Source organism: Asparagus officinalis, chromosome 6 (genome assembly GCF_001876935.1).
Source record: "Asparagus officinalis chromosome 6, Aspof.V1, whole genome shotgun sequence".
Classification (NCBI taxonomy): Eukaryota; Viridiplantae; Streptophyta; class Magnoliopsida; order Asparagales; family Asparagaceae; genus Asparagus; species Asparagus officinalis.
In genome coordinates, this window is record NC_033799.1 from 19180671 (window position 1) to 19324849 (window position 144179).

A 144179-nucleotide genomic window follows, 5' to 3' on the forward strand; every position below is an offset into this window, starting at 1 on the left:
GTTCGAGATCGCTGGCGAAGTGTGTGGTGAGGTCAAGCTTGGGAAGCGAGCGGATCTCGCCTGCTGCGTGGATCGAACTCGCCTGTAGCGGATATCACCTATTGATGTCGCCCTCGTCTATGATCTCGCTTATAGCAGAGTAAACCTCGCCTGTGCATGGTTAAAGCTAGCTGGAGTGCATAGACCGACCGCCCTAGGGTTTCCCTATAAATAGAAACCCTATTCGTGCGTGAATTAGTGAGTACAAGATCAGAGAGAGAAGAAGAGATTGGCGGCGGCAATTTCTTAAGCTTCCATTCTCTCTATAGTTTGGGAAATTTTTGATTTTTTTCCCTTTTGTCCCTATTCTCAATTACTGTTGAGAAGGGGTTGGTGAATATTAATTTGGGAAGTTATTATAATAGAGAGAGAGTGTTTGAGCATTGATTTTGGATTAAAATCAATTGCTATTTGTTTGAGAGATCTAAAGTTTGAGATCCTCTCTCTTATTTGTAATTTCTTATTATTAATAAGAAATTATTGTGTCGCTCCCGTGGACATATGCAGATTTGCCGAACAACGTAAAATCTGTTGTCTTGCATTTGTGTTACTTGTTTGGTTATTGATAAGTATTCCAATCTCATTTGTATTTGTGTGCTTTCAGTTCCGGGTGTTTGTGACACTCCTATTTAGTCCAACATCAGGAAATGAGTGAGAATTTAAGTGGCTTAAATTATTTAAGTGTAACATCGGTTAGTCGATTTTGGCAGTAGATTGAGCCAAACAACACATTACACTTTTTGGGTCCCACGGCTTGTACCGCACCAATGGGCCCGTCAGGCTTGGCCGGGGTGTGACATGGCCAATATTAGAAGCGGACATATACTAAGTTGACTGCTCAAAGCAGCTAGAATATCATATTGATAATTTTCATCGTTATGCTACAGGAATAAATGATTTGCTTTTGTAATAGGTTTATGTGGTTTAGTTCTGATATCTTCTAACTCCCTTTGTAGCCTGCTTCACCCACTACATTGGGAAAGGAGATGGTAAATTTTGCTTTCAGACTAAGTGAAGTAGGGAAGACCTTTATAGAAGTGCAAATATTGGGCAAGTGTGCTGGAGCTGTTGGAAACTACAATGCACATAAAGTTGCATATCATGATATTGAATGGCCAACTATTGCAGCTGAGTTCATGACCTCTTTGGGGTTAGGTGCCAACCCTTACGTGACACAGGCATGTTTATTTACTTCTACTACTTTTCTCTTTGCAAGGTTTTACCTATCTGATTCATTACCGCTTGATGGATCTTTTTTTGCATAATTAAGTAGTGCATAGACGATTTTGATATGGTTTTTTCTTTGTGGATGACTTGGAAATCTTTCATTAATAGGAGGAGTACTTTATTTACCTGTACTTTTTGGACACTGCTGCTTGTATTCATTGTTCTCTGCTTGAACTAGTTTACTAGTAAATAGTCTTCGTGAAGATTTAGGCAACTATACAAACTGCAAAAGTGTATAACTAATAGAGCCTCAGGATTTTCTTTAATATGAGTTTTGCAATCGACTCAGGTGGCTGAAATGTTGGTTTTGTTTTTGCCATTTCATGTTTCAAGAGTTTACAAAAGGTGATTCATATAGTAAGTAGATACTATCATGTGCATGCTTGATAATAAGTAGATACACTTGCAGGTTATCCATCTATCTTGGGATTACAGTACGTTTATCAATTAGCCTATTCTACACCAACCAGTTAGTGCATAAATAATAATGGAATTGCAGCGCCAGCTAATAATTTTGTTAAATTTGTGTTGTCTGAAAGGTTATGTCAATGTAGCCTATGAATGGAATGCCACTTGGCTTGCATGCATACTCTCTATCTGAGCCTGTTGCTTGCTTCGTATACAGATTGAGCGGCATGACTATATCGCAAAGCTTTTCAATGCAGTTGTTCAGTTTAATAACATCCTGACTGATTTTGATCAGGACTTATGGAGCTATATTTCGTTAGGTTATTTTAAGCAGGTAACTTTCTTATGCTTGACCACTATACCCCTAAAATATTAGGACTTATTTTAGCTCCCAAACTTCAAATTTCGAACTAAACAATTTCAAGATAATTTTGATTTCCAGATGACCAAGGCCAGGGAGATTAGATCTTCAACTATGCCTCATAAAGTTAATCCCATTGATTTTGAGAATAGTGATGGCAACTTGTGTTTGGCTAATGCTATTTTATCTACTAGTGATGGCAACTTGTGTTTGGCTAATGCTATTTTATCTACTTGCTCTCAGCTCGAAATTTCCCATCTCTCGTACGCAGGTGTGTATCATTTACTTTTCCATCTTTACTCATAGTTCTTGAGGAGTACCTAATGTGAAGTTCAGTGCTATATCACAATTCAAAAAATACGTCTTAGTGTTTCATTTTGGTAAAGTGATACTATACTTATTGCATGTGTAATCATTGACAGAGGGCTTTGACCGATTCTACTATTTTGAGGAATTTGGGTATTGGATCTGGGTATTCTCTCTTAGCATACAAAAGTGCACTATAAGGAATCCAGAAGCTTCAGGTTAGTAGTAAAATCTGCATGAGATGGTTATCACTATAGAATTAGATATAAATCTAGAGGTGTTATTAGTAGGAAATGTGTTGCTGTCGTCGTTCTTTGCTTCAAGTGTGTTGTTTGTTCTATTTTTGCTTTAACTATTTGGGTTGGGCATATGTTGAATTTGCTCAAAAATATTGTATGAACTATGTCTTTGCTATCCTTTTCAATTTCCTTTAGATATATTATTTAGGATCCATAACTATGATATCTGGCATGATTCTTTTGAAAAAATTCTGTCTGTATGTCCGAGTAGTTGATGCGAAGAAAGATACATCTAAAAGTGGCAAAAGCACCTTTTTTGCTCAGTATGCTGTCGACGTATAAAGACAATCCTAATGTTAACATTTAATATGGGGTGACAAATGGGTCGGGTTGGGTTGGGTAGGGTCATAGTTGGACCAACCCGTATAAGTGTGATCCGAGGGGTGACAAATGGGTCGGGTTGGGTTGGGTAGGGTCATAGTTGGACCAACCCGTATAAGTGTGATCCGACCCGACCCGTTTAACAAATGAGTCGTTGGGTAGGGTCATAGTTGGACCAACCCGTATAAGTGTGATCCGACCCGACCCGTTTAACAAATGAGTCCATGCGATCCGACCCATTTATTAAACGGGTTACCCGACCCAACCCATATTACCTGAATGACCTGTTTATCAAATCTCAGTTCAATATCGTGGATACTATATAGATCAAGATGAAATTCTTTTGACTCTTTCGACAATCAAAAGTCTAAACATGCAATACTGCTACATAGATTGTACAAGAGATTGATCCTTTTAATAAACAATCCTAATTAAGGATTAGGTTCCCGCTTATTTACAGCATTATAAACCACGGTCCCTGGCTTTTTGGCTGTCGCCTCACTCTGACGAACCCACAAATCCCTCTAATCCTCGCACGACATAAAAGTCAAAACCGGACAGAACCTGGGCTTTAGAAAAAACCAGCGCACTCCTAGACTAACCTCTGACCCTTCAACCCCGCAACATAGTTCCTCCTTAGATCCAGAGGTCCGCTCTCGACCAGATCCCAGCAGCTCTCCCCCATCGAGGTGAAGTAGTTCCCCAACAACGACAGGTTCTCCAGCTTCCCACAGCTCGCCAGGTCGTAGAGCACGTCGGGCACCCATTTCCTCCCCTTCTCCGACCTCCACTTATCCTCCTCCGATCTTGTTCGTACGAGCGGAACCGCGATCGATCTCGACCGTTGAAACATTGGCCGCTATCGATGAGGGCTGAGACGCGGCCGACCGTGCCGGAGACGCTGGACCTGGTGAGAAACTAGGGGTCGAAGGAAGAGGAGAGAAAGGAGAAGGAGGAGGATGAAGACGACGAAGATGATCTTCATATTTGGAGTTTGCAACCCATTTAGAATTAAACAGGTCGGTATTGGGTTACACGTGCCAGTTCGGGTCAACCCTAATTTACCCATCTAATAAACGGGTCAGTTCGGGTTGACTCATTTATAACTTGACCCATATAACTCGACCCATACCAAATATAAACGTGTTGGGTCGGATCAGGTTGATGGGTCGGGTTATAATTTGCCACCCCTACATTTAATCAAGTTTATTCTGAAACTTGCCCAAATTAGTTTGAAGTTTAAAGCTGATTATTTTAAAGTAATAATACTTTGATTGTACATTTTTGATACAGTGCCATCAATATGTCTCATTCAAAATTACATATTTAATAATGACATGACTCATGAAATTACACTGCTTTGTAACTCTCTTCGTTTCTTAATTCTTTATTTCTTCTCCATCATGTGTAGGTAAATGAGTCTAGTCTCAATGAAGACTTGGACCAGGTGTGGGAGATGCTTGCAGAACTAATACAAACAGTAAGTCCTGAAAGTGCACTGCACTTCCCTTTAGACTGTTAGTGTCTTTGGATAAATCTGGAATAATACAGATATATAACAGCAAAAACTGAATAGAAAACTAATGTGCAGTAATTTAAATTTTTCCAACTCATCTGCTGTGTGTTTGTAAAACGCTGTGCTTAAAGCATTATTTGGCCTACTTCGGTGCAATGATCCCAAGGCCAAATTGCTTCCAGGAACAGCAGTCTAGTACTTTGGTGTGCACTGACCCAGTACTATCAAGATCTCCTCGATCTATCAGACAAAGATATCCTCGATCTATAAGACAATGATCTTCTCGATCAATCAGGCAAAGATCTCCTTGATCTATAAGACCTTCTCGGTCTTGGCATTGTTCCTACGACATATATATCTGTATATATTGATTGTTATTTTTGGAATGAATTTTCCTTAAGGATTTGGGGTCTATTTGTAGCGTTTGGGAAAATACTATGCACTAATAAAATAATATTATTTTACTATGCTTGTGGGACCCACGTCTTATATTGTCTTCAGCTGGGTCCACCACTTTTGATAAAAAATTAAAAACATGGGTTGCTGCAGCAGCCCGTGTGATTGTTGAAAAAAATATTCAACATAGACTTTATTATGACTGCTTTCGTATAATTTTTCTTTTTTCTGCTTTTGTTGGTTATATGATATAATATCAAAGGTCTGCTTATATGTTGTATTGTTTTTGAAGGTTTTATATAGGACATCTAATTTCACCTCCCCCAGCATTTTGACTATATGTTGGGAAAGATGACAGTCCAAGAGAGGGGTATTTTCACTCGAAAACAAATATAATATAATTACATTAAGTCTCAATGATGGTCTAGTTACTAACTATTATTCTAGCATTCCTTCTTAAGATGGAAGAGCATATAGACCTGTCATTTTTAGCTAGTTAAATCTAAGCAAAAAATTCCCTTCCCCTTCCTCCCGCCCAACCCCCCCCCAAAAAAAGGTAATGTTTTAACGAAACCATTTCCTATCTGTCTGAATTGACATGTGAAGTGACATTTTGCTCAATATCATTTCATAATAAAGTGACAATCAACCTTTATATGCTTCTCGTTCTCATGAGACTTAGTCTGTACCATTGGCAATATACGCCAGAACCAGATTATTTCGATGTATTTCCATACCCTGAGGTAGAAACACACCTATCTCCTGATGAAGGTATTTAATCAACATAATCCCTCAAGCAACGAGAGCCATAACTTGATAATCAACCTTAGCAATAAATCATGGCACGATAGTCTTCTTCATCATGACATCACCATATTCCTCCAATAAAAGTACAATATCTGCCAACGAGACACTATCAAGACTATCATTTGCTTAATTAACATCAAAATAAGCAATAATATTAAAGAATAAACGAGACCCTTGTTGCTGATGGACTCTCTCTTATTTTCATGCATTAGGTTATGCGCAGATACAACGTCCCAGAGGCATATGAGAAGCTGAAGGATCTCACCAGAGGAAGAGTTGTCAGCGAGGAGAGCATTTAAAACTTCACTAATGGCTTGCAATTGCCAGAAGAAGCAAAGAGTGCTCTCTTGAATTTGACTCCCTAGTTATACATTTGAGAAGCAGAGAAGTTGTTTAAGTCTATCGACGATCATATGGATTTGATGAATGGGTTCAGGCTTTTATAGCCGTTAAAAAAAACGTTGAATGAACGAGATGAAAATTTTACCAATTGAACTATTCGTGGTTCATGTTACTTCCCCTTTGCATTTTCATTATGAGCAAAGGCAGTTGATACTACAAACCGTTTGTGTTTGTATTATTATATAAGCTTGCAAGGGTAAATTAACAAAAGGAAAACAAAATTGAATAAGCTTGTAGCATTGTTGGGTGATCTTTAGACCAGTGCAATCAGTTTCATTTGGTTCTTTTACTAATGTTCTGGAGGAAGAAAATTGCAAGCAGGAGCCTTCAAATACTAGAAATGGATTCTGGAGAAGCAACACGGGTATGCTTCCATGTATTGCTAAGTTCATTGTATTCTCCTTGTGTCAATTGTATTTTGTATTCTCCCGGTACAAGTATTTATGATCAACATACAGGAATCAGAATGCTTCGGCTGTTATATTGTAAGTTGGGGGATTTGATTATTGGATTTATGCCCCCATGATGGTTTTCCCCCTTGTATCAATTGTCTCCTTGATAGTTTGTTTTCATTTGAAATTCTTGAAGTTTGTTTACCTCGACACTTATATTTATATTGATTTTTGGTTGCTACCCCTTCTGTAGGATGCAATAATAATTCTTGTTTATGAGATTTGAACAGTATTCTTGTGTTCTTTTCTTTTGAAATAAAGTATCTGGGTACTTGAATCTATAAATATCAACAAACCTGTGTGTGGAATACTGGTATTGGTAGGGCGATTCTGTCTTAGTATTCTCTTTTTGTTCACAACATAGATTTCTTTTTTTTACATATTTAGATGCAGTTAGTTGTTGTCCTGTTCTACTTTCTCAATCTTTAACATCTGTATGGTCTTGAAACTACTAGTACACTTGAAAACAACTATCAAAATATCCCGTGGAAAATTTAAGTGGCGTGATCTCATCTATTAGAATTGAGATACATGGTAAGGATTAAGAGAATTAGAACGTGTTTAATTATCACATAAGTAAAAAGAATACATATCCAAAAAATACAGTTGCTTCTTTAATTACATCAAAATATGCAAAATTAACATCTAAATTTGCCAAAACAAAAATCACTTACAAAAATCACTCTAGTTCTTTTTCTAATGTGCCTCAAATGAGTATAGTTTGCTTCGAACTCGAAGAGTAAATATTTGGCAAAACCTGTTGACAGTAACAAGTTTATTGCTGTTGAATTTCGTGATAGTCGTTATATCACGTTTTGCTCATTACTACTTGAATTAACTAAAGTTTATTGCTGTTGAATTTCGTGATAGTCGTTATATCACGTTTTGCTCATTACTACTTGAATTAACTTAAGTTTCATCAGCTTAATATTCTGGATAGTCGTTATATCACGTTTTGCTCATTACTACTTGAATTAACTTAAGTTTCATCAGCTTAATATTCTGTTCTTTTCTCAGAAATAATGCTTATAGCTTGGGATCTCATGCAACTATTATTATGATAAGTATGAAGAGTTTTGAGAAATGAAAAAAAGAGAAAAAAAGAAAAGAAAAATGTGCTATTTTTATTGCAGTAAGCAAGCGGACATACAAAAAACAGCCTGATTATTTCTACAAGTAAAATTTCTTTCACTTATAACGAAATGTACCACTACCTCCCAAATACTGTTAGTGTCTTTAATATTTGATGAAAGTTAACTGTGGTGATTCTTAACATTACATTCGTCATCAGATTTTGCTGATGTGACAATGATCTGACCATGCCATTTTCAGCAAAAAAATTAGTGAAATCACAAGTTCAACATACACGTTTGCATGAAACTTGCAACTAATTTTTTCTAACGTGGCAGCCATGTGATCTCCTCAACAATATTTTACAAAAATTTACAAAAAGAACATAGATTGATGACATTGATAATATTAATGACTGTGGTTGACGACTTCTAAATATTAATGATCCGAAAAGACTAAAAAGATACTTGCCTAGCACATGAGGGACCTACAACAAAGTTTTGCCAAAAATCTATATGCATTATTAGATTATCCATCATTTACCTTCCTTTTAAAGAAAATATCTGATGAAGTAAACCTAACGTCCATTGGAAACGCGTATAAAATGAATCAAGGTGCTCGCTCCTCGCTCTGTCTGATTCCTTAAAAAAAAGTTGGCTCCTTTTTCCCGCTCCACTAAACTCTGAACAAATTCCCCCCTTAAAAATATAGGGTTAGGGTTTTGATCTCGTTTGCAACTCCAAGGAAAAGCTCTTATCACCCCCTCGAGCCCCGTTCGGGTTTTGATCTCGTTTGCAACTCCAAGGAAAAGCTCTTATCACCCCCTCGAGCCCCGTTCGCTTTCTTACCACCCTTTTCCTCCTCTTCCTCTTCAACTTCGATCAGCAGACGATCGGGCCAGCTAAGGTTTCGGATTTAGCCTACCCTTCCTCGGCGATTCGAACCACTTAGGGTTTCGGTGAGCAGTTCAGAAGGAGTTACGACTACGAAGGTAAAGATCTCCATTCTCGGTTTCCTAGATAGGGAATTTTCACGAACACAAGCCCTGCCTTTTATTGACTACATGCTTGTTTTTTGCTTTTTTGTGATTATTTCGTTGCTAAGTTTTCTTAAATCTCATATACTATAATCTTGAAATGTTTCTCAAAAGTAGCATCTTTTGGATTTTTGAATAAAGATAGGATTTTTTATAAGTTTACGGGAGGGAATATTTTGGGATAGAGCATAAAACTTTTAGTAAATAATAAATATCATATGCTATAGTACAAGAGATTGACACTTTTAATAAACAATCCTAATTAAGGATTAGGTTACCGCTTATTCACAGCATTATAAACCATGGTCCCCACCTTTTTGGTCGTCACCTCACTCCGACGAACCCCCCAATCCCTCTGATCCTCGCATGACATAAAAGTCAAAATCGGACAGAACCTGGGCTTTAGAAAAAACTAGCGCACTCCCAAGCTGACCTCTGACCCTTCAACCCCGCAATGTAGTTCCTCCTCAGATCCAGAGCTCCGCTCTCGACCAGATCCCAGCAGCTCTCCCCCCATCGAGGTGAAGTAGTTCCCCAACAGCGACAAGTTCTCCATCTTCCCGCATCTCGCCAGGTCGCAGAGCACGTCATGCACCCATTTCCTCCCCTTCTCCGACCTCCCCTTATCCTCGACCGTTGAAACGCTAGCTCACTATCGATGAGGGCTAAGATGCGGCCGACCGCGCCGGAGACGTTGGACCTGGCGGGAAACTGGGGGTCAAAGGAAGAGGAGAGAGAGGAGAAGGAGGAGGATCAAGACAATGAAGATGATCTTCATATTTGGAGTTTGCAACCCATTTAGAATTAAACGGGTCAGTATTGGGTTACACGGGTCAGTTCGGGTCAATCCTAATTTACCCATCTAATAAATGGGTCAGTTCGGGTTGACCCGTTTATGACCCGACCCATATAACTCGACCCGTACCCAATATAAACGTGTTGGGTCAGGTCAGGTTGATGGGTCGGGTCATAATTTGCCACCCCTACATTTAATCAAGTTTATTCTGAAACTTTCCCAAATTAGTTTGAAGTTTAATGCTCATTATTTTAAAGTAATAATACTTTGATTTTACATTTTTCACATAGTGCCATCAATATGGCTAATTCCAAATTACATATTTAATAATGACATGACACATGAAATTACACTGCTTTGTAACTCTCTTTGTTTCTTAATTCTTTATTTCTTCTCCATCATGTGTAGGTAAATGAGTCTCATCTCAATGAAGACCTGGACTAGGTGTGGGAGGTGCTTGCAGAACCAATACAAACAATAATTCCTGACAGTGCACTGCACTTCCCTTTAGACTGTTAGCGTCTATGGTTAAATCTGGAATAATACAGATATATAACAGCAAAAACTGAATAGAAAACAAAAGTGCAGTAATTTAAAATTTTCCAACTCATCTACTGTGCGTTTGTAAAATGATGTGCTTAAAGCATTATTTTGCCTACTCCGGTACAAAGATCTTAAGGCCAAATTGCTTCTAGGAACAACAGTCCAGTACTTTAGTGTGCATCGATCCAGTGCCGTCAAGATCTTCTCAATTTATAAGGCAAAGATCTCCTAGATCTATCAGGCAAAGATCTCCTCGATCTATAAGACAAAGATCTCCTCGAACAATGAAATATATCCTATATGATAAAAATATATGCAAGGATATATAAACTACACAAGGGTAAAATAAACAATCTACAAAAGTGATAGGGCAATATGAAGAGCAATACACAAAGGCGATATAAGATATGAAACAAGAATAAGAACGCCAATGCAATCACAAACAAAACGATATGATTACGGAGTTCAGTCTATCCACTTGACCTACGTCTCTGCTCCTCACCTCGAGTAGATCTCCACTATCACAACCGGCTTTTCTACGTTCACCTGAATAACATTTACACCTCACACTCGGTTTTCTAGTTAACACTCTTGCAATCACACTCTACACCCTCTCAAGTGTTGGACCTAGACGTGTCTCCCTCAAGTGCTCGGATACCACCTCTCCCTAGGTTGGTCAACCGACGCCACTCCTCTTGGGATGATCCCCAACTCTCACCACACACTTCTCTCGGTGTACAAGTGTATTACAAAGTGATCCTCACAATAAGCACAATATAACAAATGATTGTTATCTAATATGGATTAGAACACAATGAAAGCTCACACTCAATTGTTACAACTCTCACCAACCCAAATATATTATTTATGAAAATACAATAAGCTCAAGTGGGTGTGTGTAAATAATGAGTGAAATAAAATCTAACTCAAATAGCAAACTAGCAATAATAAGAATATGAAAATCAATAATAAATTTGCTAGAGAAAAGAGTTAGAAAACTTCTCTATAAACACAAAGAGAGGATGATGAAATATTAAAGATGAACTCCTCAACAAATGATGTAAGCTTCTCTTTGTAAAAACCCCAAACTTAAAACAAACTAAACAAGCTTAAACCCTTATTAAACTTTTATTTAAAATCTTCTTGGATTGATTATGAGAACTGAGATCAATGGGGTATTTATAGCCTCCCAAAACCTCAGCCAAAAACCACAAACAAAAGACCAAAAAGCTCACAAAATTAAAAATCAGATTCTGTACAAAATAGCCGTTGGAGTATACGGCGGTCGACCGTGGAAAACTCGCGGTCGACTCGCGACAACCAACAAGCAAACTAGGCACTGGAATAAACGGTCGACTACGCGGTCGACGCGGAAAACTCATCTGGACTGTATACGGTCGACCGCCACGGTCGACCGTGAGCCAACAAAAGCCAGACTGAGTTTCTGAACTAAGGGGCGGTCGACTGTGGCTGTCGACCGCAATCTGACATATGCAAAAACAGGTTTTAAAAGCAATTTTTTGAGACTTTGAAAATATGTTAAAAATAACAAATAAAGTACAAAAATAAAGAAAATTTGGGGAAAGTGTATAAACATGTAAATGAACATGTTACAAAAAGAATTTTCCAAATTATATTTCCCATTTGTGAAAAATCATCATTTTGCAAAATATTTTAAAACATGAAAATGTAAACATATGAATTTTGACATTTTGGCTAAACCATGTTTTGAAGCAATACAAAATGATTTTATAGACTTAAAGAAAGATATAAACTATTGTTATAAAGTTTGTAAATAATGAATACAATATTTTCATAAATACAATAGAAAATGAAACATATGAGTATGTATATGAAAATATATTTTGAAACATATGAGTATGTATATGAAAATATATTTGTTTCATATCTATGAAATCAAACCAAAATATATATATGTATATATATAACTATATATATACAAAACCAAAACGTGTGTGTGATTAATATACGAGCTTAAAGTATCTACACACAAGTATAAACGTAAAACTTAATATACCCAAGCAATCTTGATCTTCATTAAGCTCGACTTGGTAAACTTTGCGGATGAAGCTTGAAATTAGATCTTTAACTTGAATGTATGTTGCTTCACTCCACTATTCTGCCAACCTCCATTGGATATGATCGTGAATGCGCAATTCCATCCATCCTCTAACTCGTTATTTGTCTATAATAAATAAACAACACAAACACTAGACAAACAACATTAGAAGTAAATTGTTTGTTAAACATCATCAAAACAAAGAGGCCAACATTCGCCTGTGCCGGGGATGTTAATATCCGTGGACGACTGTGGATCAGATCCTGTTGCTGAAAAATTGATAGAGCTCCTACTTCACCAAGGAAGTATTCGTTCAAAGCACTAAAATCAACCAAGCAAAATCAGTAGCTCTTCTCGAGATTAAGAATAAGACTAATCTCAAGAAATGGACGGGGGGATACGGGTTCAGATCCTCCAAAAGCCTTCCTCTTTATGCAGAAGTTCGCCAGGATCAGATTAACCTTCACTGAAATTTCATGCTCCTTGACTCCTCAATCCAGCAACACCTCGCCCTCTTGATAAAATTCCAGATCCGTAAAATAGAGGCCTTAAGCTCATATTTATAGGGCTTCATATGTGGGTATTCGGATGAGAATGAGCGATTTGGCCTTATCTTCAGTTAATAATGGCCTAACCTTGTTTGGGGATGATATCAAGTCAGTTGGGAACCCCTTGAACAGATAAATCCTGAGAAAACCTATCGAAAACCATCGAAATGCATTTTCGGGTCAAACCTGCGCGAAACAGCTCGTGCTGACCCGCGCGGTCACGGTTCACCCATGGGTGAACCGCGCGGCCGTGGCCACGGTTTACCTCTTGGTGAACCACGTGGCCGCGGTTCACCTCTTGGTGAACCGTGCGACCTGCACCCCTACGCGAGTTGAGACACTTTCTCTCTCTTTTCGTATTTCGGTGTTCCGTTGACTTGTACGGTTCGCTGAGGCTGATTGACAAACACGAGCTGACTGACGTGCGCGTGTTGACCGATGTGCGCATGTTGATTGACATGAGCGTGTTGACCGACACGTGCGAGTTGATTAACGTGCACGTGTTGACCGACACACGAGCTAACTGACATGTGCATGTTGACCAACGCACGCGACGTGACTGATGTGCGCGTGTTGACTGACGCATGTGAGCTAATTGACGTGAGCATGTTGACCGATGCGCGCGAGGTGACTGACGTGTGCGTGTTGAAAGACGCACGCTAGCTGATTGACATGTACGTGTTGACCGACAACCATTATGCAAGAGCAAGTAAAACGAGATTATTTGGCTTATAGATAGTTGCCTCCCCTTATCTATAATGCTCCCCCTTACTATGTGCACAAATGAGGAGATTTCTCTCCCCCTTTGGCAACATAAAAAATGGAGTAAAAGAAACACAATATGCATGCTAAAAACCCATACAATACACCTCAAGTGTTGGCTTACCCGTGTCTCCCTCAAGTGTTAGGAATTACTGCCTACCTCTAGGCATTATCACCTACCCCACTCCTCTTAGGATGACCCTAGTCTCTCACCTCTACACTACTCTTGGTAATCATGTGAGCTTAAGCATGGTTTTACATTTTAGGATCAAAAACAAAGAATTATAGATATGACAATGGTAGTGCAAAACAACAAAAGCAAACAAAATAGGCAAAAAGAATGAGTTTTAAAGAATGCACATGCCTAATTCATTTCTAATACGACAAAAATCAACTTCACAAAGGGGTTTGGTAAAGATATCCGCTAATTGAGACTTGGTGTCAATATAAACAAGGGAAATATCTATCCGTTCAATATGGTCACGCAAGAAGTGAGGCTATACATCTATATGTTTGGTTCTAGAATGTAAAACAGAATTTTTGAAAATATTGATAGCACTAGTGTTGTCATAAAAAATTTTTGTATCATGAAAGTGTAAATCAAAATCAACCAAATTTTGTTTTATCCATAAAAGTTGTGCACAACATAAGACGATGGCAATGTATTCCGCTTCCGTAGTAGACAAAGCAACATAACTTTATTTCTTGGATGCCCAAGATACAAGTGAGTTACCCAAAAATTAACAAGCACCACTCGTACTTTTGCGGTCCACCCTACAACCGGCAAAGTCGGCATCACAATAACCACAAAGATCAAAAGATGTATTTTTAGGATAAAACAAACCAAGTTCTAAAGAGCCATTGATGTATTTGATAATCCTTTTAACCGCAATTAAATAAGACTTTTTAGGAGAAGCTTGAAAACGTGCACATGCAGAAACACTAAACATGATATCCGGCCTACTAGCGGTGAGATAAATAAGACTACCTATCATACCTCGATATAGCTTTTGATCTACCTTTTCACCGCTTTCATCCACATCTAACTTGATGGTGGTGCTCATTGGGGTTGGGGCATGTTTTGAACTTTCCATCCCGAATTTCTTCACCAACTCCCTAGCATATTTGCTTTGTGATACGAAGATACCATCATTGGATTGTTTGACTTGGAGGCCAAGAAAAAAGGTGAGCTCTCCTATCATACTCATCTCAAATTAATCTTGCATTACTTTAGAGAAATCCTTGCATAAAGATTTATTAGTGGCACTAAAAATAATATCATCCACATATATTTGAACTAAAATAAAATTATTTTTCTGTTATCCAACAAAAAGTGTATTATCAAGTGTTCCTTTTGAAAAACCATTTTTAATGAGAAAAATTGAGAGGCGAGCATACCAAGCTCTAGGAGCATGTTTTAACCCATATAAAGCTTTTTGAACCCGGTATACATGATTTGGAAAAGATGAATCAATAAAATCGGGGGGTTGCTTGACATAAACCTTTTCTTTAATAAAACCATTTAGGAAGGCACTTTTGACATCTATTTGAAATAATTTACAAATTTTAAGACTTGCAAAGGCCAAAAACATCCTAATAGATTCTAACATTGCAACCGGTGCAAAAGTTTCATCATAGTCTATGCACTCCTCTTGATTGTATCCTTGGGCAACAAAACGAGCTTTATTTCTGGTTACTATGCCAAAATCATTTAGTTCCAATAATAGAGATATTACTTGGTTTAGGAACTAATTTTCAAACATTGTTTCTTTGAAAATTATTCAATTCTTCGTGCATAGCTAAAACCCAAAACTCATCATTTAAAGCATCATCAATAAGTTTAGGTTCTATTTAGGATAAAAAGGCTACATTGTTGGCCTTCTTGTTTTTATGATGTTTAACAATCAATTTACTTCTAATGTTATTTGTCTAGTGTTTGTGTTTTCATATTTAGTCTAGGCAAACAACGAGTTAGAGGATGGATGGAATAGAGCTTCAATTATCATATCCAAAGGAGGTTGGCGGAATGTCGGGTTGAAGCCTATGCAATTCAAATTGAAGATCCAAGTTCTAGCTTCATCCGCAAGTTTACCAAGATAGAGCTTCGTTGAAGATCACAAGCTTGGGTAACTAGTTTAGGTTTTATATTATGTGTGTTAGATACTCTAAGCTCAATATCATATACACACACATTTTATTAGTTTTCTTTGTATATATATGTAGTCATATATATATACAACACAAGTTTTGGTTTTTATGATTATAAATATGAAATTATATATTTCATATTTATTATTGTGATTTGGTTTAACTACTTAGATATGAAACAAATATATTTTTATATACATACTCATATGTTTCATTTTCTATTGTATTTGTAAAAATATTATATTCTTAGTTTTTAGACTTAACAATAATCGTATAGATATTTTATTAAGTCTACATAATCATTGTGCAAAGTTTTCAAAACATGGTTTAGCCTAAATGTTAAAATTCATATGTTTACATTTTCGTGTTTTGGACTATTTTGTAAAATAATAATATTTTTTATTTGGGAAGTCTTTTTTGGAAACCAGTTATTGTAGCATGTTTATTATCATGTCTATAATTATTTTCCAAAGTTTTACATTTTTTTGAATTTATTTCATATTTTTAAACAGTGTTTTAAAATCAGAAAAACATTTTTCAGAACTTCAATTTCATATATCAGTTCACAGTCGACCGCCACGGTCGACCGCGCCTGAGTCCTTTGCATAATGGACAGCAAAAACTTTCGTGGTCGATCGCCACGGTCGACCGTCAGCTGAAAATTTCTCACGGTCGACCGCCGTGGTCGACCGTCGAACTCTCTGGAAGTTTTTCTGTGCTTTGATGACCTTTGCGGTCGACCGTCGCGGTCGATAGGCTTACTGTCTTTTCAAACCCAATGGCTATTTTCTGCAGCTGTCGTTTGGGGCTTTTTGGCTTTCGTTTAGGGTTTTTGGCTGAGGTTTTGGGAGGCTATAAATACCCCCTTTGATCTCAGTTCTATATAACCTAAGAGAATATTTTAGAAAGAGTTTAACAAGGGTTTAAACTTGTTTAAGTGTTGTTTAAGTTTGTTTAAGAAGCTTTTAAGCATTTGAGAGTTTGGGTTTGTGAAATCAACATCACAAGAGCTTGAGGAGTTCTTCTATTGGTGCTTGAGCATCCAACCTTTCCTCCTTCAATCTCTTGATCTATTTGAGAATTTTTCTAAACATTATCTATAGCTCTTTTATATATATTTGATTGTCATTGTTATTAAGCTAGAATTATATTGAGTTTAGTTTTGATTTATTGAATCTCATTGTTGCACACACCAACTTGAGCTTATTGTATTTGCATTCATAATATATTTTGGGTTGGTGATAGATTGTAACATTGAGTTCTTCTTAATTGAGTTATCAACTTGTATTAGAGAACAAATCATTTGATATTATTTGAGAGTGTTGTAAAGTTTTCAGTTAACTAGAAAGCCGTATTGTGAGGGCGGAGTCTAGCCACATTGTGAGAGTGTTAGTGGAAATCTCCTCGAGGTGAGGAGCGGAGACGTAGGTCGTGGGGACCGAACTCCGTGAGTGAAATTGTGAGGTGTATACGTTATTCGGGTGAGCGTAAAAACTCCGGTTGTGATAGTGGATTCTCCCCGGGAGTGGGGAGCGGAGACGTAGGACGGAAGGTCCGAACTCCGTGATCATCTTTGTGTGTTTGTGATTGTCTTGGCGTCTCACTTGTGTTTAATGTTCATATCATTCTTATCACCATTAAATATTGTTCATATTGTCCACTATCTAGTTCATATTGTTTCCCCTTGTGTTAGTTTACATATCCTTGCATATATTATATTGCATATCTCTTTGGTAGGATATATCATCTTGTGCTAGTTTATATATCCTTGCATATATTTTTTATCATATGGGATATATCTTTTTATTTATATTGCTTATCCTAGCTTACATATCTTGTTGTATTTCATTCTTGCTCGGATAACTTATTAATTAGTTTTAATTAGTATTTAAATCGGATTAGATTAGCATTAGATCCTAATCATCCCCCCTCTCGGGTCTAACAATTGGTATCAGAGCTTGGTGCTCTTTGATTTAAGGTCTAATCGCCTTGTGTTAAAGATCAAAGTTATCTTTTTTTGCTAATCTTATTTTGATTGTATTTGTATCTTGCTTGTATATTTTTAAAATTTATGGATATGAATGATGCATCTTGTTTAGGCTATAATTCTAGTATTGCTCCTAAATTCAATGTTTTCCCTTATACTCAATGGTGTTTTAGATTCAAAATATTTGTTCAATCTAAAAATATCGATTTATGGGAAGTCATTGATTGTGCTTATATTGTACCCACGTTGGAGAAATCCAAGTGGATCAAATATGATAAAAAGATGTTTATTATGAACAAGCTTATGTTAGAATTTTTATTAAATGCATTCGATTCATTTATGCCTAACAAGCTTGATTCTTTTGATAGTGCTTACACCTTATGAAAATTTATTGAAGCACATCAAGGAGACTTGGAGGTGATCCGACAAGCTTTGGAGGATCCCACTTCAAGTTCTAAAGGAGCTTCATGCACACGAGCACTAGGCGATAGCCCTAGTGAGGTTTGTGAGTTCGAATCTATTAATGATTTACCTAATGATGAACTTGCTTGTGCTAGTAAAAATTTATTACATGCCTTTAACAAATTGCAAAATGATTTCATTGATTTACAAAGCAAGCATGAGGATTTGAAATCCGATCATGAGTTGTTAGCATCTAAGTTTGAAACTATTTCTAATGAAAATATAATCCTTAAAGAAAACAATGAAAAATTAAAATTGGATCATGATTCTTTAATTTCAAACTTTGGTAAGTTAACTCATGAGAAATTATTTATGTTCTACTTCTAAAAATGCATATGTGCCTAAAAATGAAGATTTGAATCTTATGAAAAATAGTATTTCATCTTTAGATTCAACTTTAAAAACATGGATTAATAATCATAAGAAGCTTATGGATATGTGTGCCAAGTCTAAGAAATCATCCACTCATCATGCACACATATATAGCAAAGTTTATAAGTGTTCAATTTGCAACCATAAAGGCCATCTAGCTAAATTTTACTATGATGCACACAAACATAAAAATGTCAACGCTCCTTATGCATCTCATGTAGCTTCTTCATCACATGTACACACACATGCACCCATTGTTCATCATAAGCAAGCTCATGTGTATAGATGTGATCATTATGGTCGTTTTGGTCATTTGGCCAAATATTATTTTGATTTGAAAAAGAAATCTCATTTACCAAATGCTTCTAGTAAACCACACACTTTTAAATGTGATGTTTGTGGTAGGTTTGGACATTTTACTAAATTTTGTTTTGATATACATAATGCTTCTAAGTTGCAATATGTTCTAAATAGACCATTGTTTAAGAATGTTTCTCATTTGCAAAATAATTTTAAAAGAAAATCTTTATTTGCAAATGATTCCCGTGCAAGAACTAATGGTCCACAAAAACAAATGGATCTCTTTCATTGCACAAATTACAATCGGAAGGGTCATTTGCAAGTTTGATGAGAGGTTTGTATTTATATAACCCTCCGGATTTATTGGGTGTTTATGCCCAAATCTTGTTTACCGGATGCTTAAATGTTTATATGGGTTATTACTAGCTCAAGAGCTAGATATAGTTGCCTCTCTTGATTTTTGAAAATCAATAATGATTTGGTTTTATATTTTTATGGATCTCATTTGATTTATGATTTCGCTTGAGTGATTTGTTTTCATTTGAAAACTTTTTGCATGATTCTCTTGTTTCTCTTCTTTTGATTTCGTAAATCTACCTCTACAAATGGCTTTTATATTCTTTGATATGAGACACTATTTTTCACTTTGATATATTTATATATGTTCTCATTTGTCTTTATTTATGTGAGTTGTGTTTAGCATATTTTCCATCTATGCTTGCTCACATATAATTGCCATGATCTTCATTTCATACATTCATGAGGCATTTTGATAGGGGGAGCAATCCCTATATCTTTCTATGTGTTATACTCACCCATACTTATTGATAGGGGGAGCTTTTGCTCTCTTCATCCTTTTGTCCCCTTTTTGATGTTGTCAAAGGGGGAGAAATATTGTGAGTATATTCTTTCTTGTTTATATGCATGTGAATTATAATTTATATATTCATTTTCTTTCATGCATATATCCTTTTTGTAAATTGTTTGTCATCATCAAAAATGGGGAGATTGTTGGCCTTCTTGTTTTGATGATGTTTAACAAACAATTTACTTCTAATGTTATTTATCTAGTGTTTATGTTTTCATATTTATTCTAGGCAAACAACGAGTTGGAGGATGGATGGAATAGAGCTTCAACGATCATATCCAAAGGAGGTTGGCGGAATGTCGGGTTGAAGCCTATGCTATTCAAATTGAAGATCCAAGATAGAGCTTCGTTGAAGATCACAAGCTTGGGTAACTAGTTTAGGTTTTAGATTATTTGTGTTAGATACTCTAAGCTCAATATCATATACACACACATTTTATTGGTTTTCTTTATATATATATGTAGTCATATATATATACAACACAAGTTTTGGTATTTATGTTTATAAATATGAAATTACATATTTCAAATTTATTATTGTGATTTGGTTTAACTACTTAGATATGAAACAAATATATTTTCATATTGTATTCTTATTATTTGTAAAAATATTGTATTCTTAGGTTTTGGACTTAACAATAATCATATACATATTTTATTAAGTCTACATAATCATTATGTAAAGTTTTCAAAACATGGTTTAGCCTAAATGTCAAAATTCATATGTTTACATTTTCGTGTTTTGAACAATCATTCCCCAAAGTTTTACATTTTTCTGAATTTATTTGATATTTTTAAATAGTGTTTTGAAATCAGAAAAATAATTTTCAGAACTTCAATTTCATATATCAGTTCACGGTCGACCGCCACGGTCGACCGCAAAAACTTTCACGGTCGCCCGCCACGGTCGACCGTCAGCTGAAAATTTCTCACGGTTGACCGTCGCGATCGACCGTCGAACTCTCTAGAAGTTTTTCTGCGCTTTGATGACCTTCGCGATCGACCACCACGGTCGACCGTCGCGGTCGACCGCCGCACTGTCTTTTCAAACCCAACGGCTATTTTCTACAGCTGTCATTTGGGGCTTTTTGGTCTTTTGTTTAGGGTTTTTGGCTGAGGTTTTGGGAGGCTATAAATACCCCCTTTGATCTCAGTTCTATATAACCTAAGAGAATGTTTTAGAAAGAGTTTAACAAGGGTTTAAACTTGTTTAAGTGTTGTTTAAGTTTGTTTAAGAAACTTTTAAGCATTTGAGAGTTTGGGTTTGTGAAATCAACTTCACAAGAGCTTGAGGAGTTTTTCTATTGGTGCTTGAGCATCCAACCTTTCCTCCTTCAATCTCTTGATCTATTTGAGAAGTTTTCTATACTCTATCTCTGGCTCTTTTATATATATTTGATTGTCATTGTTATTAAGCTAGAATTATATTGAGTTTAGTTTTGATTTATTGAATCTCATTGTTACACACACCCACTTGAGCTTATTGTATTTGCATTCATAATATATTTTGGGTTGGTGAGAGATTGTAACATTGAGTTGTGCTTAACTGAGTTCTCAACTTGTATTAGAGAACAAATCATTTGATATTATTTGAGAGTGTTCTAAAGTTTTCGGTTAACTAGAAAACCGTATTGTGAGGGTGGAGTGTAGCCACATTGTGAGAGTGTTAGTGGAGATCTCCTCGAGGTGAGGTGCGGAGACGTAGGTCGTGGGGACTAAACTCCGTGAGTGAAATTGTGAGGTGTATACGTTATTCGGGTGAGCGTAGAAAACCCAGTTGTGATAGTGGATTCTCCCCGGGAGTGGGGAACGGAGACGTAGGACGGAAGGTCCGAACTCCGTGATCATCTTTGTGTGTTTGTGATTGTCTTAGCGTCTCACTTGTGTTTATTGTTCATATCATTCTTGTCGCCATTAAATATTGTTCATATTGTCCACTATCGAGTTCATATTGTTTCCCCTTGTGTTAGTTTACATATGCTTGCATATATCATATTGCATATCTCTTTGGTAGGATATATCATCTTGTGCTAGTTTATATATCCTTGCATATATTTTTTATCATATAGGATATATCTCTTTATTCATATTGCTTATCCTACCTTACATATCTTGTTGTATTTTATTCTTGCTAGGATAACTTGTTAATTAGTTTTAATTAGCATTTAAATCAGATTAGATTAGCATTTGACCCTAATCAACCCCCTCTAGGGTCAAACATACATTACCACATTCGCTTATAGCTTTTGAGTGAGTCAAAATGCCTTTGGATGGACTCACTATGATTTGGTCTTTGGGGTGATCCGGTACAAATTTCCAAGCCTTGGGGAGTTCTTCTTGATTTTGTTCATCTTTGATTTCCCCATCATTTGTTGTTTCCGTTGAGGGTTTATCATTTAGTTGCAAGAGCTCCATTTCTCCCTCAATCTCATCATCATTCCTAGGCAAACCATCATGCAAACCAACATTAGATTCATCAAAAGTAACATTTATAGACTCTTCAACAACGAGTGTTCGCTTGTTAAAAACTCTATAAGCCTTACTTCTAGGAGCATCCCAAAAATATACTAATATCAATTTTTTAATCAAACTTATCATGGTGGTCTTTAGTATTTAAGATAAAGCATTTACAACCAAAGATACAAAAATATCCAATATGTAGAGTTTTGCAAAAAAAGAGTTCATTTGTTTTAAAATTCTCCACCATGATCACTTCTAATTTTAATGACTTTCAAATCTTTTTCATTTTCAATTATTTTCACAAAATAGGAAAACTCTTCAAAGCAATCATCTTTATTAACAAGAAAAATTACCCATGTAAAATGAGAGAAATCATCAGCAATAACAAAGACATAGTGTTTACCTCCTTGAGAGGCAACACACATGAGTCCAAAAAGATCGAGATGCAATAATTGTAAGGGTTTAGAAGTGGATACCTCATTAATGGATTTGAAGGAAGTCTTAGTTTGTTTACCTTTAGCACATTCCTCACAAGTAGAATCCTTAATATATGTTAGATTTGGTAGCCCTCTTACTAAGTTCTTCTTGGATAGCTTAGATATTAGCTTCATGTTAGCATGTCCAAGTCTCTTGTGCCAAATCCAAGGATCCCCATCTACCGCGGCAAGACACTTTATATCTTGATCTATTAGCTCATTCATCTCAAAAATATAAACATTAGATCTTCTAAAAGCAACAAAAACAATTTTATCATTCATATTAACAATACGTTTATCCAGTTTAAAAATGATGTCAAAGGCTTTGTCACTTAATTGACTGGTGCTAAGAAGATTATGGTTTAAACCTTTAACAAAGTAAACATATTCAATTACGGGAGAAGGTATCTTACCAATAGAACCAATACTACAATTTTACCTTTCTCACCACCACCAAATGAGACGTTGCCTCCTTCAATCCTTGATAGGGATGCAAATAGATCTTTGTTGTCCGTCATATGATGAGAGCAACCACTATCAATGTACCACAACTCTTTACGTTTTGTGCGAGACGTTCCCTACATGCAAACAAGTTGTAGAACCTCTAGGTACCTAAACTTTGGGTCCTTGAGTGTTGGTATGTTTGGTACCCTTAGGTACTCACATTAACTCATAATGAGCAATGTTATTCTTAATCCTACAATGAGTAGAAATATGACCATACTTCATGCAATATGTGTATAAAAACCTTTTCTTGTATGTATGAGCATAAGATTGATAGCATTTTTCATTAACATGATGATGACTAGAGTAAGCATGATTAGATTTAATTCTATTGTTTTTAATCTCTAATCTCTCAACTTTGGATCTTAGTTGTTTGTTTTCAAATTCTAGATCTTCTATCATTTCATCTTTTAAAGCAAGAGAAGATTGTAGTTGCTCATACTTAGAATCAGAAGAAACATGCAAATTTTTTAATGAGGAATATTCTTTTGCTAATTTCTTAAAGTCAAAGTTTAATTCTTCTAAAGCCATTCCTAGTTCATATTGCATATAAAGAGATTCACTTTCAGTTTCGGATTGTACCTCATCTTCATTGGCCATGAAGCAAATGTTCCGGTCATGAAGAGCAATCTTGGCACCCTCATCATCACTATCCGAATCGCTTGGTTCGGATTCATCCCATCCGGCACACATAGCCTTTTTCTTCTTGTATTTCAAATACTTCTCCTTATGCTTAGGACAATCATTGGCTAAGTGTCCCGGTTTGTTGCATTAAAAGCATTTACCTATACGAGAAGAAAATTTGTTATTGTATCAATTTTTAAAATTTTTGTTCATTTTAATTAGTCTTGATATCCTTCTAGAGAGGTGTGCCACTTCTTTAGAGATATCATCTTCACTATCCGAGGAGGATGAATCATCAATTGCTCCCTTGAGAGCTATGGCCTTTGACTTTTGGGGTGGCTCCTCGTTTGCCTTCGGGGTTGCTTCTTCCTTCTCCTTAACTTTCTTCTCATGGACTTTGAGCTTGCCAATGAGTCCATCAAGAGTGAGAGTAGATAGATCATGTGCTTCTTCGATGGCCGTAGCTTTAGGTTCCCAAGCCGGTGTCAAAGAGCGAAGAATTTTGTAGAACATCTCTTGATTTTCCAAGACCTTGTCAAGACCATGCAATTCATTTATAATATTAGTGAACCGAGAAAACATAGAGTCAATAGATTCACTTGGAAGCATTTTGAATAGTTCATAATCATGCATGAGACCACTAATCTTAGACTCCTTCACTAGGGCGGTTCCCTCATGGTTAATGCATAACTTCTCCCAAATTTCCTGTGCGGTTGCACATGTAGAAACTCTCTTGTACTCATTGGGGGTAAGACCACAAATTAATGCATTCATGGCCTTAATGTTAAGGTTTGCTAGGTTTCTTTCATCTTTGCTCATTTTACCACTACTCTTTTTGACATATTTCTTTTCTATAATTTCTAAAATGTCAACGTCAATGCATTGCAACTAGATTCTCATATACCTCGGCGGTATCCGTACTTAGGTTAGCTGCCAGGAGATCACAAATAGCTTGTCCTTTGACCGACTTTTGTTGTTTAAAGTGTAGGTCGTATTAGGACAAGAGCAGTGCCCATTTTGCTAACTGTTAATTCATGAAAGCCGGCTGCGTCATGAACACCCAGACTGGGTTAACATTAGAAATGACGTAAATAGTCTGTCCAACCAAGTAGTGCTGCATCTTTTGAATCGTGAACACCAAGGCAAGACACTCCCTTTTAATCATTGGATACCTGGATTCAGCGCCCACGAGGGTCTGTCTTAAGTAATATACGGCCTGTTCGTGACCGTTATCATCGTTTTGTGCCAGTAATGCACTTAACGAGTGTCTCGTCGCCTTGACATAAATCAAGAACGGTTTGCCCGACTTCGGTGCAATGAGCTCAGGGGGTTTTGAGAGATATTCTTTAATATTCTCGAACGCTTTTTTACAAGCGTCGTCCCATATGAACGATATGCCTTCTTTGTGAACCTGGAGAATGGTCGACATTTCCCCAAAAGTGTTCAAGATGAACCGGCGGATATAAGCCAACCGTCCTTATAACCCTCTGAGCTCCTTAAGGTTTCTTGGGGGTTTCAACTCATTAATTGCCTTCACTTTATCAGGGTTGATGTGAATACCCTTGGTGGTGACGACGAATCCAATGAATTTACCGCTGGACATTCCAAGAAAAGATTTGGTAGGATTCATCTTTAGTTGATGAGTCCGCGTTAGGTAAAACATCGTCTTCAAGTCTTTCATGTGATCATTTTTGTCACGGCTTTTCATGACTAGGTCATCCACGTAGCATTCGACAGTATTCCAAAGATGCTCCTGGAAAATCTTTGACATGGATCTCTGATATGTGGCACCTGCATTTTTTAAGCCGAAGGACATAACCGTGTAGTAGAAAACGTCGAGGGGTGTTCTGAATGCAGTATGCTTTTCATCATCTGGATGCATCTTTATCTGATTATAACCAGAAAATCCATCCATGAAGGACATTCTCTCGAATCCACACGTATTGTCGATGATAACATCTGTGATGAGAAGAGGAAAATCGTCTTTCGGGGAGGCGGTGTTAAGGTCTCTAAAATTGATACAAATCCTGATTTTCTAGTTCTTCTTAAGGATCGGGATGATGTTGGTGAGCCATTCAGGATGTTTTCCTCCCTGATGAAACCCTAGTCGATAAGCTTTTTAACTTCGGACTCGATTGCCTCCATAATTTGCGGACGAACCCAATGCCAGAGAGGAAGAATTTTATATTCTATCTCCAGGTCTTCTTTTGGGGTAAAGGTAAACCCAATGCGGGAGAGGAAGAATTTTATATTCTATCTTCCAAAGCTGAAGAGGAAGAATTTTATATTCTATCTCCAGTTGCAAAGTAAACTCAAAGTGGGATCTCCACTTCAAGAATCCGGGAAGGTGAAAGTAAGAGTGGGATCTCCACTCCGAGAATCAAAAAGATTCAGATAATCCTAACTGTCGCGGGAAGGTGAAAGTAAGAGTGGGATCTCCACTCCGAGAATCAAAAAGATTCAGATAATCCTAACTGTCGAAAAATTTGATTATCGAACTAAAGATGGGTTTCTCATTTATCGAGAGTGAATTACGGTTTTTGCCCTAACTATAGGAAGGTTTGACCAAGTGGGAGTTCGAAGCGACCCTAACAGTAGGAAGGTTTGATTGCTCGGTACGAAAGTGGACCTCTCGTTCACGTAAGGAATTGAGATGGGATATTGGCTTCGGCCCTAACTGTAGCAAGGTTTGACCGTGTGGGAGGTTTGAGATGATCCTAACTGTAGGAAGGTTTGATCTCTCGATTCGTGGACCTCTCATTCATTGGATGAATCGAGAGGGGATTTTGGTTGTGGCCCTAACTGTAGGAACGTTTAACCACTCGATTCATGGACCTCTCGTTCATTGGAGGAATCGAGAGGGGATTTTGGTTGTGGTCCTAACTATAGGAAGGTTTTACCAAATGAACAGTGAGAGTAGGAGTACAAATTACAGTGGGAGTATTGATTCGTACAGATCACTTAAAGAGGGTTACTGATGTTAAGTGACAAATACTTAACACGAAAGAGTTTGACAATCGTCAACGATCTGGATATTAAAATTCTGAGTATTATGTCCGGACTCTAACAATGGGAGTGTTGAGTGCAGAGACGTAGGGGAAGTTTGAGTGGGAGTTTCTTATTCATCACCTTCTCATAGTAACCGGGTTATTCCTAAGAATACACTATATAGATTTCTTTTGGGAACTTTCTGTTACATGAATCATCCACCCCCAGCTTCCTTCCCGAAACTGGGTCTAACATTGTACTCAGTTGCATGACTGGGTTATCCTTAAGAATATTATGTATAAAAATTCTACAGGAACTTTCCATGACAATTAGGAAATAGTTTAGACTCATATACATGTTGGAGTATGCAGGGAGCAGTTTATCTTCATGCACCTGTTAGAGGATTGAGAAGCAGTTTATACTCGTATACTTTTTAGAATGTGGGAAGGAGCAGTTTATACTCTTATACTTGTCGGAGTCTTCATTCAGCTTAATTCAGCGTTATGACGCCGACTTCAACCAAGGTTTGGATGCTATTCTTACGAGCGAAGCAAGCCTTGGTGGGATGAAGGATCCTCCTGTGGTACGCCAAGGTTTGGATGCTATTCTTACGAGCGAAGCAAGCCTTGGTGGGATGAAGGATCCTCCTGTGGTACGTACAGTACTTTGGATTTGAATTATTGTCAGCTTCCTCCTGATTTGTGACAGGTGGTAGCTTGATCTTGTTATTTTCAAGGAGGAACTCGAAAATGGCCGGAACTTCTTCGTCCTTGAAGGAGTACTCTTTTTGGAGTTTCAGAACCGAAGTATTTCGCTATCTCCAGGGTTGTTGTTGCAACGTCTGATTAACATCAACAATTGTTGTAGTGCCTTCCCCTTACCACGGGAGACAAAGCTTGAGTTCAGAGGATTAGCCATCGGTTGGCTTCTCTCGGCTTGCTTCCTTCTGAGGAAGCATTTGGACCGCTCTCCATGCATCTTCAACTCTTTCCAGGTATTGGAGGGTGCTACTCCCATAACTTCTAACACGTCCAAAGAGAGGTTGTTATGACATGTTTGGAGGATGAAGTCCTCAGTGATAGGATCTCGGTAATTCATCGCCTTATTCTGAAAGCGCTTAACGAAATCGTCGACCATCTCATCGTCTTCTTGCTTCTCATCGAAGAGTGTCCTGATTTACACCTTGGCATCATCATCAAACAAGTGGGCAATGAACAGGTTCTCCAGGTCATCCCAGCTGTTGATGCTTGCTGGCTTAAGAAGGCGGTACCAATCGAAGGCGGGCTAGTGAAAGGTGCCAACGAATGACCGGACCATCAATGGCTCATTGCCAGAGATCATTTCCAAGTGAGACTTGAAGTAGATCAGATGCTGAGTGGGCTAACCCTTCCCGTCGAATGGCGTGAAGTTGATCGGGTTGAACTTCGCAGGGTATGCTATTGATTCCAACTCTCTTGGGTAAGGACACAAAATACCGGTTTTCTTCACCTCTCAAGCAGACATCAGAGCGTTGATTTTGTTCTCGAGATCTTTCATCTTCTCATCCTCGTCTGTATCATGCTTTGGACGATTTCTGAGAGGAACAACGCGGCCACCCCCGGTATTATCATCTTCGGTGGGACCACCCCCAGCATCGTTATCTTTAGTGGGGCCACCCCCAGCGTTCTTATTTTTAGTGTGGCCACCCACAACATTCTGATCAACAGGAGGGTTATCAGCATTAAGGTGTTTATCCTCATCTGAATCGCTAGCTGCTTGGCTATCATTGTTGCGATGACTAGATTCACCTATCTGATTCGATAACGTTCGGATCTGTTGGTCATGCATTTGCCTCATCTCCTATACAACCATTTCCATTTCAATTTTGAATGCTTCTTTTTATTTAGCTAGAGCATCCTCAACCATTTTGGTTACTTCCTCGGTGTTAATCATAAGCACTTTATGGGATTGTCCTAGGCTGGATACTGTATTGTCAGAAACGACTATCAAGTTGGCATCTGATACCTCATCATCCGAGGATAGGCCTCTATTCATCCTCTGATAATCCCTACGTCTAGTAATCCCTGCGCGTAGCCGAGTTAGACTATAATACGAGGGGGTCAGAACTAGAAGGTTGAATCGACTTTCCCTTATCAGCCATGTTAATTGTGAATTCTGGAAGTTCGTCACCTTGAACGGCCGATCATTTCTTACGGAGACGCTTTGGTTTGGACTTAGTCGTTCTGTTAGAGATCCTATAAAATACCGAGACCCTCTGCGGAGCGGTCTTGGGGTAGCTACATGTTGATAACACTGTCCTGATTATCTTGGTACACAGCCAATGAAAGTCCATATCCCGAGAATCTCTCTTTCGAGGTCTGTTCGTACCCCCAGCCTGATAGTACAACTCATGGGCATGATGATCAGAGCAATCTATCGCGTGTTGGCATGACTTCTCATGTATAACGTCGTTGTCTGACGAACACATTTCTTTCTGAGGACTTATTACCTTGATGGCCTTCTCAAGAGTCACACGTTTGGAGCCACGCTTTCGTGAGCGCGGGACCTTAATGGGCTCTTGGATACTGACTTGCAGTCTGAGGCGGTTAGTTACAGGAGTTTTCCCATTATAGAAAAGCTCTAACCAGCTCTAGTAGTTGCTCGGGGTTCAGTCACCGGACCCAAGCGCTCTCTGATCAAAACTTTACCTCGATCCTTGTGCAAAGGACCCAGGCGATCCGCTATTGCTTTCTTGCCTCTGGATGAGTTCACACTACCGTGTGGTTTCACTAGAACTATGGGATTAATCAGAACAGGGGCGGAACTTGACGGAATTAGAAAAATGGGTGCGGAGTGTCTCCTGTCTCGGCCCTGGCGTGGGTCAGGACTTGGTGACCCGCTGCTGGGAGGGTCAGACTTGAGTGACCCATGGCTTCGAGGGTCAGACTTTAGTGACTCACGGTATGAAGGGTTAGACTTGAGTGACCCGCAGCTTTAAGGGTCAGACTTGAGTGACCCGCGGCTTGAAGGGTCGGACTTGAGGTTTGGATGGTCAGACTTGAGTGACCCACGGTATGGAGGGTCAGACCTGAGTGACCAGCGGCTTGGAGGGTCAGACTTGAGTGACCCGTGGCTTGGAGGATCAGATTAAAGTGACCCGTAATTTTTGATCTTTTCGGCCGCTGTTTCTAACTTTGGCCTCCAAGTTTTATGCAGCTTTGGTTGTTTTTTAGCTATGTCCTTCTTCTACATCTTTTATGCCTTTTGCACAAGAATTCGTGCGTGTGCAAGCAATATGCGGTGTTTCTAAATCTGCTCCTCAAGAGTTAAACGGGTCCTTTTTACTTGGATCCTTTCACCTGTTGATGATTTAGAGGAGGAGGGGTTGTTCGCTCGCTGTTGTGGCGGTTGGCGCCTTCTGGACATTAGATCCTCTTCGTAGCGAATCCCGTCAACTGGCTCTAAAGCTTTTGCAAGTTGGCACTCGAGTCGTTGGCGTTGCCTTTGGCGTGCCCTTTTCGATAAGATTGGCGCGCCTTCAGTACTCAACTCCCTAATTGAGGAGGAGTTCATATTTGCAGATCCGGCCTTGTTTGAGGCCGGAGGGGCGTTGTAAGGTGCAGCTACCGTAGCAACGGGGGCATTGATCTTCCTACGCTTGCGAGTGGAGGAGGATCTGGAGGAGGAGGATGATAGATACTCCTCGAACTTTTGTTGGTCAAACTCGTACTCGACCTCTTCCTTAACCGGGATACAGATCTGAGGTTGCAACACATCAGCCTTCGCACGCAGAAAGGCTGTCGGCTCCCACTGTGGTCACCAACGTGTTTGGGTCAAAAGTTGATTTCTTCATTGTGATGAATCTATTACAACTTCAGGCATTATAATAAACTCAAATGAATAAAAAGTCAATCTTTTTATAAGATCTCCTTACACAATAAAAATATAAATTACAACTTTATCAAACAACATACAACAGATGTTTATCGCCTGTTGTTTGCGTGGGATCTTTGACTGTGCCGGGGACATTGATATCTGTAGACTACCTATGGATCAGATCTGGTTGACAGAATAATTGATCAGAGCTCCTACTTCACCAAGGAAGTATTCGTTAAAGTACAAATATCGACTAAGCGAAATCAGTACTCTTCTCGAGATTAAGACCAAGCCTAATCTTAACAGTACTCTTCTCGAGATTAAGACCAAGCCTAATCTTAAGGAAAGGGGAAACAGGCTTAAGATCCTTCGAAAAAGACTCCTTCTTTATGCCGAAGTTTGAGGCTTAAGATCCTTCGAAAAAGACTCCTTCTTTATGCCGAAGTTTGTCGGGATCTCGCTAGCCCTTGCTAAAATTCATGCTCATTGACTCTTCAATCCGGCAGCACCTCCTTATCTTGATAATAAATCGCCCCATGAAATGAGCCCCTAGGCCTGTATTTATAGGCTTCAGTTGGGGGGTATTTGGATAAGAATGAGCAATTTGGCCTTATCTTCAGTCAATAACGGCCTAACCATATTTGTGGATGATATCAAGTCAGTTGGGAATTCCTGGAATAGATAAATTCTAAGAAAACTGCTTAAAACCATTGAAAACGCGTTTGGAGATCAAAACAGCATGACGGGCCCTGCTGACCCACGGGGGGCGTGGGTCGGCACGGTCGGACTTGTGTGGGTGGTCCGACCTGTGCAGGCGCGGGTTGACTCAAACTGACCCGCGCTGGCGCGGAGGTTTGGCCTTTTGCTGAACTCTTTGGTGTTTTTTTGCTTTTCCAGGACTTGTATTTTCTATCATTTTGCGTATTTGATCGTCTTGAACTCTTTGGTGTTTTTTTGCTTTTCCAGGACTTGTATTTTCTATCATTTTGCGTATTTGATCGTCTTGTTGACTTGTACGATTTGCTAACTTGCTTCATGCGCTCAATAGCTTCTTTACAGCACTTGGAACTGACTGACAAGCATGACGGACACTTTGGATCTGACTGACGAGCGCGAGCTGACTGACGTACGCGCGTTGACTGACGTGCGCGAGCTGACTGACGTGCACGTGTTGACTGATGTGTGCGAGTTGACTGACGTGTGCGAGTTGACCGACGTGTGTGACGGCCAATTAGAGGTGGCCGGTAAGTGCACGAGACACAGTTGGTTCGCCATTCTGGTTCATGCACTTGTCAGTGTCAGATAATCCTCTTAGACTCGGATAACGACGTTCGTCATCTTCTCTCCGTCTCGAGCTGTGTGCGGATACCTATAGGCATTTTTAGATGCCTACAATACTAAATTCTCTTATAAATTCATCTGTATTTCTTGCATAAACTATTCCAAAAATATTCAAATTAAAATGAGTTGTAGAGACTTCCCCCTTGATTTGATCATATAAAACTCTGTAGAAATGTTGAGATCTCGACGCTAATGCACGCATCTCCGCAGACAATTCAACACTCTCCCATGTTCCATTTGGTTAGAAACAATTAGCAAAAATATTATTTACACGCATTGTAATGCTTTAAACGGTAATTAAAAAAATTGTCTATAATAGACTGAATTAGGTGAATAGTTAACTTCATTAAGTTACCTACAGTCGACTGAAAAATAGCTAGTTGCTTGAAATTTTGTGTTGGATAATATGGTGTATATAAGCACCGTATATGTTAGTATTGATTTTGGAGGAAAACAAATTTGATCTACCAAAAGATAATCAACGAACTAATTGGCTTCTAGACGATCGAATAGTATTATTAATTGTTCTTTTAAAATAAACACTTGGCCGATTAAGCTCATTACTGTTAAATATAATGATAGATTATATCATCTGTCCTATAATTGGTTCTATGAATTTAGGGTCCCATAATTTTATTTTTTTGGTAGTAAGTAATTTCTCTCATAAAATTAAATTCTGAAATACAGTTAATAGTCCCCACATGTATCCCATGGCAATAACAAACAGAATCCGTCAGCAGTAGGTAGTCTACGAACAATATGTCTCCTAATTATATAATATTATTGACCAGTTATATAATGCTAAATCTCAAGGCAAATTACATTATTCAATTCTTCACAAAATTTAATTAATTCCAATTTGCCCGCAGTTTAAATAATTTTACTCATTCTGCTCTGCTTCTGTTTGTGCATGCAGAGTAGAATTGAAAATGGAAGATTACCGTGTGGGTTAGGTTGTAGTTTACGCATTAAATTGAAACAAAAGTTATGTGCTTCAGGGATTTGATCATCTAGATATGTTAATATACAACTATATATAGAACAGTCATTAAAAGAAGAGTTAATTACTTAATTACTCAATAAATAATCGTTTGTCATATTTATTTAAAAGAAAACATAGAAGGATATTGGTGATCAAATGAATAATGAGCTCCATAATAATTCTCAACACACTCAAACTATTGAATATAAAATTAAATAATTACAAAATTGCAGATTTACAATGTGGAAGTGAAAGGAAACAGAACAATCCAAGGTATCTCCTCTTTCAACTGGGCTTTCGTCCGGTTCTAGTCAAACCAATGATGGAGGCGCAAAGCCCATTATCTAATCCATATGGGACCGTGGGGACAACGCCATTGGCATGTTGTGCGCAGCGAAAATTTCGGTAGAGGTTCTGATGCACAGTAAGAGAGAAAGATCCCAATAAGAATTCTCGTCTCACCAAGCAAACAAGAATCTGAAGCGAATATCTCAACAAAGTGAGATATCGTCTCTTCCTCTCATCAGTTCTAGGTCTGACCTGTCGAGTGATCCTAAAAACTATTAGAATGGCCACAAACACAAACAAACCAGTTTTATGTGGTTCGGCAAACTGCCTACGTTCACGGGGCAAGGAGGGGGGAGATCTACTATTAGAGGGAGAGAATACAACTAGGGTTTACAATCACTTTATCTAAACCCTCACACAAAATCTCAGATCCCTCACACAAATATCTCTCTTAAAAGAGCCAAAGGCTCCAAGCACAAAGCTACACGCTATCCTTTTCCTCTGCCTTGCACTCGTACAGCCGCAACTTCTCAAGAAGAAGAAAAAAAACCGACTTTGCCTTTTGCTGCCACCCTCTCTTTGCTACAAAACCCTAGGCCGAAATTACATAGGTATTTATAGGAAAGGACTTAGGTGGGCCGCACACTGATTGCTTCCATGTTCGTGGATATGTGGCCCCACCACGAGATGCGTGAACTCCAAAAACGCGTTCACATCTTCCACGCAAATTTCGTGGCCCCCACACATCCCAATAATTCTTCACATCGGCGAAGTTTTCCCAAAACTGAGCCGACACCAACCAAACCAAATGTCTCACTTGTTGCGTTCAGTACGAAGTGAAACAATTCACGATAATGGACTCTACCCACAACAGTCGAGAACCCAAATGAGAATGCAAACACTCTCCAAATGTCGGTATCAACTCACAAAATCGATCTCACCCCCATCAAATTCTAACCCAGCTGCATCATAAAGACTGCCTACGTATCCACTTGCCCAAGCAATCAAGCCGAACGTAGTTCACCAAATTGCCTCCAAAGTCCTCAATATACTACAAGAGTTCACAACCCTTCTCTAACATCATCAATTCTGCGGCTGATAGCACCTCCAATGGCCTCAAACACAAGAGTTCACAACCCTTCTCTAACATCATCAATTCTGCGGCTGATAGCACCTCCAATGGCCTCAAACACCTCCACCTAAGAGGAACCAATGGCCATATCCAAACTACATCTATCAGCTGCACTCGAATCAAAACCCAACTCATCATCTGCATCCAAAACTAAATATTCTCCAAACTGTGTCACCTCAGCTAGAATCCCAAATAATGCAGAGTGATCTAAAGAATGTGGAGTAATCTCCACCCAATATGGAGTAGCATCACTCTCCACCTGCTGCGATACAACTAAGGTCTGTCCAAAACTCTCCACCTGCTGAGAGTCAATTGGCTTCCAAAACTCTCCACCTGCTGAGAGTCAATTGGCTTCCTCATCGAAGCCTCATCCAAAATGACACAATGAGACCTATCTTCCAATAGAGTTTACCTCCAATCACAGCAGTTGACAACTCTTTAATAGGATGACTCAAATATATCGAAGCCTCAGTCTAGAACCCCTTATGCAAACCATTACTCGACGACAAACACCGATCCTCCTCCAGCAAGGCATTGTTCTCCAAATTTTCCACCCTATCTGGTTGCCCTAAGATTTCCTTTCTAACAAAGTGTCTCGAATTACCATGAGCTTGGATCCAATACAGAAACAGGTCCATCTTGTACCTCCCATCAAAATCAAAATGAAGTACCTTCACCTTTCTGTCCATCTTACACTTCTTCAAACTGTATCAATAGAAGTCGTCAGTTCTCTACCTGCCACTATACCTCCAGTCAAGTAATACAGGTTATTCCTCCTAACGTCCTTCATCACAATCTGAGAGTCTTCCAAGATCTCGAGAACCATGTCCTCAACACGAACCTTCAGACCCTCTCTAACCAAAGCTCCAATCGAGATTAAGTTCTTCCTCAAGGAAGGAACATATCTCACATCATATAACTCCCTAATAGTCCTGTCAAACATCTTGATACGAATTCTTCCTATCCCAAGGATCTGGTATGCACGGTTATCAGCCATGTACACTAGACCACTATCAAGTTTCTCAAAACTGGAGAACCATTCCCTTCTAGGGCACACATGATAGGTCGCACCACTATCCAACATCCATTCAGATTCCTCTGAATAGCTATCTGTAGGACTGATAGAAAGCGAATAAATAGAAGAGTCAGAATTATTACCATCCGATACGATGTTTGCTTCTGATGATGGTTGCTTCCCTTTTCCCTTCTGCTTATTCTTCATCCATTCGTCGAGCTTTGGGCAGTCTTTCTTCCAATGACTAGTCTCCTTGCACCAAACACAATGATCTTTTTCAATTGTAGGATGTCCTACTCTAGATTGTGACTTCTAATTCTTTCGGTTTGGACCCTTCCCTCTTGCGGCCAATGCCTCTGCTACTGACTCAGTCGAAGTCTCTTTATCCTTCTTTCGAAGCTGATAATTCACCAGTATAGCAGTGACCTCACTATACGAAAGAGATTCCTTCCTATTAATCAGAGTAGGGACAGAGGTCTCATATTCCTCTTCGGGCAAGGAACTCAACAACAACAATGCCTTGCCCTCATCTTCAATCATGACATCCTAATTCGCCAAATCCGCAATAAGCTTTGTGTAGGTGTTCATGTGATCTCTAATTGAGGTTCCCTTCTTCAACTAGAAACACTAAAGTCTTCTCTTCAAATGCAAGCGGTTCTCAACACTCTTTGTCAGATACTTACTTTTGAGAATCTCCCAAATCTTCTTTGCAGAAGTCTCATTCATCACATCATATTTTAGATCTTGAGTCAAACAAAATCTAATCACACCACACGCCGTTTGATTCATCTTCTTCCAAACCTTCTGTTTAATGTCATCTGGCTTGCCATCTAACTCCAATGTATCCTCCAAATTCTGCGCGTTCAGCGCATCCAAAACCTCGCATCTCCATTATCCAAAATTGCTTGTTCTATTAAACCTCACATCTCAACACACCAACGAACGAAGAATAGATCCAAAACTGAAAAGATAGAGTCTTTACCAAAAGATCCCACCTTTATCACCAAACGAAGCCCTAGACGAGCCTCCAAATTGATCTACTCCTCCAACCAAGACAAAACCCTAGATCCGAAACCTAGACTCTGATACCACTTGTTGTGCGTAGTGGAAATTTTGGCAGAATTTCTAGTGCACAATAAGAGAGAAAGATCCCAATAAGAATTCTCGTCTCACCAAGGAAATAAGAATCTAAAGTGAATATCTAACAAAGTAAGATATTGGCTCTTCCTCTCATCAATTCTAGGACAGACCTGTCGAGGGATCCTAAAAACTATTACAATGGCCACAAACACAAACAAACCAATTTTACGTGGTTCGAAAAACTGCCTACGTCCACGGGGCAAGGAGAGGGAGATCTACTATTAGAGGGAGAGAATACAACTAGGGTTTACAATCACTCAATCTAAACCCTCGCACAAACTCTCAGATCCCGCACACAAATATCTCTCTCAAAAGAGCCAAAGGCTCCAAGCACAAAGCCCCATGCTGTCCTTTTCCTGTGCCTTGCACTCGTACAGCCGCAACTGCTCAAGAAGAAGAAAAAACCGACTTTGCCTTTTGCTGCCACCCCCTCTTTGCTACAAAACCCTAGGCCGAAATTACATATGCATTTATAGGAGAGGGCTTAGATGGGCCGCACACTGATTGCTTCCGTGTTCATGGATATGTGGCCCCACCATGAGACGCGTGAGGCTTAGATGGGCCGCACACTGATTGCTTCCGTGTTCATGGATATGTGGCCCCACCATGAGACGCGTGAACTCCAAATACGCGTTCACATCTTCCACGCAAATTTCATGGCACCTACACATCCCAATAGGGCATACTCACATCAAATACAGAGGTACGCAACAACCAAGGAAGGGGGGGAAAATAATAAATAAATAAAAATTAAAAGAAGGAGAGGGACGACAATGCAAATATTTAACGTTCAGGGGTTGTTTGGTTGGCTGAGAAACTAATAAAATGAAATCAAAACATCCGACACACCCACCTGAATGTGTTTGATTTTTGTTTCTTTTGTTTGGTTGAGCGAGGAAAAAAGGAGATGTTGTGCATGTGAGACCCACCCGCTAGCAAGATAATAGTGCAATGAGTCCCAAATTTAAGGAAACTCATTTCTTTCTAAAAAGTCAATGTAATGGGCTTGAAAACATGGAAATGAGTCTCACAACCAATTTTCAATAAGTAATATACCAAACTTAGGTTTCTAGGAAATGAACCAAATAACCCCTTATATCAAATTATTTCGTGCCGTTACCGTCATGAAGCCCAGGAGTCATGATGTGAGTTCTACTGAGTTGATTTGGGCAAGTAGGTCAAGAGTGGTGTGTATCAAGTTCACAATACGTTGCACTCAAATTTCCATCCGAAATACTCTGAGCGACCATAACTTTCGAGAAACTTCTATATCATCCGAAAGTTTGTTATCGCCTTAAAATTTCTCAAAAACTACAAGTTATTAAGAGAGTAGAGCGATTTATCAGAACCTAACTCTCTTCAGTGCCCTTAGTATCTGCTACTTCTGTATTTGAAACGAATGATGGTAATTAACTGATAAATTGTAGAAGCTCTCCGTTATCTGGTTGTATGCTCATCTAATGTTTTTATGATGATGTCGTGTAACAAGGTAGATGACCGGCTCGTTGTGATTCCTTGATCTTAATCCATCGATTTATAGCCATAGCCTCACTAATGGATCTAGAAACTTCGACGATGATAACGTGCGATGATCTACATCATAAATAGAAAAGTTATAATTCCTCAATTAACCATTCTAATCATCGTAAATGAAGTAGATCACCCCTCTCTGCAAGATGTTCTAATCCAACCACTCACTTGATTTGAAAATGAATGCTTTCACTTGTTAGAGCCTTAGAGATGGCCTTCAAACAATAGGACGAAATGCCCATAACATGTCGTGCCGATCCCTATCCTAATAGATTAGTCCCCAGGCTCAATAAAACTATGACATTCAGTATTCTTGACTCGGGAATCAAACCTTACATGATATTATTATTATTATCTATGTGTGTTCCCTCATGTGCGTATAATGATTGGTGTGTTTCCATAAATAATAGAGTGCTAGCTTTATAATTCACAGAAATCCTTGGAACCCATACTTGGTCTTATTAGGGTCGGCCTAATGTCCTTTTGAACGGACACGCTAGGATCCGCTTGCCCACATATCATTGACGAAGAGTCACAGAGCTTTGATTTTGATGAGAGGTAGAATTAACCTGAATTGATCAGGTGTGTGAACAGTATATATTGGAATTTTTTGCATTACTTTGGACTAAAACATAGTTTTCAGACTTAAATGACTCAGATGAGAGTTCAGATTTATAATAGTGTTGGTTCACGAAGGTATAACCATCTGAAATAATATGATGATAAATAGAGAAACACATAATAAGTAATAACAAATGAAATTTAAGTATAAGAATCTAGAGGTGAACCAGCCTTTAAATTTTAACGTTAAAAAAACCTAGTAAAGCTATCTAATGGAAGTGTCGTAGTCAATATTTGTCAATAAATACACAATTCCAGCACAGGACCGACTCACTATTAGGTACTAGATAAAACCAAACGCAAAAGTGAATTCTTCTAGACTATCAAGCATGACGCTGAGGAAAGGTTCATACCATTTTAAATGCATGTAAAGCAGCGCCAGCATCAGATGATATCAACAATTCCCCAAGCTCCATAAACGCCTACACCAAGGTAAGAAGATGGCAACCCAGGCGAGGGATCTGTTCACAATGACATAACTAGAAAATTCTCAGCTTAACTAGCCCCTATTTACCAGAAAAAAAATCAATATCAAAAGAATTGAAACAAAACGATGGTATGCCATGATGGTTGATAATTAACTTCTAGCAAAGAAGCCATAATGAGTTTTGTGCTAAAAATGTATCAGATATCCCCCAATCCCTCAGTTTCTCACTTCTTTTCCTCCCGCCATCCCTCTTTTAAATCTATAACCATTTCCAATCTAACCCTCCCATAAATCCTTGTTGTCGTTAATAAATACCAAGCAAAATCGTTACGTAAGAATATTTTTGTTTGACACCATAGCCACTTTTTCAATCTCAACTTCTACATGATTTAAAATGCTTGACTTTTGACCAAGATTGCAAGATAGTATTATGATAGAGAGGCTTGAGCTAAGCTAACCTTATATAGTCAAATAAATAGGACAGAAAACTAGATGAAGGAAGACAACTCAATATTGTACCTATCTACTACAGAAGTATGTGGACACAAGTCTTTATTTTTACAGTAAGGTATATGCTCATAAGTCATAAAATAGATTAGGTAATAGTCAATAGGCTCAACATAAATAATGACATAAATATTAGGGAGTAAAATTAAATGCATCAAAGACAAGACCACCATAAAAAAATGACAATTCACTGCATCAGTCAGATAGTAGCAATGATATACTATGCCCGCCAAACATCTCTTCAAATATGAGTTATCTAGTACATCGTACTAGTATGCAAGTAGTTGAGATAATAAAGGAAAAAAAGGAAACACTAATAGTTTAGTGCTAATATTCAATTAAGTTTAGCATAAACATAAGAAATAACTTTAGATAATGCTGCAAAACTGGCTGGAATTTGTAGGCTGTCTAAAAATAATAATAGATAGCTGATTCCCCATCAAACACTGATGATGGAAGTTACAGTCCGACGACTTTTAGAAGGCTACAATTTGAAGACTTTCACGTAGATCGACGAAGGTTACAACCTGACGACCTTCGCAACAACTGAGGAAAGCTCTAATCAACAACCTTCTCAATCAACATTGGGAGTCGCAATCTGATAACTCTCAAAGAGCTAAAGCGAGGATTACAAAATGATAGTCTTTGCAACGCTCTAACAGAAAGAAACTACAAATCGACGGGAGTCCTCCATGCGTACCATCGCCAAGACGCAACACCAATTCAATCACCAACACAGTTTCATCCGCTGCAAACACAAACGCAGCCTCATATGTGAGATGGTTGATCTTGATGGCTGCGACAACAATATCAATAATATTATATTAGCAATTATTAGAGGTACCGATGAGCAGTGTAATGATTTTAGAAAAGCGGGAAGATCTAGAGAGCTGTTGGCAAATATTCGACACGCTGAGGAGCACATGGTTAAACCATGCAAAGAAATCATAGTGGAGATCGTGACCTACAGTTGATAGAGCGTTATTGGGATGCCTTAATTGTCACAAATGGCCTGAATAGGACCTTCTCAACTGGTCATTAGTGTCATCCATATATAAAGACAGAGAAGGCATCCACAACTTCACCGTTCACAGCTCCAATCCGCTGCCAAACGCAGCTCCAATCACTGCCAGACGCAGCTCCAATCCGCTGCCAAACGCAGCTCCAATCACCACCAGATGCAGCTTCATCCGCTACCAAACGTAGCTCCAATCGCCGCCAGACGCAGCTCCAATCCGCTACCAAACGCAGCTCCAATCGCCGTCAGACGCAGCTTCATCCGCTGCCAAACACAGCTCCAATCACCGCCAGACGCAGCTCCAATCTGCTACCAAACGTAGCTCCAATCGCCGCCAGATGTAGCTCCAATCCGCTGCCAAATGTAGCTCCAATCGCCGTGAAACGCAGCTTCATCCGCTGCCAAACGCAGGTCCAATCGCCGCCAGACGCAGCTTCTTACCGCTGCCAAATGCAGCTCCAATCGCCGTCAGACACAGCTTCATATCTCTACCAAATGCAGCTCCATACCACTGCAGAACGCAGCTCTACGACGCTGCAAACGCAGCTCCACATCGCTGCAAAACACACCTTCACAACGCTGCAAACACAGCATCTTATCACTACAGGACGCGCTTCTAGATGCTGCGTTCAAACACAGAATCCATGCCAGAACGCAAGCCAAGCTTCTGACTCATTCAAACACAATCCATATGGTTACGAGAAGACCGCTGATCACCCATGATCTGGGGAGTGGTTTTAGTGGGTTGTCACACCCGAATAATAGGGCAACTAAACCCCCATATAGGAGCGGATTAAGGGGTCAGTTACACCCCTAATCTTCCTATAAAATGTCAACAAACTCAACAGAGTTAAAGGAGGAAAAAAGGGGGCTGGTTGGAGAGAGGATCAAAAGGCAACAATCTTCAACAACTGAAGATCTCTCGAGATTCGATACTTTGTTTATTAACCGAATTATTTTGGTCCAAACAACTCTTCTTCACCAGAGTTTGTTACTGATCTTGAACTATAAAGTTCATTAAGAGTTCTTGATCAGACCGACCACACAAGTCAGTTATTCCAGTGAGTATAGATATTCGGATCGACAACGAGAAGCAAACTCGACGCAAGCATTCGAGGAAGGCATCTCATCGCCACTGTGAAGAACCCAGAATTAAACAAAGGGGAGGATTCAGATCAATCCTCTTCTCTTTTGTAATCAGGAAATCCAAATTGTAATCCAGAGTTGAGAGAGTTGTAGACATTCTTTTTCTAAACAGTTAGAGAGAATAAAATCAAACACGATTCTTTCATCGTTTTCTTATTACAAATTTTCCAACAAACAAGATGGCGACTCCGCTGGGGACTAGCTTCTCTGACGAAGAAGTGGTGGCGCAATCCGATGTTCATCTCGACTCCGCTGGGGACTAGCTTCTCTGACGAAGAAGTGGTGGCGCAATCCGATGTTCATCTCACTGGAACTACTGTCAAAACTCTTGTCGTAGAGTTTGACCAAGCCAAGTATGAGGAGGCCCTCTCCTCTGGATCGCTTAGCCCTAAAGCTAGGCGAGATGCCTGTAAGATCTCTAAGGAAGTCTTAACGGCTGTTGGGAAGCCGAAGAAAGCCCTCTCCTTTGGCCAAAGCCTTAAACTCGCTATGCAAGTTGAAGATTCCACAAAACTCGCTTTGCAAGTTAAAGATTTCACACGGCGTGTACTGGGTTGTAAGAGGCCTATGACGGAGGAAGATCCAATTAACGCCGACGTCGCGACCAAGGCTCTGAAACAAGCCAAGAAGAACGCCGTTCGAAGACGGAGGAGATCCATCCGACGAGCGCATCTCCGAGAAAACCAATCCCTGGTCCAACGCAAGGATTGTGTCTTTGGGGCTCTGCCCAAACATTGCGTTCCTACTCCAGAACGCATACTTTGAGGTAACGAGTCCAACTATGAGCCTCGAGTGATACAAAATAAACGCGACCCTCAGCGGTGCGTTGTCCATCCAAAACACAGCGCTGCTAAGAGAAAACATGTGCCTCATGAGTTTGTCCAAATAAAACAGGACCCTAAGGGGTCTGTTTCAACAAATAAATGCAGGCCAAGGCCTGGTGTTTATAGATCACAACGCGACCCTCGCACTTCGACTCAAAAACGCGATGTGGTCTGCCAAGTTCAAGAGAGTCGACATGGGCTTAAGATTCATGTCCGACAAGAACCTGTCTCGCCCACTCAGGGACAGAGGGTCTTATTTCCGATGAAGAATCACTCTCAAGTCTCTGATTTGTGAGAATTACTCTCCAGAGGAAAACCAATGCAACAGACAAGTCATTCGTGCCATTGTGAACAAATTATTTTAGCAGTCCTCTCCGAATGCCACTGTTGCGCACCTAAATCCCAACAATCTGTGTTCGACAAACTGGTGGATGTCGTAAGACCCACCAAGAGACGACGTCGTCAGAAGAAGAAGGTTTCTGAAGTCGAATATCCTCAGGTCACCATCAACATGACCGGCAGAGGGAAAGCCTCGCATCCTAGTTCTGATGAATCACAAAGAAGTCATTCCCCGACCGTTCGGAAAATTTGTGACAAGTTCGAAGGAGTATATCTACATACTCGGACGCAGATAGTAGCTATCCGCTCAATAGACTATCGAAGGTTAGCCAAAGGAATTACTTCCGATGATGAACATTCGGCAATCGTTGAATCTCAGTCTTCAAGCTCCATCGTAGCATGAGAGACTTCTATTTATATGAGGGGGAATCCTAAAGACTTAGCCAAAATAGTGGATGAACATCATGTCATGCTCCACGCACAACAAGAAACCCTTCTTCAAATGAAGGACATGTTGGCTCAGCTCCTTGCTAAAAAAGACCAAAGACCAGAAGCCTCTCGGAAGACAACCTCTAAAGGAAAGCAGAAGATGCTCGAGAATTTGGATCACAAAACTCACAATTTGGAGTCTTCTTCCGAAAATGAGAAAGAAACGGATAGACAACCGAATCCTTAGTCAACCAAAGTTGATGAGCTAGAAGCACGCCTTAACGCAATGGCTAACAGAAGCGAGCTTCACGAGGAAGGTGTGATACGGCCTTATCCTGCTGAGTGGGACACAGCTCCCTACCCACCGAAGTTCAAGGCTCCTACCTTGCAGCCATTCGATAGTACAGGATCGCCAAATCAGCATATCTACTACTTCAAGTCACAGACGGGAGATGTGGTAGAAAACGACGCCATTCTAACCCGTTTGTTCATCGGTACTCTTAAAGGAGTTGCCTTCGAGTGGTTTATGAAATTGCCTGCTGGATCTATTCAGAAATGGGTAGATTTGGAAAGGCTCTTCTTAGCCAGGTTCTTCAAAGACGATACGGAAGTCTCGGTCCCGACTCTTCTCACCACCAAGCAAAAGAAAGCAGAGTCCATCAAGACTTATGTGGAAAGGTTCCGTAGCATGGCATTGCGATGCCCGTCAGGTATGACTCAATCAACCTTAGTTGAAACCTGCAGACACAACTTGCAGACCTAGCTCCTCGCTCAGATGGGAGTAGCAGAATGTTGTTCCTGGAGACAGCTAGTTTAACAAGGAGAACAAGCCGAGTAGATTGTTGCTCGGGTCAAGGCTGAAGAAGTTATCCAACCCAAGCCACAACAGCAGCGCAACATTGGCTACCAAAACCGACGCACGCACACCCTCGGGGAAGCAAGGCAAGGCACCAAACCCACCAAGAGCACCTAAGCAATACTCGTTCAAAGAAGATCATGTGGACACTCTGTTCCAACTACTTCGAAAGAACAATAAATTGCAGCTCCCCGAGATCAGAAAACCAGATGAAGCAGGGAAGGTGGACGACCCCAACTATTGTCGTTATCACAGGTTCCTCGGGCATCCTACCCGGAAGTGCTATGTCTTCGAAGACATCTTGCAAAACTTGGTGAACGCTAACGTGCTCACCCTGAAGCCAGAGCAGAAGACTGTATCCACTAACTTGATAGCAGTCCAATTCGGTGATTTCCTCCCTGTAGCTGCTACAGATGGCATCATTCCCATCCATAAAGGGGAAATGCACTTGAAAAATACTGATTTACACAATCAGAAGGACATGGGGTTGGTACCCCTCACTATCTCAAAAGGAGAGATCATGTGGGTCCATCCTGACCTGGTTGGGGATCAGGTTGGTACCCCTCACTATCTCAAAAGGAGAGATCATGTGGGTCCATCCTGACCTGGTTGGGGATCAACAATGGACAAGCACCTCGTCTAAGCAGAAAAGAGGCAAGGCTAAGTCATCCAACATGATTAGCCCCACTAGGAATGAGAATGATGATCATCTCAAACCTCTCACCAACTCGGAAGAAGAGAGAATCGTCCTGGCGGCATACCCAGGAGACAACCCTGGCACTCGGTCGGGAAAAGCTTACTTAAGAGACTATGGCCAGAATGCTCAAGAAGTCGAAGAATAGCCACAAGACGCTGGGGGTTCTATACCAAATAAGCCGACCGATAAAGGGAAACAAAAAGAGCTCCGGTTCAACAAAAATCTTCACCAGGATCCTTGGGAGTCGAGCACTCCCTTCCAATTTAACGTCATAGCGCAGCTGGCCAACATACCGGCCAGGATTACCTTATATGAACTCCTGAGGTTGTCCAAAACTACTAAATAAGCTCTCATCGAAGCCGTAAAGAATATGGAGAGCTTTATCACTTAAGTCGCTCCGATTCCTGAAACATCCGAAGATCAGCCTTACATGCAATGCTCACAAGCAGCAAGAAGTCTACCGTGCATATCATTCACTCAGGAGGATATGCAAGTAAAACATAAACATGACAGACCATTGTACTACACAGGATACATCGGGTCATCAGAAATCAGCCATGTTCAGGTTGACCCAGGTTCGGCACTCAGCATGAAGCCTTACAGAGTCATGCAAGTCTTGGGGATTCCTATGCATCGGTTGAACGCTACTCAAACTACCATTTTCGGGTTCAATGCTAACAGCACTCGGCCCCTGGGAAAGATCAAACTCAGATGCCAGATTGGAGACCTCAAGTCCGAAGTGACTTGTTATATCATAGATGCGGACACGTCCTACAATCTATTATTGGGACGACCATGGATTCATGCAAATCGCATTGTCCCGTCCACTCTCCATCAAGTTATGAAGTATGCCAATGAGGGAGGTGAAGTTCAAACCCTGATTACGGAAAAATACCCTTTCAGAGGAGTGGAAAACTTTCATACAGATTCGGTCTTCTACTCAGAATCGCAAGAGAAAGAAGAGATTGACAGCGGTAATGAGGCTCGATGAAGCACTTCCTCCATTGCCGGAAGATAAGATAGCCAGGGCGAATATTTATGAGCCACCAGAAGACACCTCTACTGAGTATGGTTGAATATTTATGAGCCACCAGAAGACACCTCTACTGAGTATGGTGAAAGAATTCCGCCTTGGGGTATCTTGATAGACCTCTCCATATGCGCCGCCCTCGAAAATGGGAAACTTACAAGCGATCTCGTAATTATGATCCCGCCTAAATATTTCACGAAATTTAACCTGATACCAACCGACCCATCGAGCAGTCTCCAATTGCTGAACGAGAGGAGCCGAAGTATCACTCGATTCGGGAGTCGACATTATCGGCAACACAAACCAAGACACCAAATAAATATACGGCATCAGCACCCGAGGGGTTGGGGTCTGAACAATAGTAGTCCCATCCGAATCCAATTTCTTAACAGTAATAAACTTGGAAGATAGTTCCCGCAAGCCACTTTGTAAGCAGCACACCATAGCTGAACGAAGATTCAAGGGCCGTCCATAAGCCAGAAGAACAGCGGGGTATAATACCTCTACTGTAATAGCATCCACCGGTCTTGTGGGTACCACACAATGCTTTAACTAAAGAGTCAAAAAACCAGCGAACAAAGCCATGTCAGAGATGGGGATTTCTACCTGATAATGGAAGCTTTCGAATGTGGTAAACGCTGGGAAAACATCCTCCTCTACCTCGTAAGTATAATGGGAGGTTGCGTCATTGATGCGTTCAGTGATCTCCTCGAGAGTACTGGCAGCTAAGCGAGTCACCTCAGTGTCCTTGTCCCACAGATTGCGGAAAAGATACTCCGCCCACTGTCCTTGTTTTACGCCGCCTGCTCTTTTCCTAAAGAGGAATGATGGCTTCTTTAAAATCCATTTTAACAGAATTCCCCTCGGACATCCGCTTGGGATCCATTTTAATAGAATCCCCAAAGAGGAATGATGGCTTCTTTAAAATCTCACGCTCTGCGGTTTCAAATTTAGCATTTGTGACCAAGGACCTGAGAGTTTCGGGGAAAGCTTGAGTGATGAGTTTCGCTCGCTCTTTGTGGGTGTACTGGAATATTGGATACTCGAAGGCAAAGCTGAAGATTGTATTCTTCTCCGCACCTCTCGTATGACCAAAGTAGTGGTTGAAGGAAAGAGGCTCATTGGAGTAGCACACTGCAAATGAAAAAGAAAATCAGTCAGTTGAACGAAGGAGTTTAACACAATAATGCAATGTCCAGATCCTCGTCCAGATTTTAAACAATGAGGTCCAGACTTGCGTTCAAAATTCGAAACGCAGATTTTCAACTTGCGTCCAAAATTTGAAACGCAGGGTTTTAACCCGCATTCAAACACAGGGTTTCAGCCCGCAGTCAAAATTGGAAATGCAGGGTCTTAACTTGCAGTCAAAATTTGAAACGCAGGGTTTCAACCCGCATTCAAAAAGTCGAAACGTAGGATCTAAGCCTGCGTTGAAATATCACAAAAGACGGAGCTAACCATGCGTTCTAGAATTGAGAAACACTGAGGATTATCTCTGTGTTTTAATGGTAGAATGCAAATCATCAATCAAAGATCGAGGATTAGGGATTGGTCAAAACGACTTATGATGACCCAATCTTACCATTAATTGAAGAAATCGGAGATGAAAGTGTGGTGATTCGATCATCCTCGGAGGTTTTAGCCGAAGGAACACCCTGAGCTTGGGCGATCTTCGACTTAGAAATAGTTTTCTTCTTGGGAGCCATTCTAATCGTGGCGGAGAAGATGAACAGGAACCCTGTTAAGCGGTCGATAGAAGAACCAGAAAGGGAAAAGTCGAATGACTTTTTGATTTTCCATAAGCCAGAAGAACAGCGGGGTATAATACCTCTACTGTAATAGCATCCACCGGTCTTGTGGGTACCACACAACGCTTTAATCAAAGAGTCAGAAAACCAACGAGCAAAGCCATGTCAGAGATGGGGATTTCTGCCTGATAATGGAAGCTTTCGAATGTGGTAAACGCTGGGAAAACATCCTCCTCTACCTCGCAAGTATAATGGGAGGTTGCGTCATTGATGCGTTCAGTGATCTCCTCGAGAGTACTGGCAGCTAAGCGAGTCACCTCAGTGTCCTTGTCCCACAGATTGCGGAAAAGATACTCCGCCCACTGTCCTTGTTTTACGCCGCCTGCTCTTTTCCTAAAGAGGAATGATGGCTTCTTTAAAATCCATTTTAACAGAATTCCCCTCGGACATCCGCTTGGGATCCATTTTAATAGAATCCCCAAAGAGGAATGATGGCTTCTTTAAAATCTCACGCTCTGCGGTTTCAAATTTAGCATTTGTGACCAAGGACCTGAGAGTTTCGGGGAAAGCTTGAGTGATGAGTTTCGCTCGCTCTTTGTGGGTGTCCTGGAATATTGGATACTCGAAGGCAAAGCTGAAGATTGTATTCTTCTCCGCACCTCTCGTATGACCAAAGTAGTGGTTGAAGGAAAGAGGCTCATTGGAGTAGCACACTGCAAATGAAAAAGAAAACCAGTCAGTTGAACGAAGGAGTTTAACACAATAATGCAATGTCCAGATCCTCGTCCAGATTTTAAACAATGAGGTCCAGACTTGAGTTCGAAATTCGAAACGCAGATTTTCAACTTGCATCCAAAATTTGAAACGCAGGGTTTTAACCCGCATTCAAACGCAGGGTTTCAGCCCGCAGTCAAAATTGGAAATGCAGGGTCTTAACTTGCAGTCAAAATTTGAAACGCAGGGTTTCAACCCGCATTCAAAAAGTCGAAACGTAGGATCTAAGCCTGCGTTGAAATATCACAAAAGACGGAGCTAACCATACGTTCTATAATTGAGAAACACTGAGGATTATCTCTGTGTTTTAATGGTAGAATGCAAATCATCAATCAAAGATCGAGGATTAGGGATTGGTCAAAACGACTTATGATTGCCCAATCTTACCGTTAATTGAAGAAATCAGAGACGACGGTGTGGTGATTCGATCATCCTCGGAGGTTTTAGCCGAAGGAACACCCTGAGCTTGGGCGATCTTCGACTTAGAAACAGTTTTCTTCTTGGGAGCCATTCTAATCGTGGCGGAGAAGATGAACAGGAACCCTGTTAAGCGGTCGATAGAAGAACCAGAAAGGGAAAAGTCGAATGAATTTTTGATTTGACCTCAGTGGCCCATTTATACACAGCTGTAGTTATCAAATCGATGCGGGATTCTAGGCAAAATCTCACACAAAACGTGATTCTCACATTTTCAAAAAAGGGGGTTCCAACTTCCGAACGCACACTCACATTCAGACAGTTGAACGCATGATTTAGACATGCGTTCTGGTGACTGACCTCAGCCTATCACGTAATTAACCCTTTCAAAGGGGTTAATATTCCAAGTAATGATGATACGGTTAAGATTATTACTCCAGACGAGCTGATCAAGAAAGAAGACAAAATGAGTTCCTCTGAGGCTGTTCTCCAGACTAATTAGGGGATAAAGTCCTTCTTATACAGGCTTGTGATTCTCTCTGTCTATGATAATAAATCTGTCTTAAGCCCAGAGATGCTCAACTTCCCTGAAGATGACGAACTTAGTCAAACAAGCTAAAGCCCAAGTCATTACTGACGAATCAAACAAGGAGGATGACGCCGATGGATTTGTCTAAGTCCCTGAGATGCTCCACTCAATCCGCGATGAGGTGCATTCAGTCAACAAAATTTTAGGATCCAAAGTGTTTCGAAAATTAGTCCCAGTCAACCGCGAACTTTCGAAAACTTTGGAGGGGGTTCTGTAGGCTGTATAAAAATAATAATAGATAGTTGATTCCCCATCAAACACTGCTGATGGAAGTTACAGTGTGACGATTTCCAGAAGGCTACAATTTGAAGACTTTCACATAGATCGACGAAGGTTACAACCTGACGACCTTCGTAACAACTGAGGAAAGCTCTAATCAACAACCTTCTCAATCAACATTGGGAGTCACAATCTGATAACTCTCAAAGAGTTAAAGCGAGATTACAAAATGACAGTCTTTGCAACGCTCTAACAGAAAGAAACTACTAATCGACGGGAGTCCTCCTTGCGTACCATCGTCAAGATGCAACACCAATTCGATCACCAACACAGTTTCATCCGCTGCAAACACAAACGCAACCTCATATGTGAGATGATTGATCTTGATGGCTGCGACAACAGCATGACTAATATTATATTAGCAACTATTAGAGGTGCTGATGAGAAGTGTAATGATTTTAGAAAAGCGGGAAGATCTAGAGAGCTGTTGGCAAATATTCGACACGCAGAGGAGCACATGGTTAAACCATGTAAAGAAATCATAGTGGAGATCGTGACCTACAGTTGATAAAGCGTTATTGGGATGCCTCAATTGTCACAAATGGCCTGAATAGGACCTTCTCAACTGGTCATTGGTGTCATCCATATATAAAGACAGAGAAGGCATGCACAACTTCACCGTTCGCAGATCATCCGCTGCCAAACACAGCTCCAATCGCCGCCAAACGCAGCTTCATCCGCTGCCAAACGCAGCTTCATCCGCTGCCAAACGCAGCTCCAATCACCGCCAAACACAGCTTCATACCGCTGCCAAACGCAGCTCCAATCGCCGCCAGACACAGCTTCATATCGCTACCAAACGCAGCTCCATACCGCTGCAGAACGCAGCTCTACAACGCTGCAAACGCAGCTCCACATCGCTGCAAAACACACCTTCACAACGCTGCAAACGCAGCTTCATATCACTGCAGGACGTGCTTCCAGATGCTGCGTTCAAACACAGAATCCATGCCAGTACACAAGCCAAGCTTCTGACTCATTCAAACACAATCCATACGGTTACGAGAATACCGCTGATCACCCATGATCTGGGGAGTGGTTTTAGTGGGTTGTCACACCCGAAAAATGGGGCAACTAAACCCCCATATAGGAGCGGATTAAGGGGTCAGTTACACCCCTAATGTTCCTATAAAATGTTAACAAACTCAACAGAGTTAAAGGAGGAAAAAAAGGGGGCCGATTGGAGAGAGGATCAAAAGGCAGCAATCTTCAACAACTGAAGATCTCTCGAGATTCGATACTTGGTTTATTAACCAAATTATTTCAGTCCAAACAACTCTTCTTCACCAGAGTTTGTTACTGATCCTGAACTACAAAGTTCATTAAGAGTTCTTGATCAGACCGACCACACAAGTCAGTTATTCCAGTGAGTATAGATATTCGGATCATCAACGAAAAGCAAACTCGACGCAAGCATTCGAGGGAGGCATCTCATCGCTACCGTGAAGAACCCAGAATTAAACAAAGGGGAGGATTCAGATCAATCCTCTTCTCTTTTATAATCAGGAAATCCAAATTGTAATCGAGAGTTGAGAGAGTTGTAGACATTCTTTTTCTAAACAGTTAGAGAGAATAAAATCAAACACGATTCTTTCATCGTTTTCTTATTACAAATTTTCCAGCAAACAAAAGATGGCGACTCCGCTGGGGACTATCTTCTCTGACGAAGAAGTGGTGGCGCAATCCAACGTTCACCTCACTGGAACTACTGTCGAAACTTTTATCGTAGAGTTTGACCAAGCCAAGTATGAGGAGGCCCTCTCCTCTGGATCACTTAGCCCTAAAGCTAGGCGAGATGCCTGTAAGATCTCTAAGGAAGTCTTAACTGCTGTTGAGATGCCGAAGAAAGCCCTCTCCTTTGGCCAAAGCCTTAAACTCGCTTTGCAAGTTGAAGATTCTACAAAACTCACTTTGCAAGTTGAAGATTCCACACGGCGTGTACTGGGTTGTAAGAGGCCTATGACGGAGGAAGATCCAATCAACGCCGACGTCGCTGCTAAGGCTCTGAAACAAGCCAAGAAGAACGCCGCTCGAAGACAGAGGAGATCCATCCGACGAGCGCATCTCTGAGAAAACCAATCCCTGGTCCAATGCAAGGATTGTGTCTTTGGGGCTCTGCCCAAACATTACATTCCTACTCTAGAACGCATACTTCGAGGTAATGAGTCCAACTATGAGCCTCTGGTGATACAACTTAAACACGACCCTCAGTGGTGTGTTGTCCATCCAAAACACAGCGCTGCTAAGAGTAAACACGCGCCTCATGAGTGCGTCCAAATTAAACAGGACCCTAAGGGGTCTGTTTCATCAAATAAACGCAGGCCAAGGCCTGGTGTTTATAGATCACAACGCGATCCTCGCACTTCGACTCCAGAACGCGATGTGGTTCGCCAAGTTCAAGAGAGTCGACATGGGCTTAAGATTCATGTCCGAGAAGAACCAGTCTCACCCACTCAGGGACAGGGGGTCTTATTTCTGATGAAGAATCACTCTCAAGTCTCTGATTTGTGAGAATTACTCTCCATAGGAAAACCAATGCAACAGACAAGTCATTCGTGCCATTGTGAACGAATTATTTCAGCAGTCCTCTCCGAATGCTACTGTTGCGCACCTAAATCCCAACAATCTGTGTTCGACAGACTGGTGGATGTCGTAAGACCCACCAAGAGACGACGTCGTCAGAAGAAGAAGGTTTCTGAAGCCGAATATCCTCAGGTCACCATCAACATGACCGGCAGAGGGAAAGCCTCGCATCCTAGTTCTGATGAATCACAAAGAAGCCATTCCCTGACCGTTCGAGAAATTTATGACGAGTTTGGAGGAGTATATCTACATACTCGGACACGGACAGGAGCTATCCGCTCAGTAGACTATCGAAGATTGGCCAAAGGAATTACTTCCGATGATGAACATTCGGTAATCGTTGAATCTCAGTCTTCAAGCTCCGTCGTGGCACGAGAGACTTCTATTTATATGACGGGGAATCCTGAAGACTTAGCCAAAATAGTGGACGAACATCATGTCATGCTCCACGCACAACAAGAAACCCTTCTTCAAATGAAGGACATGTTGGCTCAGCTCCTTGCTGAAAAAGACCAAAGACCAGAAGCCTCTCGGAAGACAACCTCTAAAGAAAAGCAGAAGATGCTCGAGAATTTGGATCATAAAACTCACAATTTGGAGTCTTCTTCCAAAAACGAGAAAGAAACGGATAGAGAACCGAATCCTTAGTCAACCAAAGTGGATGAGCTAGAAGCACGCCTTAACGCAATGGCTAACAGAAGCGAGCTTCGCGAGGAAGGTGTGATACGGCCTTATCCTGCTGAGTGGGACACAGCTCCCTACCCACCGATGTTCAAGGCTCCTACCTTGCAGCCATTCGATGGTACAGGATCGCCAAATCAGCACATCTACTACTTCAAGTCACAGACGGGAGATGTGGTGGCAAACGACGCCATTCTAACCCGTTTGTTCATCGGTACTCTTAAAGGAGTTGCCTTCGAGTGGTTTATGAAATTGCCTGCTGGATCTATTCAGAAATGGGTAGATTTGGAAAGGCTCTTCTTAGCCAGGTTCTTCGAAGACGATACGAAAGTCTCGGTCCCGACTCTTCTCGCCACAAAGCAAAAGAAAGGAGAGTCCATCAAGACTTATGTGGAAAGGTTCCGCAGTAAGGCATTGCGATGCCCGTCAGGTATGACTCAATCAACCTTAGTTGAAACCTGCAGGCACAACTTACAGACCCAGCTCCTGGCTTAGATGGGTGTAGAGGAATGTCGTTCCTGGAGACAGCTAGTTTCACAAGGAGAACAAGCCAAGGAGATTGTTGCTCGGGTCAAGGCTGAAAAAGTTATCCAACCCAAGCCACAGCAGCAGCGCAACCAGAACAATGCGCCACGATCCAAGGGAAAAGAGACATTGGCTGTCGATACCGACGCACGCACACCCTCAGGGAAGCAAGGCAAGGCACCAAACCCACCAAGAGCACCTAAGCAATACTCATTCAAAGAAGAGCATGTGGACACTCTGTTCCAACTACTTCGAAAGAACAATAAATTGCAGCTCCCCGAGATTCGAAAACCAGATGAAGCAGGGAAGGTGGATGACCCCAAGTATTGTCGTTATCACAGGTTCCTCGGGCATCCTACCCGGAAGTGCTATGTCTTAAAAGACATCTTGCAAAACTTGGTGAACGCTAACGTGCTCACCCTGAAGCCAGAGCAGAAGACTGTATCCACTAACTTGATAGCAATCCAGTTCGGTGATTTTCTCCCTGTAGCTGCTACAGATGGCGTCATTCCCATCCATAAAGGGGAAATGCACTTAAAAAACACTGATTTACACAATCAGAAGGACAGGGGGTTGGTACCCCTCACTATCTCAAAAGGAGAGATCATGTAGGTCCATCCTGACCTGGTTGGGGATCAACAGTGGACAAGCACCTCTTCTAAGCAGAAAAGAGGCAAGGCTAAGTCATCCAACATGATTAGCCCCTCTAGGAATGATAATGATGATCATCTCAAACCTCTCACCGACTCGGAAGAAGTGAGAATCGTCCTGGTGGCATACCCAGGAGACAACCCTGGCACTCGGTCAGGAAAAGCTTACTTAAGAGACTATGGCTAGAATGCTCAAGAAGTCGAAGAACAGCCCCAAGACGCTGGGGGTTCTATACCAAATAAGCCGACCGATAAAGGGAAACAAAAAGAGCTCCGGTTCAACAAAAATCTTCACCAGGATCCTGGGGAGTCGAGCGCTCCCTTCCAATTCAACGTCATGGCGCAGCTGGCCAACATACCGGCCAGGATTAACTTATATGAACTCCTAAGGTTGTCCAAAACTACTAAAGAAGCTCTCATCGAAGCCTTAAAGAATACGGAGAGCTTTATCACTCAAGTCACTCCGATTCCTGAAACATCTGAAGATCAGCCTTGCATACAATGCTCACAAGCAGCAAGAAGTCCACCGTGCATATCATTCACTCAGGAGGATATGCAAGTGAAACATAAACATGACAGACCCTTGTACTACACAGGATACATCGGGTCATCAGAAATCAGCCGTGTTCAGGTTGACCCAGGTTCGACACTCAGCATCATGCCTTATAGAGTCATGCAAGTCTTGGGGATTCCTATGCACTGGTTGAACGCTACTCAAACTACCATTTTCGGGTTCAATGCTAACGACACTTGGCCCCTGGGAAAGATCAAACTCAGATGCCAGATTGGAGACCTCAAGTCCGAAGAGACTTGTTATATCATAGATGCGGACACGTCCTACAATCTATTGTTGGGACGACCATGGATTCATACAAATCGCATTGTCCCGTCCACTCTCCATCAAGTTATGAAGTATGCCAATGAGGGAGGTGAAGTTCGAATCCTGATTGTGGAAAAATACCCTTTCAGAGGAGTGGAAAACTTTCATACAGATTCGGTCTTCTACTCAGAATCGCAAGAGAAAGAAGAGATTGACAGCGGTAACAAAGCTCGATGAAGCACTTCCTCCCTTGCCGGAAGATAAGATAGCTAGGGCGAATATTTATGAGCCACCAGAAGACACCTCTACTGAGTATGGTGAAAGAATTCCACCCTGGGGTATCTTGATAGACCTCTCCATATGCGCCGCCCTCGAAAATGGGAAACTTACAAGCGATCTCGTAATTATGATCCCGCCAAACGCAGTTCCAATCACCGCCAGACGCAGCTTCATCCGCTGCCAAACGCAGTTCCAATCACCGCCAGACGTAGCTCCAATCCGAGTGGAGATCGTGACCTACAGTTGATAGAGCGTTATTGGGATGCCTCAATTATCACAAATGGCCTGAATAGGACCTTCTCAACTGGTCATTAGTGTCATGCATATATAAAGACAGAGAAGGCATCCACAACTTCACCGTTCATAGCTCCAATCCGCTGCCAAACGCAGCTCCAATCGCTGCCAGACGCAGCTTCATACCGCTGCCAAACGCAGCTCCAATCGCCGCCAGATGCAGCTTCATATTGCTACCAAACGCAGCTCCATACCGCTACAGAACGTAGCTCTACAACGCTACAAACGTAGCTCCACATCGCTGCAAAACACACCTTCACAACGCTGCAAATGTAGCTTCATATCACTGCAGGACGCGCTTCCAGATGCTGCGTTCAAACACAGAATCCATGCCAGAACGCAAGCCAAGCTTCTGACTCATTCAAACACAATCCATACGGTTATGAGAAGACCGCTGATCACCCACAATCTGGGGAGTGGTTTTAGTGGGTTGTCACACCCGAATAATGGGGCAACTAAACCCCCATATAGGAGCGGATTAAGGGGTCAGTTACACCCCTAATCTTCCTATAAAATGTCAACAAACTCAACAGAGTTAAAGGAGGAAAAAAAGGGGGCCGATTGGAGAGAGGATCAAAAGGCAGCAATCTTCAACAACAAAAGATCTCTCGAGATTTGATACTTGGTTTATTAACCGAATTATTTTGGTCCAAACAACTCTTCTTCACCAGAGTTTGTTACTGATCCTGAACTACAAAGTTCATTAAGAGTTCTTGATCAGACCGACCACACAAGTCAGTTATTCCAGTGAGTATAGATATTCGGATCGTCAACGAGAAGCAAACTCGACGCAAGCATTCGAGGGAGGCATCTCATCACCACCAGAATTAAACAAAGGGGAGGATTCAGATCAATCCTCTTCTCTTTTGTAATCAGGAAATCCAAATTATAATCGAGAGTTGAGAGAGTTGTAGACATTCTTTTTCTAAACAGTTAGAGAGAATAAAATCAAACACGATTCTTTCATCGTTTTCTTATTACAAATTTTCCAACAAATAGAATTTCAAGAGAAAAATATGGTGGCATTATTGCTTCTGAACCAAATAGAATGCAGTAAGTGGTCTAGCAAGCAACAGAGACTTGACCTCTGTGCTTAAATTACCCAGGCATTTATTTTGATAAAGAGTAAAACATGATGATTAAAAAATAAAGCGGAGTTCTATTACCAAACAAAATGCTTGATTCCGCATGCGAGTGGATGTATTCCGTTGTTCGCGTGCGGTTTGTTAACCTCGTCGCCTCGTTAATCCGCTTCGTCGCGTGTCACTTGGCTTCGGTGTTGTGGTCTAGCGATCGTGTTTGGATACGTCGCCCGATGGTTCGTTGGTTTATCGAATCACCGTGCCGAGCTATGTTAAGGGACCTATAAGCAGTTTTATACGCCTACAACGAGTGGCCGTGTGAGCACCTTTGATCGCGGAATTATCAAAGGTGGGTAGAGGAGAAAATAATAAGAATACAAGAATAACTCAGGTTTTGGGTGAAGGAAAATACCTTCTCTAGATTATGAGTATGCAATTTACAATCTCTCACAATCTCACTCTAGAATTGAAGAACAGGCTCTCCAAATCTCAATTACAATTTTAATCTCTCTTGATTAAACTCTCTCCCCTTTTAAGCCCTAAAACAATCCCTTATATATGTGTACAAACGAGGGTGGCAAAGTGGTAAATAACCAAACCTAACCCAAATAGGAAAACACGTAAATAAAGTCCTTAACGAATCTAGAAAACTCCAATGAGTCGACTCATGACTGAGATGAGTCGACTCGTCCAAAACTGGACGAAACTCAAGACCAACAATAACTCGACTCATGACTGAGATGAGTCGACTCCTGACCTCATATGAGTCGACTCATAACTGATGAGTCGACTGGTCAGAGACAAACTACAAACTGAGCTTGGTTTCGTGAGTCGACTCATGACAGGCATGAGTCGACTCAGCCTGATGAGTCGACTCATGTACATGTATGAGTCGACTCACAGGCTAAAATCTGGACACTTTGACTCTTCGATTCTTTGCCTCGTTTCTCGCTCCAACCTGTGTTCTCTTGTACTCTTTGACACCTCTATTCTCATGCTATCATGAGAATCATCTATCCTCAAGCTCGCATGAGGATCACTAAGTTCTGAAGAGAAGATACCCGTATCATGGATCCCCCCTTTAGGAACTTGAAGTCCCGCTCAAGTTAGAACTTCAGCTGAGGAAACTCGCGAGCCCCTCCTTCCTTGTTGAACCATTTAGCCTTGCTAGGAACTTGACCTTGACGTCCAACGAGAAACGACTCCTTCATTCCCCGTCTCATCGTGGTCGTCTTTCGCTCCAAAATGCAATCTTCCTTCAGCGGCTCCCATCTATCAAACCATAAGTCTTCAACATGCGGTAAGATCACCTTGTCATCACCCTCATCATCCAGTAATGGAGGCTTAAACAACTTCAAGTACTTGGCATTGATCACCGAATACATGCCTAAGTAAGGTGGTAAATCGAGCTTGAAAGCGTTGTCGCCAATCTGATCGAGAATCTGAAATGGACCATAACATTTCGGTTTCAACTTCTTCCCTTCTCCCTTGAGCCTCTCCTTACTCAATTTCAGCCACACCATATCGCTCACTCTAAAGTTACAAGAAATCCGATGTTGATCATGCTTCGCCTTGTACCTTGCTTGTGACTTTTTCAACTGTGCTTCAACCGAGGCATGAATATGCGCAATCTTCTCCAGAAATCGTTGAGCACGTTGTCTTTCATTCCCCTCCTTGCCGTCCGTCATAGCTTCACGCGAAAACACAAGATCAAACAGACTCGGCGTTAAGAATCCATAACAAGTCTCAAACGGTGACTTTCCCAAAGATCCATGAATCGCCTGATTAAAAGCAAACTGCAAATATGGTAAGCTCTCTTCCTAAGTCTTGGGATGTCTAGAATTATACCCCCGCAACATATGCACCATAGTCCGGTTGACTACCTCCGTTTGTCCATCTGTTTGTGGATGAAAGGCCGTCCTCTTCTTCAATTTAGTGTCCATTAAACTTCACAAAGAATCCCAAAAATGTCTGAGAAAATGGCTATCCCGATCCGAAATTATCAAACTCGACAACCCAAAATGCTTCCACACATGCTCGAAGAACAACTATGCTGCACCCGCTCCTATCACGGTCTTCTTACAAGGAATCAAAAACACCATCTTACTGAATCGGTCCACCACAACGTACAAATAGTCATGCCCACGCTTGGCAGTTGGCAACCATCCTATAAAATCCATAGATATGCTCTCCCATGGCCTAGAAGGAACCTGTAGTGGTAGGTATAATCCCCTCTTCTTCCTGTTAGAAGGCTTCGAAATATAGCATAACTTACACCCTCCAACATACTTAGTCACATCATCAAGCATCCGTGGCCAAAACACATGTCGTTGTAGATTGAGAAGTGTGAATTCCAAAATGTCCTTGCACACGGGAGGTATGTGCCTCTCTAATCCACTGCAACCTATCACCATCCTCCGGAATACATAGTGATGTTCCCCGATACAACAATCCATCTTCTCCAAGTGCATACTCCCCCTTTTGACCAGCCTTCGCTTGCTCGAACACATTACCGAAGTCTCTACTAGATGCATACAGCTGTACATACTCCAAAGGAACCAAGGGTTGAATACGCGTTGCCACCAATAAAGCCCTTACCGGCGGATGAGATAACATATCGGCCAACTTGTTTGTCGCCCCCTTCTTGTCCCTAATAATGATGCTGAAAGCCATCAAATAAGACATCCACTTCATGTGCCGTGCCTGCTGTAGCTTCGTCTGGGCATGTAAGAACTCTAACGGCTTGTGATCCGAGTGCACAACCACCTCCTTCCCCAACAAGTACACCATCTAATGCTTAATCGCCTGATAAAGTGCATGGAACTCCTTGTCATAGGACGGATAGTTCACAATAACACCCGTAAACATCGCAGAATGGTATTCCACTGGCTTCCCATCCTGAATCAACACTGCGCCCATCGTATAACTAGACGCGTCAGTCTCCACCTCGAAAGTCCGCTGCAAATTCAGCAAAGCTAACACCGATGCCTCTGAGATCTTCCTTTTTAGCAACTGAAAAGCCTCCTCATGCGTTCTTCCCCACTCGAACTAAACCTTAGCCTTTGTGAGGCCATGTAACGGTGCCGCATAAGTTAAAAAATGTCGAATGAACTTGCGTAAATACTGGCAAGCCCCTATGAAGCTTCGTACCTCAGTCACTGTCTTCGGCGTTGGCCACTTCCTGATCACCATCACCTTACCCGGATCTATCCTCCTCTGGCCCTTCCCTACGATGAAGCCGAGATACACCAACTCGTCCTTCTTAAACTCGCACTTCTTCCCGTTGAGCTTCATCTGTCCGTCCTGCAACAATCTAAACACCTTCTCCACATAAACAAGATGCTCCTCCCAGGTCTTGCTGTACACCAAAATATCATCAAGGTACACAATCACAAAATCCTCTATGAAAGGTCACAACAAATCATTCATGAGCCTCATAAAAGTCACCGGAGCATTGCATAACCCAAACGGCATCACCAACCACTCGAACAGGCCCTGTTTGGTCTTGAACGCCGTCTGCCAAATGTCTTCCTCCCGAATCCTCACCTGATGATAGCCAAACTTCCAATCCAACTTCGTGAAGAACCTCGCTCCCTCCAACTGGTCCATAAGATCATCGATCCGTGGTAGTGGGTAACGATTCTTGATCGTTATCTTGTTGAGCGACCGGTAATCCACGCACATGCGCCAACCTCCATCCTTTTTAGGCACCAATAACACCGATGACCCGTAAGGTGAACAACTTGGCACTATCACTCCTGTCTCTAAGAGCTCCTGAACATGTTTCTTGATCTCCTCGGACTCCTATACTGATGTGCGGTATAGGCCTATGTTTGGCAAGGAACTCTCACCGGTCAACATAATTTCTTGCTCTACACCGTGCCTTGGTGGTAGTCCCGTGATCTCCAAAACAAATCTGTATACTTGATCTTCAAACTATCAAGATCCCCCTCCTGAAGTTTGCTCAAGGTGGACAAGCATATCCTACTCAGCTGCTCTTCATAAGGCCGAATGAACAACAAAACAAACCTCCTGCCTGCATTCACCAACCTCTTAGCCTGAGTCACTGTCACCAAACTCGTCTCCTACGGAAGAGATGCCGAATGAAAAATGAATTGTGCGCCATCCTTGGTGAACGTATACTTTTGGGCCCGCCGATCATATACCGCGTGTCTATCCCACAAGTAAGGATTGCCCAAAAAAACTTGGCAAACATCCAACGGAACCACGTCGCATGTAACCTCATCAATATATGACTCATGGAGTGTAAATCTAAACGTACACTGGTTCACCACACTCAATCCCGCTTCCATCTGAATCCACCCTAAAGGATAGGGCTTCGGATACTTCACCGCCTTCAATCCCAACTTCTGTACTAATGCTTCAGATATCAGGTTCTTCTGACTCCCTGTATCTACAATGGCATCCACTAAGATGGTCTTGACCTGCAACTTCAAAACAAAGAGCTGCTCCCTCGGGTCGTCGTCTTCTTTCGCGGCCTGTTTCCCCGCCATAAGATTGAGGCTATTGTTGGGCTCTGTCATTCCGGGAACCTCCTTCGGACCCTGCGCTATCATGTATGCTTTCTTCTCCTCTTTCTTCTTCAACCCTTTTGGCTTCAGATGAGGGTACTTCTCCCAGCAACGATCAGCCACGTGCCTTGTCTGCTTGTAGTGATTGCATATCAATCCTACCTTCCCCGAATCACCCTTCTTATTCTCTTCCTTATGTTGAGATCCAGTAGACTTGCCTCCCGATTGTTTGGAATCTCCCTTCGTTTCGTTGCCCTTCTTCTGTTTACCCTCAATGGCAATTGCCTTCACGCTCGCCTCTGTAATTGTCCCGACCGTGAACAGTTTCATCTCCTTCCGGATGTAATCATTCAGATCCACCATGTATTTCATAAGGATGGAGTATTCCTCAATTACGATGTTTAGAACCATCGCCTGCTGCTGGAACTCTGTCGTATACTCTTGAACGGTCTGATTGAATCTTTGGCGCAAGCTGTACCACTTGTACTAACGCTCTTCAAGGAACCCCGCCGGATAGAACTACTTTCTCAATAGCTCCTTGAATTTGTTCCACGACACCGCCTTCTTTTCCTGTTTGCAGTAGGACTTCCACCACATCAACGCGTGACCCGAAAGCTTCAACGTCGCGAACACGATCTTCTCCTTGGATGAATATCTGTAGAGAGTGAAGTACATCTCCATGCGCTCAATCCAATCATCGAGCTTCTCCACATTAACACTCCCATCATAGATAAGAATCTCCACTTTGAAATCTATCTTCAAATTTTGGTAATTATTTTTACCCCCTTGATGTCCAACAGTCCTAACAATCTCAATTCCCTCATCTGAATCAGACTTCTTGCTCTCTTCATCGGACTCGATGAGTTTCTTCTTACCCTTCGAAGAAGGTTCCTCCCTTTTGTCCCCTTTGTTAGTGAGACCTACGAGCTGACTGAGCGTCGAACCAATCGTCTCTATTTGCTTTTCCACGGCATCAAGTCTTGTTGAGTTATCTGCTTTAGACATATTCTCCTTCCTTAAATCTTGGGCTCCTTCCAAGGAAGTAAGGATCTTGCCAAGCTTCTTGTACTGTGATCGAGTAAGGACCATACACAGGATGCCCCTTCATCGGATATGATTCTCTGATATGAACTTGATATGAGTTGTCGTGCGAGCACCTTTGATCACGGAATTATCAAAGGTGGATAGAGGAGAAAACAATAAGAACACAAGAATAACTCAGGTTTTGGGCTAAGGAAAATACCTTCTCTAGATTATGAGTATGCAATTTACAATCTCTCACAATCTCACTCTAGAATGGAAGAACAGGCTATCCAAATCTCAATTACAATTTTAATCTCTATTGATTAAACTCTCTCCCCTTTTAAGCCCTAAAACAATCCCTTATATATGTGTACAAATGAGGGTGGCAAAATGGTAAATAACCAAACCCAACCCAAACCAAAAAACACGTAAATAGAGTTCTTAACGAATCTGGAAAACTTCGATGAGTTGGCTCGTCCGAAACTGGACGAAACTCAAGACCAACAATGAGTCAACTCATGACCTCATATGAGTCGACTCATAACTGATGAGTCGACTGGTCAGAGACAAACTGCAAATTGAGCTTGGTTTCATGAGTCAACTCATGACAGGCATGAGTCGACTTAACCTGATGAGTCGACTCATGTACATGTATGAGTCGACTCACATGCTGAAATCTGGATACTTTGACTCTTCGATTCTCTGCCTTGTTTCTCACTCCAACCTGCGTTCCCTTATACTGTTTAACACCTCTATTCTCATGCTATCATGAGAATCATCTATCCTCAAGCTCCCATGAGGATCGCTAAGTTCCAAAGAGAAGATACACCCGTATCAGATAATCCCTTTGTCTAATGGTTACCGGTCGTAACCGGGTTAGACGATGCGATATGAGAGGGTCAGAACCAAAGGGTTGAATCGACTTTCCCCTATCAGCCATATTAACTGTGACTCCGGATTGTTTAGGTCTAACCGCTTCCAGCTAGAGTCGAGACATTAGATGGGCTATTTCCGAATTAACTCTTCTTCCTGAAGAAAAGTCGGGGCTAGAACCACTTGAAACAATCAAGAACTTTCCCTTATTGACCATTTGATGGTAACTTCTTGGAATTCGTCATCTTGAACAGCCGATCGTTTTTTGCGGAAACACTTTGGTTTGGACTTGGTTGTTTCATTGGAGATCCTCTCGAATATCAAGACCCTCTATGGAGCGGTCTTGGGGTAGTTACATGCTGATAATACTATCCTGATAATCTCGACGAACGGACATTGAGGGTCTGCTTCCCGGGTACTTCTCTTTCGAGATTTGTTCGTACCCCTAGCCCGATAGTACAACTTATCGGCATAATGACCGGAGCAATCTATCGTGTGTTGGTACAACTTCCCAGGTATAATGTTATCAACGTCAGATGAATACATTTCTTTCTAGGGATTTGCCGCCTTGTTGGCGTTCTCAAGAGTCACACGTTTAGAGCCACGTATTTGTAAGCGTGAACTCTTGACGGGTTCTTGGACTTCAATTCACCATCCGAGGCAGTCAGTTACAGGGGTTTTCCTAATATGGGAAGGCTCTGACTTGTTGCGAGGGCGTGTGTGACCCTCAGTTCGAGTAGTTGCTCGGGGTTCAGTCATCGGACCCAAGCGCTCTTTGATCGCAACTTTAACTTGATCCTTGTACAAAGGACCAAGATGATCCGCCATTAGCTTCTTGCTTTTGAATGAGTCTACACTGCCTTGAGGCTTCATTGGAAGTATCGGATCAATCAGAGCAGGGGCGGAACTCAACAGAATCAGAAAGATGGGTACAGAGTGTCTTCTGTCTCGGCCCTGGTGCGGGTCAGACTTGGGTGAGCCACGGCTAGGAGAGTCAGACTTGAGTGGCTCGCGACTTGGAGGGTTAGATTGAAGTGACCCACGGTTTGGAGGGTCGGATTGAAGTGAACCGCTTGGTGGGTCGGATTGAAGTGACCCACGCCCTGGAGGGTCGGATTGAAGAAAGGGTAAAACAAATAATGTGGGGGAAATTGTTAAGAGTGAGGAGGTAGAAGAAAGGGTATGTGTCATTCATGAAAGGGTAAAATGAAGATGCATCAGAGCTTTAGAATCTGAAGCGGCGGAGCTAGGAACGAAGTGCTAGAAGAAGATAGGAATAGATATTTTTGTCCGGAGGTGTTTTCAATGATATGTGTCATTTTTTCCAAGTGGCGTTTTCAAGGGTAAGAGTTTTTAGTAATAGGATATAGATGATCCGAAAGGACCCAAACGGTACTTGGCTAGCACACGCGGGACCTACAGCAAAGTTTTGCCAAAAGTCTATATGCATTATTATATTATCCATCATTTACCTTCCTTTTAAAGAAAATATCTGATGAACTAAACCTAACCTCCACATGAAACGCGTATAAAAATGAATCGACGCGCTCGCTCCTCGCTCTCTCCGATTTCTTAAAACAAAAAGGCGGTTCCTTTTTCCCGCACAAATCCCCCCTTAAAAATCTAGGGTTAGGGTTTCGATCTCGTCTGCAACTCCATGGAAAAGCTCTTATCACCCCCTCGCGCCCCGTTCGCTTTCTTGTCGCCCTTTTCCTCCTCTCCCTTTTCATCTTCGATCAGCAGACGATCAGGCCAGCTAGGGTTTCGGATTCAGCCCACCCCTCCTCAGTGATTCGAACCACTTAGGGTTTCGTTGAGCAGTTTAGAAAGAGTCACGACTAAAAAGGTAAAAATATCCATTCCCGGTTTCCTAGCTGGGGAATTTTCACGGACACAAGCCCTTCCTTTTATTGACTGCATGCTTGTTTTTTGCTTTTTTGTGATTATTTCGTTGCTGGAGCGTTTGGATACCATGGCGTTTTTGTCGTTTTCCCTTTTTAAAAAAAAAAACAATGAAACGCGTTTGGCAACCGGGGCGTTTTTTTGACTTGACCCTTTACAAAATCCAAAAATTAAACACTTTTCTTAAAACACCAAAAATGTGTTTTGAGATTCCGTTTTTTTCATCTAAGCACACCAAAAAGGTGTTTTGAGATTCTATTTTTTTCATCTAAGCCGCCGCCGCTCGCTCCCTGCCGCCGCCGCTCGCTGCCCACCGCCGCTGGCCCTGCCGCTACCTTGGCCGCCACCCCGCCGCCGCCCATCGCTGCCCCGCCGCCGCGCCCACCACTGTCGCGTCGGCGGGTGGCCGGCCTCCAAGCTTGTTGCCTGGGCCCGCCCCTCCCGTGCCGCGGTCGCCGGCCGCCCAGCTGCTCGTCTCGCCCGCCGCGCCGTCGCCGCGCCTTGTGCGCCTTCGCCGCACCGCTGGACCAGTTCACCGCTGGCCAGGCCCGCCCGCCCGTCACCGCACTCTCGCCCGCCGCCGCCCGCCCCCGCTACCGTCGCCCCGCTCGCTTCGCGGCTGCCCTGGCCAACCATCGCCGCCGCTGCCCTGGCCGCCCTTGCTGCTGCCTGGCCGCCCGTCGCTGCCTGGCCGCGCCTGCCGCCTGCGACCGGCCCACCGGCCGTCGTCCGCTCAGCTCCGCCACCCCCTTGCGACCGCCACCTGGCCGCCAGTCCGTCGCCCGTTTAGCGGCCGTCGCTTGCAGCCTGCTGCCCGGCCACCGCCGCCGCCGACCCCACGGCGCTACCGTCGCCCTCCGGCGCGCACCCGCCCTCCGCTCCCGCCTCGGCCGGCCTCGTCGACACCCGCCCACCACCGTCGGCTATGCTAATAGCTAACTAACAATGGTGTTTCAAAATACTTTTGAAAAGAAACACATTAGCCAGGGTGTTTTCTAAACACTACAAAAAATCGCCTGGTATCCAAACACACCAAGTTTTTCTTAAATCTCATATTACTATATCTTGAACAGTTTCTCAAAACATGGCATCTTTTGGATGTTTTGAATAAAGAATAGGATTTTTTATAAGTTTACGGGAGGAATTATTTTAGCGATATGGAGCATAAAACTTTTTAGCTAAATAATAAATATCATATGCCTAATAGGTCACTTTATCTTTCTTCTCTGAAGTCTGTAATGTAAGCGCTTCCACAGTTGTATTTTTTGAATTTCACGTTCTTAATTTTTTAATAAATTGAGCATGATCCTTGGATTCCCTAATTTATAGTGAGCTGTATCAAGCAAATAATTCGGCTTATGAATCTTCAATGATGATTAAGTTTAATTCCGGACATGATCTAATTTTTTTGGTGATACTTTTTCTTTCAATTTTTCCTCATATTTTGCGAACAACTGGAATATATTTTGGCCTGTGCTGAACTTTTTACTATTTTTAGATGAAACATCATTGTGTAAGAGGAGGTTGTTGATCTTGAGTCTTTTAGCATTTTGCATTAATGATGCTAGATTAACAGTTTTTTGTATATGACTCCATCGAACATAGTTTATTTAGTGTCATACTTATTAGTGCTTGCTTTCTTTTACAATCTTGACAAAACGTCCAACCTCTGCTTTGATATAGGTAGCCAGTCTTCATTAAAATTTTGTCATAGTGTATAGTCCTGTCTTGGGTAATGGCAGAAGTCAGGTAACTTACAAGTAAAAAAGGCTTTACCTCTTTCTCCATACCCATCATGATCTAACAAAGCTGGCTCACTGTAGGTATTTTCATGTGTGGCTACTCTAGTGCAAAATTGCTAATCAAAAGCGATTCTTTTTCATGTAAAATGCGTTGCTAAAAATTATCAGAAATTCCCTTAAAATCAATGAGGTTCAAAGCTTAGCGAGAATGGCTGCGTCTTGATTTAGAACAGTATAGTTAGTGGCTTCAGCAAAAGCTGATGCCTCTTGAAGTGTAAAAGATTTGAAAAATGTACCAATGCGCGCATAAACATTATCATAAAAGGTTGCAAGTTCACAAAAACCGTGTCAAGTTATAGTACCTCTAATAGCCCTAAACTGAAACAATCCAAACATCTCCACCTGTGATGAACCAATAGCCATATCCAGACTACATCAATCAGCTACACTCGAATTAATCAACCTATCATATGTATCCAAATCAACATGATTCCCAATCTGTGTCACATCAGTTAGAATTCCAAATGATGCATATGATCTGGAGTCTCCATCCAACGTGGAGTACCATCACTCGCCACCCTCTGTGATGTCCTAATGATCTGATCACCACTCTCCACCTGTCGAGAGTCAAACGTGACATACCTACTAAGAACAAAGCCAGAAGCCAATACCTGATAATCAAACATGCCTCTGAATCACAAATGTGCTATCAGATCAAATCTCACATCCACGATGTGACCAAGTGCTGGGTAGCCAAACATCCGACGCAACTCAAAATATGAAGCAGCTCTACCAGATCCCGTATCTCTACATGCAGCAGTCGGCAACCTATACATAAGATAGTCCAAACATGTCATAGCCTGCACACCAATGCTAATGCTCGACATCAAACGCCTATCCTCCTCCAGAAAGGAATAGCTCCCCAAATCTGCTATCTCATCACGTTGCCTCAAAGTTTACACACCAATGAAGTATCTCCTATTGCCATGAGCTCGGCACAAACGTAAGAAAGAACCCCTACCATAATTAGAACGTCGGGTTACCTTTCTACCAACACACTTCCTATATCTGTTGTGGGCTTCTAGGACTTCACACCAACGGGACTTTATTGCAACCCACCAATGCCTAGAGCAATCCCTAACTGTGGAAACCACATACCTCTTACCTCCCAATGATGCTCCCTCGGAAGGCCCCCGAATGCCTGAATGAACACCCCTCAGAAGACCCCTCGAATGATGGATAGAAGTGCCTAACTCCACATCAGTCTTCTTTCTCATACTAATGGGTTCATAAGACTTCAAACTGCAGGTCATAGCACTCCTCAACAACCTATGTACGGCATTACCAATCAAATAACCCAGTATCAAACAACGCCACAGTCTAACCGAATCTGATGAAGTCGTCATCTCCCTATTAATCACCGTGCTTCTGAGAAAATAATACAAATTGCTCCTTCTGACGCCTTCATCACAATCATGGACCCTAATGTGACCTTCAAGCGTGCATCCACCAAGGTCACCCTATAACCTGCTGCCACAAAATCTCCAAGTGAAATGATGTTCATCTTCAATTGCGGAACAAGCCTCACATCATCTGACTCTCGCATCATCCCATCACTCATCCTAATCCGAATAGTACCAATACCACCAATAGAGCATGCATGTTCATTACCCATGAGCACAACTGATACGAGTCGCCGTGCGAGCACTCTTGATCGCGGAATTATCAAGAGTGGGTAAAGAAGAAAACGACTGAAGAACACAAGAGTTTAATTAGGGCGAAGGAAAATACCTTCTCTAGATTATGAGAATCAATTAGATTTACAAAATCTCTCTCTCACAATCTCTCTAGATCAAAGAACAACCTCCCTGATCTCTTTTCTGATTACAAACTGAGTTTTTTTCCCTAGAAAAGTCGTGTTTATACTAAACAGAAATGCCAACTGGAGCAGGAAACAGACCAAGGCCTGGATCCGCTACGCGGTCGACCATAGTGCCCAAGGCGGTCGACCGGTCAGAACGACAAAATCTGGAAATCGATTACAGGGTTTTTCCGGTCGACCGCAGTGCCACCATAGGTCGACCGATCTCAGTCCCGAGACACAGTTGGGGTCCGTGCACGATGCGGTTGACCGTCGTGACCACGTCGGTCGACCGGACAGAGTCCAACTGTAATTTCTGCAGTTTTGATGAATCCCTTCGACTTCGTTGCTTCCAATGGCCTCGTCCACGACTCCTCTACTCTATTCTCAAGATACCATGAGAATCATCTATCCTCAAGCTCCCATGAGGATCGCTAAGCTCCCGAAGAGAAGATACACCTGTATCATGGGTCCCCCCTTTAGGAACTTGAAGTCCCATTCAAGTTAGAACTTCAGCTGAGGGAACTCGCGAGCCCCTCCTTCCCTGTTGAACCACTTGGCCTTGCTAGGGACCTGACCTTGACGTCCAATGAGAAACGACTCCTTCGTCCCCCGCCTCGTCGTAGTCGTCTTCCGTTCCAAGATGCAATCTTCTTTCAGTGGCTCCTCTCTATCAAACCACAAGTCTTCAACATGCGGTAAGATCATCTTGTCATCACCTTCATCATCCAATAATGGAGGCTCAAACAACTTCATGTACTCGGCATTGATCACCGAATACATGCCTAAGTAAGGTGGCAAATCTAACCGAAAAGCGTTGTCTCCAATCTGATCGATAATCCGAAACGGACCATAACGAATAGGCTTCAACTTCTTACCTTCTCCTTTGAGCCTCTCCTTACTCAATTTTAGCCATACCATATCGCCTTTACCAAAGTTACAAGAAACCCGATGTTGATCATGCTTCGCCTTGTACTTAGCTTGCAATTTCTTCAATTGAGCTTCAACCGTGGCATGAATATTTGCAATCTTCTCGAGAAATCACTGAGCACGTTGTCTTTCAAACCCCTCCTTGCCGTCCACTGTGACTTCACTTGAAAACACAAGATCGAACGGGCTCGGCGGTAAAAATCCATAACAAGTCTCAAACAGTGACTTTCCTGAAGATCCATGAATCGCCCGATTGAAAGCAAACTGCAAATATGGTAAACTCTCATCCCAAGTCTTAGGATGCCTAGAATTATACCCCCGCAACATGTGCACCATAGTCGGGTTGACTACCTCCGTTTGTCCGTCTGTTTGTGGGTGAAATGTCGTGCTCTTCTTCAATTTAGTGTCCATCAAACTCCATAAAGAATCCCAAAAATGCCCGAGAAAACAGCTATCCCGATCCGAAATAATCGAATTCGGCAACCCAAAATGCTTCCACACATGCTCAAAGAACAATTGTGCTGCACCCGCTCCCGTCACAGTCTTCTTACAAGGAATCAATATCACCATCTTGCTGAATCGGTCCACCACAACGTACAAATAGTCATGCCCACACTTGGTAGTCGGCAATCCTCCTAGAAATTCCATAGATATGCTCTCTCACGGCCTAGAAGGAACCGGTAGTGGTAGTTACAATCCCCTCTTTCTGTTAGAAGGCTTCGAAATACAGCATAACTTACACCCTCCAACATACTTGGTCACATCATCAAGCATCCGTGGCCAAAACACATGTCGTCGTAGATTGAGAAGCGTTTTCTGAATGCCAAAATGCCCTTGCACACGCGAGGTATGCGCTTCCCGAATCCACTGCAACCTATCACCATCTTCCGGAATGCATAGTGATGTCCCACGATACAACAAGCCATCTTCTCCAAGTGCATACTCCCCCCTTCGACCAGCCTTCGCCTACTCAAACACACTACCGAAGTCCCTACTGGATGCATACAGCTATACATACTCCAAAGGAACCAAGGGCTGAATACGCGTCGCCACCAATAAAGACCTTGAACCAAGGGCTGAATACGCGTCGCCACAAATAAAGACCTTATCGGCGGACGAGATAACATATCGGCCAACTTGTTCGTCGCCCCCTTCTTGTACCTAATAATGATGTTGAAAGCCATCAAATATGACATCCACTTCATGTGCCGTGCCTGCTGTAGCTTAGTCTGGGCATGTAAGAACTCCAACGGCTTGTGATCCGAATGCACGACCACCTCCTTTCGTAACAAGTACACCCTCCAATGCTTAATTGCTTGATATAATGCATAGAACTCCTTGTCGTAGGTTGGGTAGTTCGCAATAGCACCCGAAAACTTCTCAGAATGGTATTCCACCGGCTTCCCATCCTGAATCAACACCGCGCCCATCGCATAATTAGACGCGTCGGTCTCTACCTCGAAAGTCCGCTGCAAATTCGGCAACGCCAACACTGGTGCCTCCGAGATCTTCCTTTTTAGCAACTGAAAAGCCTCCTCATGCGTCCTTCCCCACTCAAACTGAACTTTAGCCTTTGTGAGGCCATGTAACGGTGCCGCATAAGTCGAAAAATGTCGAATGAACTTGCGCAAATACTGGCAAGCCCCCATGAAGCTCCTCACCTCAGTCACTGTCTTCGGCGTCGGCCACTTTGTGATCACCTCCACCTTGCCTGGATCTATCCTCCGCTGGCCCTTCCCTACGATGAAGCCGAGATACACCAACTCGTCCTTCCCGAACTCGCACTTTTTCCCGTTGAGCTTCAGCTGTCCGTCCTGCAACACTTCAAATACCTTCTCAACATGAACGAGATGCTCCTCCCAAGTCCTGCTGTACACCAAGATATCATCAAGGTAAACTATCACAAAATCCTCTATAAAGGGTCGCAACAAATCATTCATAAGCCTCATAAAGGTAGCCGGAGCATTGCACAATCCAAACGGCATCACCAACCACTCGAACAGGCCTTGCTTGGTCTTGAACGCAGTCTTCCAAGTGTCTTCCTCCTGAATCCTCACCTGATGGTAACCAGACTTCAAATCCAGCTTCGTGAAAAACCTCGCTCCATCCAACTGGTCCATAAGATCATCAATCCGCGGTAATGGGTAGCGATTCTTGATGGTTATCTTGTTGAGCGCCCGGTAATCTACGCACATGCGCCAGCCTCCATCCTTTTTGGGCACCAACAACACTGGTGACCCTCAAGGTGAACAACTCGGCATAATCACTCCCGCCTCCAAGAGCTCATGAACCTGTTTCTTGATCTCCTCGGACTCCAGTACTGATGTGCGGTATAGGCCTATGTTAGGTAAGGAACCCTCCCCGGTCAACATAATCTCATGCTCTACACCTCGACATGGTGGTAGTCCCGTGATCTCCAAAAACAAGTCCGCATACTTGACCTTCAACCTGTCAAGATCTCCCTCCTGGAGCTTGTTCAAGGTGGACAAGTACATCCTACTCAGCTGCTCTTCATATGGCCGAATGAACAATAAAACGAACTTCCGTCCCGCGTTCACCAACCTCTTAGCCTAAGTCTGTAGGCGTATAAAACTGCCTGTAGGTCCCTTAACACAGCTCGACGACGCCGATTCGACAAACCATCAAGATGACAAAGCGACGAAGTCAAGGAATCGCACGCGAGCCACGGAATGCATCCTTTCGCGTGCGGAATCAAGCCAACGGCCCGGGGAATCAACGAGTCATCAAAACAAGAGCGGACTCGGATGAATCAAGCGACGGCAGGAATCAAGAGCGGTTTCAGACTCGGAACTCAGGAAGGGATTCACTGCCCAATCAGGAATCGATCTACTACCAAATCAAATCAACGAATCAAGTCTGGATAAATCAACCACAAACCGAATCCGGATAGAACCAAGGGCGAAAAACGACGGAAACAACACACCCGGAGGGGCTTTCGGCTCAAAAGCCGAGCCAACCTCAGGGTGGCTCGGCTCATGCCGAGCCACCCCAGGGTGGCTCGGCCCATGCCGAGCCACCCTGAGGTGGCTCGGCCCAGTGCCGGCCACCCAGAGGTGGCCGACACTGTTCCGTGCGCGGGCACAGGTTCGAGTGCCTATAAATAGGCTAGGCATTGTTCATTTGAAAGGGGTTGGAACTTTAAGAGCCGTTACTCTGCCGGATTGAGAACTGAGCTCGGAGCTTTGAGACTTGGAGACTTGAAGATTCAGATCTGATTCTCGGTGAGCGTCCACGTCACGAAAGGCAGGAGTTCGAGAGAGGTAAAAATCAGATCTAGATCTACACGAGATCATACCCCGGATCAAAGCTTGGCCTTTGATCCCGAGATTTGGACGATCGTTTCCTTGACGAAACAATCCTCCCCGGCTATTATTTCCTTAGCGAAATAATACCCGTAAACTCGTGTAGATCCGACCGGATCTAGATCGCGCGGTGGTCCACGGTAAATAACCCCGGCGTAGGCAAAGAATCCCACCAAAGCGAGCGGCCGGATAACAGGAGCTCGCGATTTGTTCACAAGGAGAAAATTGTAATTTTTTGTTTCCTTTTTTGATTTCGTTGTAACCGGATCTAAAAAAGACCAGATCTTTTGTAACCGAGAACAAAAAGTTAGTTGTTATCAAAAGTGTGCAATGAAGTCAATGAAAGAGAACACGATTTTCACCGCGAACAATCTGGCGACCACAGTGGGAGCCAACGATCTCGCTGCCGAGATCGTCACGTCACAGCCGCGGATCTTAATCCCGGTCGAGGAGGAGATCGAATACGAATTCGACCAGGCCAAATTTGAGGAATACTTGTCATCCTCGTCCGGATCTACCTCCCCCCGCAAGTCGAAGAAGTTCTCCTCCAGGAGAAAAGTCCGTTGGTTCGAAGAAGTTCAGGACGCCAACGAAGCTCTCAACCCAGCTGACGCCGAAGCTGCGTCAGATGAAGTTCCACCGACCTTCAACAAGGTCCAACCTATCCTGGCCGACGCCTCTACTGTTGAAGGCGTTGTGACTCTCTCAAAGAGAGCCCGCCAGAGGCGACGTCAACGCCTTGCGCGGCAATTCGCTAAGGCGATGGAGTCTACGGACGGAGTCCGCTACAACACGGATCTGAAGAATAGGAGAGGCAAACAGCCTCAACAACTGAAGAATGGCGGGTCCTGGATCCGGGTCAAACGGAACAGTTCAACACTCGAAGAGCGAATTCACAAACGCCGCGCACTGCTTGCACAAGCAAAAATCCTTGTGCAGAAGGCCGAAGAATTGAAGAAAGAAAGAGTGGCCAAGAAGCCGCCATCAACCCGCCAAGTGTGGAGGCCGAAGCAGCCTCCAACTAAAGTTCAACCACCGGCGAAACAACCCATATCGCCGATAATTCCAGCAGCTTCTCCGGGAGATCATGCAGAATCATCCCGAAGGAAAAAGTCAGTCTTGGAGCGCCTCGGTCCGATTCCCGACGAGAGAGGCAAAACACCTGTTCAAGATCGTTTGGGCCCTATGAAGAAGCCCAGAACAACTCAACGTGCTGGGGGTCGCCATCAACTTCAGCATGACAAGGAGTCCAAACCAGCTGCGCGCACCAACTTGCGCATTGAAGTCCAGGAACCCGCCGAGAATTCAAGCCCAAAAAGGCATGTTTCGAGGCGCGTGACTTTCAAAAGCCCAAAAAAGGCAGTTTGTCCTCAGAAGGAAATGTTGTCGTCTGATGACGATAACATTATACCTGAGAAGTCGTGCCGACACACAATAGGTTACTCCGACCGTCAACCTGACGAGTTGTACTATTGTGGGGGAAGCACGAGAAAAACCAGGAAAAGGAGTCCCCGTGAACAGGAAATGCAATGCCCCTGTTCCAAATTAATTCGGGCGGTATTGTCTGAATGCAACTGCATCAAGGCAGTCCCCGAACGAATTTCGGTTTTTGAAAGACTTAGTGCCGAAACACCAAGACCAGGGCCTAGGCGTTGTCGACGAAGAAGAACGGTGGCCGAAGATGGAGAATTTCCGAGGGTCACCACCAACATGACCAGCAGAGGGACATCGGCGCGGGATAATCTCGAATCGATTCTGAAAGCATCTCGGCCTAGAACCCGTCTGCAGTCCGGAACCATCAAGCGAGCAACCTATGGTTCTGAAAGCATCTCGGCCTAGAACCCGTCTGCAGTCCGGAACCATCAAGCGAGCAACCTATGGTAGGGTGCAGACAAGACTCCCTTCAGAAGATGAAGAATCTGATGCTGGCTCCGCAGTTGCGTCGGATAATACTGTATCTAGTGAGGGACAACCCCGCGAGTCGCTGATGATAAGCGCGGATCAAGTGGCCAAGATGCTCGAAGAAGCCATGGCCAAACAACAGGAGACCTTCAAGTTTGAGATGCAGATGGCCATGCAGAACATGAGAGAGATGCATGACCAACAAATACAGGCATTGACGAACCAACAAGGCGAACCAAGTCGTCGCAACCCGGTCAATCAGGAGGGCGAGGGTACGAACGCAATTCACAATGCCACTAATCCTCCCGTTAACACAGGGGGTGGTAACGAGAATGCTAGCGAAGATACGGGTGAGAATTTAAAAATTAAAAATCTCGAAAGCAAAATCAATACGTTGATTTCTGCTCAAGAGATGAAAAAGACAGGCATTCCTTGCCCATACCCAAGAGAGTGGGAATCAATCCCATATCCGGCGAAGTTCAACCTAATTAACTTCACGCCGTTTAATGGGATGGGTTCACCCATCTCCGGCAATGAGCCTTTGATGGTGCGGTCATTCGTCGGCACTCTTCGCGGAGCTGCCTTCGACTGGTATCGCCGCCTCAAGCCAAGTAGTATAAACAGTTGGGACGACATGGAGACCAAGTTCCTCGCCAACTTTTTCGACGACGACACAGAGATATCCATCGGATCGGACCAAGTTCCTCGCCAACTTTTTCGACGACGACACAGAGATATCCATCGGATCGTTGCTGGACGAGAAACAGAAAGACGGAGAATTGGTTGACACGTTCGTTAAGAGGTTCCGGAACAAGGCGATGAACTGTCGGGACCCGATCACCGAGGAGTTTATTCTCCAGACTTGCCACAACAATCTATCGCTGGACGTGTTGGAAGCAATGGGCATAGCACCATCCAAGACATGGAAGGATTTAAAGGTCCGAGGGGAGCAGGCTGAGCGATTCCTCAGGAGAAAGAAGGCAGAGAGAGGCCAACAGGCGACGAATGCTCCAGCACAGAATTTCAACCCAAGGGGGAAAGGCAAGGCGCACGTTAATGCGGTGGATGCTAACCAAACCTTTCAGCTGCAACCTCAGCAAAAGCAGCAGCAACAAGCACAACAAGCACCACAACAATCTCGTGGACAATGGAAACAACGGCCTCAGAAGCAGAAGTCTTCAGAGCCGAGGTTTCCTAAAACATATTCCTTCAAGGATGACGAGGTGCCCGGCATCTTCAAGTACTTGTTGGAGAACAACAAAATCCAGCTACCAGCGATCGTAGATCAAGAAGGGGCAAGCAAAGTGACGGATCCAAAGTACTGCGCGTATCACAGAGCGGTCCATCACCCTACGAGGTCGTGCTACCACCTCAAGGACAAGATCCAAGCGTTAATTGACGTGGGCGTCATAACCCCGAAGCCTGCCAGGAATGTAGGGGAAAATGCAGTCTCGATCAGCTTTGGATCGGTGCCCACGACATGGTTCGAGCCGAAACGCGTCACTAAAGTGGGAATGAAGATGGTGAACGAAGACCCACATGGACAGCGTCAGAAAGGACTCGTGCCACACACGGCCCCAAATGGCGAAATTCTCTGGGTTCACCCTGACCTGATTGAAGATGAACAATGGGCCGGATCATCGTCCAAGAGGAAATCCAAAGGTAAAGGAAAGTCTTGCTGCGGAGTGGTTGCTATCCCAGGAGAAGATGATGAAAGAATCTTGGCCTTCCCACTCTCCGAAGAAGAACAAGATGTCTTTGCAACCCGGAGTGGAAACGAGTATCACTACAACTATCCACCACCTAATGAGCAAGGGGTGAATAAACGGGGACCAGCCAAAACTCTCACGGAGATGGGGGTGATCACAAGTCCTACACCGGGTGAAGAAGCTCGACAACAGCCGGTGAGTAAACCAAAAGAGAAGAATCCCCAGGAGGTACAGAATCCGAAGCAGTCTCGCTTCAGTCGTCAAAGCTCGAGAGCTCCACAAGTCTTCGATATAATGGCTCAACTAGCTAACATTCCAGCAAGGATAACGCTATATGAGTTGTTACGGTTGTCCAAGGAAACTAGGGAGGCCTTGCAAGAAACTTTGGCCAATTCAGAGGTATTTCTGACTCAAGTCAACCCGGCACCTGAAGAACCGGAACTGCTGAGTCAACATTGCAACATAGCGACTAAGAATCTCCCCTGCATTACTTTCACCAAAGAGGATATGCAGACGAAGAATTCAAACCATGATCGACCCTTATATTTCGTGGGGTACATGGGCTCCAGCAAGGTCAACCGGATCCAAGTCGATCCGGGTTCCGCTGTGAGTATTATGCCGCTTCGCTTAATTAGTAAATTGGCGTCCACAGGTACTGTTATCTACGGATTCAACACCAGCGGGTCAAGGCCCTTGGGTAAGATTCGGATAAAGTGTCAAATGGGTGATCTGAAGACGGAGGTCACGTGCTACGTGATTGATGCTGAGACATCGTATAACTTACTATTGGGTCGACCTTGGATCCATAGTAATGTTATAGTTCCCTCCACTCTACATCAGTGTCTGAAATATGTCGACACTGATGGAAGAGTTAGGACGGTGGTCGCGGATAAACAACCATTTAAAGGGTTTGAGAATTATTTCACTGATTCTCTCCTTTATGGTAATGAATCCGATACAGAACCATCGGTCCAAGGCACGGACAGCGGAGGAGAAGCTGATTCCGAAGCCGGATTCGATTACAATGGTGGTTTTGTTTTAAATAACATTGTACCCTTTGTAATCAATCTTGACGATGATCAATCGTCAAATGGCAGTTGTAACTGGCAACTTGCCACTAATAAAATAAATGATGATTTAGAGTACTCCCTGTCTCTTGATAACGTGATAACAGAATTGTATAATAACCCCGATTTGTATATGCCGCTTCGATCATCCTATGTAACGAAAGAACACCTCCAACATTCTTTCGGAACAACCATGGTCATCCCTAACAAAATAAAGGGTGCAAAGGAAGTGATTTACGATAAAGGAAAAAGTTCTCCATTACCAGATCATTTCCTAAGTGAAGATGAAGATGATGACAAACCTGGTCGGCATTTATCTAAGTATAGTCCGGAAGCACGCAAGCTCATGGAGAAGCAGGGGTATGATTTCACACTCGGAGAAGGCTTGTACTTTGATCGAGGTCCCCGTATCCCAGCTAAGGCAGCACATGTGCCAAAAGGAAAACCGGACAGACGAGGGTTAGGGTATGAATCTTCTTCAGAAGACGAATGTTGCTGGTTAATCAATAACCAATCATCTAAGCAATACAAAGATGGGTATCCGTCAGATTCCTCGGAATGGGATTCCGATACAAGTCTGGGGGAAGCTTTCAAAGCCCTAATGACGAACATGACTACAGCTGATCCGTCCACAATGGAGGACGATGATCAAATGCCAACATGGGAAGACCTGTGGGTTCATCACCTGAACATGCAGTACGGTGATAGGTTCGAACAAAGAGAACCACCCACTGAGGACAAAATAATCCAGATTAATATGGGCGATGAAGCCAACCCGAAGCCCATATTCATCAGCGATAGTCTTCCCCCAAATGAGAAGGAGGAGTTAATCGCTCTCATCAGGGAGTACATCGACGTCTTCGCATGGAACTACGAGGATATGCCAGGGCTCGACCCTAATGTGGCAATGCATCGCCTCGATATCAAGCCGGATGCCAAACCAGTCAAGCAACAGCAAAGACGGTTTCGTCCGCAGATTATGGAAGCCATTGAGGCAGAGGTTAAGAAATTGGTCGACTCAGGATTTATCCGAGAAGAGCAACACCCAGATTGGTTAGCCAATATTGTCCCCGTCATGAAGAAAAATGGTAAAATCAGGGTATGCATCGACTTCAGGGACCTGAATGCGGCGTGTCCAAAAGATGATTTTCCTCTCCCAATCACGGACGTCATCATCGATAATACTTGCGGATTCGAGAGAATGTCATTTATGGATGGTTTTTCAGGTTATAACCAAATCAAGATGCACCCAGATGACGAGAAGCATACAGCGTTCAGAACGCCCCTCGGTGTATTTTGCTACACAGTGATGCCATTCGGTCTAAAGAATGCAGGCGCCACGTATTAACGAGCGATGACTAAGATTTTCCAAGAACATCTCAGGAAAACAGTTGAGTGCTACGTTGATGATTTGGTTGTAAAAAGCCGCAACAAAGAAGATCACATCAAAGACTTGAAGACGATGTTTGATCTCATGCGAAGTCACCAATTGAAGATGAACCCTACTAAATCCTTCCTCGGAATGTCCAGTGGAAAATTTCTGGGATTCGTTGTCACCACGAAGGGTATACATATCGATCCCGATAAGGTGAAGGCGATACATGAATTGCAGCCTCCAAGGAATCTAAGAGAACTCAGAGGATTGCAAGGGCGGCTAGCTTACATCCGGCGGTTCATCTCAAACCTTTCTGGGAAGTGCCAACCATTCTCTAAGCTAAACAAGAAAGGGGTGTCATTCATCTGGGACGACGCTTGCCAAAAGGCACTCGAGGATATCAAGACATATCTGACAAATCCTCCTGTTCTCGTTGCACCAAAATCAGGTAAACCGTTCTTGATTTACCTCAAGGCGATGAACCACTCGATAAGTGCTTTATTAGCACAAGATGACGATAATGGTCACGAACAGATGGTCAAGGTCATCAATTATGGCATTCTCCAGGTCTGGGTACCCTGCATCCCTTATTGAAGATATCTTAAGATCAATGAATGACTTGAACTGGTGAAGGGAAAGTCCGCCATGGAAGAGCTTGCCAATCATGGCATTCACGAAAGAGAAGAAAGAGCGAACTTCTATACAAATGACGATCTTCTCTGGGTCATCGTCTGATAATAACTCCTTCACGAGGACGTGAAGCCGAGAAGAAAGCCCTACATAAAGAGAAGAATCAGGCAAAAGCCTTAAAAGAAGAAATGAATGACGTTTCTCAGTTGTTCAATCTATACCTTCTTCCCCTTGAGTCACTGGGGGTGGCGGAGGTGTAACGGCTGGGGGGGGGGCAGCTGGTGTAGTGGGTCCCTTAGCCGGCTCAACAGGGTCCTCCTTAACAAAAACTCCTGTTAAATGCAAGTCAGAATTCTCAGAGGCATCACATTATAGCTGCATTAGTCAAAATTGGCTAGTCCTATAATTGATTTGGGAGGAGATATATACCTTCGAAAGAATCATCCTCAAAATTCTTATCAAACGTGGGCTCGGAAAATATATCTCCAGGTAACTGGCCATCAAACTGAGGAGAGCTATACATGAAGTGGAGTGTAGGAGTGTCCGCGATCAAGCCTTCCTCGTCAAAATCATCAATGGAGAAATCTGACGTAAAAGAATATAAGTACCAAAGGAGAATAAAGAGACTACAACCAACAGAAATGAGTTACCTCTTATGGATGCGTTAGCCTCTTTATTCCCAAAATCCACGTATGCCCCCTGCAAGTTATCTGAAAGAGCAAGAAGTATAGAGATGATTAGAAGATGCACAAATTCTTTTGCATACCATCTAAAAGATACATTGTCAATAGTAGATGTACCTGGATCTACGGAATCAGGTCCTACATTGCGATCCTCCCTAATGTCGGCAACCCCTGTAGGCTTTTCTACCTGGGGCAGCGGGTCAGGCTCCCCAGGAGATAGAGGAACGAAATCGGGACTCATTTCGCTCTCTCCACGCTCTCCTATATAGAGATGGGAAAGCATGAGTCAATGTTCTGAATAACCAAGAAGGGGGTTTACAGAGTAGATGTTACCTCCGTCACTAGCAGGATCATCACCAGCCAAGTCCATATCAGATGATCGGGAAGCTGCACGCGGCTTTCGGGCTAATCTCTTCCGCCTGGTAACAGGAGGTCGCACCCGGGGAGGAGGACAGAACTCGTCATCCTGGTCAGCTGTGGTCCCTGAAACACCAAACCACTATTAAGTTTAATAATCCTAGAAAATGGAAAGAAAGACATGGATAGCTAACCTCGCTCGGAAAGGTCCTCGTAATTCTCAGGATCTCCACCCGAAGCCTCGCCGGCATAATGGAAGTCCCTCGTCCCCTCTTCATCAATCCGACGAGCCTTGTTCTGTATCCTTTGTGACCGAGCGTTCTCCCAAATCCTGCGAGAATCAACCTGAGAAGCTTCCTCAGCCTCTAGTTCTGCAATCGGCTTCATGGGAATAGTCTTATTAGCTGCTAACAACCACTTGCAGCTTAGGAAGGTGAGGTTCAACTGCCGCTCAGCACTCGGGAGACTGAACTTAGCACCAGTACAGCCCGTCACGGTCCACAACCAAGCTCGGAGACCGTCTACTAAACCGCCGTGGGTCCGAAGCTGCTGACGTGGAGTCCCGACATAAAGCAGATCATAGCCAAACTGGCGAGCGAATCGGCAGGGTAAATATGGCTCAATAAAGCACTGATCTCTCACCCGGAAAGTCAGATAACCTGGCCTAATGTTCACCAGCCAGTCAAAGCAGCCGACGTCCAAGTGAGTTCGATACTCCCTCGGTCTCTCCTCGTCAATCAAACACTCGCCGTATCGACCGGAGAATTGCAGAAAGCAAGTGGAAAATGCCCAACACTTGTGAATCTGTAGCTGCTGTCTGATATCAGGAAATCCTCGTCCCTCCCACTTGCCATTCGCAAGCAACTGTAATAGGGGAACAGAATGATCTGTGGCACTCGGTACCGACATCATATCGGAACGGTGAAGGACGAACCAAGCCATCAAGTAAGTCTACGGGAGCTCCGTCTTAATGGTGGGAATCTGACCCGGCAAATCACTTTCCTTCCGTGTAAATGCACCAGAAAGCTGTCGAAGTCCTCGATGAATATTCGCCACCATCACCGGAAGAAGTGAAAGTTCTTTCTTATAGGCAAGCTGAACTGCTGGATAGAGCACTTCCAAGGGCAAGGCATCACCAGACTGATATGGAACCACGCACTTCTTCAACCAAATGGCGAGATAACCAGCAAGAAGAGTCATCGGTCGAATCGGCGCGGTTGCATGCCATAAATATGATTTGAACTTGGTCCCTGCAGGAAAACCACCCTCAGAACTGCTAGTGGTGTAAGAATGAGCGTCAATCTTCTTCATCAAACTGTTCACCCCTGAGGGAGTAAGTGGGGCCAACTCACAAATAGCCTCGCCAGAATTGCTCTCCAGATTCTTGAACAAATAATTGGAAAACTGCTTCAGACTCACGAATACCTTAGTCCTCTTTGCTAAAGGCTCAGACTGCGCCAAAGCTATATGATAGTGACAAGTGAGGTCCCATAGAGTCTCATAACGGTCGGGCATACTATCCTTCAATTGACTCAGTTCATGATTGGAGGGGAAGTATTCCTGGTACAACATCTGTCCCATGGGCAAGCCAGAAATCCTGTGCATCTCATGGAGAGCCAAGCCCAACTCCCTCTGCCGGGTCAGAAAAGTGTTCGAATCTGGATTATAAAGCTCGAACAAAGCAAAGAACTGCTTCGCACTGACAGGCAAGCCATACATGGTGGCGCGAACGGCTGCATACAGACCACAAGCGTGCAACTCCTCACTCCATCGGCTCAAGACGTACTTCGTCATGCGAGTCCACCAAAGTTTGTCCAAAGAATGGACCCAGCCGTAGATTCTGTGGCGCGTCGCGGGCATCTCCCGTCCTAAGACAGCGAGGCGATTCCTCAAAGTAGAAGCAGAGGCAAGAAGCTCGTTACGCGGTGGCGCGTCCAAACCCAACACTCCAGGATGCAATCCAGTAATATGATTCCTGTTCGAACCAGGAGCTGACTGATGGGTGATGTATCCACAATGAACGCTCTCATGATCCACCGTCAAGCGCCATGACATCTCCCGTGTCACAGCCTGATGTCTGAGCTCAGTCAATGAACGATGCCGAGGAATCTTCGGCAAATATATGAAACCACTGCAAGTCTTATGGAGCCACTGCTCGGCATCGATGAACACTGCGTCCGGATCTCTGGCAGAATCGCCGAATAGAAAGTCGGTCTTCCTGAGGGGCTGAATAGAACTGGCATCCTTCACGAAGGGCGCATCCGTAATCAACTATCGCAGAGCCCGATATCCACCTTCCCTCACCGCTTTGGCAACCTCTGTCGATGTGCCTGAAGCGAACTGAGAAGTAACTGGAATAGGAGAAAAATCGTCGGAGGTCGAATAATACTCGCCACGACGTCCGTACACCGCGTGAGAGGAGAATGCTCCAGAAGGATACTCAACTGAAAACAAGCAATTAAATGTTTGTTAATTCCAGTTAAAAAGGGAAATTGAACTCGTCTTATAAATGGTTAAGATAGAGTCTTTGCTTTATAAAGGGTGAGACGATTTGGCCATATTGTGCATTTATAAGATAGGGTATATCAACAATATATCCCTGCCTTATAAGGCACAATACAGCGACAAAACGCCCCCTTTATGAGATATGGTTTTGACCAAGCAAAACATATCTTTAAAGCGTCGATCCTCGCCAAGGAGAATCAAGGCTTTGCCCGGTTGCCTCGCCAAGGAGAACAACGGGGAGTAAAAAGGACCAATTTGCAAATTTCCAGAAAAAAGTGGCTCACCAGCATAAGAGGGCGGTGCGCCATCAACCAACTCAGCAGAGGATCGACTTCTGGGGGCACGAGACATGATGACCTGCAAAATAACTCAAGGGGTTAAATTCAAAAAATAATTTCAGCCCATATTTTTTGCATAAAAACCCCTCAAAATTTCAATTTTTACCCCCTGAAAGATTAGCTCGGGGTGTCAAATCACACCCTCAACCCTTACATACAGTCCCACGACTCCATACATTAGATCGAACATGAAATAGACCAAGATCATGGAGGATTTACCTGAAGAAAAGCTCAAAATCCAATAAAGGTGAGATCTTTAAGGAAACTTGGACCACGCGCTCGAGGGGCCTGAGAGAAACTTTTTATTTAGAGTTTTTGGGAGATTTCTCAGTCTAAGGTCCAAAGGAAAGTCAGATCTAAGGCAAATATCAAGGTTTGAAAGAGAGTGGATGCTCGAGGGAAGAGAAAAGCAAAAAAGAGGCTAAGGGGGGGGGCCGGCCCTAGGTGAAGGAAAAAGAGGAGAAAAAGAAAAACCCTTTTATAGGGTGGACCAACCTTGAACCAGACCGAACCGAACCGGACCGGACCGGGTTTGAACCGGAATCTAAATTGAAGCTGAACCGAGCATCGAAACGACTTTAAATCGACCGACGATTCAGCCCATCATTTATTTATTCCTCTCCCATATGTTTGGAAGAGTCGGAGGATTTTTTGAGCCTAATTACTGCCTTTTTTGGGTCGTTATCAGACCGGTTCAGTTCATTTGGGCATGAGAAGTACTCCAACAAGGTATATAAGTATAAACTATTCCCTATTTTTGGTTGAGAAGTTCCTGGAGAATATTTTTATAAATATTCTTAAGGATAACTCAATAATATTACACCGGACAACGCGTCGCAAAATAAAGACTCAACACCAGCAACCGATGGTGAGCTGAAGATCAGAAAATTAGGAACCGACTTCAGATTCGAAATTCCGACAACGGTCAGACAATAAATGCAGCACCGGAATCCTTACAGACGTTCGACAAAGCACCGAATAGCCTGAAGGAATTGAAGGAATCCAGAATAGAAGCCATTCCAAAGTCCCGCTACACTGACTGAAGGTTGGGACAATCACATCCAAAGTATTCCAGACTCTTCTATAAAAGAACGAGACTGAAATACTTTGGAGGGGGTATCTGTAGGCGTATAAAACTGCCTGTAGGTCCCTTAACACAGCTCGACGACGCCGATTCGACAAACCATCGAGTGACGAAGCGACGAAGTCAAGGAATCGCACGCAGCCACGGAATGCATCCCTTTGTCGGCTGCGAAATCAGCAACGGCCCGGGGGAACAACAGAGTCATCGTAAAACAAGAAGCGGACTCGGAATGAATCACCCCCGACCGATCAAGAGGTTTCAAGACTCCGAACTCAGAGTGGATTCACAGCCAAATCAGGAATCGGATCTACTACCAAATCAAATCAACGAATCAAGTCCTGGATAAATCAACCAAAAACCGAATAGCGGATAGAACCAAGGCGAAGAAAACAACGGAACAACACAGGACGGAGCGCGGAGGGGCTCGGCTCATGCCGAGCCACCCCAGGGTGGCTCGGCCCATGCCGAGCCACCCTGAGGTGGCTCGGCCCAGTGCCGGCCACCCAGAGGTGGCCGACACTGTTCCGTGCGCGGGCACAGGTTCGAGTGCCTATAAATAGGCTAGGCATTGTTCATTTGAAAGGGGTTGGAACTTTAAGAGCCGTTACTTTGCCGGATTGAGAACTGAGCTCGGAGCTTTGAGACTTGGAGACTTGGAGACTTGAAGATTCAGATCTGATTCTCGGCGAGCGTCCACGTCACGAAAGGCAGGAGTTCGAGAGAGGTAAAAATCAGATCTAGATCTACACGAGATCATACCCCGGATCAAAGCTTGGCCTTTGATCCCGAGATTTGGACGATCGTTTCCTTGACGAAACAATCCTCCCCGGCTATTATTTCCTTAGCGAAATAATACCCGTAAACTCGTGTAGATCCGACCGGATCTAGATCGCGCGGTGGTCCACGGTAAATAACCCCGGCGTAGGCAAAGAATCCCACCAAAGCGAGCGGCCGGATAACAGGAGCTCGCGATTTGTTCACAAGGAGAAAATTGTAATTTTTTGTTTCCTTTTTTGATTTCGTTGTAACCGGATCTAAAAAAGACCGGATCTTTTGTAACCGAGAACAAAAAGTTAGTTGTTATCAAAAGTGTGCAATGAAGTCAATGAAAGAGAACACGATTTTCACCGCGAACAGAGTCACCGTCACCAAGCTCGTCTCCTGTGGAAGAGATGCTGAACGAAAAATGAATTGCTCGCCATCCTTGTTGAATGTGTACTTTTGGGCTCGCCGATCATATACTGCGTATCTATCCCATAAATAAGGATTCTTCATACGGCCGAATGAACAATAAAACGAACTTCCTGCCCGCGTTCACCAACCTCTTAGCCTGAGTCACTGTCACCAAGCTCGTCTCCTGTGGAAGAGATGCTGAACAAAAAATGAATTGCTCGCCATCCTTGGTGAACGTATACTTTTGGGCTCGCCGATCATATACTGCGTATCTATCCCACAAATAAGGATTGCCCAAAATAACTTGGCAAACATCTAACGGAACCACGTCGCATGTGACCTCGTCAATATACGACTCATGGAGTGCAAATCTGAATGAACACTGGTTCACTACACTCAATCCCGCCTCTTTCTGAATCCACCCTAATGGATAGGGCTTCGGATGCTTCACCGTCTTCAATCCCAGCTTTTGTACTAACGCCTCAGATATCAGCTTTTTCTGACTCCCTGGATCTACAATAGCATCCACCAAACTGGTCTTCAGAACAAAGAGCTGCTCCCTCGGGTCGTCATCTTCTTTGGTGGCCTGCTTCCCTGCCATAAGGTTGATACTGCTGTTGGGTTCGGTCATCCCGGGAACCTCCTTCGGACCCTGTGCTATCACGTACGCCTTCTTCTCCTCCTTCTTCTTCAATCCTTTTGGCTTCAGATGAGGATACTTATCCCAGCAGCGATCAGCCACATGCCCTGTCTGCTTGCAGTGATTACATGTCAATCTTGCTTTCCCCGAGTCAACCTTCTTCTTCTCATCCTTAGACTGAGAGCCACCCGTCTTGCTCCCTGATGGTTTGGAATCCCCCTTTGTCTCATTGCCCTTCTTCTGCCTGCCCTCAATGGCGATGGCCTTCACGCTCGCCTCTGCGATAGTCTCCACTAAAAACAGCTTCATCTCCTTCTGGATGTATTCATTCAGACCCGCCATGTACTTCATGAAAATGGGGTACTCGGATGTTGCGATGTTTAGGACCATCGCGTGTTGCTGGAACTCCGTAATGTACTCTTGAACGGTCTGATTAAATTTTTGGCGCAAGCCATACCACTTGTACCAACGCTCCTCAAGGAACCCCACTGGATAAAATTGCTTCCAAAGTAGCTCCTTGAACTTGTTCCACGACGCCGCTTTCTTCTCCTGTTTGCAATAGGATTTCCACCACGTCAACGCGTGCCCTAAAAGCTTCAATGTCGCAAACACTATTTTCTCCTTGGACGAATATCCGTAGAGAGTGAAATACATCTCCATACGCTCGATCCAATCATCAAGCTTCTCCACATTGATACTCCCATCATAAACAGGAATCTCAACCTTGAAGTCAATCTTCAAATTCTGGTAATGATTCTTACCCCCTTGATGTCCAACAGTCTAGACAATCTCAGTCTCCCCCTCTGAATCATCTTTCTCGCTCTCCTCATCGGATTCGAAGAGTCCCTTCTTACCCTTTGAAGAAGATTCCTCCTTTTTGTCTCCTCCGTTGATGAGACCCACGAGTTGGGTAAGAGTCGTCCCGATCGTCTCAATCTGTTTCTCCATGGCATCAAGTCTTGTTGAATTATCTGCATCAGACATCTTCTCCTTCCTTAATTTCTGGACCCCCTCCGAGGAATTAAGGATCTCGCCAAGCTTCTTGTACTGTGAGCGAGTAAGGACCATACACAGTTCCCCCCTTCACAGGATCTAGTGCTCTGATACCAACTTGATACGAGTCGCCGTGCGAGCACTCTTGATCGCGGAATTATCAAGAGTGGGTAAAGAAGAAAACGACTGAAGAACACAAGAGTTTAATTAGGGCGAAGGAAAATACCTTCTCTAGATTATGAGAATCAATTAGATTTACAAAATCTCTCTCTCACAATCTCTCTAGATCAAAGAACAACCTCCCTGATCTCTTTTCTGATTACAAACTGAGTTTTTTTCCCTAGAAAAGTCGTGTTTATACTAAACAGAAATCCCAACTGGAGCAGGAAACAGACCCAGGCTCGGATCCGCTACGTGGTCGACCACAGTGCCCAAGGCGGTCGACCGGTCAGAACGACGAAATCTGGAAATCGATTACAGGGTTTTTTCGGTCGACCGCAGTGCCACCATAGGTCGACCGATCTCAGTCCCGAGACACAGTTGGGGTCTGTGCATGATGCGGTCGACCGCCGTGACCAGGCCGGTCGACCAGACAGAGCCCAACTGTAATTCCTGCAGTTTTGATGAATCCTTCGACTTCGTTGCTTCCAATGGCCTCGTCCACGACTCCTCTACTCTATTCTCAAGATACCATGAGAATCATCTATCCTCAAGCTCCCATGAGGATCGCTAAGCTTCCGAAGAGAAGATACACCCCTTTCCAACTTCTGAAAGCTGGAGAACTAATCTCTCCTAGGGCAAATGTGGTAAGAAGCACCTGAATCCAATATCCACTCCGTAGAGTCGGCATCACAGACTGATGGTAGTGCGGATAACGAATAACCTGAAGAATCCAAATCTGAATTGTTACCACTTGTCTTGACAATATTCACCTCTGAAGCTTGTATAGCTTTCCCCTTATTCTTCTCGACTCGATCTAACTTTGGGCATTTAGCTTTCTAATGTCCATCCTTTTTACAAAAAGCACACTGATTTCTATGAATCCCACGATGTGCAACTCTAGACTGTGACCTCTTGCTTCGGTTTGAAAGACGGCCATGAACTACTAATGCATCTCCCGATGCCTTCTCAGAGGACTCATCAACACACTTCCTCAACTCATAATTCACCAACGCTGAGGTCACCTCTTATAGCTAACAGTAATCATAGTAAGAACAAAGGTACCATAATCATTCTCGTGCAATGAACATAAAAGTAACATCGCCTTGTCTTCATCCTCCATCATGATATCCACATTGGCCATGTTTAAAAGTAGCTTCATGAAGTTGTTAACATGCTCCCTAATGGAAACTCCCCTCTTTATCTTGAACTGATAAAACCTCTTCTTCAAGTGAAGCCGATTCTTAATGCACTTATTAAGATACTTTTCATGGAGTGTTTCCCACATCTTCTTCGCCGACGTCTCATTCATCACATTATAAATAAGTTCCGGCGTCAAGCATGACTGAATAACTCCACACGCCCTACTATTCATCTTCTTCCAAACCTTATCTTCCATATCAACATGTTTCTCTTGCAACTCAAGAGTATTTTCCAAATTCTGTGCGTCCAACGCATCAATCACCTGGCATCTCCACAAACCAAAATTGATCTTGCCATCAAACTTCGGAACATTAATCATCATGTTATTGATGCTCAAACTATGTATCGTCTTCATAAGAGATGAACCTGATTGGCTTCCTCCACCCATGTTGTCGATCTAACTCTTCAAATAAGAATCCTTTCAGAGACTCCTTCAAACAAGCCTCAAACGCCAACAAACCAATATGGAACAAACGAAGAATAGATCCAAACTGAAAAAATTAGAGTCTTCACCAAAAAAATCCCACCCTTATCACCAAACGAAGCCCTAGCAGAACATCCAAAACGATCTACTCCTCCAAATAGGCCAAGCCTAACACGAGCTCTGATACCAAATTGTTGTGCGTGGCGTGGAAGCGGTCGAATCACACAAGCCAAACAAGAGAGATCACAACCAAATTGAACAAGCACAATCACCAATAACACAAGAGATATACGTGGTTCGGCAAGTTGCCTACGTCCATGGAGCAAGAAGGGGATGGGGTTTTCACTAATAGAGAAAGAGTACAAATTGAGATTACAAATTACTCAAAGGAACAAACTAATCTCACTAACAAACTCTTAATCTCTCCAAACAAAATGCTAAACAAATAGCTCAGAAAATACCTCTTTTCTGTGCTCCAAATATCCCTAATTTGCTACCTCCAAACCCTCAAAATCGTGTTCCTATTTATACCAAAACAGAAACCCAAACAGAATCCAAATAGGAACTCTAACTGTGCAGAAAACTCATCGTAAGTCGACTTAACAGAGGCCACAAGTCGACTTGGTAGAGCGAAAAACACTAACTGGAGAACACTTCATAAGTCGACTTAACAGACACCATAAGTCGACTTGCCAGAGACAAAAAAACAACGATTCCAGAGCAGAACGTAAGACAACTTATAGTCGGCTTACCATAAGTTGACTTATGCCTGTGCATGAGTCAACTTATGACACAGAATCTGCAAAAAACACACAAAAACTAGAATTTCCCAAATTTCTCCCCACTATACCCCTAAAATATTAGAACCTATTTTAGCTCCCAAACTTCCAATTTGGAACAAAACGATTTCATGATAATTTTGCTTTCCAGATGACCAAGGCTGGGGAGATTGGATCTTCAACTATGCTCATAAAGTTAATCCCATTGATTTTGAGAAAAGTGAGGGAAACTTGTGTTTGGCTAATGCTGTTTTATCTTCTCTCTGCTCAAAATTGCCTATCTCTCGTATGCAGGTGTGTATCATTTACTTTTCCATCTTTATTCATGGTTCTTGAGGAGTACCTAATGTGAAGTTCAGTGCTATATCATAGTTCAAAAAACACGTCTTAGTGTATCATTCTGGTAAAGTGATACTATACTTATTGCATGTGTAATCATTGATAGAGGGATTTGACTGATTCCACTATTTTGAGGAATTTGTGTATTGGATCTGGGTATTCTCTCTTGGCATACAAAAGTGCACTACAAGGAATCCAGAAGCTTCAGGTTAGTAGTAAAATCTGCATGAGATGGTTATCACTATAGAATTAGATATAAAGCTAGAGGTGTTATTAGTAGGAAATGTGTTGCTGTCGTCGTTCTTTGCTTCAAGTGTGTTGTTTGTTCTATTTTTGCTTTAACTATTTGGGTTGGGCATATGTTGAAAATGTGGATCCATTTCAAGATGAATTCTTGTCTTGCTGTCAACATAATTTCTATCCAATGTACATCCATCTAATAATATATATGATTTTACGGATGTTTAAGTTTTTTCTATATAAGCATTTCTTTTCTAAAATTGTACTAACCATTTCCCTCAAAAATATTGGATGAACTATGTCTTTGCTATCCTTTTCAATTTCCTTTAGATCTATTATTTGGGATCCATAACTATGATATCTGGCATGATTCTTTTGAAAAAATTCTGTCTGTACGTCCGAGTAGTTGATGCGAAGAAATATACATCTAAAAGTGGCAAAAGCTCCTTTTTGCTCAATATGCTACCGACGTATAAAGACAATTCCAAATGTTAACATTTAATTAGGGGTGGCAAATGGGTCGGGTTGGATCGGGTAGGGTCATAGTTGACCCAACCCATATAAGTGTGACCCGACCCGATCCGTTTAACAAATTAGTCAATGCGATCCGACCCGTTTATTAAACGGGTTACCTAACCTGACCCATATAACCCGAATGACCCGTTTATCAAATCTCAGTTCAATATCGTGGATACTATATAGATCAAGATGAAATTCCGCAACGTAGTTCCTCCTCAGATCCAGAGCTCCACTCTCGACCAGATCCTAGCAGCTCTCCCCCATCGAGGTGAAGTAGTTCCCCGATAGCGACAGGTTCTCCAGCTTCCCGTAGCTCACCAGGTCGCAGAGCACGTCGGGCACCCATTTCCTCCCCTTCCCCGACCCCCTCTTATCCTCCTCTGATCTCATTCGTATGGGAGGAACCGCGACCGATCTCTACCATTGAAATGCTGGCTCGCTGTTGATGAGGGCCGAGACGTGGCCGACCGCGCCGGAGACATTGGACCTGGTGAGAAACTGGGGGTCAAAGGAAGAGGAGATAGAGGAGAAGGAGGAGGATGAAGACGACGAAGATGATCTTCATATTTAGAGTTTGCAGCCCATTTAGAATTAAACGGGTTGGTATTAGGTTACACGGGTCAGTTCGGGTCAATCCTAATTTACCCATCTAATAAACGGGTCAGTTCGGGTTGACTCGTTTATGACCCGACCCATATAACTTGACCCGTACCCAACATAAACGGGTCGAGTCGGGTTGATGGGTCGGGTCATAATTTGCCACCCCTACATTTAATCAAGTTTATTCTGAAACTTGGCCAAGTTAGTTTGAAGTTTAAAGCTCATTATTTTAAAGTAAAGATACTTTGATTGTACATTTTTGATACAGTGCCATCAATATGTCTCCTTCCAAATTACATATTTAATAATGACATGACTCACGAAATTACTGCTTTGTAACTCTCTTTGCCATCAATATGTCTCCTTCTCCATCATGTGTAGATAAATGAGTCTCATCTCAATGAAGACCTGGACCAGGTGTGGGAGGTGCTTGCAGAACCAATACAAACAGAAGTCCTGACAGTGCACTGCACTTCCCCTTAGACTTTATTATGACTGCTTTTGTATAATTCTTTTTTCTGCTTTTGTTGGTTATATGATGTAATATCAAAGGTCTGCTTCTATGTTGTATTGTTTTTTAAGGTTTTATATAAGACATCTAATTCCATCTCCCCCAGTATTTTGAATATATGTTGGGAAAGATGACAGTCCAAGAGAGGGGTATTTTCACTCGAAAACAAATAGAATATAATTACACTAAGTCTCAATGATGGTCTAGTTACGAACTATTATTCTAGCATTCCTTTTTAAGTTGGAAGAGCATATAGACCTGTCATTTTTAGCTAGTTAAATCTAAACAAAAAATTCCCTTCCCCTTCCTCCCCCCAACCCCCCAAAAAAGGTAATGTTTTAGGGAAACCGTTACCTATCTGTCTGAATTGACATGTGAAGTGACATTTTTCTCAATATTATTTCATAATGAAGTGACAACCAACCTTTATATGCTTCATGTTCTCATGAGACTTAGTCTGTACCATTGGCAATATATGCCAGAACCTGATTATTACGATGTATTTCCATAGCCTGAGGTAGAAACACACCTATCTCATGATGAAGGAATTTAATCAACATAATTCCTCAAGCAACGAGAGCCATAACTTGATAATCAACCTTAGCAATAAATCATGGCATGATAGTCTTCTTCATCATGAGATCACCATATTCCTCTAATAAAAGTACAATATCTGCCAATGAGACACTATCAAGAGTATCATTTGCTCAATCAACATCAAAATAACCAATAATATTAAAGAATAAAAGAGACCCTTGTTGTTGATGGACTCTCTCTTATTTTCTTGCATAAGGTTATGCGCAGATACAACGTCCTAGAGGCATATGAGAATTTGAAGGATCTCACCAGAGGAAGAGTTGTCAGCAAGGAGAGCATTCAAAAGTTCACTAATGGCTTGCAATTGCCAGAAGAAGCAAAGAGCATTCTCTTGAATTTGACTCCCAGTCATACATTGGAGAAGCAGAGAAGTTGTCTAAGTCTATCGACGATCATGTGGATTTGGTGAATGGGTTCAGACTTTTATAGCCATTGAAATAAACGTTGAATGAACGAGATGAAAATTTTACTAATTGAACTCTTCGTGGTTCATGTTACTTCCCCTTTGCATTTTCGTTATGAGCAATAGCAGTTGATACCACAAACCATTTGTGTTTGTATTATTGTGTAAGCTTGCAAGGATAAATTAACAAAAGGAAAACGAAATTGAATAAGCTTGTAGCATTGTTGGGTGATCTTTAGACCAGTGCAATCAATTTCGTTTGGTTCTTTTACTAATGGTCTGGAGGAAGAAAATTGCAAGAAGGAGGCTTCAAATACTAGAAATGGATTATTTAGAAGCAACACGGATATGCTTCCATGTATTGCTAAGTTCATTGTATTCTCCTTGTGCCAATTGTATTTTGTATTCTCCTGGTACTTGTATTTGTGATCAACATACAGGAATCAGAATGCTTCGGCTATTATGTCTTATTATTATTGGATTTATGCCCCCATGCAGGTTTTTCCCCCTTGTGTCAATTGTCTCCTTGATAGTTTGTTTTCATTTGAAATACTTGAAGGTTGTTTACCTCGACACTTATATTTATATTGATTTTTGGTAGCTACCCCTTCCGCATGATGCAATAGTAATTCTTGTTTATACGATTTGAACAATATTCTTGTGTTCTTTTCTTTTGAAATAAAGTATCTGGGTACTTGAATCTGTAAATATCAACAAACCTGTGTGTGGTATACTGGTATTGGTGGGACGATTCTGCCTTATTATTATCTTTTTGTTCACAACATAGATTTCTTGTTTTTTACATATTTAGATACAGTTAGTTGTTGTCCTTTTCCACTCTCTCAATCTTTAACATTTGATTGGTCTTGAAAGTACTAATACACTTGAAAACAACTATCAAAATATCCGGTGGAAATTTTATGTGGCGTGATCTCGTCTATAAGAATTAAGATACGTGGTAAGGATTAAGAGAATTAGACCGTGTTTATTATCACATTAGTAAAGAGAATCCAGATCCAAAAAATACAGTTGCTTCTCTAATTACATCAAAATATGCAAAATCAACATCTAAATATGCAAAAACAAAAATAACTTACAAAAACCACTCTAGTTCTTTCTCTAATGTGCCTCAAAAGAGTATAGTTTGCTTCGGGCTCGAAGAGTAAATATTTGGCAAAACCTGTTGACAGTAAAAATTTTATTGTTCTGTTGAATTTCATGATAGCTGTTATATCAAGTTTTTCTCATTACTACTTGAATTAACTTAAGTTTCATCAGCTTAATATTCTATTCTTTTCTAAAAAACAGTGCCTAAAAGAGATAAAAAAGAGATAAAAAGGAAATAAAAGAAAAGAAAAATGAGCTATTTGTATTGTAGTAAGAAAGCGGACGTACAAAAAACAGCCTGATTATTTCTACAAGTAAAGTTTCTTTCACTTATAACGGAATGTACCACAACCACCCAAATACTGTTAGCGTCTTTAATATTTGGGGAAAGTTAACAATGGTGATTCTTAACATTACATTCATCATAATATTTTGCTAACGTGACAATTATCTGACCCTGCCATGTTCAGCAAAAAAAATTAGTGAAATCACAAGTTCAACATACACGTTTGTATGAAACTTGTAACTAATTTTTGCTATTGTGGCATCCATGTGATCTCCTCAACAATATTTTACAAAAATTTGAAAAAGAACATAGATTGATGACAATGATAATATTAATGACTGTGGCTGATGACTTCTAAATATTAATGATCCAAAACGACCAAAACGATACTTGGCTAGCACATGAGGGACCTACAACAAAGTTTTGCCAAAAATCTATATGCATTATAAGATTATCCATCATTTACCTTACTTTTAAAGAAAATATCTGATGAACTGAACCTAACCTCCACAGGAAAAGCGTATAAAATGAATCAAGGCGCTCGCTCCTTGCTCTCTCCGATTCCTTAAAAAAAAGGTGGCTCCTTTTCCCGCTCCACTAAACCCCGAACAAATTCCCCCTTAAAAATCTAGGGTTAGGGTTTCGATCTCGTTTGCAACTCCAAGGAAAAGCTCTTATCACCCCCTCGAGCCCTGTTCGCTTTCTTGCCGCCCTTTTCCTCCTCTCCCTCTTCATCTTCGATCAGTAGACGATCATGCCAGCTAGGGTTTCGGATTCAGCCCACCCCTCCTCGGCGATTCGAACTACTTAGGGTTTCTTGAGCAGTTCAGAAGGAGTCATGACTACGAAGGTAAAGATCTCCATTCTCGGTTTCCTGGCTGGGGAATTTTCACGAACACAAGCCATACCTTTTATTGACTGCATGCTTGTTTTTTTCTTTTTTGTAATTATTTCGTTGCTAAGTTTTCTTAAATCTCATATACTATAATCTTGAAATGTTTCTCAAAAGTGGCATCTTTTGGATTTTTGAATAAAGATAGGATTTTTATAAGTTTACGGGAGGGAATATTTTGGGATAGAGCATAAAACTTTTAGTAAATAATAAATATCATATGCTATAGGTCACTTTTTTTGCTTCTTCTAAATTTGTAATGTATGGCTTCCACTGTTGTATTTTGAATTTCAGGTTCTTAATTTTTTTTAAATAAATTGAGATGATCCTTTGGCAGTCCCCAATTTATAGTGAGCTGTCTTCAATCCAATAATTGGGCTTATGAATCTTCAATGATGATAAAGTTTGATCCGGAATTATCTAATTTTTTTGTTGATCATTTTTCTTCAATTTTCCTCATATTTGGACAACTGGTTGAACATGTTTTGGCTGTGTGAACTTTAATGTTTTAGATGGAGCATCATCGTGAAGAGGAGGTTGTTGATCTTGAGTCTTTTAGCATTATGGCACTATCACCTTTAGATGGCTGATATTTGAAGAACGTCAAGGATTTGCACCCATTCTTTAGTTAATATGGGTTAATCTGTTACCGTGTAATGGTGGAGGTAACTTTTATTAAATTCTCCTATAAGAATACATATTTAATAAGTGTTTTTTACTCAACACCAGTGCACAGTGTTGGTGTTACATTATGTTTTTTTTAAGAATAATGGTTTCATATTTAAATGTAGATTATACAATCATTTTTGTAGCGAATGATAAAGAAATGTTTCTGGTAAAGCATGAAGAAACTATGGTTGTTGATTGGATATCCTTGCTCGTCTGGCTTATAAATCATAATATGTCTCAGGTATTTAGATAAAAGGTTTAAAGCCTTAGTTAGCTCAAAAGGTTTAAAGATGTGCGTAAAATATTCTGTGAACCATTGGGATATTTATATTTGATATGCATATCTGACAATAGTACCCCTCTTCTAATAAATTTGCATATGATGTAGTATTAACAGTTTCTGTATGAGTCCATCGAACATTGTTTATTTAGGTCATTCTTATTAGTGTGCTTTCTTTTACAATCTGACAAAACATCCCATAGTGTAGTCATGTCTTGGGTAATAGAGAAAGAGGTAACTTACAAGTAAAAAAGGTTTACCTCTTTCTCCATTACCCATCATGATCTGACAAAGCTGGCCACTGTAGTTATATTTTCATGTTGGCTACTTAGTGCAAAATGCTAATCTGAAGTGATTTTTTTTACGTAAAATGGTTGCTAAAATTAACAGAAATACCTAAAATCAAGGAGGTTCAAAGCTTTAGCGAGAATGCCAGGTCTTATTTAGAAAGTATAGTTGGTGGCTTCAGCAAAGCTGATGCTCTGGAAGTGAAAAAGATTGAAAAAGTAACTAACCACGATGTTAAGGAAAGATTGAAAAAGTAACTAACCACGATGTTAAGGCAGTGGAATACTTCTTGAAACATAAATGTCAATCAAATGCAGAGATTGCTGAGGTGAGTTTTTGATGTTCCTTGTTGTGGGTACTCTATGCTTCCTCTTTTTATAACTACGACTAACTGTGGTTTCAAAGATTTCATTTGATGCTTAATATTTGACATCGGATTCTGCAAAATTCTTTTTTAGGTACTGGAGTTTTTCTATTTTGCTTGTACATCAGAGGATATAAATAATTTAGCCCATGCATTGGCATTGAAGGAGGCATTCAACACTGTCATATTTCCTGTGATGATTGAGTTGTTGAATGTAATATGCAAATTAGCGAAGGAAAATGCTCATATCTCCATGTTGTCTCACACTCATGGACAGGTATTTTCAGTTCTAGATGAGAGGCAACTCTTGTTATAACGGAATACCAACTTTTTGTTGATTAGATGTTATCTACAAAAACTTTAATGCTATATAAGCATAATTGAAAATCTTATATTTCCCTTTTATTTGTGTTTGCACAGAGAAGGACATAGTTTATTGTATATATTGATTTAAAAAAAAGAATCAGAAGATATTAGACTAAGAAAATGCAGAGAATGCTTCAAGGAAAAAGAAAAATTCTTTTTCATTTCGATGAACTAATTTATTTAGCAATCCTAAATTCTTAATGAAATTTATCCCAAATGGAGAAGGGATGCAACTGACAAGAGCACGTTTAGAGAAGGATTAGAGAAGTGGGAGTACTCAAAGAAAAACAAAGTACTCTTGGGTTTAAAAAGTTAAACTTAATCTAAGGTGCACAGGGTAATACTCCACTAAGAGTTTTTCCCTAATGTCCTGGTGGTGGATTTTTTTGGTTGAAATAACTCAAAGATTTCTGGCTGGTCATTTCGGTGAAATTTTTTTATACAAAAGTATGCTTTTTTTGGGGGGGGCATATATAGAAATAATTAAATAATGATTACATGCTGAAACTCAGGAATTTTCTACATGGGGCTAATACATCATGTATAATTACTGGTTTGATAAAGATTATACTGTCTATCTTCGTTCATATATGTTTGCAGGACATGTTCTACATTCCTTTCTTCACGAGTTTTTAGCTTGATGCTATGAAATAAATTGAATGGAACCTTTTCAATCTGAAGGTTAAAAATAATATAATCATGTCTTTGTTTCTTATTTAGTCCTACATCAGAAAATGAGTGAGAAGTTAAGTTGTTTAAATAGGTATGTCCAAGACTCAAGTGTAACACGGCTAGTTGATTTTGGTAGTGGGTTGAGCCAAACGTGTTACACTTGGTGGGTCCCACGACTTGCACTGCACCAATGGGGCCGGCGGCCCGGGGCGTGACAAATTGTATCATAGCAGTTGCGAGTCGGAAGTGTGGAGCTAAGTGCTATGCAGGGCTAAGTGCTATATTCCGTGAGTGCGGTGGGAGCCACCTCTAGAGTCCACATAACCTAGTGATACCGGGATGTGCCAATTGTCATGTCATGATGAGGACGTCGCTTATGTAAGGTGGGGTATTTGTGACACTCCTATTTAGTCCAACATCAGTAAATGAGTGAGAATTTAAGTGGCTTAAATTATTTAAGTGTAACATCGGTTAGTCGATTTTGGCAGTAGATTGAGCCAAATAACACGTTACACTTGTTGGGTCCAACGGCTTGTACAGTACTAATAGGCCCGTCAGGCCGGGGCATGACATGGACAATATTAGAAGCGGACATATACTAAGTTGACTGCTCAAAGCAGTTGAAATATCATATTGATAATTTTCATCGTTATGCTACAAGAATAAATGATTTGCTTTTGTAATAGGTTTATGTGGTTTAGTTCTGATATCTTCTAACTCCCTTTGTAGCCTGCTTCACCCACTACTTTGGGAAAGGAGATGGCAAATTTTTCTTTCAGACTAAGTGAAGTAGGGAAGACCTTTACAGAAGTGCAAATATTGGGCAAGTGTGCTGGAGCTGTTGGAAACTACTATGCACATAAAGTTGCATATCCTGATATTGATTGGCCAACTGTTGCAGCTGAGTTCGTGACCTCTTTGGGGGGTTAGGTTTCAACCCTTACGTGGCACATACATGTTTATTTACTTCTTCTACTTTTCTCTTTGCAAGGTTTTACCTATCTGATTCATTTCAGCTTGATGGATTTTTTTTTGCGTAATTGAGTAGTGCATAGACGATTTTGATATGGTTTTTTCTTTGTGGATGACTTGGATAGGTTTCATTAATGGGAGGAGTACTTTATTTACCTGTACTTTTTTGACACTGCTGTTTGTATTCATTGTTCTCTGCTTGAACTAGTTTACTAGTAAACAGTCCTCGGGAAGATTTAGGCAACTATACAACTGTAAAAGTGTATAACTAATAGAGCCTCAGGATTTTTTTTAATATGAGTTTTGCAATCGACTCAGGTGACTAAAATGTAGGGTTTTTTTTGCCATTTCACGCTTCAAGAGTGTACAAAAGGTGATTCAAATAGTAAGTAGATGCTATCATGTGCATGCTTGATAATAAGTAGATACACTTGCAGGTTATCCATCTATCTTGGAATTACAGTACATTTATCAATTAGCCTATTCTACACCAACCAGTTAGTGCATAAATAATAATGGAATTGCAGCACAAGCTAATAATTTTGTTAAGTTTGTGTTGTCTGAAAGGTTACGTCAATGTGGCCTATGAATGGAATGGCACTTGGCTTGCATGCATACTCTCTATTTGAGCCTGTTGCTTGCTCCGTATACAGATTGAGCCGCATAACTATATCGCAAAGCTTTTCAATGCAGTTGTTCAGTTTAATAACATCCTGACTGATTTTGATCGGGACATATGGAGCTATATTTTGTTAGGTTATTTTAAGCCGGTAACTTTCTTATGCTTGACCACTATACCTCTAAATTATTAGGACCTATTTTAGCTCCCAAACTTCTAATTTGGGACAAAACGATTTAATGATAATTTTGCTTTCTAGATGACCAAGGCTGGGGAGATTGGATCTTCAACTATGCCTCATAAAGTTAATCCCATTGATTTTGAGAATAGTGAGGGCAACTTGTGTTTGGCTAATGCTATTTTATCTGCTAGCTCTCAGCTCGAAATTGCCCATCTCTCGTATGCAGGTGTGTATCATTTACTTATCCATCTTTATTCATGGTTCTTGAGGAGTACCTAATGTGAAGTTCAGTGCTATATCACAGTTCAAAAAACATGTCTTAGTGTTTCATTTTGGTGAAGTGATACTATACTTATTGCATGTGTAATCACTGACAGAGGGATTTGACCGATTCCACTGTTTTGAGGAATTTAGGTATTGGATCTGGGTATTCTCTCTTGGCACACAAAAGTGCACTACAAGGAATCGTTTTGAGGAATTTAGGTATTGGATCTGGGTATTCTCTCTTGGCACACAAAAGTGCACTACAAGGAATCTAGAAGTTTCAGGTTAGTAGTAAAATCTGTATGAGATGGTTATCACTAGAGAATTAGATATAAAGCTAGATGTGTTATTGGTAGGAAATGTGCCGCTGTCGTCGTTCTTTGCTTCATGTATATTGTGTGTTCTGTTCATGTATGCTGTTTGTTCTATTCTTTTAGGGTAAAGACGGACCCCCAGCGGAAGAGGAAGAATTTTACATTCTATCTCCCAAAACTAAAGAGGAAGAATTTTACATTCTGTCTCTAGTTGCAGAGGAAACTCAAGGTGGGATCTCCAGCCTAAGAATACGAAAATGTGAAACTAAGAGTGGGATCTCTACTCCGAGAATCAGAAAGATTCAAGCAACCCTAACTTTTATAGGATTGGTTGCTTAAACTGAAAAGAACTCTTCGTTTATCGAAGTAAGATTCGGACTTCGGCCCTAACTTTTATAGGTTTAACCGAGTGAGTTAGAGGCAATCCTAACTTTTATAGGTTTGTTTGCCCAATTTTAAAGTGGACCTCTCGTTCATGGAAGGAATCGAGAGGGGATTCTGGCCTTGGCCCTAACTTTTATAGGTTTTACCAAGAAAGCAGTAGGATTGGAATACAGATAGCAGTGAAAATACCGACTTGTACTAGCCACTCTATAAGGGATTTCGGTGTTAAGTAATTAGGGCTTAACACGCAAAGTTTGAAAATTGCCAAGGATTGACGGATAGAGTGTCGTGTAAGTGTTTTAACAATGCAAGTGTTAAGTGCACAAACACGGTGAAAATTTGAACAAATTTAACCGATAGGAATTTTGGTTGACCCACCGTCAATTAATTTGATCGGTGATGGAGTTTGTGGCTGAAGATTATGAATTGTCAAACACCAGTGGGGGTTTCATGAGGGAAGGTTGATTTGTCAAAATAATCGAATCTCATCTCAACAAAACTATTCAAGAAAGTTGGTGAATTTAATCTCAGTAATGAGATACATTCCAACATTGAGGACATTCAGTGTCCATATGGGGACTTCTTGCTTATCCCTTTTGTAATTCACGGGTTATCCCTAAGAATACCCCTCGTGATATTCTTCCGGGAACTTCTCATTACATGGGCTATCCCGAATGCACTAAGGGTAGTACTTTTTCAGGAACCTCCTATTTATCGGTATCATGAGCCGGGCGCCTTCCATGGTAATAAGGTGATATGCTCCATTTGAGTAGACTATCTCTACAAAAAACGGCCCCTCCCATTTAGGTTCAAATTCGCCTTTCTTCTTGGAATTAAGGATCATTGGTCATCGGACGACTAAGACCAAGTCTCCTTCTTTAAAACTCCGTTGTCGAACTTTTTTATCAAAAGCTGGGGAAATTCTGGTTTGGTAGAACTCGATGTGCTATTGAGCGTCTAAGCACTTTTCATCGAGTATCTCGAGTTCTTCGAGACGTTTCTGATGTTGTTCTTCGGTTGTTAACTCTGTTGCAAGAGCGATCCGAAGAGATGGAATTTGGATTTCTAACGGAAGAACGGCTTCATACCCGTATACCAGAGAATATTGAGTCGCTACCGTCGGTGTGCGAACCGTGGTACGATAGGCCCATAGAGCTTCACCAAGATTATCATTCCAATCTTGTTTATTAGTCTTCACGAGTTTTGATAAATGCTTTATGATAGTCTTGTTAAAGGCCTCCGCCAATCCATTCGCTGTGGGATTGTAAGCCGTCGACGAGACGTCTTGAATATTGAACTTCTCGCAAAACTTGATGAAGGCGTTATTGACAAACTGGGGCCCATTGTCATGTATAATTCGCCTTGGGACACCATAACAGTAGATAATATGGTGCTTGATGAATGCAATCACGTTGCTCGACTTTACTTCTTTAAGCAGAATCGCTTCAGCCCATTTAGAGAAGTAATCGGTAATCGCTAAGATGAACCGGTCGCCTTTGATGGAAGGGGGGAAAATAGGACGGACAATGTCCATTCTCCAAGTTTTAAAAGGCCATGATGTAGCTGAAGGGTGCATATGCTCTGGGGTTGGTGCAAATAATTCGCGTATATTTAACACGTGTGACACTTCCGAGCATACGCGACTGTGTCATTTATCATGGTGGGCCAGAAATATCCCATTCCTCTGATGCGGTCATAAAGTTTGGGGCCAGGTTGGTGCGTGTGATAATCATATTTTATTATAATTTTATACCCTCATTATCTATTTTATATGAATAAATATACCACTAATAATTGTTTTTATCTTTTAATTGCAGATTAATGAAGAATAAATCTCAAACTCCTATCTCTCAACAAAAACCCATTGATTAAATGAAGAAATGAATCAAGAAGCCCATTGGAAAATTAAAATTCCAAATTATCCAAAAGCCTATGAAGCAAGGAAGCCCAAAATGCCAAGATAAATGCCAAAGCCCAAAAGCCAAATACAAGAGGAGCTTCGGACAACAATTACAGCATACTGGGCATCGATGCCCGCATCGTTGCCCACATCGATGCCCGCATCGATGCTAGCATCGATACCTCCGAGAGTTAGTTACAAACCTAAGGCTGATTTTTGATGTTTTTGGATAAGATTTCGATCCAATGGCTCACATTCACTGATGTTTACTATAAATAGGGGTAGAGAGTGAGGGGTTAGAGGTGTGAAAATTTTTGTAACTCCTTTTGGAGAGGAGGGCTACTCTTAATTGAGAAGACCTTCCAAAATTGTAACTTTTTGTTGCAATTAATAATAATAATTTTTTCACCACTTTAAATTTTTCTCTTCTTCTCTTTATTGGATGATGAAGATGAAGATGAAGATGAAGAATTATTTGAAGGTTTACATTTCTCTTTTATTTCTTTTTTATTGCTTATTAGTTTAGATTTATTTCTATGCTTGTAGTTAGATTTTATTTTCTTGTTAAATAGCCAAAAGGCTAGAACCTTCTTGCCTTAGATTTATTTCATGCTTATAGATTAGATTTATTTTCTTCCATTTAATTCTTGCAATTTTATTTTATAGTTTAGATTTTATAATTTATTTTGTAATTTAGATTTTGTAATTTATTTTGTAGTTAGATTTTAATTTCTTACACTATTCACCTTGAGGCTAGAACCCTCTTGGGTTTAGTTTTTCTTTTTGTTTATTTTTATTTTGTTTGATTCGCCTTTAGGCTAGAACCCTCTAGGGAATCACCATTTTCTAAGAAGTGGGTTCAATTTTAGATTATCCATATCTATAATTGAATCCACCATCTTTAATTTCTTGTATTTTCTTTTATTCTAGAATTTTGTTCTTCATTCTTGATTTTTTTGTTTCTTGATTTTATTCATTTTCCTTCTCACCTTATTGATCATACTCATTCTTTTTCAAATCCACTCTCACTTACAATTTGCACCTATTTACACACCATTTTCACTCTCTCAATCTCTTCACAATCACATTCACTCATCAATCTTATTTGTCACACACACAACATAAGAACCGATTTTATATTTTCTCTGACAAAACACCTTCCTCGTGGGATCGATATCTTTATACTATAACTTGACATGGTTGTGCACTTGCAACCTTTTTGGTACATGTTTATGCCGCATCAAGTTTTTGACGTGGTTACCGGGGAAGGTGCTTAAGTAGGTTTTAATTATTTTGGTTCTTTAACTTGTGTATTTTTTGTGAAAGAACTACTTGAAGATTAAGATCAAGAATTGGAGATTGAGGAATTGGAGATTCGCTTGTGATAAGTCTTCTTCCTTATATTTTCAATTCCATACCTTTAGTTAGCTTCTCACAATTAGTGATAATTAGGATCTTAAAAAAATGATTTTATTTTCATTGACCATAATAAAATTCACCCTCCACTTTGACATTTACTAACAAGATAATAAATTCAAAAAAATTCCCCCCTTCTCATTTGTTTGATTGTTAACCCTAATTAAAAAAAAGATTTTCTCTTTTCCATCCTTTTTAGTTGCTTTTAATTCATAGGGTTGCATTTCATATTGTTAGTAGGAATTCACCAAGTGATTTGAGCATCTTGATTTGACACACACTTCAAAATATTTTTAAGGGCAAAACCTCGTAATCAAGATAAGGTGAGGGATTTCATCACCCTTTCCTTAGCCCAAAAATCACTAATTCCTCACTACACCACTCATGCCTAATAAAACTCATTAGACGTTGGCCCTAAGGATTTGAGCTCAATAAGGAACAAAGAATCCTTAAGTGAACCGGTTTAAGTTTTCTTGAATTAGTTGGTGTCTAAGGCAAGGTTTAGGGGTTGCGTAAAGCGCTCCGTAAGGAACGAGGTACTTAATTGCTCTCTGATCACCCTCTGGTATTATCCTTACCTAGCTAACTACCCGGATAAAACTTTTATCTTTTCACTTAAGGAATTTTTGGTTAGGAGCTAGTCTAGTTGAGTTAGGCTTAACCCTAGAGTTAGAGTAATTGAAAAGTGATTGATTTTGATTTGTTTTAGTTAGGATTTTCTATTTTCTTCTTAAAAAACTAAAAAAAAAATATATAAAAAGAAATTGTTTTTGGTGCATGCAAAATGTGGATTAGGGACAATACACATCAACAAATTCATTTTGAAGAAATTGCTAATCCACAAGTTTTTCAAAATTTATGTTATCCCAATAGGATTGGAATCTCCAATGAAGCTTGGGTGTTTGTAGAGAGTCCATCTCAGTATTCGGTGAATGATCCATTTTTTTTAACCTACAACCCAGGTTGGGCAAGTTACACAAACATTACATGGAATCAGGAAAACCACTCTGGAACTCAAAACTTCACTCCCTCTTTGAACCAACATTTTCCTAGGGGTAATGCAGTTCCTTTCAATTCTCATTCATAATTTCAACAACCCAGTCTGTCACATCAAAATCAGTCTCCACATCATAAAGTTGTAACTCACACTCCTCTTGATACAGATCATGATGAACGTCTCAATATTTTGGAAAAAGGTTTTGAAATCATAATTAAGGCCTCCACACTAGCCACTGATATGTTAACTCAAACATCCTACACGATGAACTCCTTTATGCAATCAACCGAACTCATACTTAACTCTAACACTCAAGCTATAGCTAGATTAGAAACCCACATTGATCAACTAGCTAGTGCCATAAGTGAAGAAGAGGAAGGAGAAATTTTGAGTCAACCCGTGGTCAATCCTAAAGACACTCAAATGAATGCACTACAGTCAGGAAAACGGGTCGATAATAAGGAAAGAACACCTTTAAGCCAAATTCTTGTCCCAATTCATTCTTCCCCTGATAATTCAATTCAGGAAAGATCGGAGGAAGAAGAAGAAGAGTAAGATCTAAGTTTTGAGGAAATTTTCGGTGAGGCGCTAAAAATTTTAGGAGAAGCAGATTGGGTTTGTCAAAATAAAGAAACTGTGTTGGACAATTGCTGCTTTGAACTGAATTTTGAAAAACTCTTTCTTGATGAACTAAGATTTTTGGAAAATAAACAACAACTAAATTTTTACACATCAATCATGAATCTTGGGGTTGAGAAAATTGTTAAAGAAAAATTGGTTGTTAGAGGACAAACATTCACAAATCAAGAATCTAAGTTCCACATGCATGACACCAACAATACCTACCTTCCATTGCCACTAAAATCATTGAATACCCCGGAATGCTTAGAATTTCAGCACATTATTGATTATATCATGTTAAAATTGTTTAAAATTCGTGGGAGAATTTTCAATAATAAGGTAGGATTTAATGTAGAACAGTAACTCTTTATGCTGAATATTTCATTCTACATTGTTTATTTTAGAATAATAAAAAGAATTTATTATTCTCTCATTTGAGATTTTATTATTCAGTTGTTAAAAAAAAGAAGAAAAAAAAGAAGAAAAAAAGAAAAAAAAGAAAAAAAAAGAAAAAAATTTTGATTTCATCCTCCTCAGACCAAAGGTAATTGTAGATTTTTATCAGCCGACCAAATATAAGTGCTTCACTTTTTATCTACTTTACTTTATGCATCATAGAGTTTGCATTAAGGACAATGCAAAATTTAGGTGTGGGGGTGGGAATTAGTTATTTTTTTCTCTTTATTTTATATTTTTAGTTACATTTTTGTTTTTTTCCTTTTTCTAAAAAAAATTATAAAAATATCGTCACTTGCCAAATTGATAGAGTTATGTAATAATTGATTTATTTGATAAATTTGAAATTTTCTAATCCCTAGTTAGTTATTTACTTAAGTTCACCTTTTATGATAACTCTAAATAAATTTCTTAAGAAATGATTTTCAAAGTAGTATACTTTACTTAAGCCTTAACTTGGACTTTTATTTAAAATAATAAAATTTTTGCATGCTTAGCTTAGAGTTAAAAATAATTTTTCAAAGTGTCTTGATTTACATATTTTTCAAAATATATATACATATACAAAAAAAATATTTGCAAAAGAAGATTGCGAAAAATGGGCACAAAAAAAAACTCTTGAATTCAAGGTAATTCTATCTTAAAAAGCCTAAGCTGACCGAGTAATTAAGCCCAAGGAGTATTTCCATACTTAATGACCTAAGCCCATTTGGGTTGGGATCCATTAGCCTAAAACTCGTTAAATGGTCACTTAGAAAGCCTGTTAAAGTAAAAAAAAAATCACAAAGGAAGAAAGAGTTAAAAAAATTTAAAATAAAAAAAAACTAATAAATGTTTTATAGTTGTATATATGGTCTTGGAAAATATTTTAAATCAAGCAACTTGAAAATTATTTAAAACAAAGAGTTAGCATGTTCTTTTCAAAACTTTTAAATTAAATTTCTAAGTTTGGCTTGGTTTTGTATTGCTACAATAAGAAGATTTTCTAGAAAATATACCTTAGAGTTATATATAAAAATATTTTCTTGAGTGATAACTGCCTCCAATTAGATTATCTAAAAGTTATCAAGTGAATTTAGTTATTTATTGATTTCTTTAATTTGGCAGGTTGACCGAATTTTGTGGGTATATTCACAACAAACCCTCACGAGACTACAACTAGTCCACTAGGGTAACCTAGGGTTTAAAGGCTTGTTGTATGTGCTAAATACAACTGCGATTCCTGCGAAAGTGAGTTAGGTTTTTCTTTAGTTTTCTTTCTTTGCTAGAGGACTAGCAAAAGTTTAGGTGTGGAGGTATTTGATAATCATATTTTACTATAATTTTATACCCTCATTATCTATTTTATTTGAATAAATATACCACTAATAATTGTTTTTATCTTTTAATTGCAGGTTAATGAAGAATAAATCTCAAACTCCCATCTCTCAACAAAAACCCATTGATTAAATGAAGAAATGAATAACGAAGCCCATTGAAAAATTAAAATTCCAAATTATCCAAAAGCCCAAGAAGGAAGGAAGCCCAAAATGCCAAGATAAATGCCAAAGCCCAAAGTCCCAAAGCCCAAAAGCCAAATACAAGAGGATCTTCGGACAACAATCCCGCGTTGATACCAACATCGTCGCCCATAGCAATGACAGCATCGATGCCAGCATCGATGCTAGCATCGATACCTCCGAGAGTTAGTTACGAATCTAAGGCTGATTTTTGATGTTTTTGGATAAGATTTCAATCCAATGGCTCACATTCACTAATGTTTACTATAAATAGGGGTAGAGAGTGAGGGGTTAGAGGTGTAAAAATTTTTGTAACTCCTTTTGGAGAGGAGGGCTACTCTTAATTGAGAAGGCCTTACAAAATTATAACTTTTTGTTGTAATTAATAATAATAATTTTTTCACCACTTTAAATTTTTCTCTTCTTCTCTTTGTTGGATGATGAAGATGAAGATGAAGATGAAGAATTATTTGAAGGTTTGCATTTCTCTTTTATTTCTTTTTTATTGCTTATTAGTTTAGATTTATTTTTATGCTTGTAGTTAGATTTTATTTTCTTGTTAAATAGCCAAGAGGCTAGAACCCTCTTGCCTTAGATTTATTTCATGCTTATAGAGTAGATTTATTTTCTTGCATTTAATTCTTATAATTTTATTTTGTAGTTTAGATTTTGTAATTTATTTTGTAGTTAGATTTTAATTTCTTATACTATTCACCTTGAGGCTAGAACCCTCTTGGGTTTAGTTTTTCTTTTTGTTTATTTTTATTTTGTTTGATTCGCCTTTAGGCTAGAACCCTCTAGGGAATCACCCTTTTCTAAGAAGTGGGTTCAATTTTAGATTACCCATATCTATAATTGAATCCACCATCTTTAATTTCTTGCATTTTATCACTCCTATTTGTCACGCACACAACATAAGAACCGATTTTATATTTTCTCCTACAAAACACCTTCCTCGTGGGATCGATATCTTTATACTATAACTTGACACGGTTGTGCACTTGCAACCTTTTTGGTACATGTTTATGCCGCATCAAGTTTTTGTGATGTTGGCCACAAACTCCTTCGTGTGTTTCTCTAAGGACCTCTTCAGCTTCTTTAGTCGATAGGCAACGTAGTAGCAAACCATCGTACCCCCGATGATATAGCGTTGGACTCTCTGTGTTATTGTAGAACCTTGGTGCTCTTCATCTGATTGAGTTCCTTTTCTTCACGTCTTCCGGTAAAATCCCTTGTAAGACATAATCGATGATAGGGAAATGCCAATCTCATGACTCGAACTCAACTTGTGTTAAATGCACTTCTTTAGTATCCTCCTCTTCGTTGTCTATATCATAGATTGGTACGAAGAGTTGATGAGTTCTTACCGTAACGAACTGTTCTGTTTTGGGAGGCTACGCCAGGGACACTGCTAATGCTGCCAGCGCATCTGCGTATGCATTCTGTAGACGCGGAATGTACTCAATGAAGAATCCTTTGAATGATTCTGCTATCTTGATGGCCACCTCATGGTATAGTATCAAATCCTGATTCCTGACCACATACACTCCTTGAACTTGCTTAACTATGAGTTGGGAGTTGCCGAAAGCTTCGAGATACTCAACCCCGGCTCTTTAGTAAAACTGAGTCTGATGAGTTGCGCGTTATATTCAGCTACATTATTTGAGCATGCCTCGGTTAGAGAGTAGGCTCGAGGCATCACATGTTTTCCCGGGGAAACTAAGACAACTCTAACTCTGGAGGAGATCTTAGAACATCCAGGAGCACTTGCTACATTAGTTGCTCAAGAAGCACCATCGAAGTACAAACACCACACCTATTGATGGGAGGTTACGTTGGCTTCGTGAGTCTTATCAAGCAGATCGTCATATACCTCGGCGGTATTCGTAGTTGGGTTAGCTACTAGGAGATCACAAATAGCTTGTCCTTTGACCGACTTCTATTGTTTAAAGTGTAGGTCATATTGGGATAGGAGCAGTGCCCATTTTGCTAACCGTTAATTCATGAAAGTCGGCTGCGTCATGAACACCTGGACTGGGTTAACATTGGAAATGATGTAAATAGTCTATCCGACCAAGTAGTGCTGCATCTTTTGAATCGCGAACACCAAGGCGAGACACTCCCTTTCAATCATTGGATACTTGGATTCAGCACCCACAAGGGTCTGGCTTAAGTAATATACGACATATTCATGACCGTTGTCATCATCTTGTACCGGTAATGCACTTAACGAGTGGCTCGTCGCCTTGACATAAATCAAGAACGGTTTGCCCGACTTCGGTGCAACGAGCACAGGGGGTTTTGAGAGATATTATTTAATATTCTCGAATGCTTTTTGACAAGCGTCGTCCCGTACGAACGATATACCCTTCTTTGTGAACCTGGAGAATGGTTGATATTTCCCTGAAAGGTTCGAGATGATCTTTAAGATTTCTTAGGGGTTTCAACTTGTTAGTTACCTTCACTTTATCAAGGTCGATGTGAATACCCTTGGTGGTGATGACGAATCCAATGAATTTGCCGCTGGACATTTGGAGGAAAGATTTGGTAGGATTCATCTTGGTGGTGATGACGAATCCAATGAATTTGCCGCTGGACATTTGGAGGAAAGATTTGGTAGGATTCATCTTTAGTTAATGAGTTCGCATCAGATTAAACATCGTCTTGAAGTCTTTGATGTGATCATTTTTGTGATGATTTTTCACGACTAGGGCATCCACGTAGCATTCGATAGTATTCCAGAGATGCTCCTAGAAAATCTTTGACATGGCTCTCTGATATGTGGCACCTGCATTCTTTAAGACGAATGGCATAACCGTGTAGCAGAAAATGCCGAGGGGTGTTCTGAATGCGGTATGCTTTTTGTCATCTGGATGCATCTTTATCTGATTAAAATTAGAAAATCCATCCATGAAGGGCATTCTCTCGAATCCACACGTATTGTCGATGATAACATCCGTGATGGGAAGAGGAAAATCATCTTTCGGGTAGGTAGTGTTAAGGTCTACAAAATCGATACAAATCCTAATTTTCCCGTTCTTCTTAAGGACCGGGATGATGTTGGCGAGCCATTCAGGATGCTGTTCCTCACTGATAAAACCCAAGTCGATAAAGTTTTTAACTTCAGACTCGATTGCCTCCATAATTTACAGACGAAACCGTCTTTGCTATTGTTTGACATGTTTGACATCCGACTTTATTGAGGCGATGCACTTCCACATTTGGATCGAGCCCTGGCATATCCTCGTAGTTCCAAGCAAAAACATCAATGTACTCCCTAATGAGGGCAATTAGCTCTTCTTTCTCATTTGATGGGAGACTATCGCTAATGAATATCGATTTCTGATTATCCTCGTCACCCATATTTACCTGGATTACTTGATCCTCGATAAGGGGTTCCCTTTGTTCAAACCTATCACCGTGCTACATATTCAGGTGATGAACCTAAGGGTCTTCCCAAGTTGGAATTTGGTCATCTTCCTCTATTGTGACGGGGTCGATCGTAGCCATGTTCGACGTTAGTATTTTGAATATTTCACCAAGACTAGCGTCAGAGTCCTAGGCTGAAGAATCAGAAGAATATCCGTCTTTACCCTTATTAACTATTTGATCAATGGCCTATCAGCAACACTCGTCATCGGACGAGGAGACATAACCTAAACCTCTTCTATGGCTATAATAATTATCGGGTTTTCCTTTTCCTAAATAGGCCATACAAGGCGAAACTCATGGACCTCGACCAAATCAAAGACCCTCTCCGAGTGCGAAGTCATATCCGTATCTCTCCATGAGATTACGCGCTTTTGTGTCATATCTAAATAAATGAGGGGCAGGTTTATCATCATAGTCATCTTCTTCCAAGAAGTGGTATGGTTCGAAAATTCTTTTCCTTTACCATAGACAACTTCCTTTTCACCCCCTGCCTTTGCGGGGATGACAAGTGTCGTTCCGAACGAGTCCTGAACATGCTTTTTCGTCATACAAAATGATTGAAGTGGCATACACAATTCTGGGTCATTATACAACCCCTTCATGATGTTATCAAGACACAACGAGTACTATAAATCATCATTTATTGCTACTTCTTCGGCAAGTTGCCAATTACAACTACTATCTGATGACTCTTCATTGTCAAGATTGATTACAATGAGTACAATGTCATTAAGTACAAAACCACCGTCGTAATCAAACCCAGCCTCGGTATCAGTATCGGATTCAGCTCCGTAGAGAAGGAAGTCTGTAAAATAATTTTCTAACCCCTTAAATGGGTGCTTATCCGCGACCACTGTCTTGACCTCGTTATTAGTGTCTATATATTTAAGACACTAATGGAGGGTAGAAGGGACTATAATGTTACCATGGATCTAGGGACGACCCAACAGTAAGTTATAGGAAGTCTCTACGTCAATCACATAACATGTGACTTCTGACTTTAAATCTCCAATCTGAAATTTTACTCAGATTTTACCCAACGGTCTGGACCTACTGGTGTTGAATCCGTAGATCGTAGTGCCCGTGGAGGCTAGCTTACTGGCCAGTATTCCGAGACTATACATCAATCGGAGTGGCATGACGCTAATAGCGGAACCCAGATCAACTTGGATTTGGTTGACAACACTGGAGCCAATGTGCCCGGTGAAATACAAGGGTCGGTCATGCTTTGAATTCTTTGTTTGCATGTCCTCATTGGTGAAAGAAATGCAGGGAAAGTGATGTGTCGCGAGATTGTAATGTTGGACTGGCGACTCTGGTTCCTCAGGAGATGGCTTGATCTGAGTCAGGAAAATGTTAGAAATTGCCAAGGCTTCTTGCAATGCCTCCCTCGTGTCTTTCAAGAGATGTAACAGCTCATATAGAGTTATTCCAGCCGGTATATTGGCTAACTATATCGTAATGTCGAAGCGGTGAGGAGCACTCGAGCTTTCCGGTTTCCCTCTTCCAATCGGTTGATTGAATCGAGACTGCTTTGGGTTCTTAACCTCTTAGTGTAAGGGCTCCTTCTCATTTAGCTTTTGCTGAGTCTTTTCAACAGGTGCCGGGGAGTTGTGACCACTCCTATTTTTACTAATATCTTGGAGGGAATGGTTTTGGTTACCCCCTGCTTAGCTAACTGCTCGGAGGAGGTCGCGTAATTGAAATGGTATTCGTTCCCACTTCGGGTAGCAAAAACTTCTTGCTCATCTTCAGAGAGTGGGAAAGCAGGGATTCTTTCATCATTTTCTTCTAGAATGGCCGAGGCTCTGCAACGACTTTCCTTTGCCCTTTGATTTCTTCTTGGATGATGATCCGGCCCACTGTTCATCTTAAATTATATCGGGATGGACCCAGTGAATCTCACCATTTGGGGCTGTGTGTGGCACAAGCCCTTTCCGGTGTTGTTTGTGAGGATCATCATTGACGGTCTTCACTACTACGTTCATTACGGGCTCGGGGTGAAACCAATTCAGGGGAACAGATCTGAAGCTGATTGACACTGCCTTCGCACCGACCTTCTTCTCCTTAGATTGTTTCATAGTGACGATCCAAACATCGATCACGGCCTGGATTTTATCTTTAAGTGCATAGCATGACTTTGTAGGGTGGTGAAGCGCTCTATGGAATGCACAGTACTTTGGGTCATTAACCCTTTAAGCATCTTCCTGATCCTGGATCAGAGGCAACTTGATCTTGTTATCCTTTATGAGGTATTTAAAAATACCTGGGACCTCATCTTCTTTAAAAGAATAAATCTTCGGGAATTTCGGTTCCGAAGCCTTCTGCTTTTGAGGTTGCCGTTGCCACTACGACTATTGAGATACCTTTGGCTATTGTTATTGTGGTTGCAGTTGCGCTTGCAGCTCGAATGTTTGGTTCGTATCGACTGCGTTCGCTTGCGCTTTCCCTTTACCCTGAGGGACAAAATTCTGCTATGGAACAATTGTCGTTGTTTGACCTCTTTCGGTCTTCTTCCTCTTGAGGAAGCGTTCAGCTCGTTCTCCTCACACCTTCAAATCCCTCCAGGTTTTGGATGGCGCCATTCCCATGACTTTAAGGATATCCAACGAAAGATTATTATGACAAGTTTCAAGGATGAACTCTTTGCTGATCGGATATCGACAATTCATTACTTTGTTCCGGAATCGTTTGACGAAGTTCTCGACTAATTCTACATCCTTCTGTTTCTCATCGAATAACATTCCGATTGAAACCTCGGTGTCGTCATCAAAGAAATTTTTGGCAAACATGTCCTCCATATCATCCCAACTGTCGATACTCTCCGGCTTAAGACGATAATACCAATCGAAGGCTGCTCCGCGAAGAGTGCTAACGAATGGCCGTACCATCAAGGGCTCATTATTGAAGATTATTCCCAAATGAGACTTGAAGTATATTAAGTGCTAAGTGGGGGAACCCTTTCCGTCAAATGGCATGAAGTTGATCAAATTAAACTTCATCGGGTATGGGATTGATTCCCACTCTCTCGGGTATGGACATAGTATTCTGGACTTCTTTACTTCTTGAGCAGTCATCAACGCATTGATTTTGCTCTCTAATTCCCTCATTTTTTATCCTCGCTCGTATCTTTCTTTGAGTGATATTGAAGAGAAGTGATGTAATCATCCTTCGTATTATTATCATCTGAGGGACCACTCCCAGCATTGTTGTCAATGGGAGGGATATCCATTTTGGCATTCTCGTCTGCTTCCCGATCACTATCAACTTGGGTAGGATTATTGCGACGACTGGACTCTCCATGCTGATTTGTTAGCGTCGCAATTTGTTGGCTATGCATTTATCTCATCTCCTACATAGCCATCTCCATTTCAAATTTGAAATTCTCTTTATGCTTGGTTAGAGCATCTTTGAGAATTTTAGCCATTTGTTCTGTGTTGATCATATATGACTCATAGGATCGTCCCACGCTGGATGTTGTATCATCAAAAGCCATTGTCGAGTAAGCATCCGATGTTTTGTCATCTGAGGGTAGTCCTTTTTGCATTCTCTGGTAATCACTTCATCTATTGGTCCCTGATCGCAATCAGATTATTCGTTGGGATATTCCTAAAAACTTGTCTGGACTAAATTGTCGTGTTGACTTTCCTTTGTCGGTCATGTTGACGGACACTTTTGGAAATTCATCATTTTGAGCAACTGATTTCTTTCTATGGAAATGCCTTGGTTTAGACTCGGATGTTCCGGTGGAGATTCTTTCAAATCCTGAAACTCTCTCCGGGGCAGGTTTAGGACAGCAACATTCTGACAACACTGCCTTGATAATCTTGGCACACGGACAATGAGAATCCATATCTCGAGTACTTCTTTTCTGGGACTTGTTCGTACCCCCAGTTCGATAGTACAACTCACCGGTCTTATGGCCGGAGTAACCCATTGTGTGTTAGTACGACTCCCCGGGTATAAAGTCATCGTTAGATGAATATGCTTTCCCCTGGGGACTCAACCTTTGTTAGCGTCTTCAGGAGTCACGCGTTCGAGGCTACGTTTTCGTGAGGGTAGGACCTCAACGGGCTCCCGGACTTCGACGCGCAATCCAATACGGTCGGTTGTAAGGATTTTCCCATCATGCATTCTCTTCCACTGCATAGGAGGACGATTACGACCCCTAGCTTGATAAACCACTCGAGACTCATTCAATAGGCCTAAGCGTTCCTTGATTTGAGCTTTGCCTCGATCATCGTGCAAAGGACCAAGGTGATTGACTATCGGCTTCCTGCTTTTGGACAAGTCTACACTGGTGTAGGGCTTCACCGCGGCTTGGAGGGTCAGATCTGGGTGATCCACGAGCAGGAGGGTCAGATTGAAGTGACCCGTGTTTTTCGATCTCTTCGGCCGCCGTCTTGGACTTTGGCCTCCATACTTTTTGCAGTCTTGGTGGCTTCTTTTCCACTTATTCCTTCTACAATTTTTTGACTTCTTGCATAAGAATTCAAGCTTGCACAAGCAATACGTGGTGCTTCTGGATTCGCTCCTCAAAGGTAGAGCGGGTCCTCTTAATGTGGACTCATTCGTTCTTCTCTTCTTTAGAGGGGTTGCTCGATCGCCGTTGTTGTTCTTAGTGCTGCCTAGATTTCAGATCCACATTATAGCGGATCTCGTCCATTGACTCCAAACCCTTAGCAAGTTGACGTGCAAGGCGTTGACGCCGTCTTTGGCGCACCGTCTTTGAAAATGTTGGAGTACCTTCAGCGACTGACTCTTTGGTCAAGGAGGAGTTCAGATCCGCTAATCTAACTTTGCTAGATATCGTCGACACGTTGCGATTTACAACTGTAGTGGCGGCGACGCGGAGATTATCTTCTCGGGGCTTTGTGTGGATCTGCGAGGAGAGGCGGATCTGGAGGAGGACAAGTATTTCTCATACTTCTGTTGGTCAAACTCAAATTTGACCTCTTCATTCACCATGATCTTGGTCGCTGGTTGAAGCACGACAGCTTCGGCAGCGAAGCTGTTTGCTCCCACTGTAGTCGCCAGCTTGTTTTCATCGAAAGTAGTCTTTATTATCGATTCCATTACAACTTTAACCATTTAAAATGAATTCAAATAACAAAAATATAAATTACAACTCTCTAGAAAATAAACACAAGAACTGTTTATCAACTCATGCTTAGTGGGGTCTTCGCCTGTGCCGGGGATGTTAATATCCATGGACGACCGCGGATCAGATCTGGTTATCGGATAATTGATAGAGCTCCTACTTTACCAAGGAAGTATTCCCTCGAAGTACTAAAATTGACTAAGCGAAATCAATAGCTGTTCTCAAGATTAAGAGTAAGCCTAATCTTAAGGAACGGACAGGGGGATACGGGTTCAGATCCTCTGAAAACCTTCCTCTTTATGCTAAAGTTCACCCGGATCTGATTAACCTTCGCAAAAATTTTGTGCTATTTGACTCCTCAATCCAGCAGCACCTCGACCCCTTGATAAAATTTTAGATCCGTAAAATGGAGGCCTTAAGCTCATATTTATAGGGCTTCAGATGTGGGTATTCGGATGAGAATGAGCGATTTGGCCCTATCTTCGGTTAGTAATGGGCTAACCATGTTTGTGGCTGATATCAAGTCAATTGGGAACCCCTGGAATAGATAAATCCTGAGAAAACCGGACGAAAGCCATCAAAACATGTTTCCGGGTCAAACCTGCGCGAAACAGCTCGTGTTGACCCTCGCGGCCGCGGTTCACCCATGGTTGAACCGCACGACCACGGTTCACCTTGTGGTGAACCACGTGGCCACGGTTCACCTCGTGGTGAACCGCGTGGCCGCGGTTGATCTCGTGGTGAACCACACGGCCACGTGGTGAACCGCACGGCCACGGTTCACCTCTTGGTGAACCGCGTGCGGGTTACCAGGTGGTGACCCACACCCCCACACGAGTTGAGACTCCTTCTCTCTCTTTTCACATTTCGGTGTTTTGTTGACTTGTACGCTTCGCTGAGGCTGATTGACGAACACGAGCTGATTGACGTTCGCATGTTGACCAACACGTGCGAGTTGATTGACATGAACGTGTTGTCCCACACGTGCGAGTTAATTGATGTGTGCGTGTTGACCAACGCGCGCGAGCTAACTGACATGCGCATGTTGATCGACGCGCGTGAGGTGACTGACGTGCGCGTGTTGACCGACGCGTGTGAGCTGATTGACGTGAGCGTGTTGACCGATGCGCGTGAGTTGACTGACGTGCACGTGTTGACTGACGTGCGTGAGCTGATTGACGTGCACGTGTTGACCGACGCACACGAGCTAACTGGCGTGCGCGTGTTGACTGAAGCGCGCGAGCTGACTGACATGAGCGTGTTGACCGACACGCGCGAGCTGATTAACATGTGCGTGTTGACCGATGCACATGAGCTAACTGACATGTGCGTGTTGACCGACGAGCAGAAGGTGACTGACGTGCGCGTGTTGACCGACGCGTGTGACCTGATTGACATGCGCGTGTTGACCGACACACATGAGCTAACTGGCATGTGCGTGTTGACCGACGCGCGTGAGGCAATTTGGTAAGCCTTCTTGACTCATCCACTCTTTGCTTCGAGCTGCGTGCGGGCTCTCATAGGCGATTTTAGACGCCTATATATGTATTTCCATAGGCTAAGGTAGAAACACACCTATCTCCTGATGAAGGTATTTAATCCTAATCAAATTTAGGACATGGTGGACATCCTGCAGGATCAAAATCTTATCCGAAGTCAGCTTTAGGTTGATCCGACCTATTCTAGATACAGGAGCCTTGTTATTATTTTCCATTATCACAGTTCCTCTACTTGAGACCTGATAAGTGGAAAACAAAGATTGATTAGAGCAAACATGAGTATTAGCTCCAGTGTCAATCCACCAATCATTTGCTTGAAAGGTCATGTTTACTTCATGGGTGAAGAGAACAGCCCTGAAAGCAGTCTAAGCTTAACTGGAAGTCACCATGTTTACTTGTGACTTATTAGGTGGAGGTCCTCCCTTCCTAGGCTTGGGTGGTTCTGTCATCTTGTAAAAACAGTCCTTAGCCAGGTGGTTGGTTCGTCCACAAACGAAACATGCTCGACGTTCAGCTCCTTCCTTCTTTTGAAAGTGGACAGGGTTCAAATTTTGATGAAAGGATTTCTTCTTAAATATTTTACTTTGATTTTGGTGGAAAGGATGTTTCTTGTGTTTGGAAAAAGGTTTGGATTCAATATTGTTTACTTTGGGTTATTTGGGTTCGGATTTTATTTTATTTTTCTCCCTGAGTCTATGTTGCTCTTCGATTCTAATGGCGTTAAACACTTGTTCAAGGGTAAGATCTCCTTGGGTATGGTTAAGGTTTTTGGCAAAATCTAATCAGGATTCGGGATGCTTGTCTATAAGACAGGCTATCTGAAACGTTTCATCTAAGATAGATTCATTCATTTTTAATTGGTGAACTATATGTTTGAACTCATGAATTTGCTCATTCATTGGTTTGGAATCTACCATTTCTAAATATGTTAAAATCAGAAGCATTAAATCTTTTAATTCCCATATCATCTAAACCATATTTTTTCTCTAGTGTTTCCCACAGAACTTTAGCATTAGTGATAGTATAATATATATCGTATAACCTATCAGATAAGGCTCCTAAGATTTTGTATAGACAATGATACTCTATTTTTTGAGGTGTTATCGGGATATAAATGGAAACTATGGAGGAAGATAAGGAAGATTACCTTGTAATTGGTCTAGATGAAGATGTGTTGTCTGGTTCTATGACAGTTATTAGATTTAGAGTTGTTAACCAAAATCTCATTTGGTTTTGCGAACGACGGAAATTATTCCCAGAAACAGAATACAAAACATGCTAAACATGATATTATTCTAAACAGCGCAATTAGACTCTTTGATTATTGGGAATATTTGCTATTTAGTCTATAATTAAAATGTAAATTAGTTTAAACAGTTAATAATTTTTAGATAATGATGGGTTAATATTATAACACAGATATAAGAAATGATTAAAACAAAAATAAAAAAGGTTATAAATACGGCCTGATGATCGAGGCGTGCAAGGCACTGTCCTAAGAATCTAATTGCCTCCTCTCGTACAGGCTACGCGGCAATAGTTCTCAGAGATACAACGACCCTCGGTCAGGCGACCTCCTTCTCGTCGGTATGAGCTTCAAGAAGGCTTTGTGAATTCTCCTCGACTTTTAGGAACCAGTGAATATAACACAGATATAAGAAATGATTAAAACAAAAATAAAAAAGGTTATAAATACGGCCTGATGATCGAGGCGTGCAAGGCACTGTCCTAAGAATCTAATTGCCTCCTCTCGTACAGGCTACGCGGCAATAGTTCTCAGAGATACAACGACCCTCGGTCAGGCGACCTCCTTCTCGTCGGTATGAGCTTCAAGAAGGCTTTGTGAATTCTCCTCGACTTTTAGGAACCAGTGAAAATATAATAGCAGAAAAATATTTTTGAAAATAGAAGGGGAAGAGAAGAGATCTATTTCTTCACAAAAAAATTCTTCTTAACCCTCGCATATACCGGTCTTTATATAGGTTGAGAGCCGCGTCCGTTATCCCACAAATCCCGCTAGCCGTTTTGTCGTTTAAATCCATAAATCCGCAGTTATTACATTGTAATTACTCGCCGTTACAAAATATTAATCACGTTATTGCTAGCCGTTACAAAATATTAATCACGTTAATGCTAGTCGTTACAAAATATTAATCCGCAGTTTAATGCTAGCCATTACAAAATATTAATTCGCTATTTAATGCTAGCCGTTACAAAACATTAATCACGTTTTTAATCTGTATCATATTAATTATGTTTTAATTATTCCAATTAGCAAAAAACAAAATATAGCAGGTTAAGAGCCTCAATCCGGACCTGCATTCGTGTCCGCAGGTCGTGTGCGCGCGCCACCCGAGCCCGGCCCGGCCGGCGCGCGCGTGTGTGGTGTGGAGCATAACCTTTTAGCAGATTAAGAGCCCCTCAGTCCGGAGCTGCATTCGTGTCCGCAGGTCGTGTGCGCGCGCCACCCGACCCGACCCGAACCCGAGCCCGAGCCCGGCCCGGCCGGCGCGCGCGCGTGTGGTGTGGAGCATAACCTTTATTTTTTTCTAAGCATAGGAGAGAAAGGGAAGGCTTATAAAGACTCTTTCTTCCTATTTCATTTCCTATGTGGGACTAAACTTTCCCACTACAATGTCAAGTTTTAAGTTACACTTATTATAACTCCAACAGGATACATGGTTAATTGCAGATAAATCTTTTTGTATTCTTCGTGAAATTATCTAGCAGATCTGATCCACGACACTAAGTATGTTTCAAAGGAATATCGATTCTTAAAGTTGTGAACAAATCATGAAGACTAGTGGTCTGATAATCAAATTCTTCAGATCGGTAAGTTTGGTCACTAATTAACTGTGATATCTTTAATTTTTGCTTAGAGAAGCAACTCTTTAAATACTGTAGAACGATTTAGCTTTCAACATATATGGATTCGGATCCTCTCCACTACAAAAAAATGTTGGAATATCGATTCTTAAAGTTGTGAACAAATCATGAAGACTAGTGGTCTGATAATCAAATTCTTCAGATCGGTTTCACGAGATACTTTTTCATACTACATAAGTTTGGTCACTAATTAACTGTGATATCTTTAATTTTTGCTTAGAGAAGCAACTCTTTAAATACTGTAGAACGATTTAGCTTTCTACATATATGGATTCGGATCCTCTCCACTACAAAAAAATGTTGGAATATCGATTCTTAAAGTTGTGAACAAATCATGAAAACCAAGGATCTGATGATCAATCTCTTTTGACTGGTTTCACCAAATACTCGCATACTATACATGTTCGGTCACTTATTCACTGTGATATTTTTAATATTTGCTTAGAGAAATAACTTTTTAAATATTGTAGAACAATATGATTTTCTACACATATGGATTCGATCCCTCTCCACTACAAAAAAATGCAATGTAGGAACCATTACTTTATCAAGACTGTTGAATTAATAGATGGTTGTGATTTTTTTCCTATTGTAAATTCAAAATGAGCGTAATTCATAATCATCTATTAGATAATCAATAAATTGTGATTAAGACAGTGATCTCTCCACTACTTTCTTACATTAGAAAGAATCGAAATTCCTTCTACATTAACAGTTCAATGAGAGGTACATATAAAACAGCATGTGATTTCTCAAAAAACATGCTCTGTAGTAGACTATTCAACCAATCATCGCGCGCATTGCAATATTAAATGAACTCCTAATAGGAGATTGTTGTGCACGACGGAAGCTTCGAGTGCGACACAAACAATAAGCAAATCATAATAACAGCAAGAACAAACTATTTACGTGGTTCAGCAAGTTGCCTACATCCACGGGGCAAGGAAGGGAGAGTTCTTACTATTAGAAATCAAGAGAACATAAAGAGAGTTACAAATCTCACCGATCAAACTCTAAAACAAAGCTCTAGATCTCTCACAAATCTCCCACAATTGGATGCAGCAATCCTCTCTCAAAGACTACTCAAAATTGTCCTTGCCTAACCCTATTTAATTAGGTTTAGGGTTATATATCAACTTATAAACGAACCACGTTAAAAACAAAGCCCAGTCCAAAATCCATCCACGGTCGACCGTGGCAGTCGACCGCGCAAGTTTTGAGGTCGACCGTATGAAGCTCACTGTTAACCGAACACCCCTGATAGAGAACCAAAATCCTATAGTCAACTCACGGTCGACCGTGGTGGTCGACCGAACTGATTCCCGAGAGATAATCACCTACAGGGTCCTCACGGTCGATCGCCATGGTCGACTGCCAGTCTGCCTGGCCGTTCTTCTGCTGATTTCCTGAACTCTCTCTCGCCAGTTCTTCAATTCTCCACCTCGGCAAATGTTTCTATAAAAAAACTGAGCCGACACCAAATCATCCAATAGTCCCACTTGTTGCGTCCAGGACACCGTGAAAACTTCCTACGACAACAAACTCAATCCACAACAAGTCCGAGATCCAAACTAGAGATGAAATTGAACTCCCCCATCGAAATCAAACTGGCTGCATCTGAAAGACTGCCTATGTATCATCTTGCCCAAGGAATCAAGCAGAACGTAGTTCATCCAAATGGCCTCTAAAGGCCTCAATCCACTAGAAGTGTTCGTAACCCTTCTCCAACATCACGATCAAGTCTACGGCTGATAGCACCTCCAACCCCAAACTGAAACAATCCAAACATCTCTACCTGAGATGAACCAATAGCCATATCTAGACTCCATCTATTAGTTGCACTCGAATCGATCAACCTATCATCTGCAATCAAATCAACACGATTCCCAATCTGTATCACATTAGCTGGAATCCTAAATAATGGAGTATGATTTGGAGTCTCCACCCAACATGGAGTAGCATCACTCTCCACCCACTATGATGTCCCAAAGATCTGATCACCACTCTCCACCTGTCGAGAGTCAAACATGACATACCTTCTCAAAACAAAGTCAAAAGCTAATATCTGATAATCAAACATGCCTCTGAATCCCAAATGTGCTATCGGATCAAATCTTATATCCACGATGTGACCAAGTGCTGGGTAGCCAAACAACCGACGCAACCCAAAATCTAATGTAGCACCACCAGATCCCATATCTCTACATGTAGCAGTCAGTAACCTATACATAAGATGATCCAAACATGTCGTAGCCCGCACACCAATGCCAATGCTCGACATCAAATGTCAATCCTCCTCCAGAAAGGAACAACTCCCCAAATCTACCATCTCATCACGTTGCCTCAAAGTTTCCACACCAATGAAGTGTCTCCTATTGCCGTGTGCTCGGCACAAACATAAGAAAGAACCCCTACCATTATCAGAACGTCGGGTTACCTTTCTACTAACACACTTCTTCCTTCTGTTGTGGGCTTCTAGGACTTCACACCAATGAGACTTGGTTGTAACCCACTAATGCCTAGAGCAATCCCCAACTACAGAAACCACATACCTATTACCTCCCAATGATGCTCCCTTGGAAGGCCCCCAAATGCCTGAATGAACACCCCTCAAAGGATCCCTCGAATGATGGATAGAAGTGCCAAACTCCACCCCGGTCTTCTTGGTCATACCAATGGTTCACAGGACTTCAAACTGTAGGTCAAAACACTCCTCAACAACCTATGCATGGCAATACCAATCAAATAACCCAGCATCAAACAATGCCACAGTCTAGCCGAATCTGATAAAGTCGTCAGCTCCCTATCAATCGCCGTGCTTCCAAGTAAATAATACAAGTTGCTCCTTCTGACGCCTTTCATCACAATCATGGACCCCAATGTGACCTTCAAGTGTACGTGTACCAAGGTCACCCTATAGCCTGTTGCCTCAAAAGCTCCAAGTGAAATGATGTTCATCTTCAATTGTGGAGTGAACCTTACATCATCCAACTCTCACATCATCCCATCACTTATCCTAATTCGAATAGTACCAATACCACTAATAGAGCATGCACGTCCATTACCCATGGGCATGACATCCTCTCTTTCCAACTCCTAAAAGCTGGAGAACCAATTCCTCCTAGGGCAAGTGGGAGTTCGAGGCATGTATTGTGGCTGAGTTCGTGACCTCTTTGGGGTTAGGTTTCAACCCTTACATGACACAGGCATGTTTATTTACTTCTACTACTTTTCTCTTCGCAAGGTTTTACCAATCTGATTCATTTCAGCTTGATGGATCTTTTTTTGCGTGATTAAGTAGTACATAGATGATTTTGATATGGTTTTTTCTTTGTGGATGACTTGGATAGCTTTCATTAATAGGAGGAATACTTTATTTACCTGTACTTTTTTGACACTGCTGCTTGTATTCATTGTTCTCTGCTTGAACTAGTTTACTAGTAAACAGTCCTCGTGAAGATTTAGGCAACTATACAAACTGAAAAAGTGTATAACTAATAGAGCCTCAGGAATTTCTTTAATATGAGTTTTGCAATCGACTCAGGTGACTGAAATGTAGGTTTTTTTTGCCATTTCATGTTTCAAGAGCTTACAAAAGGCGATTCATATAGTAAGTAGATACTATCATGTGCATGCTTGATAATAAGTAGATACACTTGCAGGTTATCCATCGATCTTGGAATTACAGTACCTTTATCAATTAGCCTATTCTACACAAACCAGTTAGTGCATAAATAATAATGGAATTGCAGTGCCAGCTAATAATTTTGTTAAGTTTGTGTTGTCTGAAAGGTTACGTCAATGTGGCCTATGAATGGAATGGCACTTGACTTGCATGCATACTCTCTATTTGAGCCTATTGCTTGCTCCGTATACAGATTAAGCCGCATGACTATATCGTAAAGCTTTTCAATATAGTTGTTTAGTTTAATAACATCCAGACTGATTTTGATCGGGACATATGGAGCTATATTTCGTTAGGTTATTTTAAGGAGGTAACTTTCTTATGCTTGACAACTATACCCATAAAATATTAGGGCCTAATTTAGCTCCCAAACTTCCAATTTGGAACTAAACGATTTCATAATAATTATGCTTTCCAGATGACCAAGGCTGGGGAGATTGGATCTTCAACTATGCCTTATAAAGTTAAGCTAATGCTATTTTATTTGCTAGCTCTCAGCTCGAAATTGCCCATCTCTCATATGCAGGTGTGTATCATTTACTTTTCCAAATTTATTCATGGTTCTTGAGGAGTACCTAATGTGAAGTTCAGTGCTATATCACAGTTCAAAAAACATGTCTTAGTGTCTCATTCTGGTAAAGTGATACTATACTTATTGCATGTGTAATCATTGACAGAGGGAATTGACCGATTCCACTGTTTTGAGGAATTTGGGTTTTGGATCTGGGTATTCTCTCTTAGCATGCAAAAGTGCACTACAAGGAATCCGGAAGCTTCATGTATGTTGTTTGTTTTGTTCTTGCTTTAACTATTTGGGTTGGGCATATGTTGAATTTGAATTCGTCACTAATGCAAGATGCTAAATTCTGTGAATTACAAGATCATAAAAATGTGGATCCATTTCAAGATGAATTCTTGTCCTGCTGTCAACATAATTTCTATCAAATGTACATCCATCTAATAATATATATGTTTTTTTACCGATGTTTAAGTTTTTTTCTATATAAGTATTTCTTTTCTAAAATTGTACTAACCATTTCCCTCAAAAATATTGTATATGTCTTTGCTGTCCTTTTCAATTTCCTTTAGATCTATTATATAGGATCCAAAACTATGATATCTGGCATGATTCTTTTGAAAAACTTCCGTCTATACGTCCGAGTAGTTGATGCAAAGAAAGATACATCTTAAAGTGGTAAAAGCTCCTTTTTTGCTCAATATGCTGCCGACGTATAAAGACAATCCTAATGTTAACATTTAATTAGGGGTGACCAATTGGTCGGGTTGGGTCGGGTATGTTCGCGGGAAAAATTGCCTTCATTGAATTCATTGCTTTCTCAAGTAATCGTTTATCGGTTACAAAAAGATCCGGTCTTTTTATAAGATCCGGTTACAACGAAATCAAAAAAAGAAATAAAAATTACAACTTTCTTCTTTTATGTCGAACGAATCACGAGATCCTGTTTTGCGGTCTCCCGCTTTTGTGGGTTCTTTGCCTGCACCGGGGTTAATCCGTAGACCACCGCGCGATCTTGATCCGGTCGGATCTACACGGTATAGCGGGTGTTATTTCACGAAGGAAATAACAGCCGTGGGGATTATTTCACCAAGGAAATAATAGCCTAAGTTATCGAAATCGACCAAGCGAAATCGAGACTCTTCTCGGGATCAAAGGCCAAGCTTTGATCCGGAGGAAAACCGTGTAGATCTCAGATCTGATCTCTCTCGAACTCCTGCCTTATTTGGCGTGGATGATCACCAAGAACCAGATCTGAGAGTCCGAGTCTTCTAAGCTTGAAAATCCGAAGGTGGGTTCTCAATCCAGCAGAGTTTCGGCTCCAAAAAACCAACCTCCAAAACAATGAGCCACCAAGCCTATTTATAGGCATTTAGAACTAGATCTGGGCTCAGATCTGGGCCCAGATCTGGGCTCGGCCACCTAGGTGGCTCGGCCACCTAGGTGGCTCGGTTTTGGTCGAGCCACCCCTAGGTAGCTCGGCCACCGAGCCACCTCTAGGTGGCTCGGCTTTGGCTGAGCCACCTAGGTGGCTCGGCTTTGGCCGAGCCACCCGAGTGGCTCGGTTTTGGCCGAGCCACCTGAGTGGCTCGGTTTTGGCCGAGTCCTCCAGGTGTTTGCCATTTGTCATTTTTTGGTTTCACGGTTTATCCGAACTCTGATTTGGCAGTCCGGATCCTGATTTGGCAGTAAATCCGTTTCGGTGTTTGAGTTCGAATCCGTTCTACGGTTGGATGACTCGTTGACTCACCGAACCATTAGCTTGATTCCGCATGCGAGTGGATGTATTCCGTTGTTCCCGTGCGGTTCGTTAACCTCGTCGCCTCGTTAATCCGCTTCGTCGCGTGTCACTTGGCTTCGGTGTTGTGGACTAACGATCGTGCTTGGATATATCGCCTAATGGTTCATTGGTTTGTCGAATCACCATACTGAGCTGTGTTAAGGGACCTATAAGCAGTTTTATACGCCTACAGATACCCCCTCCAAAGTATTTCAGTCTCGTTCATTTATAGAAGAGTCTGGAATACTTTGGATATGATTGTCCCAACCTTCAGTCGGTGTAACGGGACCTTGGAATGGCTTCTGTTATTGATTCCTTCAAACCTTCAGGCTATTCGGTGCTTTGTCGAATGTCCGTAAGGGTTTCGGTGCTGCATTTATTGTCTGACCGTTGTCGGAATTTTGAACTTGAAGTTAATTCCTGATTTCTGATCTTTAGCTCGTGTTTGTTGGTTCAACATAGAACTGACCATCGATTGTAGGCGCTGAGTTTTCATTTGCGACGCGTTGTCCGGCGAAGTGTCGTTGAGTTATCCTTAAGAATATTTTTAGAAAAATATTCTCCAGGAACTTCTAAAAAAAAATAGGGAATAGTTTATACTCGTATACCTTATTGGAGTATCAAGAAGCAGTTTATACTCGTATACTTTTCGGAGTATTGATTCCTTCATTGCAACGCATTGATCGGCGTTGACCTAGGGTTACCCGTTGACCGGCATTGACCTTAGGGTTTTGAACGTCGTACGTTGACTTTTTGATCGCAACGCGTTGACTAGCGTTGACCTAGGGTTACGCGTTGACCGGCGTTGACCTCAGGGTTTTGAACGTCGTACATTGACTTTTTGATCGCAACGCGTTGATTAGCGTTGACCTAGGGTTACGCGTTGACCGGCGTTGACCTCAGGGTTTTGAACGTCGTATGTTAACCTTTGGTCGCAACGCGTTGACTGGTGTTGACTTAGGATTTTTTGGCTAACCTTTAGCCATCAACGGGTTTGATAAGCCTTTACCGACTACCGTTTGAGTCGGGCTAGCATGCAGATTGTCTAAATCCGTTCTGCATGTAACGTTGTACTAAGAGAGTGAATTCTCTGAGACTTTGTGCTATGATGTCGAATACATAGGCTTTACCATTTGTTACGGGAATAGGCTACCCGGCGACGCGTGTTAGGCGTTGACTTTAGGATTTTTGGCTAACCCTCGGCCATCAACGGATTTGATTAGCCTTTACCGACTACCGTTTGAGTCGGGCTAGCATGCGGATTGTCTAAATCTATTCCGCATGTAACATTGTGCTAAGAGAGTGAATTCTCTGAGACTCGCTTCTACGATGTTGAATACATAGACTTCGCCCTTGTTACGGGAATAGGCTACCCGACAACGTGTATTAGACGCTGACTTATCCCTACTTAGGCTTTGGGATCAAAGTCCCCAGAATCAAACTCTGGTGTCTTTTTTCTACGGAAAAAGACTAAACCGGCGACGCGTGTTAGACGTCGATTCAGGATGACATTCCCCATGCGTGTAAGGCATGGATTTTGGTGTTATTAATAACAACCTGCCATAATATTGAATATGTGGACGGGTGTTCTTTTCAACGGTTAAGAACTAACCGGCAGCGCGGGTTAGGCGCAGACTTATCCCTGTTTAGGTTTCTGGATAGAATACCCCAGAATCGAACTCTGGTGTCTTTTTGTATGGAGAAAGACTAAACTGGCAGCGCGTGTTAGGCGCAGACTTATCCCTGCTTAGGATTCGGGATAAACTTCCTAGGATGAATCCTAAATTGATAAATTCTTGGAAAAGGTTGGTGTGAGAAAGGAAGAATTTTATATTCTATTTCCCGGTCTTCTTTTAGGGTGAAGGCGAACCCGAATATAAGGCCACTCCGAGAATCGGACAGATTCGGATAATCCTAACTGTCGGAAGGTTGGATTACCGAATTAAAGGTGAATTCCTCGTTTATCGAGAGTGAATTGTGGTTTTGGTCCTAACTGTAGGAAGGTTTGACCGAATGGGAGGTTTAAGACGATCCTAACTGTAGGAAGGTTTGATCGCTCAATTTATGGGCCTCTCGTTCATTGAAGGAATCGAGAGGGGGTTTTGGTTGTGGCCCTAACTTTTATAGGTTTGACCTGAAAGCAAAGGGAGTGGAATACAAGTAGCAGTAGAAATACTGGTTTGTGCTGGCCACTCGATGAAGGGTTTTGACGTTAAGTAATCAGGACTTAACTCGTCAAGCTTTGGAAATTGCCATGAATTGGCGGACAGAAAATTTAGTGGACCCACCGTTAATTGACTTGATCAGTGGGGGATTTTTGTGAGGAAAGATTAATCTGTCAAAAGGATCGAATCTCGTCTCAACAAGATAACTCATGAGAATTAGTGAATTTGATAACAATAATGGAAAACATTCCAACCTTTAGAGTTTAAATGTGGATGTTTTACTTATCACTTTTATAGTGATTGGGTTATCCCTAAGAATATCACCCGTGGTATTCTTTCGGGAACTTCCCGATACATGAATAATCCACCCCCAGCTTCCCTTGTGGAACTGGGTCCGACATTGTACTCAGTTATATGACCGGGTTATCCTTAAGAATATTACAAATAAAAAATTCTCCAGGAACTTCCCGTGAAAGAAATGAAATAGTTTATATTAGGTCTCATGTTATGAGCCTACATCTTCTAATCTTGTTTTGATGATTACAAACAATTCCCAATATTGTTTGTCTAGTGTTTATGTTTCTTATTAGGTATTCTAGACAAACAATGTATTGGAGGATGGATGGAATTGCGCCATAACGATCATATCCAATGGAGGTTAGCGGAATGTCGGTGAAGCATTGCATTCATGTTAAAGATCCAAGTCAAGCTTCATCCGCAAGTGTACCAAGATAGAGCTTCGTTGAAGATCATCAAGCTTGGGTAATTTAGTTTAGGTTTTATATTATGTGTGTTAGTACTTTAAGCTCAATTATATACACACATACACGTTTTGGTTTTTGTATATATATTGTTATATATATACATATATGTTTTGGTTTGATTTTTTAGATATGAAACAAATATATATTCATATATATGTTCATATGTTTCATATTCTATCATATTTGAAAATATATTGTGTTCTTGGTTTATGGACTTGATAATATGTTTTTATATCTTTTCCTAAGTCTATAAAGCCATACAAAAGTTTCCAAAAGTTTGTTTAAATCAAATGTCAAAAACATGTATGTTTCCTTTTCATGTTTTTGAACATATTTGTAAAATGATGAGTTTTTACTTTTGGGAAGTGCAATTCTAAAAATTCTTTTTGTAACATGTTCATTAACATGTTTACAATGATTTCCCAAAGTTTTATATTTTTTAGAATTTATTTGCTATTTTTAAAAGGCACTTTAAAAATCAGATTTTCAGCATGTACAGTGCCTGTGCACGTTTCTAAGTCGACTTATCAGAGTTGACAAGTCGACTTATGAACTGCTCTGGAATGTGCAAAAACTCTCTGCCAAGTCGACTTATCCGACCTGTCAAGTCGACTTAGACCAAGTCGACTTATGCCATTTTTAAGTCGACTCATGTGCTGAATTCTGTGTGTTGTTTTCATCTGGCAAGTCGACTTACGTTTTCATACCAAGTCGACTTACACCAAGTCGACTCTAAGTCGACTTATAATTATGACCGTTGAACAGTAACGGCTATTTCTAGATTTTGTCTTTGTGGGGGTTTTTTGGTCATTTCCTTGGGGTTTTGGCTGATGTCTTGGGTTGTTATAAATACCCATTGCATTGATCTCTCCCACCTAACAAGAAAAACCAAGAGAATGTTTTAAGAAAGTTTTTAAGAGGTTTACAAGTTTTGTTTAAGGGGTTGGTGTTTGTTTGAAAAGCTTTTAAACATTTATAAGAGTTTGGTTTGTGGAGCTAATTTCACAAGAGCAAGTGGAGATCATCCTTGGTGTTTGAGCATTCATTCTTCTCCCTCTCTCTTGTCATATAGAGAAGTTTTCTTAAACTCAATTCTAGCATTTTATAAGTTTGTTCTTAATTTCATAAGCTAGATTTCATATTGAGTTTATATTGTTTTATCTCTTTGTACACACACAACCTATTGAGCTTATTGTATTTTCATACTTAGTATAATTTGGGGTTGTGGGTTTGTGACATTGAGAGTGTGCTTAATTGAGTTCTCGCCTTGTAGTAGAGAACAATTTATTTGTTGTGAGCTTTAATTGTGAGGAACACGTTGTATTACACTAGTACACCAAGAGGAGTGTGTGGTGAGTGACGGGGTTGTCCCAAGAGGAGTGGGGTAGGTGATAATGCCTAGAGAGAGGTTATAATTCCTAACACTTGAGGGAGACACGGGCTAGAGACCAACACTTGAGGTGGTAGTTAGTGTAGTTACATTTTGTGGATTGTAAAGTTTTTGGTTAGCTAGAAAACCATATTGTGAGGTGTAAACGTTTTTTCGGGTAAGCGTAGAAAACCCGGTGTGATAGTGGAGATCTCCTCGAGGTGAGGAGTGGGGACGTAGGTCAGGCGGACCGAACCTCATGAACATATGATTTGTTTGTGATTGCATTGGCGCACTTTTATATTCGTGCTTACTATTCATATTGCCTTTGTTAATTGCTCATTGTTTATCTTACCCACTATCTAGTTTCGTTTGTTCACCCTTGTGTTAACTTGTATATCCTTGCATATATATCTTGCTATATATCATACTTGCTAGGATATTTGTTAATTAGTTTTAAATTGGCATAAATCGGATTAGATTAGCATAAACCCTATTCACCCCCCCTCTAGGGTTCTTTCCTAGCGGCATTAGGGTCTTTTCAATTGGTATCAGAGCTTGGTGCTCTTTGATTTAAGGTCTAACCACCTTGAGTTAAAGATCCAAGTTAGCTTTTTGTGCTAATCTAGTTTTGCGATTTATTGATTGCATTGCTTGCATATTTATATAATTATGGCTATGAATGATGCATCTTGTTTAGGCTATGATCCTAGTGTTGCTCCCAAATTCAATTTTTCCCTTATGCTCAATGGTGTTTTAGATTGAAAATATTTGTTCAATCTAAAAATATCAATTTATGGGAAGTTATTGATTATGCTTATGTTGTGCCCACTTTGGCGAAATCCAAGTGGAGCAAACATGATAAAAAGATGTTTACTATGAACAAGCTTGTGTTAGAATTTCTATTAAATGCATTTGATTCATCAATGTCTAACAAGCTTGATTCTTTTGATAGTGCTTATAAATTGTGGAAATTCATAGAAGCACATCAAGGGAACTTGGAGGCTATCCGACAAGCTTTGGCGGGTTCCTCTTCAAGTTCATGTGGAGCTTCATCATGCACACGACCACTAGGCGATAGCCCTAGTGTGGTAAGCGATTTGGAATCCGATGATGATTTATCTATTAATGAACTCGCTTGTGCATATGATAGATTAGCGCATGCCTACAAGAAATTGCAAAATGATTTTATAGATTTGAAAAGCAAGCATGTTAATTTGAAATCCGATCATGAGAAGCTAGCTTCTAATTTTGATATCATTGAAAAAGAAAATGTGATGCTTAAAGAAAACAATGATATGTTAATTTTGGAAAATAAAAAATTGACCTCATCCATGTCTAGCTTAACTCATGAAAAAGAAGATGCCATGCTAGAAGTAGAATGCATTAGAAATGAATTTGATAACCATACATGCTCTACTTCTATTATCAATGATGTTGTGCATAATGATGATTTGAATCTTGTTAAGGAACGCATACATGCTTAGATTCAACTTTAAAAACAAGCATTGATAACCATAAGAAACTTATGAATAAGTGTGCTAAATCTAGTGCTACTAAATCACCTACACACTATGCACACTTGTATAGCAAAGTTTACAAATGTTCTATTTGCGGCCAAAAAGACCATTTAGCTAAATTTTGCTATGATGCACATAAACCTAAGAATACTAATGCTTCTTGTGCATCTCATAAGGCTTCTTCATCACATGTACACACACATGCACAAAAAGTACATCATAAGCATGTTAATGTGTATCATTATGATTTTTGTGGTAGAGTTGGTCACTTAGCTAAGTTTTGTTTTGATTTGCGAAAAGTTTCTAAATCGCAAAATATTTCAAGTAGACCAACATTGTTTCAAAATGTTTCTCATTTGCAAAATAAATTTAAAAGACAATCTTTAGTTGCAAATGATTTTCGTGCATGCTCACTTGGTCAACACAAATCTCTTCACTCTTTTCATTGCACGAATTGCAATCGAAAGGGTCATTTGAATGAATATTGTTTTGACCGTGCTAGTGTACCAAATATGCCCAAACGGGTTCATAACCCTAGGGCCTTAAGCTTGATTGATAGGGGTCATGTCCCTAACCAATCCGGCACCAAGAATTCTTGGGTGCCAAAATGATTTTTAAACCAAGAATTTTCGTACTTTTACTTTTTCTTTTTCTTGGTTTTGAAAATTATGTTTTAAAATCTTTTCGTTATGAAAACAATTTTTCTTTTATCAAATCTTTTATTTTTCATAATTATTAGTCTTGATTTTGATGAGAGGTTTGTGTTTATATAACCCCCCGGGTTTATTGGGTGTTTATTCCCAAATTATGTTTACCGGGTGTAAAAATGTTTATATGGGTTAATACTAGCTCAAGAGCTAGATATAGTTGCCTCTCTTGATTTTTATAAATCAAAGATGATTTTTAGTTTTTCAAATCCATAGTTCATGATTCTTGTATGTTACTTTTGAACTATGAAAATTTTGCTTTGATTTGTTATTTTGAAAATTTTGCTTTGATTTGTTATTTTGAAATCATTATATAGTTGCCTCTCTTATTATTTTGTTTCCCCATTTTTGATGTTGCCAAAGGGGGAGAAACAAGTGGATTGTGAGTATATTTTAAGAGTATTATGTTTTATTGTATATCTTATATACTCTTTGTGTAGATTGTTTGTCATCATCAAAAATGGGGAGATTGTTAGGTCTCATGTTATGAGCCTACATCTTCTAATCTTGTTTTGATGATTACAAACAATTTCTAATATTGTTTGTCTAGTGTTTATGTTTCTTATTAGGTATTCTAGACAAACAATGTATTAGAGGATGGATGGAATTGCGCCATAACGATGATATCCATTGGAGGTTGGCGGAATGTCGGTGAAGCATTGCATTCATGTTAAAGATCGAAGTCAAGCTTCATCCGCAAGTGTACCAAGATAGAGCTTCGTTGAAGATCATCAAGCTTGGGTAATTTAGTTTAGGTTTTATATTATGTGTGTTAGTCCTTTAAGCTCAATTATATACACACATACACGTTTTGGTTTTGTATATATATTGTTATATATATACATATATGTTTTGGTTTGATTTTTTAGATATGAAACAAATATATATTCATATATATGTTCATATGTTTCATATTCTATCATATTTGAAAATATATTGTGTTCTTGGTTTATGGACTTGATAATATGTTTTTATATCTTTTCCTAAGTCTATAAAGCCATACAAAAGTTTCCAAAAGTTTGTTTATGTCAAATGTCAAAAACATGTATGTTTACTTTTCATGTTTTGGACTAATTTTCTAAAAATTCTTTTTGTAACATGTTCATTAACATGTTTACAATGATTTCCCAAAGTTTTATATTTTTTGGAATTTATTTGCTATTTTTAAAAGGCACTTTAAAAATCAGATTTTCAGCATGTACAGTGCCTGTGCACGTTTCTAAGTTGACTTATCAGAGTTGACAAGTCGAGTTATGAACTCCTCTGGAATGTGCAAAAACTCTCTGCCAAGTCGACTTATCCGACCTGTCAAGTCGACTTAGACCAAGTCGACTTATGCCATTTTTAAGTCGACTCATGTGCTGAATTCTGTGTGTTGTTTTCATCTGGCAAGTCGACTTACGTTTTCATACCAAGTCGACTTACACCAAGTCGACTCTAAGTCGACTTATAATTATGACCGTTGAACAGTAACGGCTATTTCCAGATTTTGTCTTTGTGGGGTTTTTTGGCTGATGTCTTGGGTTGTTATAAATACCCATTGCATTGATCTCTCCCACCTAACAAGAAAAACCAAGAGAATGTTTTAAGAACGTTTTTAAGAGGTTTACAAGTTTTGCTTAAGGGGTTGGTGTTTGTTTGAAAAGCTTTTAAGCATTTATAAGAGTTTGGTTTGTGGAGCTAATTTCACAAGAGCAAGTGGAGATCATCCTTGGTGTTTGAGCATTCATTCTTCTCCCTCTCTCTTGTCATATAGAGAAGTTTTCTTAAACTCAATTCTAGCATTTTATAAGTTTGTTCTTAATTTCATAAGCTAGATTTCATATTGAGTTTATATTGTTTTATCTCTTTGTTCACACACAACCTATTGAGCTTATAGTATTTACATTCATAGTATATTTTGGGTTGTGGAATTAGTGACTTAGAGTTGTGCTTAATTGAGTTCTCACCTTGTTAGAGAGAACAATCATTTGTCATATTGTGCCTAATTGTGAGGATTCACTTGTAATACACTTGTACACCGAGAGAAGTGTGTGGTGAGAGACGGGGTCGAATCCAAGAGGAGTGGCGTCGGAGGCGGACCGAACCTCGTGAACATATGATTTGTTTGTGATTGCATTGGCGCACTTTTATATTCGTGCTTACTATTCATATTGCCTTTGTTAATTGCTCATTGTTTATCTTACCCACTATCTAGTTTCGTTTGTTCACCCTTGTGTTAACTTGTATATCCTTGCATATATATCTTGCTATATATCATACTTGCTAGGATATTTGTTAATTAGTTTTAAATTGGCATAAATCGGATTAGATTAGCATAAACCCTATTCACCCCCCCTCTAGGGTTCTTTCCTAGCGGCATTAGGGTACTTTCAGTTTAGACTCATATACATGTTGGAGTATCAGGGGGCAGTTTAACCTCTTATACCGATCGGAGGAATGAGATTCGACTTAATTGAGCGATATAACGCCAGCTTCAACAAAGGTTTGGATGCTATTCTTGAGAGCAAAGCAATCCTTGGTGGGATGAACGACCCTCCTGTGGTATGCAAATCCTTGGTGGGATGAACGACCCTCCTGTGGTATGCACAGTACTTTGGATCCGTCGTGTTGTCAGCTTCCTCCTGATTTGTGATAGGTGGTAGCTTGATCTTATTGCTTCCAAGGAGGGATTCGAAGATGGCTGGAACGTCTTCGTCCTTGAAGGCATACTCTTTTTTGAGTCTCGGGTCCGAAGTCTTTTGCTGCCTTCGGGATTGCTATTTTGCCGTTCGATTAGCACCAACAGCAGCTGCAGGTGCTTTGCCCTTACCACGAGAGGCGAAGTTCGAGTTTAGCGGATTAGCCGTCGGTCGGTTCCTCTCGGTCTTCTTCCTTCGGAGGAAGCGTTCGGTTTGTTCACCGCGCACCTTCAAGTCTTTCCAAGTGTCAGACGGTGCTGTTCCCATTGCTTCCAATACATCCAAAAAGAGGTTGTTGTGGCAAGTCTGGAGAATGAACTCCTCAGTGATCGGGTCCCGACAATTCATCGCCTTGTTCCGGAACCTTTTGACGAAGGTGTCGACCGTCCTTTTGTTTCTCGTCGAGCAACGTTCCGATGGATATCTCGGTGTCGTCGTCGAAGAAGTTAGCGAGGAATTTTGTCTCCATGTCGTCCCAGCTATTCACGCTTCCTGGCTTGAGGCGGCGATACCAATCAAAGGCGGCTCCACGAAGAGTGCCAACAAAGGACCGTACCATCAGAGGCTCGTTACCAGAGATAACCCCTAGGTGCGATTTGAAGTAAATCAAATGCTAAGTGGGTGAACCCTTCCCATCAAACGGCGTGAAGTTAATTAGACTGAACTTCGCCGGATAGGGGATCGATTCCCATTCTCGTGGGTACAGACAAGGAATGCCCGTCTTCTTCATCTCTTGAGCGGAAATCAACGTATTGATTTTGCTCTCGAGGTTTTTAATCTTCAAGCTTTCACCTGAGTCTTCGTTGGCATTCTCGTTACCACCCCCTGCGCACCTGTGTCCTCGTCTTCCAGATTAATCTGGTTACGACGACTTGGTTCGCCTTGCTGGTTCGCCAGTGCTTGGATTTGTTGCTCATGCATTTCTCTCATATTCTGCATGGCCATCTGCATTTCGAACCTGAAGCTCTCCTGTTGTTTAGCCATGGCTTCTTCGAGCATCTTGGCCACTTGTTGCGCACTTATCATAAGTGACTCGCGAGGTTGTCCCTCGCTGGATACCGTGTTATCAGATGCGACCGCAGAGCCGGCATCCGATTCTTCATCTTCTGAAGGTAATCTTGTCCGAACCCTACCATAAGTTCCTCGTTTGATGGCTCCAGACTGTAGACGGGTTATACGCCGGGATGCTTTCGGAATCGACTTGGGATTATCCCGTGTCGATGTCACTTTGCTGGTCATATTAGTGGTGACCCTCGGAAATTCTCCGTCTTCAACCACCGTTCTCCTTCAACGGAAACGCCTAGGCCTTGGTTTTGGCGTTTCGATACTGAGCCTTTCGAAGACTGAAACTCTTTCGGGGACCGTCTTGATGCAACTGCACTCAGACAATACCGCCCGAATGAGTTTGGAACAGGGGCATTGAGTTTTTAGTCCTCTAGGACTCCTCTTCCTGGTTTTCCTCGTACCACCGACACGATAGTACAACTCGTCGGTTTGAAAGTCAGAGTAACATATCATGTGTTGGCACGATTTCTCAGGTATAACGTTATCATCATCAGACGACAACGTTTCCTTCTGAGGCCGAACTGCCTTTTTTAGGCTTTCAAGAGTCACACGCCTCGAGACATGCATTTTTGGGCGTGAGTTCTCAGCGGGCTCCTGAACTTCGATGCGCAAATTGGCGCGCGCAGCTGCCTTGAACTCCTTGTCATGCTGAAGGTGACGGCGACCCCCAGCATGTTGAGTCGTTCGGGGCTTCTTCATCGGGCCCAAACGTTCTTGAACTAGAGCCTTGCCTCCTTCATCGGGAATTGGACCGAGGCGCTCCAAAACTGATCTCCTTCTTTGGGATGATTCCGCGGGATCTCCCGGAGAAGCTACTGGAATCACCGGCGACTTCGGTCGATTCGCCGGAGGTTGAACTTGCTTCGAAGGCTGCAACGATTGTGCCTTAGCCTGAATCGCCGCTTCAGACTTTGGCCTCCATACTTGGCGGGTTGGTGGCGGCTTCTTGGCCACTTCCTTCTACAGTCTTCTACGGGCCTCTTGGACTTGAACCCGTGCCTGCGCTGACATTGCGTGGCGCTTGCGAATGCGCTCCTCAAGTGTCGAATGATTCCGTTTGACACGGATCCATTCGTTCGTTGGCGGCTTGGAGGAGTTGCCATTCATCGGTGGTTGAGGCTGTTTGCCTCTCCTGTTCTTCAGATCCGCGTTATAGCGGATTCCGTCAGTGGACTTCATCGCCTTTGCGAATTCTCGGGCTAAGCGTTAGCGTCGCCTTTGGCGGGCTCTCTTTGAGAGAGTCACCACTCCTTTGGTGACGGAGGAATTGGCAGGAACAGGCTTGACCTGGTTGGAGGTTGGTGGAGCTTCACCCGACGCAACTTTAGCGTCAATCGGGGTGAGATCCTCGTTGGTATTCTCAACTTCTTCGTACCAACAGACCTTTCTCCTGGAGGAGAACTTCTTGGACTTGCGGGGGGAGGCAGATCCGGACGAGGATGATAGATACTCCTCGAACTTTTGCTGGTCGAATTCATACTCGACCTCATCCTCGACTGGGATTGAGATCCGCGGCTGCGACGCAACGATCTCGGCAGCGAGATCGGTGGGAACGAATCGCGAGATCCTGTTTTGCGGTCTCTCGCTTTTGTGGGTTCTTTGCCTGCGCCGGGGTTAATCCATGGACCACCGTGCGATCTTGATCCGGTTGGATCTACACGGTATAGCGGGTGTTATTTCACGAAGGAAATAACAGCCGTGGGGATTATTTCGCCAAGGAAATAATAGCCCAAGTTATCGAAATCGACCAAGCGAAATCGAGACTCTTCTCGGGATCAAAGGCCAAGCTTTGATCCGTAGGGAAACCGTGTAGATCTCAGATCTGATCTCTCTCGAACTCCTGCCTTATTTGGCGTGGATGATCGCCAAGAACCAGATCTGAGAGTCCGAGTCTTCTAAGCTTGAAAATCCGAAGGTGAGTTCTCAATCCAGCAGAGTTTCGGCTCCAAAATTCCAACCTCCAAAACAATGAGCCACCAAGCCTATTTATAGGCATTTAGAACCAGATCTGGGCTCAGATCTAGGCCCAAATCTGGGCTTGGCCCAGGTGGCTCGGCCACCGAGCCACCAAGAGGTGGCTCGGGTTTGCCAAATCAGGATCCAGACTGCCAAATCAGAGTTCAGATCAACGACGAAGCTCAGATAAACCGCGAAACCGCAGAAACGGACAACACGGTACACACCTGGAAGGCTCGGCAAAAGCCAAGTCACCAGGGTGGCTCGGCAACCGAGCCACCTCTAGGTGGCTCGGCTTTGGCCAAGCCACCTAGGTGGCTTGGCTTTGGCCGAGCCACCTGAGTGGCTCGGTTTTGGCCGAGTCCTCCAGGTATTTGCCATTTGTCATTTTCCGATTTCGCGGTTTATCCGAACTCTGATTTGGCAGTCCGGATCCTGATTTGGCATTAAATCCGTTTCGGTGTTTGAGTTCGAATCTGTTCTACGGTTGGATGACTCATTGACTCACCGAATCGTTAGCTTGATTCCGCATGCGAGTGGATGTATTCCGTTGTTCGCGTGCGGTTCGTTAACCTCGTCGCCTCGTTAATCCGCTTCGTCGCGTGTCACTTGGCTTCAGTGTTGTGGACTAACGATCGTGCTTGGATATATCGCCTGATGGTTCATTGGTTTGTCGAATCACCGTGCTGAGCTGTGTTAAGGGACCTATAAGCAGTTTTATACGCCTACAGGGTAGGTTCATAGTTGACCCAACCCGTATAAGTGTGACCCGACCCGACCCGACCCGTTTAACAAATGAGTCAATGCGATCTAACCCATTTATTAAACGGGTTACCCGATCTATATAACCCGAATGACCCGTTTATCAAATCTCAGTTTAATATCGTGGATACTATATAGATCAAGATGAAATTCTTTTGACTCTTTCGACAATCACAAGTCAAAATATGCAATATCGCTACATAGATTGTACAAGAGATTGGCCCTTTTAATAAACAATCCTAATTAAGGATTAGGTTAACGCTTATTCACAGAATTATAAACTACGGTCCCCACCTTTTTGGTCGTCGCCTCACTCCGACGAACCCCCTAATCCCTCTGATAATTATAAACTACGGTCCCCACCTTTTTGGTCGTCGCCTCACTCCGACGAACCCCCTAATCCCTCTGATCCTCGTGCGGCATAAAAGTCAAAACCAGACAGAACCTGGGCTTTAGAAAAAACCAGCACACTCCCAGGCTAACCTCTGACCTTTCAACCCCACAACGTAGTTCCTCCTTAGATCCAGAGCTTCACTCTCAACCACATCCTAGCAACTCTCCCCAATCGAGGTGAAGTAGTTCCCCGACAGCGACAGGTTCTCCAGCTTCCCGCAGCTCACCAAGTCACAGAGCACGTCGGGCACCCATTACCTCCCCTTCTCCGACCTCCCCTTATCCTCCTCCGATCTCGTCCGTATGAGCGGAACCGCGACCGATCTCGACCGTTGAAACGCTAGCTCACTATCGATGAGGGACGAGACGCGGCCGACCGCAACGGAGACGCTAGACCTGGCAGGAAACTGGGGGTCGAAGGAAGAGGAGAGAGAGGAGAAGGAGGAGGATGAAGATGACGAAGATGATCTTCATATTTGGAGTTTGCAACCCATTTAGAATTAAACGGGTCGGTATTGGGTTACACGGGTTAGTTCGGGTCAACACTAATTTACCCATCTAATAAAATGGTCAGTTCGGGTTGACCCGTTTATGACCAACCCATATAACTTGACCCGTAGCCAATATAAACGGGTCGGGTCGAGTCGGGTTGATGAGTTGAGTCATAATTTGCCACCCCTACATTTAATTAAGTTTATTCTGAAACTTGCCCAAATTAGTTTGAAGTTTAAAGCTCATTATTTTAAAGTAATAATACTTTGATTGTACATTTTTGACACAATGCCATCAATATGGCTCATTCCAAATTACATATTTAATAATGACATGACTCATGAAATTACACTACTTTGTAACTCTCGTTGTTTCTTAATTCTTTATTTCTTCTCCATCATGTGTAGGTAAATGAGTCTCATCTTAATGAAGAACTGGACCAGGTGTGGGAGGTTCTTGCAGAACCAATACAAACAGTAAGTCCTGATAGTGCACTGCACTTCCCTTTAGACTTTATTATAAGTGCTTTTGTATAATTTTTCTTTTTTTTGCTTTTGTTGGTTATATGATGTAATATCAAAGGTCTGCTTGTATGTTGTATTGTTTTTGAAGGTTTTATATAGGACATCTAATTCCACCTCCCCCCCCCCCCCCAAAAAAAAGGTAATGTTTTACGGAAACCATTACCTATTTGTCTGAATTGACATGTGAAGTGACATTTTGCTCAATATAATTTCATAATGAAGGGACAATCAACCTTTATATACTTCCTGTTCTCATGAGACTTAGTCTGTACCATTGGCAATATACGCCAGAACCTGATTATTACGATGTTGTTTCCATCGAAAGTAGTCTTCATTATCGATTCCATTACAACTTTAATCGTTTACAATGAATTCAAATTATGAAAATATAGATTACAACTCTTTAGAAAATAAACACAAGAACTGTTTATCAACTCTAGCTTGTGTGGGGTCTTCGCCTGTGCCGGGGATGTTAATATCTATGGCCGACCGCGGATCAGATCCGGTTACCGAAAAATTAATAGAGCTCTTACTTTACCAAGGAACTATTCACTCGAAGCACTAAAATCGACCAAACGAAATCTGTAGCTCTTCTCGAGATTATGACTAAGCTTAATCTCAAGGAACGGACAGGGGGATACGGGTTCAGATACTCTGAAAGCCTTCCTCTTTATGCTGAAGTTCACCGGGATCTGATTAACCTTCACTAAAATTTCATGCTCCTTGACTCCTCAATCTAGCAACACTTCACCCTCTTGATAAAATTCCAGATCCGTAAAATGGTAGCCTTAAGCTCATATTTATAGGACTTCTGATGCGGGTATTCGGATGAGAATGAGCGATGTGGCCTTATTTTCAGTTAATAATGGCCTAACCATGTTTGTGGATGATATCAAGTCAGTTGGGAACCCCTGGAATAGATAAATCCCGAGAAAACCCATCAAAAATTATCAAAACACGTTTTTGGGTCAAACTTGCGCGAAACAGCTCGTGCTAACCTGTGTAGCCGCGGTTCACCCATGGGTGAACTGCGCGATCGTGGTTCACCTCTTGGTGAACCGTGCAGCCACGGTTCACCTCTTGATGAACCGTGCGCACGCGGGTAACTAGGTGGCGACCTATACCCCCACGGGACTTGAAACTCTTTCTCTCTCTTTTCGTATTTTGGTGTTTCGTTGATTTGTACGCTTTACTGTAGCTAATTGATGAACGCGAGCTGACTGACATGCACACATTGACTGACGCGCACGAGTTAATTGACGTGAGCATGTTGACTAATGCGCACGATTTGATTGACGTGCGTGTGTTGACCGACGCATACGAGCTAACTGACATGAGCGTGTTGACCGACATGCACGAGGTGACTGACGTGCGTGTGTTGACCGATGAGTGCCAGCTGATTGATGTGAGCGAGGTGATCAACGTGCGCGAGGTGACCGACGTGCACGTGTTGACCGACGCACGCGAGCTGATTGATGTGCGCGTGTTGACCGATGAGTACGAGCTAACTGGCGTGCGCGTGTTGATCGATGTGCACAACCTGATTGATGTGAGTGTGTTGACCGATGCATGTGAGTTGATTTACATGATTGACGTGCACGTGTCGACCGACACACGTAAGCTAACTAACATGCGCGTGTTGACCGACGTGCACGAGGTGACTAACATGCGCGTGTTGATCGACATGCACGAGCTAACTGGCGTGCGCATGTTGACTGACGGCATGAGATAACTGGCGTACGCGTGTTGACCGATGCACGTGAGCTGATTGATGTGAGCGTGTTGACCAATGTTACATTAAACGCTGGGCGCTTCTAGGCATCGGACTTGGCGCCCAGCGTTTAGTCGCCTAGGCGGGCACCTAAGCGGTTTCTGGATGTTTTTTTTTCTTTCTTCATTTAAGTGGTGGTCGATGAGATTTTGCTGAAGGTCGTTGGAGGTAGTGGAGGTGTTCATATTTGGTGGTTAATGGAGTTTGGAGGACGTGTAGGCTACGACACATAAAATCACAATCAAGACCTACAGGGTACAATCCACGTAAGCGGACAATGCTCCTAAACGCTCGTAAAATCTAGGTGGACAGCCTAAATACCGTCTAGGCACTAGACACTAGTTAGGCGGCCTAGGTACCGCCTAGGCCTAGGCATATGCCTAAGCGGACTAGACGGAGGTTTTTTAAAACAGTGATGTTGGCCGACACGCGCGAGTTGATTGACGTGCGCGTGTTGACCGACGCACACGAGCTAACTGACATGTGCATGTTGACCGACGCGTGCGAGGTGACTGACGTGCGCTTGTTGACCGACGCGCGTGAGATGATTGACGTGCACGTATTGACCGACACGCACGAGCTAACTGGCATGAGCGTGTTGACCGACGCGCATGAGGTAATTGGGTAAGCCTTCTTGACTCGTCCACTCTTTGCTTCGAGCTGCGTGCAGGCTATCATAGGCAATTTTAGACGTCTATAGATACCCTCTCTAAAGTGTTTCAACCTCATTCTTTTATAGAGGAGTCTGAAATTCTTTGGATATGATAGACCTCCACCTTCAATCGGTGTCAAAGGACTTACAACTGGTTTATGAGCGTGTTGACCGACGCGTGCGAGGTGACTGACGTGCATGTATTGATCGACGTGCGCCAGCTGATTAATGTGCGCGTGTTGACCGACGCGGGTAAGGTGACCGACGAGCGCGTGTTGACCGACGCGCGCATGTTGACCGACGCGCGTGAGCTGATTGATGTGCGTGTGTTGACCGACGAGCACGAGCTAACAGGCGTGCACGTATTGACCGATGTTCACGAGCTAATTGATGTGAGCATGTTAACTGACACACATGAGTTGATTGACATGCACGTGTTGACCGACGTACGTGAGCTAACTGACATGCACGTGTTTATCGACGCACACGAGGTGTCTAACGTGCGTGTGTTGACCGACATGCACGAGCTAACTAGAGTGCACGTGTTGACCGACAGCACGAGCTAACTGGCATGCGTGTGTTGACCAATGCGCCCAAGCTGATTGACATGAGCGTGTTAACTGACACGCGCGAGTTGATTGACGTGTGCATGTTGACTGATGCGCACGAGCTAACTGACATGCGCGTGTTGACCGACGCGCGCGAGGTAACTGACGTGCGTGTGTTGACCGACGCACGCGAGCTGATTGATGTGCGCGTGTTGACCGACAAGCACGAGCTAACTAGTGTACGTGTGTTGACCGACGCGCGTGAGGCAATTGGGTAAGCCTTCTTTACTCGTCCACTCTTTTCTTCGAGCTGCGGTGGGCTCTTATAGGTAATTTTAGACGCCTACAGATACCTCCTCCAAAGTGTTTAAGCCTCATTCTTTTATAGAGGAGTCTGAAATGCTTTGGATATGATAGACCTCCATCTTCAATCGGTGTCAATGGACCTATAACTGGTTTTAGATCTTGACTTCTCCATATTTTAGTCCAC

At 41.8% G+C, this 144179-nt stretch overlaps 2 pseudogenes; both read left to right on the plus strand.

Moving 5' to 3' along the window:
• On the plus strand, positions 1886 to 92899 carry LOC109845239 (annotated as a pseudogene).
• LOC109845843 lies at positions 95671 to 98727 on the plus strand (annotated as a pseudogene).